A 144,179-nucleotide genomic window follows, 5' to 3' on the forward strand; every position below is an offset into this window, starting at 1 on the left:
TGATCTTGCTGGTGAATATATTCAATACCATGCTGCTTTCATGCCAGCTTCAGTAATGAAACTACTCACTGGAGAAAATATCACAGGGCTTGAAGTTCAGCTTGCAACATGAGAGGCTTTCTGTTTTGGTTGCTGCTTTCAGTCTCTGGTTTTGGGGCACTGGACTGGCTACTGTGTGCTTGGTGGGGGGAACTGCTTTATTGCTGTCTTCTGCTGCTGCTCTTGCTAATGTAATTATATGTTGATCTTGTAAGAGGATCTGTTTTTGCTAAAGCAAAACTTTTAAGTCCTTGTACATCTCTGACCCACAAAGGAATCATGAAAGTTGTTTTCTTTCCATTCTTCTACAGGTAGTGGCTACAAGTAACATCTAGTGTCATCTTTCTCTGGCTGCTTGTTCTTTACCTTCTGCAAGGTAGAGTTGGATCACAGGCCTAGCTTCAAGTTACCGATGATTTTAACTATATGGAGGCTGTTCTGTCTTACTTGGTCCACTTTCTGCAGTTAAGATTCATTCCAGTGTTTTCTGAAAATACTGGAATGACACAGTGCCAAGTGTGTGTCTGCTGGTTAGGACTTATTTATATATATATATATGTATATATTATATATATATGTATATATATATATATAAAGGGAACGCACTGAAAATGTAAGGATTTCCTCAAAAGATTGTTTCAACATCTAGCACACTTGTTAGTTTGTCATCACTCTCTATAATTTAGGTTGCCAGGACTATGCAATTTAGTTTGGGAGTGAGCAATACCAAAGAAAGCTTTGACTTAGGTAGTGTGTTTTGTCAATCTCTCCAGTATGTGCTCAGATCAAAAGCTGATAAAGAAGCAAGCCAGGCCAAATCTGCCAAGGTGCTTGCAGCATGTGCAGCCTGGTAGGATGATCTATTTGACCAGTTTATAGTTGTCTTTTCCATGTGTTACTTTGTCGCATCAGAGACAGGGAACTTGTAGCTTGTACTACTACTACTGTAAGCACACCTCAGCTGTGCTTCTGAGTGACAGGAGGAGGCCTTGTTACCCTGTGTGCTTCTGACAATTGTTTCTATTTAAATGGGGAAACCTCAAGTATTGTGTTCACTTCTGGGCCCCTTACTATAAGAAGGGCACAGAAGTTCTGGAGCATGTCCAGAGAAAGGCAACAAAGCTGGTGAAGAGTCTGGAACACATGGCCTCCTAGGAGCATCTGAGGGAGCAGGAGTTGTTCAGTTTGGAGAAGAGGAGGCTGAGGGGAGACCTCAACACTCTACAACTACCTGAAGGGAGGCAGGAGTGAGGAGAGGGCAGACTCTTCCTGGTGGCAAGTGACAGGACTAGACAAAATGGTTCCAAGCTGCATCAGGGGAGGTTCACACTGAATACTAAGAAATATTTCTTCACTGAAAGGGTTCTCAAACACTAGAATGGTCTGCCCAGGGCAGTGGTGGAGTCACCATCCCTAAGGGTGTTTAAGCAGTGTGCGGACCCAGTGCTTAGAGACATGGTCTAGTGTTGACCTTTCAGTGTTGGGTTGAAGGTTTGGACTGAATGATCTTGGAGGTCTCTTCCAACCAGATATGTTCTGTGATGCTGTGTGGGGACACTATGCATCTTCATTTTATATTTTCTAGATTATGGAAGGACTTCTGGGCAACTGTTAAGAAACAGAAGGCAATTCACAGTTTTCTGGATGCAGAGTCTTGAATTCTAATAACCTGACTTTATGCTTAATTATTTGTAACATATAAGATGAAAACTGGAAAAAGAAGAAGTAATGCAGTGAGTCAGTGTGGGAGAACAGAAAGTATCTATGAAAGGCTTCAGAACAAGAACAGCAGGCTGCTGATAACAGGAGAATGACCTGATGATAAGAGGAGCTGACTGCAGTAAACAACTTGAAGTGTGAGACAGGAGAACATTTACCTACTGGCTCAACCTGATATGGGAAGAACGTAATAATGGGCAGCTACACATCAAAGAAGAAACTCAATTAGCAACAGGGGTAAAAAAATGTCAGGAAATTGTTTAGCCTGCTCAATTTTTCCTATATAAACTGCTTGTTCAATACCAATAAATGGATTCCTGCTACACCTGCTTGGGAGTCTGTGCATGCTTTCTGACATAATGGCACCTAAATTGGGACTTCATTGAGATCCATTTCTCATCCACCGTTGGATTGCACTCCCAGTGAGCTGAACGGAAGAATCGAGCAAATGACGTGTCCGTCCCCTATACTTGCAGGACATGTTCGGGGATTGTGGCTGGGGAAGAATATAGGCTAGGGAGACACGAAATCACAGCAATTGCACCATGATGTGCTTATGCAAATTATCAAATAACAAGGGTACAGACTAAACTCTCAGAAATTTACACTTCTTTTGGTGTGGATTAATCACAATTTTCCCTGGTATCCCGAATCCAGGAAATATGAATTAACAGAATGGAACAGGGTTAGAGAGACCCTCTTAGAAGCACAAAAAAGCCAGGAATGATTTTTCACTGGACATTTTAATAACGTGGCGAATATTATGGTTGTCACTGACCATGTTAATGAGCAAATAGGACTGTGATACATTACCTTTTGGGACACTAAATACTCCCATCACCCGTGCCGGCTCCCAGAAGCAGGATGAGCTTTCTACAAACAACCTAACACAGGTAGAAACAAGTGGTGTAGCCACAGGGCAAACAGAGGAAGAAAGAATGGACACTGATGACTCGCTGATGAGAGTGCAGTCAAAAAAGATCCTGGCTCAACAGCGAAAGAGGCCCTTTGATGTGCCTGTTAAGAAGTCTATGACATTGCCTGATGAAGATGTAAAATATTCAAACCGTAACTCTGAGTTGGACACTGAGCTGGATGATCCTTTTGATCATGGCTATTCTGATACAGAAAAGGAGCCGATTCATATACACAAGTACCTCTGCTTAAAGCAGCCATAGCAACTGCAGAAAGAGCAAATCCTCAAACGGAGCAGAAAGTAAACGAACAGAAGGAACCAGATGGAAAGTTAAAACCATCAACTCAAGTAACTGATGAAAAACTAATCTCTCTTGATTCTGACAGCTCCATCGCTCAGGCATCTCTCAAAAAATCAAAACAGCCATTTTTACAACCCACAGCACTGAGTTTATTTTCCTCTCTTCCTTTAAATACTACTACTGAAGTTGTTAACTCTGTTTCTTATCCCTTTTCAAATACTGATTCAAATACAATTGCTTTTTAAAATCATAATACTGTTCGAATTCATGATAGGGTAATTGGTAATGCTTGTGGACAAGGGAGTTTTGCCTCCTGTCCAATTTTTATTATCTGATTCTTGATTAAATAGTTCATTTTCTCCACCTGTCCACTTGAGTGTGGATTGTAAGGAGTGTGGAGTTGGTAATCATTTCCTAAGATTTTACTTAGTTGTTGTACTACCTTGGCCACAAAATGTGATACTCTGAGGAAATAGTAGCAGGCACCCTAAATCGGGGTATTATTTCTTGTAACATCCCGAGCTTTGCTTGGGCAACAGGAAAATGGTTCTGGCCAACCAGAGAAGGTGTCAGTAAGTACCAAAAGATATCTATATCCCCCCTTTCTTGGGAGTTCAGTGAAATCAGTTTGCTGCTGTTGTCCCAGATAATTTCCTCTAGTAATCTGTCCCAGATTGACTTCTTTCACCACCTTGGGGTTGGCCTTGTCGAGTTACCTGCTCTACAGTGGTGTACAGTTTTTGTGCTATGCACTCCTGAACCAATTTTTGATACAGAGCCTCCACTCCCCAATGAGTTTTTCCATGTTCCATCTGAACAAATGCCCAAAGGAGGTTAGTAGATATGACTAAATTCCCACTCGGTGTCCTAGCCCATCTTTTCCCTATCCTAGTCACTAAAAGGCCCTTAATTAATTTCTGATCTTCTGTGTTATACACAGGTTCTAGTTTCTTTTGCTCAACTGTCAGTTTACCATCTGGGACCAAAACAAATTCTGCCACTTCTTTCCCCTCCCTGGCCACTGTTTTTGCCATTTCGTTTGCCAACGGGTTACCTCTTTCTTGATCAGCGTTTCTCTTTCAGTGTACTCTGTAGTGCATTATAACTACTTTGCTTGGGTTTTGTACTGGTTCCAATAACCTCAATATTTCTTCTGCATGCTTAATGCCTTTTCCTTGGGTTGACAATAGCACTCTCTCTTTCCAGATGGCTCCATGGGCATGCACTACTCCAAAGGCATACTTGGAGTCTGTCCCTATGTTTGCACTTTTTCCTTGAGAGAGCTCTAGGGCTCTAGTCAGAGTGATTATTTCTGCCTTTTGGGCAGAGGTGTTACCTGGTAGGGCTTCTGGCTCAATCACCTCTTCTTCTGTAGTTACAGCGTGCCCAGCTTTTCTTTCTCCCTTGATCACAAAACTGCTTCCATCAGTATACCAGTTATGATCTGCCATTTCCAGGGGTTCTTACTTCAGGTCAGGTCTGCCGGAGTAAGTAGCCTCGATTGTTTTCAAACAATCATGGATTACTGGCTCCCCATTTCTTCCTTGGAGGAAAGAGAATATTAGTGACTTTGATCTCCACATCATCCTGCTGGTATTTAAGGAATCATTGTGGAGACAACCAGTGTCCCCCTTTGGCTTCCAGCACAGTAGAGACAGTATGTGATACCAGGACTGTGATTTTCTGTCCCATTGTGAATTTGCGGGACTCTTGAACGTTGACTGCAACTGCAGCCACAGCCCTCAAACATCTTGGCCATCCTTTGCTTACCTCATCCAGTTGTTTGGAGGGGTATGCCACTGCTCTTCGATAGGGTCTTAAAGTTTGTGCAAGGACTCCAAGTGTTATTCCCTGGCTTTCATGGGAATATAACAAAAAGAGTTTAGTGACATCAGGTAGGCATAGTGCTGGTGCCCTCATCAATTCCTTCTTTAAAGCATGGAAGGCTTATTTAGCTTCTCTGTTTCATTGCAGCCCTATCAGCCTTTCTCAATAATTCATAAAGAGGTTTGACAAACAGGCCATAATTATAATTCCACAACCTACACCAGCCTGTCATTCCTAAGAAGGTTCGGAGTTCTTTTACTGTGTTTGGAAGTGGAATGGAGCATATAGCTTCCTTTCTTTCAGGGCCCAGCACTCGTCCCACAGTCAGTTTGTATCCCAAGTAAATTACTTGCTGCTATACTATTTCGGCCTTTTGTGTGGAGACTCGATACCCATTAAGTCCTAGAAAATTTAACATACTCACAGTCCATTTTTCACATTCTTCTGTGGTTTGAGTTGCTATCGAGATGTCATATTGTGGTGGTTTGAGCTCTGACTGGAGTTTAGGAGCTTGAATGATAATAGATTGAGATTCCTCCCCCTGCCCCTTTCCCTTTCTCCCGGCAGGGTGGAGAGAGAGAGAGGAAAGAAAAAAAAAGGGTAGAGGAGAGGGGAAGTAAATTTGTGAAAGAAATAGTCTGAAGTCGATTTGGAAGTAGGAGAAGTGAAAATATTTTTTTTTTACAAAGGGAAAAAAGAATAAATTTTTGTATATATATATATATCAGTAACAGGGGGGTTCACAGAGGTGAGGGATGAGGGTAAGTGGGAAAAATATACAAAACCAAGCCTGGATGGTCTTGTGTTCCCTTGGATGTCAGTGGATTCAGTTGGGAGAAAGGAGGCCCCAGACACGTGGTCAGTGCAGGGGGCAGTGGCAGCAGCAGTGATCTTTTTGAGCGGACGAGGCAGGAAAGAGCACGAGCAGTGAGATGTCTGCCCTTTTTATAGGCTTGCTGGATAGGAAGGGGGAGTGGAATAGACCACTTTCGAGTCAGGGGACCCCCCTTCTCCTGGCAGAGGAGGGGCCAAGTGCCCCCCTGGGTTAAGTTTCTTTTGTTCACCTGGGAGCTGGGTCCTTTCAGCCCCATCCAGGATGGCTGTACCCCAGCACGCATCTATATACTGCAGCAGGACTGCGTCTCCTTCTGGCTGATCCCACTTCTCCAATTCTTTTGCCAGTTGATTTCCAAAAATAGTGGGGCTGTTTTTAAATCCCTGGGGCAACACTGTCCAGGGCAGTTGACATTTTCTGTTAGTTTCTCGATTTCTCATTCAAGAGCAAACAGTGACTGACTTTCAGGGGCCAGAGGTAGGCAGAAAGAAACATCTTTTAAGTCCAGGAAGGTAAACCATTCTAACTCTGTCCTTAATTGAGTTAAGAGAGTGTATGGGTTTGCTACTACCAGATGAATGTCCCTCGTAATTTTATTTATGGCCCTTAAACCCTGTACTAGCCGATACCCTCCTGTGGGTTTCTTCACGGGCAAAATTGGGGTATTATATGATGATTCACATTCTGTTAACAGCCCATATTTTATACATTTTTCTATAATGGGCAAAATCCCTTCCCTATCTTTTCTCCTTAAAGGGTATTGCTTTATCCTGATTGGTTGAATTCTGGGTTTAAGATCTATTATTATCGGTAAGGCATTTTTGGCCCTTCCAGGTTGTTTGGTGTCCCAAACCCCGAGATACACCGGATTTTTTATGCTTTCTTTTATTTTGTTTTCCTCTCATTGAGGGCTCGTTAGTGCAAGACTTAAAACCTCAATTAGCTGTTCCTCCCTTACCATAAATTCTACCTTCCTCTTATTAAATTTAATGCTTCTAACAAGTCCCTTCCTAGTAATGACTTTGGGGCATTTGGCATATATAAAAACTTATGTAAGCCCCAGGTTTTACCATATTTATATTTAAGAGGTTTAAAAAAATATGCCTTCTTGACCTGTAGCCCCTACCACAGAAATATAGCTCTCATCCAAAGGTTACAAGGCTGAAAAGATTGCTCCCGTATCAACCAGAAATTCCAATTTCTTTTCCTTTTACCCTAGCCTCATTATAACCAGAGGGTCTGCCAGGATATTCGTAGTTGCCTGCAGTCCTCCTTAATCATCCTCTCCCAATTGTGCCTGTATCCTATTTTTCTTTTTCCTTTCTGGGCATTCTCTTTTCCAGTGTCCCTTCTTCTTACAGATCGCACATTGATCCTTTTCCAACTGTGCCCTGGTAGGCCCTTTAGTCTCCCTACTTTCCTGCAATGCTAGCACTAACATCTTTTTTTCTTTTCTTCTATTCTCTTCTTCCCTGTTAGAGAATACCATCCATGCTACATCCAAAAGTGCCTCCAAATCCCTTTCCTGCGGGGCTGGCAATTTTTGCCACTTCTTTCTGATATCACCAGCAGATTGCCCAATAAGTAGTGATACCAGTTGTTGTGTACCTACTTCTGACCCAGTGTCAAGAGAGGCACTTTTCCTCATGACCTCCCTCAGTTTACCTGAGGGCGATTCACCAGGCCCTTGCCTGACTGAGTATAATACAGACCAGTTAATTGCTTTCGGGATGGCTTTTTGCATTCCCCTGTCTACAAATTCCCGGTACTCTTCCAGTCTAGTTCTTCGCAAGGCATCATTTGTATTCCATCCTGGATTTTGGAGAGGAAATACATTCCCTATATTTGCTCCCCCTCTCCGGGTTTGGATTCTTTCTGTTGCCATTTCCAATCCATGTCTTTCAGTTAATTGTTTTTCTGTTTCAGTCATTTGTTCTAGTAATAACTGGATATCATCCCAATCTGGGTTATGCTGCTGATCATAAATCGAAAATGAGTAGCTGTCCCTGTAGGGTTGTTATGATAATTTTTAGCCTTTTTTCTCCAGCTATCCAAATCCTGACTTGTAAAGGGTACCTTAATCCAGACTGGGTCACCCTCTGGCCCTACCAGTTGTCACAGAGGGACCTGAATGGGTATCTGGGGAGCCGGGGCAGTCGCTTGTTGTCTTCAGGTCCTCCTTGCCACTGGGCTTCCCAGAGCCTGGGTTGTGGAGCTGACTCCAGTGTCACTGTCAGAATCACTGCTTCTCCCAGAACCCTCTATGTTATCTCCTGAACCTGCTGTCACTACCCCTTGCAATTTTCCTGGAGGGTGATAAAATTCAGGCAGGTCTTTTGGTTCCTCAGGTTTAAGACATCTCTGCCCTATGCTACATGCAGAACAACACCTTTTCAAGTGTGCCTGCCCCTTGTTCTTAGCCTTATTTTCCTTTTCAAAGGCCTAAATTAATGAATCTGAGGGAGCTCTCATACCCCAGTCCCTTCAAAGCTCGGCATGTTCTCGGAGATAGAAAAACATGTCAGCATATATTGACTCTTCCCATTTTTCTTTTCCTCTTAAGAATAACATCAATTGCAATAAATTGTTATATTCTAGGCTGCCATTTACAGGCCATTTTTCTCTGTCGCTTAATTTATATAATGGCCACTACCGGGTACAAAATTTAATTAGGATCTGTTGTTTTGTCGACCCTCCTGAAGGGCCTCCAATTTCATCCCAGTGGTCAAGTTTACAACCAAGTGGGGTATGTTTTGGGATCTCACCACTTTGTCTCCCCCCCATTCTACATGATACAACACAGTACTGGCTTTTTGCAACACACTACAAATACAATTATGACAAAATGACCAGTCACAAAAATACAATTATTGGCCAAACTCCCATTCACTCATTTGTTTTGTTCCTTTCTGGCTGTGTTCCTCACAGAGAAATGGAACCGCAGACTGGGACTCCCTCTCGCTTCGTAGATTTTCTGTGTCTCAGTCACACACACTCAACCACACACTCCAATTATAAACATTATTTATAATACTTTAAGTCCTTTAGGAAACCCCCTGGTCTCGCTCCCACACACTTAAAATATAAACAAAGCTTATAGTTCCCTTTTGGACCTCCCCTGGTCCCAACTTAAGAGCTCTTTTACGTAGGGGTGGCAAAAGATGCCTCTCTCCCACACAGGGCGTCCCTCTGCGGCTTGTGGATACTACCCCTCCTTTTATAAAAGCATACCTTCTCTTCGTCGGCAGTCTTGTCTGTTCCTGTGGTGTTCTGGTAAGTAGAGGAGCTCTCCTTGAGAATATCTCGGGGGTGCCCTGAGAGGTCCTGTTCCTCAGCAGGTCCTGCAGCCAGCCAGAGTTGTCCTGCTATGTCTCCAAAATGATTTAGAGAAGGACAAGAAACTCAGTAAGTTTCTTGTATTATGCCTTTATTACAGCACTGGACACAGGTAGGATCTCTCCCAAAAGACCTGTGTGTTGAAAGGGGTTTTTATACAAATTTATATAGTCCACGCTTCTTATCTATTCAGAAATTTATCAATGTAAAAATGACAGAGGTATGTTGATGTTTATACAGGAAGTCCTGGTTCTTTCTATCTATACAAAGGTTTTCTATTTAAGAATAACAGGGGTATGTTGATGTTTCACAGAAAATCCTGGTTCTTCCTTTCTATACAAAGGTTATCTATCTAAGAACAACAGGGGATGGCAGTGTTTTATAGGAAGTCCTGGTTTCTGTTTGTTTTGCTTTCCTTCTTTTCTTCAATCAAGATGATAAAGATTTTATAAATACAGAAATATTACAGATGCGTGCAATGCCAGTAGTTGTGGAAAACAGACCGGGAGGTGTGACTGCTCCCGTATATCAGTCTCTGTCGTATGATATCTTAAGGGAGATAAGGCGAACAAAAGCTGATTCTGGGTTGCAGTCTTCTTATACTGAAAATTTGCTAAAAGCCATATGAGAGGCTTATCTAATGGCACCACGCAATTGGAAAATGATTTTTAAACTCATCTTAACATCCACCCAGTATGTGCAGTATAGAGATTTGTGTATTGTCCATTCCACATCTCAGGCTCAGGATCAATTAAGCCTTAAACAATATAAAAATGAGGGGAGAGATGTGCCTTCTAGGAGAGCTAAGGGCTGCACTCCTCAACGGTGAGCAGGAGGAGGTGAAGCATGATCCAGCAGCTCAGCAAAAAATTGTAAAAGGACCTGGGTGGAACTATTTGCTACTCCAGGAGCCTTAAGAACCCAAGAAAAAATTGTACACAGTGTGGGAAAAAGGTTTGTGTTTAGCCTGGCTTTGAGAGAAGCTGAAACAATCAAGGGTACTTACAGGCCCATTCAAAGTAGTTAAGCCAACTCTTTCATGGACATCACCTCTGAGAGGGAAGCTCAGAGAACCTCTGTGGGGGAGAAACCTGGAAATACCAGTTTTGTATGTTTTGAGGTTGTGTTTCTTATTTTAATGCTGAAGATTCCTTGATGTATTGTCAGAAGGACTTGTCTTGTTACAATATAAAAGGCCTCTCAAGTTTTGCAGGCTGTGAGGCTTGGAAAAAGCTTTCTTGCAACATCATAACAGAAGACATCTTTCAAGGACTGCACCTTCCTCGTATCCTCACAGATTCATCAGATCCACAAGAAAGCTTTGCCTAAGCTTCAATGGACTCACTTCAGTTCCAACTGAAGGACTGACGGGGTGGGAGTGGGTTATGGATTTGTTCTCCTGGCTTCCAGGAGGAACAGGAGTGAAAAGAATTTTGCTCTATTTGCTATGTAGATTAGCATTATTACTCTTTTGCCTTGTATAATTCCCTGTTTTATACAAATGATTCAACATGTAGTGTCCAATATGCAATTTGTGTCTAATGAAGGCGTAAAACAGATTTGTGCCATTAGCCAATCAAAATTTACGTCAATTGTAAAAATTGTTTAAAACTTCTTTCCTTTCTTTCTTTCTTTCTTGCTTACTTGCTTGCTTTTATCTTTGGTTGACAGGGTGGTGTAAGAAATTAAATCTTGTCTCTCTTGATGTGAAAATATAATGTCCAAACATTGAAGCATTAGCTCTAACCGCAATTAGCAAATTTACAACAGGTGCAGATTTATTCAACATGGCAAGCACTGAACAATGATTTTAGCTGGTAAAATAAAAAAAAAATGGTTTTCGGGTTTGAATCCAGGAGTATGGGTAATAGGTGGAATCTTCGTGTTAATTGGTATTGTAATTGTAATGTTAATGGTATTTGTAATACTGGTTTTTAGAAATATGAGAATGGTTAAGACACAAGTAATGTCTGCTTTTAAAACAACATAAAAATGGGGAGTTGAGGGAGAACAGAAAGTATCTATGAAAGGCTTTAGAACAAGAAAGAACAGCAAGCTGCTGATAACAGGAGAATGACCTGATGATAAGAGAAGCTGACTGCAGTAAACAACTTGAAGAGACAGGAGAACATTTACCTACTGGCTCAACCTGATATGGGAAGAAAATAACAATGGGCAGCTACACATCAAAGAAGAAACTCAATTAGCAACAGGCGTACAAAAATGTCAGGAAATTGTTTAGCCTGCTCAATTTTTCCTATATAAACTGCTTGTTCGATACCAATAAATGGATTCCTGATACACCTGCTTGGGAGTCTGTGCATACTTTCCGACAAGTCGGTATCTACGTGTGAAAGTCATTCTATCAGAAGCATGTACAACAAATGGAACAGAAGGTTAATGAAAGTTTGGAGCAGTTTAAGTATCCTATATAGAGTATGATCTCAGTAAAGCTCCTTATCTCAACCCAGAAACTTTTTTTACTTTCCTTTCTGAATGTGTGGATAGAGCAGCAGGTCTTGTGAGAAAGGGCTGTGTTAACCCAAGACAGAGGTCCTTATCAGAAATATATGGTTATAATAACTTTCCTGAGATGCCACAAAATTCTTAGGGAGATTAGGAAAAACTTGATCCGTGTTTAATTTTGGTCTATTGGAAAAGGCCTACACAGGACTTTCCAAGGCACGAAGTGTTCTGCTGAAAAGGAGTCAAAGTGCTTAGAATTCTGAATTCCTTGATGGCTATTATCACTACTGCCCAAAACAAATAGGGAAAAAGGTGCAGAACAATTAAGTGTTTAGCCTAAACCCACACTTTATGTCAGGAATAAAGCAAATTTTTATGGTCTAACTTGGCTTCCTTTCCTGATCAGTGTAGCAATACTACAAATAAATTATGAAATTCTCAAGCTTCTAACTAGACTGGGAGGAAAGTATTTGACAGCTGTGCATGTGAAATGAGGCTTGTGCTAAAAGCAACCTCGTGACTTCTTGCTGACCTGCTGTAAAGGAGTGACAAGCACGTTGCTTCAGTATTGGGAGCAGGAGCTGCAGCAATGAAATAAAACAAAACAAACAAACAACAAAGCCACCATGACAATAATAATAATAATAATAACAACAATAATAATAATTTGTTGTAGAAGTTATTTATGCATTGGCTTCTATGAACAAACAAGAGACTGGCATGCCAGAAATATGGGAATCTTGTATAAATATTGCTCAAAAATCAATCAAGAATTAAAAGATGAGCCATATAGCTGAGGCACCTTAAAAATAGATGACTCTGGTGATGAGTTCCTGTTCCTATTCCTGGTTCAGAAGAAGAAATGTATTTGAACAGACATGTACCTGCAACAATGATAATACATGGGAAAATTAATGTTTGAGATGCGGAGTCACTCACAACTATGTTAATATCAGTGGAACATAATAAAGAAAAATTTCAATAATGCCCTTTCTTTTTCTAGCTGTTTTCACTACATGATTTCTGATTTTGCTGTCGGATTGTGTGACAAAGTGGTTCTGAAGATACGAGAAATAAAACCAGACACAATAAATTTGTGTAGGCCAGGCAACAATGATGACTTAATTGCTACTTTAGTGAAAAAGCTGAAGACATTATGTTAAATTATTAAAAATAACGTTTACTGTAATTTATGAGAATTTTAGCCATTACTGCATTTTAATTTTTTTTTTTTAAGTATCAGCAATTTTAGCAGTGCAATGTTTGGGATAATAAAAGTCAGCAGGGGTAGAGTGAAGTACAGCACAGTGGTGGTATAGGAGTATATGTTTATGTCAGCCTTACCAGTTCTTACAGCTTTAGTTCTTATAACTGCAACATTTAGAAAAATACAGTCCTTGCGCCCATTTGAGAGAAAAGGAAAATGAAAGGATTGTCACGGCTAGGGACAGGGCTTTGAAGGCAGGAACTGCAGCCCTCACTCTCATGTTCTACTTTTTTCTTCTGGTGCACAATTTTACGTGAAGGTTAAAGCTGTGTGAAGCCAGCGGTAGTTGTTCATTTGCCAAGTAAATTTAATCTTTATCAGGGCCTGGGCAATCTCTGCCTGTGTTTGTGTCTTTAAGATCTCATCTACAACTCTAAAAGTCACAGCCTTTACTTACCAAGAAGTCTTTCAGAAAGCAAGCCTTATGATGGAAGTCTTGCTATTTAAGGGTATGTGAATATTTAAAATATTGCAACTGAGACACAAGTGAGCCTTCACAGCTACTGTTCCTCAGAGGAGGAAGAACATATATGATCCTGACTTGCATTCCTTTGAAATCTTTTCTTTGACTAATGGAAATGTTTTCATGGGTGAAATGAGAGCAGTTAGATCTGTCAGTCTTTCAGTGCTTCCATGGCCAGCACAACCAGAGGAACTTACTCCTTTTGTTTTCAGGCATTACTGGGGGTTTTCTAAATAACCACATAAGTCAAGAAAACTGAGGCATGCAGAAAATTGCTGAAGATGAAAAGACTGAGGAAAGAAAAGACTCAAGCTGTTAGAGTCAAATGTAGCTGTACAAAGAGCTTTAGACACAGATTTCACTGTGTGCAAGTTAAAATGTATCTCACAATCCCTTTACTCTTGCTTCAGGAAAGGCTAGGGAAGCAGAAAAATAGGGAAAAAACTATGACAACTAATGGCATTTCTACCTGCAACTCTGCCAATATTATAAAGCATGATTTTAAAACAAAATGGCTATGTCTCCTTTGTCCAGATATGTTTTTTGGCAGTGTATATATTTACATACCTGCTTGTGTATATGAACATGTATTTCAGTACATACGCATCTTTGTGCGGAGATACATAATTGAAGTAATTAATTCCATTTCAGTGCTGTGTATGAAATGTTGTGACTTAAATGACTCACTGTAAAGCCTGTCATAATAACAATTCAATTAAATGATATTGTGTTATTATTCCTCACCCTACGTGCAAAGTCTAGTGCAAATATTACTGGAACTGGGAGAAATCATTCTAAACATCATCAGAAAGGGGGGTTTGATTAGAATCAGAGCAGTACCTTTCAAAACCTTTGACAGGTAAATTGTGAACATTTACAGATATGTTTTTATTATATAATGTCAATATAAAGTAAGAATTTCAGACTACTTCTGGAGTGTTAAAAATACCATAATATAGGTTAAGAGACTAAGACAGTTGGGATATATGTTTCTCAAAAAATATAAAGAAGATCTTCAACTGGGTGGTTTTTTTGGTTTTTTTTTGTTTGTTTGCTTGGGGTTTTTTGCAAACATATAAAAAATATCTGGAATTTATTTCAACTCCTCATTTCTGTATTACTAGAGAGAATGATGAAAAAGCATATAGTGAACCTTAAGTTAGAATTTTGTCTTAAGTGCAACTTGTGCTAAAATTATTGCAGTTTTGAATCATGTTTTCTTGGAGATTTACAGCTACCATAGTCTTCAAACTGTATTTGCTGAATTTACTGAGTTGACTTTTCTGTGTGATAGGCCAAGACATTTTTACAAATGTGATTCTCAGTCACTGGCAGAAAAATAGACCTCTTTTAAAAGGCTGAAAGGATGAAGATAAGTGCAGAGCAGAGCTCTTAAACATTTTTCAGGGTGAATTACATACCAGTTGAAAAAAACAGGTCCAGAGCAAAAGAAACGTAACACTGGAAACATTCAGAGGAAAAGATATAACAGTAACATGCACAAAAATAGTTAGTGGAGTTTCCTTGTACTTGGAACTGTGTTTGGGCTCAGCTGGAGAGACTTATGCTCTTAAGAAAGGGGTTATGAGAAGAGCTTTAATTCTTGCTACTATCTTGTTTCTGTGTTGTCTTGGGAAGTGGAGGGGTAGAGGGAGAGTGAGAATGAGAGGGAGAAGGAGAGAGAGAATGAGAGGAAGAGAAAGAAATGGGTAGAGGGGCAGGGAAGAAAAGAAGAAAGAGAGAGAAAGGGAGGGAGAGAGAGGGTGTCCTTAGAAAATGGTGAGACTGATGACATGGAGTGTAAGTATTCTTAGATCTAACAGTTGAATAAAGATGATTTTAGGCAATTATAATAAAATTCAGAAAACAGAGAGGAAGATCAAATAACTGTGATAACAACCTGGGAGAAGACTATTATATGGATAATATAAAAATACATGGTATTGAAAGGACAGAAAATCCCTTTATTTCTAGTCTGGTTAATTGAAGTCACATAATTAAACATTACGGCTGTCAGGAGGGACAGTATGTAATATTGTTGTCAGTATGGAGCTATCAGTGACTATTGCAGGCAGATCTACAACTTTTTTGGGTTATGAGAGAATCATTTTAATATAGGGTACGGTACAATCAGATTTTAGACATTGCATTTTCAGTCACTTTTGTGTGTATTTCTATAGAGAAATGCTGGAGGAGGGAAATCAGGGCTGCAAAACTACTACTCAACCAGACCTCATTCACTGTTTATGTAGGTGCATAATTTGACAAGAAATATTGTGAGCGATTTGTTTCCAAAGATGAAATGAGGCATGAAAAAATACTATTTCACTCAAAACATATTTTGAATTTTTAAAGTCATATCCTAGTTCTTGGAGACAGGCAGATAATTGTACTTCTTTACCCTTGTCTGCAGGTTTGGGCACAGCTCAGCACTGCAGTAGAGAAAATAGGTATTCTGTCTCTCACTGAAATAAAAGCCCTTCTGCAAATAGTGTCCTTGTGGCAAGCTGTTTGAAAGGAAGAAAGCAAAATGTTTCTTCTCAGAAAAGAAGACAAAGTATTTTCACAGTGAGTAGGGAGACACAGAGGAAGATAGAACTACGGCAAATATAATTGACTTTTTATTTTCAAATGCCAGGTAACTGTTGAGCAATTTTAATGATTCCTTAATGCGTTTTAAATATGACCATTGTTTGTGAAGGACTTTATTGTGCACACATTCACGCTTTCCTTATAAAATAACTTCATGCCTTCAGACAGAGTTTTGGAGCAGCTTACCCAATGCCTGACTTCTTCCTGTAGAAAAAAAGGCTACATGGGCTAAAATTTCAATACTGATCCAATTAACTCTGTTGGAGTAACATGTGAAAGGGGTTCACATAGGTGAAATTCATTATTAAAAACCAGACTGTCATAAAGCCAAACACTGCATTTGGGTTTCTAGCTTGGTTTATTTCAAGTGTTTTGAGGAAAAAATCCTGTCTTACAAATACATTTTTTGGTGAGTTTTAAGCCACTAACAACAAAAGGCAGTGGGCCATCTCCACCATATGCCATCATGTAGGACAGAAAGACAGGAAATTTTCAAGGTGTATGAGGAGAACGTATTAGGCATATAATGGTCATCAGCCTGCTGTCTTCTGGTACATGCATCTGAATGATGTGTCTGCTGTGTTAAGAAACAGACATTCAAATGATACCAATAATCCTGTACTGACCACTGTTGTTGGCAATATCTCTGTTTTTTTGTTTTGGTTTGGTTTGGGGTTTTTTGGTGATAGTACTGGAGCTGTATCTGCCTTTCCCATCACTTGGCTTTCCACTCAATTTTATTTCTTTACCTTTTTCAGGGTGTATAGATGCAAGAGAGTACTGGGTCTTAGCTTTGCTATCACAAGGCTTTAGATAACTCTGCTACAGGATTTTGTGTATTGCAGCTCACAAAAACAGATTGAAAAATGAAAGGAACTATTAAAACTTTAATTTTCTGTTGCAGACTGTTGTGGGAGGGGTGATTAGGGACGGAGGATGATGGTTATTAATTATGAATTATGAAAATTATTATGTATTAATTATTAAAATTATGAATAACCATTAATCACCTTTGAATATTGATTCAGATGCACGGTTGTAAAAATATAGTCTATAACTGGTTTAGTATATACAATTTTATCCAATTATAATATTTACAGTCAATTTCTAATTAAGGGAACGAAAGGTGCAGTTCCGCCACTTGTCCACTAGATGGAGACTCGACAGGATGCTTTGTGGCTGCGGCTATGTACAGAGATATTTATAATTTTATCACAAGGCAAGTCAAGCTAGAAATATCATGCGGCTACACGCAGGCATTTTGAAGAGAATGTTACTGAATGTTGCACACATGGAAAGATACGTTCTTTCTTTGTGGCAAGGCAAGTTGCTGGGTTACGCTGGCTGCTTGCTGCTTGTTGGCCCTTGGGGCTGCTTCCATCTGGGCGGTGACTTTCTTTCTCCCCCCCGCCTCCACGGATGAGGACAAGGCTTTCTTTCTCTTCCCGTGGTCACAGGGAGGGGTGGCTTGCTTTCTCCTTAGCGGGGTTGGAGCAGCTCCCTGAACGGAGGATCAGCCCAGCAGGGCCAGTTCAGAGAGTGGTCTTCCGCAACGGGGCCGGGTCAGGTGACGGTTCCTGGTAGGCAGGGCCGGTCGTCTCCGATCTCGGCAATGGGTTTTGGTGGGGGGGGGCTTTGATGAAGCGGTGCTTCCCCCTCAGCTCAGCTTGAAGTGAGCTGACTCTGCCAGATATCGGCGACTGCTTTCCATTAAGGTTGCATGCAGCAGCCTTTGCCTTGATCTCAATGGAGAGGATATTTTCTGTTTCTCTTTCTCTCAGGGAAATCCCAGGTGCTTTGCTCTGATGACACAGGGCTGCGGAGTGGCTATGGCTCCTTTCCTCTCCCGCAAACAGCAGGGGTTATGCAAGATGCGTTTCTGCTTTTTAGCTGCTTAATTAGCTTGCAGCAGATCTGGACTGCCAGGCTGAGGCTTAGTCCTTCCCCTTCTAAGCTAGAGCTTACCCTTTCTCGGAGCTTCCTCAGTCCTTTTGACTGGATTTACAATGCTGGTATCTGCATCAGCGAAGGGATCATCCTTTGCTGGTTCCTCGAGCAGCTCGGTGGGCTGTCTCTTCCGTATCAGAGAGGCTTCCAGTGTGCTTGCGTGTGAGAAGGCTTACAGTTTATGCAGTGTGAGCTTACATAGCGAGTGAAGGCAAAAGGAGAGAGCAAAGTAGTAAACAAATGGAGTAGTACTTATAGATTTATCCAGGCTGGATCTGGCCAATGGGCACACTTGTCAACAACCTGCTTCAACCTATAGAAAGGATAAAGCTAGAATTATGCCCTTAGACGGCAAAAACATGAGCATGCCATTCAATGGATGCATGCAGTTGTTTACCCCTTAGGAGACAGGTTGGCACCTGGGCCTTTGTCCTCCTCTCCTGACAGGAGGGTGGTGAGGGGGGACTTACCCAAACATGTTAGGACAAGTTTTCTGGTATCTGGGGGCATAATTCTGGGCATATGGTGCCTTCATTACACAGACTCTATTTCTTTGGCTAAAAATGTAAAATATGACAGCAGCTTTTAAAAAAAATCCTGTTATTGTGTTATCTTATTTTGTATTAACCATTGAAAGACAATTTTCTCCAACAAAAAGGGCAGAAGGTTGCAGGAAAAGGAGACCCAGAGTGTTATTTCTCCATTGACAAAACAAAGTAAAATAATTCCTGCTAACTACCTTTGTGCCAACTGCCATCACTGAGGAGGAGAATAAGTAAACTCTGCCAGGAGCAGTTAGAACTAAAGATGTCAAAAAGGCAGGAAGATACTGGAGGAAGATGAGTAGTTGGTGTGACATGTGTGATTCAATACACGAAATAGAATTATAGACAAAAAATGTAACAGTAGAATGTAGAAGAGTATGTGTAGTCTGGATATACCCAAGATAGCATACATTCAGTGTATGAGAGTACTCTTAGTCATAGCAGGCATCTGTGTCATCTGTCAGGTGCTCCAAGAAGTTAGCCTGAAGCAGCAAACACTCCCAAGAAGGTCAGCACATACCTTGAGTAAACATCTGAAGACTGCTTAGCTTTTGCAATCATAAAATTAGGGAATGTATAAGATCATCTGGTTTAATCACCTGCTTAAAGCAAAAAAATTTCAAGGTCTGTTCAGATTCCTCCAGTTGTCCAGTCTAATTTGAAGTATCTCCAAACACATTTCACAGGCATTTTGAACAACTTGCTATGGGGAGGCCAGGTAGGTTTAGATTGGATATTAGAAAAAAAATATTTACTGGAAGATGAAGAATATAGATGTGGTGATACACACATTTGTATGATATCCTGCATATATCTATTCAAAGCACATATAGAAGTGGTGCATAAGGATATGGTTTAGTGGGGATTTGGCAGTGTTAGATTAATAGTTGGACTTAATTTCCAACCTAAACTATCCTATAATTCTATTAATTCCAAAGTGCCTGGAAAAGTGTGCCACTTGCATAAGTGAAATAAATAAAAGTTATTCAGTAGCTTTATGGAATATGATATGATGATTAAATTGCTAATTGGTTTTGCTTCTGAAAGTAAGATGATTTCATGTTGAACTGCCTAGATGTCTAAGAAATTCACTTGGTTTTCATATCTCAAAATTAATTTTATTCATGCCTTTTTTTAAAAACATCCTTAAAAAGATCTTCAACAGACCCAGTTTTAACTGCACATCTTCAGAACTACTATGTAATCATTAACACATTTTCTCATCAGTGTTGCCATATTTGATAAGCATAAATGACAAATTTGGTTTATAAATCCTGTGTTATTTTCCATGGAGAACTAGGAACAGCTATATACAAAGAATATATACCAGGGTTTCATTTCTTACTTTTCATCAAGATATTAGAATTTTATTTTGTATCAAAACAAGAATGATAAATGAATGATAGATGATAAAGAATGATAAATGAAATCTTTCCAGCACCCCTAATCACACACACGCACATTCACACATGAAACAAAAAAATAAAGCTTGAAAGTGGAACCTTAATTTTGTACGTATCTAGTTCTACCTGTTTCTAGTTCACTTTCTCAAGGAAATGTAGCTCATTTTCTGTAACTGTCTGACCTCTCAAATAAATTATGACAGGAACAGGGAGCTCCAGTGACCCTCATTCAGTTTAAAAATTGCTAAAAAATACATGATGATTCAGCAGAAAAGCATAAGAAGGCTTAGTAGCTACAGATGATATGTTCCTCACCAAATACTATAGATGCATGGAAAATCAATTAGGTAGAAATAATAGTAAAATAAAAAATAAAATCCAAAGAAGGTATGATCCATTAAATAAACCTCACTAATATATTCAGATAATTTGACTGTATTACTCTGTTTAGCAATAATAAGGATTTTGTTGTTATGTTTTTTACTGTGACAACTCTCTAATTAATTAAATAAATTGATCTCACCTTTGCTGTGCTTCTACTCACATTGATTTTGCATTTTGAAACAGAATAATAGAGCATATTCTGCTGATCTTCATGAGGTTCACTGTAGTTGAATGATAAAATAACAAAATCATTAATAAATCCTGGTATGTTTTTTGGCAACTGTTGCCACACACAAAAACCTAACACACTCACTTTTTAGAGAAGGACTTGTCGATTCTCCTGCAGGGTATGATGTCCTTGTAGTAAGATTGAGGCTCAGCAGCAAGTAGCTTCATTCAAAAGCAGTGCTACTGCTCATGTGGAAGGGTGAAGGAATTGATTTAGGGACCAGAACCCCAGACACTGTCTTACTGATAGGAGATGCTTTAACCCTGATGAGCAGCAAACCTTGGGAACAGAGTGCAGCTAGAAAGGAAAACATAGATAGGTTGACTCCCAGTAGTCACTGTGACCTAGGGAGTTATGCAGGGACCTGATAACAAGAACAAAAAAAAACTTAGGACAGAATTGTGGAATCCCTTTATCTCTTGTTTGACGTTTGCTTAAGCCTTCTGAAAAATATATGCATTCGTGTGATACTTTCTCTCTGTAGCCAATCATGAATTTACAACTGTAGTATGGACATACCAATGACCAATTACGAGCTGCCTACTGATATTATGTTAACCTATATAAAGAAAAAGCTTTGTACAATAAATCGACACTTGGCTTGCATCAGGCCTCGTTCCGTCTCTCACATCGCATCAGAAGGGAGACAATGCAGCCAGCCATGCAGCACCTTTTCTATGGACAAGCTTCAAAAGCTATCAATCCAGCCACTTTGTGAGAAAAAGAAACAAAGTCAGAGACATTGGAAAGACATGGCACGAATGCCAAAGGATGGTTGTATAGCAAATACACATCGAAACTGTTGTTACAAGGCGAGAAAAATTCTAATCTTGGATATAGAATGCAAATCACAGCCTAATAGTAACTTGAAAAACAGACTAATATGAGTAGAAACATAGAATCATAAAATTGTTTTGATTGGAAAAGACCTTTAGGATCATCCAGTTGAACCATTTCCTAATTCTACATAGTTTGGTGTTAAACCACTCCCCTTAGCACCACATCTCTGCACGTTTTAAACATACCCAGGGTTGGGGATTAAATCACCTCCCAGGAGGGCCTATTTCAGTGTTTGATAACACTTTCAATGAAGACATTTCTTTCAATATCCAGTCTAAATCTCCCCTGGGGCAACTTGAAGCCACTTCCTCCCATTTTATCACTTGTTACTAGGTGAAAGAGACAGATGCCTACCTTGCTACAAACTCCTTTCAGGTAGGTGTAGAGAGTGACAAGGTCTTTTCTCCATCTTCTTCTCCAGACTAAACAACTCCATGTCTGTCAGCCACTCTCATAAGTCTTGTTCTCCAGACACTGAACCAGATTCCTTGCCTTTGTCTGGGCACAATGCAGCAACTCAATGTCCTTCTTGTAATGAGAGGCCCAAAATGAACACAGTATTGAATGCACCAGCGTTGAGTACAGGGGAATAATCATTTCCCTACTCCTGCTGGTCACACTTTTCCTGATACAGGCCAGGATGCTGTTGGGGTTCTGGCCATCTCAGCGCATCGTTGGCTCATATCATAGAATCATAGAATCAGTCAGGGTTGGAAGGGATCACAGGGATCACCTAGTTCCAACCCCCCTGCCATGGCCAGGGACACCTCACACTAGATCAGGCTGGCCAGAGCCTCATCCAGCCTGGCTGCAAACACCTCCAGGGATGGGGCCTCAACCACCTCCCTGGACAACCCATTCCAGCCTCTCACCACTCTCATGAGGAAGAACTTCTTCTTCACATCCAGCCTGAATCTCCCCACTTCCAGCTTCATTCCATTCTCCCTAGTCCTGTCACACCTGATAGCCTAAAAAGTCCCTCCCCAGCTTTCTTGTAGGCCCACTTCAGATATTGAAAGGCCACAATAAGGTCACCTCGAAGCCTTCTCTTCTCCAGACTGAACAGCCCCAACTCTTTCAGTCTGTCCTCACAGGAGAGGTGCTCCAGCCCTCTGATCATCCTGGTGGCCCTTCTCTGGACACATTCCAGCATGTCCATATCCCTCTTGGAATAAGGGCTCCAGAACTGGACGCAGTACTCCAGGTGGGGTCTCATCAGAGCTGAGTAGAGGGAGAGAATCACCTCCCTCGACCTCCTGGCCACACTTCTCCAGATGCAGCCCAGGATCTGGTTGGCTTTCTGGGCTGCAAGTGCACATTGATAGCTCATGTTGAGCTTCTCATCCACCAGCACCTCCAAGTCCTCTCCTCAGGGCTGCTTTCTAGCCAGTCACTGCCCAGCCTGTGTTTGTGCTTGGGATTGCCTCGACCCAGATGCAGAACCCTGCACTTGGTCTTGTTGAACCTCATGAGGTTGGCTTGTGCCCACCTCTCCAGCCTGTCAAGGTCCCTCTGGATGCCATCCCTTCCCTCCAGCGTGTCTGTTGCACCACACAGCTTGGTGTCATCAGCAAACTTGCTGAGGGTGCACTCAATGCCACTGTCCATGTCACTGACAAAGATGTTGGACAAGACTGGTCCCAGGACTGATCCCTGAGGGACTGCACTTGTCATTGGCCTCCACTGGGACATGGAGCCATTGACAGACACTCTTTGGGTGTGGCCATCAAGCCAGTTCTTTATCCACCTTGTGATCCACCCATCAAACCCATGTGTCACCAGTTTGGAGACCAAGATGTGATCTGGGACAGTGTCGAAGGCTTTGCTCAGGTCCAGGTAAATGACATCAGTTGCTCTCCCCTCATCTATTAATGTTGTGACCTTGTCATAGAAGGCCACCAGGTTTGTCAGGCAGGATTTGCCCTTGGTGAAGCCATGCTGACCCTACCAAATCACCTCTTCACTATTCTTCTGTCTCAGTAGTGCCTCCAGGGGGATCTGCTCCATAATCTTACCAGGCACAGAGGTGAGACTGACTGGCCTGTAGTTCCCTGGTTCTTCCTTCTTCCCCTGTTTGAAAATGGGAGTTATGTTTCGCCTTTTCCAGTCAGTGGGGACTTCCCCAGACTGGACTTTTGGAATATAATAGAGAGGGGTTTAGCAACCTCATCTGCCAGTTCTCTCAGTACCCGTGGGTATAGCCCATCGGGTCCCATGGACTTGAACACTTTCAGGTTCTTCAGGTGATCACAAACCTGATCTTCACTTATGATGGGCAGTTCTTCCTTCTGGTTCCTGCCATTAGCTTCCGTGACTGTTCCAGGTGTGTGGCTGGAGGCCCTTGCAGTGAAGACTGAGGTAAAGAAGTCATTGAGAACCTCAGCCTTTTCCAGGTCACTTGTGACCATTTCACCTGTTTCCTTTCTGAGGGGGCCCACACCTTCCCTAGTCTTCTTTTTACCATTAATATACCTGTAGAAATTCTTAGTGTTCCCTTTAACCTCCCTGGCTAGATTCAATTCAAACTGTGCTTTGGCTGTCCTAACCAGGGCTCTTGCTGCTCGGGCAGCTTCCTTATATACCCCCATTCCAGCTGTCCTTTCCTCCACTCCTTGTAGAGCTTCCTTTTAAGTGACAGTGTGTCCAGCAGCTCCTTGCTCATCCAGGCACACCTCCTAGCATTCTTCCCTACTTTCCTCCTTTTGGTATACATTGCTCCTGGACACAGAGGAGGTGGTCCTTGAATACTGACCAGCTGTCCTGGGCCCCTCTTCCTTCTAGGGCTTTGTCCCACGACACTTTGGCCAGCAGATCCCTGAAGTGATCAAAGTCTGCACGCCAAAAGTCCAGGGTCGTAAGCTTAGAGTATGTCCTCCTGGCTGCCCTGAGGATCTTAAATTCAACTGCTTCATGGTCACTGCAGCCAAGGCTTTCTCTGAGCCTCACATTGGTTACCAGCCCTTCCCTGTTGGTAAGAACAAGGTCCAGCATAGCACCTTTTCTTGTTGGTTCCTCTACCATTTGGAGGAGGAAGTTGTCATCTATGCAATCCAGGAACATCCTGGATTGCTGGTGCCTTGCTGTGTTGTCCCTCCAGCAGATGTCAGGGTGGTTGAAATCTCCCCTGAGGACCAGGGCTTGTGACCTGGAAGCTGCTTCTATTTGCCTGTGGAGGGCCTCATCTGCTTCGTTCTGCTGGTCAGGTGGCCTGTAGCAGACCCCTACAGTAACATCTCCTTCCTCTGTCTTGCCTTTAATTTTAACCCATACACTCTCAACCAGCTCTTCATCCTTCCCCAGGTGGAGCTCCACTGATTCCAGCTGGTCACTGACATAGAGGGCAACACCTCCTCCTCTCCTTCCCTGCCTGTCCTTCCTAGAGAGCTTGTACCCATCTATCCCTACATTCCAGTCATGGGAATCATCCCACCAAGTTTCAGTAATAGCCACTATGTCATGGCATCCTAGCAGCACAGTGGCCCTTAATTCATCCTGTTTGTTGCCCAAGCTGTGTGCATTTGCCTAGAGGCACTTCAGCTGGTCTGGCCCTGTCCTCCTCTTGTGCCAGCTCCCCTTGATTTCCTCAGAGTGTCCTGGTGCATCGTTTGTGGCTTGTCTCAGGGCAGCAAACTGAGAGCCCTCAGTTGCTCTCCATCCCTCTGCCTCTGGTGAGCTGGCCCTCTGTTTGTCACTGGCCAGCAGAAGACTATGAACCCCTTCCCCCTTCAAATCTAGTTTAAAGCCCTATCAATGATCCCTGCCAATTCCTGCCCCAGGATCCTTTTCCCCCTCTGGGACAAGTGCATCCCATTTGTTGTTTGCAGCTCTGGTGCCTTGTAAACCGAGCTGTGATTGTAGAATCCAAAGGCATGAATTGACCTCTTGGCTCTTCCTATATATTCCCTTGTCCATCACTGACATTAGAGGGATAGAGAACACAACTTGAGCTCCTGATCACTTTAGCAGTTGCACTAAGGTTCTGAAGTCTCTTTTAATTGATTGTGAGCCTCTCATTGATACATCGTCACTACCCACTTGAAAGACCAGTAGTGGGTAGTACTCTGAAGGACTCACAAGGTTGGGAACTTTACCTACAATGTCCCTTACCTGGGCACCAGGGAGGCAGCAGACCTTTCTATGAAATGGATTTGGTCTGCATATTGGGCCCTCTGCTCCCTTCAGTAGGGAGTCTCCTATAACGATGACCCTATGAGGTTTCTTTACAGGATTAGTTTTGATGGCTGGACTGTGGCAACTTGTCATTGGTGCAGCTTCTGACCTTCTTGAGTCCTCATCCTTACCTACAACCTGTTCCTCCTGCAGAGCCTCATACCTATTCTGTAAGTGCACTGTAGGCACTGTGCTGCTTAAAGTATCACGCTTGCTCCATTTGCATTTCTTCCTTCTGGCAGAGGCCTGTTCCCATTGGCCCTGCTCACGTGGGTTACTGCATGGAGGCTGAGAGGCTTGCTGATGGGAGGGTATCAAACTCCCTGCTCCACTAAGAGTTACCCCCTGTTCTGATTTTGAAGAGGTTAGATTGTGGGAATAGTCAATTTCCCTTACACAGTCTCTTATGGTTCTTAGCCTTTCCACCTCTTCTTTTAGTTCAGCCACCACGTTCATCAGATCTCTGATCTGCTCACACCTAACACAGGTGTTGTTCCTGACATCCTCTGTATTAAGTGCCAGGCTCCAGCACTGACTGCAGCCACCTGCCTGAACACCTGCATGCTTGTGTATGGTCTCTGGGTGCCCACTGTTTTTCTACTAGCCTTTGTTCGGGTAGTAACCATCTTTCAGTAACCACCCTCACTACCCCTCTTTTTTTTTTTTCTTTTCCCCTCCCGTCAGTGAGAAGGCTGAGCTGAGCTGAGCTGAGCTGAGCTGAGCTGAGCTGAGCTGAGCTGGTCGCCGCTGCCTCCTCTCCTCGCAGCCACGCGCTCGGTTCTGTTTGGTTCCACGGCAACCCCTCCCCTTGCTAGGTCACTGTGCTCAGGCACATAGGCAATCCAAGCCTGATGCCCCTCCTCCCCTCTTCAGGAGTTCCTGAGCGGGTAACCCCTTTTCACCTGAAAAGACAGGAAAGAAAAGCCAAAACAAGCACCCAGAGCTGAGCTGGTCACTGCTGCCTCCTCGCAGCCACGCACTGGGTTGATCAACTGTTGATCAAGTGTTGATCAACTGTTGATGAACTGTTGAACTGCCAGCTGTTGATCAACACACTCAAGTCTTTCCCTATTGGGCAACTTTTCTATGCATGTAGCATTACCTGTGGTTGTTGTGACATGAGCATACATTGTAATGTGGTGGGTTCAAATTGCCCCCAACATTAACTTCACCAGACTAGCTCAGTTTGGAAGCAAATGAAGCTGTATTTACAAGTGACACTACAATCTGCAACACAATGCAATTAATATATACAAAATATACAATATTTACAATATTTACAGATATTTACATTTAACAAAAACTTTCCTGGCCAAAACCAGGAAAGCTGGCTCTCTGCCTCCCCACCCTGTCCTGTCCCAAAGGAACAAAGAGAGAAGAGAAACAGAGATTACTTGCCAAGGTCAGCAAGGTTGTGATCTCCCAGCATAGATGGCAAGAAGAGAAGAAAACACCCAGCTAGACTGCTGAACAGAACAGAATGAACTTTGTTTTGAGAACTAAATCTTAGTTCTTAAAGGTGTTATTCCTCCAATGGAATCATTTAGAATGATCCTTATTTTCCTTTTTTTACATCCAATAGTCATTTATGTACATTTTTATTACATTCTGCTCAAGATCTGTGAAAAATTTCAAAGGCATACCCCTAAAACCAGTACAGCACAGGACTTGGCACTGGGTCTTACTGAATCTCATACAGCTGGCTTTGGCTAATCAATCCAGATTATCCATGTCCCTCTGTGGAGCATGCCTACCCTCAAGCAGATCAACATACCCATCCAGTGTGGCATCTTCCGCAAATTTAATAAGGGTGCCCTCAACACCCTCATCCAATATCTTCATAAAGATATTGAAGAGAACTGGCCACAATACTGAGTCCTGGAGAACACCACTTGTGACTGCCATCAAGTGAATTTAACTCCATTTATCACCATTCTTTGGACCTGGTCATTCAGACAGTTTTATATCTAGTGAAGCATCCACCCATCCAAGCCAAGAGCAGCCAGTTTCTCCCTCATCCACTAAGCAGATTATCTTGTTGTAGAAGAAGTTCAGGTCTGTCAAGCAGGACATGCACTTCATAAGCCCATGCTGAATGAGCCTGATCACCTGGTGTAGAGCACTGCATGTGCTGCAAAATGGCACTCAAGGACATCTACTTCATGACCTTCCCTGGCACTGAGGTCAGGCTGACAGGACTAAAGTTCTCTGGATCCTCTTTCTGGCCTTTCTTGTAGATGGGCATCACGTTTGCCAGCCTCCAGTCACAGTATCACAGTATATCAGAGGTTGGAACGGACCTCAGGAGATCATTGGGTCCAACCTCCCTGCCAGTGCAGGATCGCTTAGGGTAGTCTGTGCAGGAATGCATCCAGGTGGGTCTTGAAAATCTCCAGAGAAGGAGACTCCAGAACTCTCCTGGGCAGCCTGTTCCAGTGCTCCCTCACCCTCACTGTAAAGAAGTTTCTCCTCATATTGAGATTAAATCTTCTGTGTTCTAGTTTGAACCCATAGTTTGTTGTCTTATCACTGTGTACCACCCAAAAGAGCTTGGCCCCCTCCACTTGACACCCATCCCTCAGATATTTATGCACATTGATCAGATCCCCTCTTAGTCTTCTCAAGACTAAACAGCCTCAGGGATCTCAGTCTCTCTTCTTCTCAAGTCCCCTAATCATCCTCGTGGCTCTCAGTTGGATTCTCTCCAGCAGGTCTCTGTCTCTCTTGAAATGGGGAGCCCAAAACTGGACACAGTATTCCAGGTGTGGTCTCACCAGGGCAGCGTAGAGAGGTAGAAGAACTTCCCCAGACCTGCTGGACACACCTTTCTTGATATATCCCAGGATCCCATTGGCTCTCTTGGCCACAAGAGCACATTGTTGTTCCATGGAGAACTTGCTGTTCACCAGCACTCCAAGGTCTTTCTCTGTGGAGCTGCTTTCCAGCAGGGCAGCCCCTAACCTGTACTGGTGCCTGTTGTTGTTTCTCCCCAGATGGAGGACCTTGCACTTGTCCTTATTAAACTTCATGAGGTTTGCCTGCACCCAGCTCTCCAGCCTGTCCAGGTCACGTTGGATGGCTACACAGCCTGACAGGTGTCAGCCAACCCCCCCAGTTTTGTATCATCAGTGAACTTGCTGAGGGTACTCTCAATGCCCTCATCGAGGTTGTTGATAAAGATATTGAACAAAACTGGACCCAGTACCGATCCCTGGGGCACACCACTTGCCACAGGCCTCCAAGTTGACTCTGTGCTGCTGCTGCTGACCATCTGGGTCTCAGGTCGGACCTCCCCGGTTAGCCAGGCCTGCTGGTAAACGAGGGAAAGTGGCTTGGTGAGTACTTCTACCACCTCTCTCAGTAGCCTTGGGAGTATGCCATCTGGTCCCATGGACCAGGCATGTCTAGGGAGTGCAGCAGGTCACTAACCATCTCTGCTTTGATTATGGAGACTTCATCTTCTTCCCATCCTTATCTTCCATTTTAGGGGGCTGGGTGTACAGTGAACAAATGATATTATTACTAAAGACTGAGACAAAGAACGTGTTGAGTACTTCAGCCTTTTCCTCATCCTTTACCACTATGTTCCCCCCGACTAATATATTTGTAGAAGCATTTCCTGTTCTTTTTAACAGATGAAGCCAAATTAATTTCCACTTGGGCTTTGGCCCTCTCTTTTTCTCCCTGTATAGCCTCATGACAACTTTGTAGTCCTCCTGCGTGGTCTGCCCCTTCTTCCAATGATCATACACTCTCCTTTTCTCCCTGAGCTGCAATCAAATCCCTCTATTCAGCCAGTCCTGTCTTTTCACCCATCATCTTGTTTTGCGACACTGGGGATGGTCTGTTCCTGCACCTTTCAGACTTCCTTCTTGAAGAGTGTCCAGCCTTCACAGATTGCTTGACTTTCAGGACTGCCTCCCAAGGGACTCTGTAGACCAGTCTCCAAAACAGGCCAAAATCTGCCGGCCAGAGGTCCAAGGTGGTAGTACTGCTGACCCTTCTCTTTACTTCTCCAACAACTGAGAACTCCAACATTTAATGATTGATGTGTGCAAGATAGCCCCTAATTGTTGCACAAAAGTCCCTCTCTGTTGACAAACAGCAGGTCCAGCAGGGCTCCTTCCTTAGCTGCCTCCATCACAAGCTGCTTCATCAAGTTGTCCTCCAGATGTTCTAGGAACCTCTGGGACTGCTTCCTCTCTGCTGTGTTTTATTTCCAGCAGACATTAGGGAAGATTAAGTCTCCCATGAGAAAAATGGCAGGCAATTATGAGACTTCACTTAGGTGTCTAAAGAATGATTTACTTGTCTCTTAATCCTGATTGGGTGGTCTATAAGAGACTCACACCATGATATCTGCCTTGTTGGTCTTCCCCTTGATTCTTACCCACAAAATATCAACCCTATTGTCACCATCATTAAGGTCTAGACAGTCAAAATGCTGCCTGACATACAGGGCCACAGCACCACCTCTTCTTCCTTGCTTAGCCCTTCTGAAGAGCTTGTAGTCTTTTGACTATTGTGCTCCAGTTGTGTGAGACATCCCTTCATTTTTCTGTGCTGGCCATTATATCACAGTTTTCCTAATGTTTTCCAGATCCTCCTGTTTGTTCCCCATGCTGTGTGCATTAGTGTAAATGCACTTCAATTGGTCTAAAGTCTTGCTGTCTTTTTGTAGGGAGAAGTCCTAATTCTTACCTGACTGTTCTTAGGTGGTCCCGTTGTTACTAACCAATAACCCTTGCATCTTTGCTGCTGTGTGGGTCTCCATTCCCTAGCTCACTGATATGGCAGACCAACAGACCTTGTCAGCACACCATCCTTCAAACATTGATGTGTTGCCCTCGGGGTCTTATTTCTAGCAAGTTTTGTGCCCTCTCTCTGTCAAATCTAGTTTAAAGCTCCTTCAGTGAGCCCTGCTGATCCTTCACACCCTCTAAGTCAAGTGTATCCCATATACTGCCAGCAGGCCTAGCGTCCTGTAGATCAGCCCATGCTTAAAGAGCTCAAAGTCCTGCTGGTGACAGCAGTCCTGGAGCCAGGCATTGATTTGCTAACTCTTTCTGTTTATTCCCTAATCGTTCTCTGTAAATGGAGGTGGGGAGGATAACACTACTTGTGCTCCTGACCCCTTAAGCAGTTATCCCAAGGCCCTCAAGTCTCTCTTTATTACCCTTGGATTTATGTTGCATATTGGGCTTCTGGTCCCTTCAGAACTGAGTCACCTTTGACAATGACCAATGCTTTTACTGAATGTGTTTTGATGAAGGGAGTAGAGACCAACTAAACCTCAGCAACTTCTCCTTGCACTGTACTTATTTTTCAAGGGCAACTGGTTACTGGGGAGACTTGCCTGTGGTACCTGTGCTACAGACAGGAACTTGTTGCCATTGGCAGCTGTCCTCTAAAGCACCAAGTTTAGTCAGGCAGAGGGAGTACACAGAGTTCTCTGTATCATGAGCTCCATCTCTTGGGCTTGTCTCACAGTGGACAGAGTGTAGTGCAAAGAGTCTACCTCTCTCTCACATCCCCTGATTATTCACAACCTACTTATCTACTCTCAGAGCTCGTCTGCCTGAGCACACCTCCCACAGGTGTGCTCACTCTTGCCATCTGACGTAGGCATAAGAGTGGGGCACACCCTGCAGCCCAGGACCAGGGGTGGTAACCTTTTTGCATCGGGGCTCCATCTGAAAAGCAGCATCAGACCTGGGGGATACAGGGCACAGTGATGCCATGGCCTTCTGCTAGGTGGATAGCATCTCTCCCTGATCAAGATAGCCAAGGTTCACCATCTTCCTTATATGTCCTTCTGCGTGAGATGCTACACCATGCCCTGCCACCCCTGGCTGACATTCTATGCCCCGTTTGCTTGCTCAGTGTGTAGCAACCTGGTCATGTACTCCCTAAGGTCTTCTTTTAAAGTTGTAGGTGTGGGAATGCCCACATCTCATCAGCCTGTCCCAGGAAAAATGATGGCTCCTGGTGAGTGTTTCTGTTTCCCTGACCTTTTCCCACCAAGGAAAGCTCTCAGAAAAGTCCTTGTCCACCAACATCTACCTCTTTGGTACTGGTTGGGCTGGTTCTGAAGTAGCTGCTCTTGGCGACTGGCTGTATAACTTCTTTCCTTCTTTACCCACTTATTCCTATTTGTTCACATGTCAGAGGTCACATAAGTAGAAATCATCTGAAAAGGCTTGTCTGAGAAAGTGGGACTCTCATTGATTCCCTGAGGGGCAATTCAACTTGGTTTGAATTGTAGAATTCCCAGTAGCTGCTAAGAGTACCCTTGTAGTGATGCAACTTCTCCTGATGTGAAACACAAAACTGACACAATTATAAGACATAGATAGAGATGCTTCAATAGCTTCTGCCACTAATAATGCCAAATGCAGAAAATATCCTTCCTTTTGATTAAATACTTTTTGAAACTGCCTTCATTATGATGCAAGGTAATATGCAATGGGGTTTCCTCTCAAAGAAACCCTGTTAAGGATTGCCACTTGTGGGAAAATCCATTTAAAATTGGAGGCTGGATTAAACTGTATAGTATGTCAAATAGCACTAGTTAGAGAAATAAAGAGAGGTGTTTCAGTCCAATGATTTTCTGGAAAGTTAAGCAACAATAACAAATTCCATGAATACAAATGTACAAGGATCAGAAAAATGAAAAACTGAGAGAAGATGGTGAGAAAGATCTACAAGCACTCCTGCATTCCAGGCTCAACTGAGCAGAAGCAAGTCTTTAGTCCTGGGAAGAATGATTAAATTTCAGAAAATGAATATGCCATCTAGTCTGGAAATATCTAGAGAGAGATCTTGCAAGTTACTTCCATCTAGGGTGTTCCTAGATTGTTCCACTGTTTTCAAGGCTGCCTTGCAGCCTGGAAGTACAGCTATGGAGTTTTCTGTCAACAGTGAGGTTAGACTGGTACAGTAGAGGAGTTCAGAAGAATCTAGTCTCTTTCTGTTTTGTCAAAGACCAGCGCACAACTCCTCATATTATGGATGTCAAAAAGATAGATGAAGACAAATCAGGGCTCTAGCTTTATTGACTCTAATCACCCATGAACTCACAGTCATTTTGGTGTGCCTTCTCACTCTTGAGTTCAACAAACAGCTTTGTCTTAAATATAAGGCAATTGTCCTTACTGACCTATTAAGAGGACAAGGTATAAGACAAAAGCTGTTTTGCAGTAGTCAGGTGAAAATGTAGGGGAGATATACTGGTTTGAAAATAGTTTATTTTCTGGGGTTTCCTGTGATGACTTTCTGCTCATCATTTTTCATTTCAGATCGTGAGGATCAACAAGCTGTGTGCTTTTCCTTTTTGCTGAAAAGTACTTGGAAGTCAACGTTCACTGCATGTTACAGAATGAAACAAAATTTGGAAATGGTATGCTGCAGGTTATTTACAGATTGCTGCTGAGCAAATTTAATCACAAAGCTCTGTGACTATCATAATTTCCCTTGATGAGAGCATCACAGATTTAAATTTTGTAAAGAAAGTGGAAAATAGACACCATCCATGTACAACAGTAACAGCTAACTTGTCTGTGATGGGAAGAGGCATGGTATTAGGGTCAATACATCAGACCAATTTCTGCATTGCATCTAAGACTTTTAATGGCCAATAAATTCCCCTGGCATTTCCCTGAGAAGGTAACTGAGCCCCTCAAAAATGCTTTCATTTTTAGGCCTATTGATCAAGCAGGGTACATCGTAATCATCTTAGTCACCCCATGAATTCTTTATATGTAACAAGTGTTTGAAGTACAGTAAAACATATCTTGGAGTTCAGCACAAGTGCCAGGTTACTCATGTGTGTCATGGATCATAGGAAGGTTTCCAATTATGATAGTCAGTTTTCTGGGAGATTTGGCGTATCTCCTCTCCTTTTAGATCTGAATTTATCTTCAGATTTGGATAAGAAACTTCTGTTATTCTACTTAAGATAATTTCTTTCTAACAAACAGAGGTGAATTGCCAGAAAACCTGGAAAATAAATGTTGCATAGCTGAGGATTTGCCATTGCAGGCTGCAGTTTGTGATGATCAGAGTCCTAGTGTACATGTGTATCCTTGTCAGTTTGCTGGTGCAATAAAGCACAAAAGTAATTGGAAACCTGTTCCTTCTTCATGTCATCCAGTCTCTTACTACACCAATATTCCAGTTAAAATTTAACAGTGGCTTTTGGCAAAAAACTTCTTAATTATATTTATCTCTTATGCTCTGCAAGTAGTACTTCAGCTTTCGAAACTGGGTGGGAAGGTCTAGAGGGGTGGCTTTTGTAAGAAGATGCCAGAAGCTTCTCCAATATCTGATAGAGCTAATGCCAGCTGGCTCAAAGACAGATTTGCTGCTGGCCAAGACTGAGCCAATCAGCAATGGTGGTAGCACCTCTGTGACAACATATTTAAGAAGGGGATAAAACCTGCTGTGCAACTGCAGCTTGAGAGAGAAATGAGAATACGTGAAAGAAACGGCTTAGCAAATACTAAGGTCAGTGAAGAAGGAGGGGGAGAAGGTGCTCCAATTATTGGAATTTCAGCAGCCCCTAGAGATTAATAGTGAAGCAAATATCTACCTGCAGCCCATGGAAGACCACATGCTGTATGTACTTGAAGAAGCCTGTGATCTCATGGAGAATCTGCACAGAAGCAAGATCCTGGTAGGACTAGGGACTCCATGTTAGGCAGGTTTGCTGGCAGGATTTGTGACTGTTGGAGGACCCACGTTGATTGAGTCTGTTCCTGAAGGACTGTGCCTTGTGGAATGGCATAGTGCTGGAGCGGTTCATGAAGAACTGCAGCCCATGGGAAAGACTCACCATAGAGAATTTTGTGAAAGACTGTTGCCCATGAAAGGGACCCCACGCTGGAGCAGAGTGAGATGGAAGGAGTGGCACAGGCAGTGTGTGATGAGCATATGCAGGGAGATCACAACTCTCCCCATTTCCCTACACTGTTTATAGGGAGGAGGTAGAGAATTTTGGAAGAAGGGAGGGGTTTGGGAAAGGTGTTTTAAGGTTTATTTTTTATTTTATCATTATCCTGCTCAGATTTATTTGTAATAGGTAAGTTAATTTCCTTGAGTCACGTTTGCTTTTCTCTTGATGGTAATTGCTGAGCCAAGGACGTGGAACTGTTGGAGCAAGTCCAGAACAGAGCCAAAAGGATGATTGAAGAGCTGGAGCACCTCTGCTATGAGGACAGGCTGAGGGAGCTGGGGTTGTTCAGCCTGGAAAAGAGAAGACTCTGGGGGGGTTGGGAGGAACTTGTACCTGCCTTCCAATACCTGAAGGGAGCCTACAGGAAAGCTGGAGAGGGACTTTTCATAAGGCTGACTAGTGAGGACTGGTTTTAAGCTATGGAAGAGTAAGTTTAGTTGGGATCTTAGGAAGAAGTTTTCAGTATGATGGTGGTGAGGTTCTTGAATAGGCTGCCGGAAGTAGTTGTGGATGCCCCCTGTGTTGATGTGTTTAAGGCCAGATTGGATGAGGCCTTGGGCAATCAAGTCTGGTTGAAAGGCACCCCTGCTCATGGTAGACAGGTTGGAGTAGGTGATTTCTGATAGAGTAGATGATCTCTGAGGTCTCTTCCAACCTAAGCTGTTCTATAATTCTGTGATCTCTGTGTCCTTACCTTGATCCATATACCTTTGGTATATTTTATACCCCATTGTTCATTTAAGGAGAGGGAGTATTAGGGTGGCTTGATGGGCACCTGGTCTCCAGCCAGACTTAACCCACCCCACTCTGCTTCTGTGAACATGTTTACTTCCTAGGTATTTATGCGTACAGCTATCCATCATTGAATGTGCTTCTGTACAGTCTTTCCACTAGTCTGTGTTTTTCCTGGTCTTTGTCTCCTCTTGCTATACACACTGATTGTTTCATAACATCTTCTCATGCTACACTGAAACACTAGCTTAGGTTGCCTAGTCAGTGGGAGTTCTCTATAAGCATGACATCGCTGTTACTGCAGCTCTCTGATGCCATATATTCACCAGTGCCAGGTAGCAGATGTTCTGTCTCTGGACCAGTATGCAAATTAATTAACTACTTAGTGGAATTTCTAAAGACAAAATAGCAACTTATCAAGGACTGTGCTCTGTCTAGACTTTCCGGAAGCTCTCTGGGAATGTCATACTTGTTCTATCTCAAGGGAGCAGAATTGAAGCAAGTGCCAAACATCCTTCCAGCAGACACAAGATTTTCCTTGTATTTGTTTTCCAGGAAAGAAAAAACTAAATCTACTTTTCAATGGTTTTCAAGGACTCTAAAAAGTCTTATGTGTACCATTTAGTTTAAGTAAGGAACATAGTTCTTTAGAATAAATTAGGCCACCGCACAAATGAACCCATTACAAGAGTCAATGTTAGGCAAAGTTTGCTGTCACATGAGCACTGCACACTTGTTGCAGTACAGTCCCACTCTGATCCAGTGCTTGAAGGTATTTGTAAGTTTGTGGTACTCATGCTCTGGGTATAGATAACAGCGAGTGCTGCAATAAATCAGTGTTTGTATGATTCATTTTCTTTCCCTGAAGTTGCAATTTGAGCTCACAGAGATGCTGGAGATAGAATAGTTTCAGCTTTATTCATAGTGACAAAGGGAGAAAGGCGATTCCTGTATCCTGAAAGAAGGGTGCGAGGGGTATTATTCTTCTGCATTCCTGGATGCTATTGCAGTGCAGAAGAACAGAAATGCAAGATGGGAATGAACATTAAGCACACTGCCTAACAGAAGTCCTTTGTTAATAGAAGATCAATGCTTCAGGTTTTCCTTGTTACAAAGAAGAACTCAATCTTCAGGCTTTCTTCTAAGAATCACTCACATCTTTCATAACCATAGCAACAATGATTACTAACTTCAACTAAATATGTTCTCACCAGTCATTTTCTCTTTTGTCTGTTCTCAATTTCCTTCACCAACAAATTAGAGCCAAGAGAAAACCTACTGTAGTAATGAGGATTCTCCAGCTGGACCCTCATCACTCTTATTAATGATTAAGGTGGCTGAGACCATCTTTGACTCTAAATTGTCAAGAATTTATTTCCACATTCTTATGTTCATAACATTACCAGAGATACTGAAGTGTAAACAGCCTTCATAGTGGAAACACTGGAGAGGGCCAGGTCTTACTATTCAGTAGAAAATATATTTGGACTTCAACAGACCATATTGTCTATTCTGATGGCCTCCTACACTATATGATATCCATTTTTAGATGTCAAAGTCATTGCTGGAAAATAAAGTGTTGAACAGCTACTTAAAAATAGCGGTGGGTTTGGTGTGGTGGTGTCCACAACAGTTTTGAGGTGACAAATTGCTGCAATGTGTAACTAGCAAAGAAGAAAGCTTCACTTTTTCATGCCGTCACTCAGTGATATGAGGTAATACTCACTTTATCTGCTGTCATGAACTAGATGTTTTAGACAGGCCATTTATCAATAAGCTGATGATAAAAGGAATAGACATATCTAAGAAAGAAATGTCTTCTCTTTTTCTTTACTTACTAACATTCCATGACATTATGTATTTTATAGTTCTTGCTATTGCTGTAAAGAATCAAATCTTGAGAAAGGCTTCCATTAGTCCATGTAAAAAAAAAGTTTTTCTTTCTTATTTGTAATGAATGTCAGTTGCTGATCTCCCAAAAGCTAGGAATGAAGAATTTTCTCAGCTATCAAGTGGAAACTGTATACACCAGAAAAAATTAAAAGTCAGCCAATCTCTGGGAGATGAGATTTCTGATTTATTTTTAATTATATGCACATGTATTTAAGTGAGATCAAATGTTTGCACATTTTTTTCTTGTCAGCAGTGCTTGTATATAAGAAAACCACATTTACCATAACTTGTACAAAACAAAGTGTTGTTCTGATTAGATAAAATGGAGCAAGCCCATTATTATTCCAGTACGCCTAACTATTATAATTACAGTAGAATAAAAATGTATTTACATACTTTGTTTTAAAAGTGAGGTTACCTGCAAAAATTATATTTTATCTTATTCTTGACATTTTTAATCACTGGCAGATTTTGTGCTGGCCTAAGGTGAGTCTGGAATTTTTCATTTTTGTATTACATGACAGATTATTCTTCATCTCTTGGCCCTCTTTGCTATACAAATAATTTCAATAGAAGTCACTTCACATTTGTGTTGGTCTATTCAGGTATAGTGTTTAGGGTACTGTGTTGTACGTAAGATCAAAACCAGTCTCTCTTGTTTACCCTAGTAAACAGAGAAATATTTGAGCTTCATAAAGGTGATTTTGTAAAATTTTCATTAAAACAAGTTTACAAGTTCCCTATACTATACATAGTGATTCATATAGGTGTTTTACATCCACTTTGCGATATGGCACATACAGGAACCGGTAAACATATAGTACACTTATATAAGGCATATTTGTCCTCCTATCTTCATTCCTTTGTTGTCTTTTAATGTTTATTGTTTGGACTGTGGGACTTGAAATACGGTGAAAATTGAGTATAACTTGTTGGAAAGGAAAACAGTAAAGTAAAATACTTTCAGACATGCTTGTAGTGAATGGAGATATGAATTAGAGTGTCCTAATTAACAGTTACTTTCTACAGATAGCAGGAAAACACTAAATATTGAGGAAGTATTTAAAGTGTATTAATCTATAAAAACAACTCCTTTTAATACTTTGGAAATTAATCAGCAAGTTAAAATTCAGAAATTCTAGCTAGAGGCATGATAACATGATCACCAGAAGAATATTTAAAAATACAAATCAACTATAACTGTCACAGGTTGGGTCTAAATCTCCTGCTGTTATTCAAGCCATACTGCCTCATGCCAGCTTCAAAATGAAAATTCTGGCTGGAGGAAAGTATTATGGGGGCTTGAAGTTCAGACTGTAATGTGAGAGGCTTCCTGTTCCAGTTGCTGCTTTTCAGTTCTGGGTTTTGGTTGTTGGCTCTTTTCCTCTGGGATGATGGCATGAGGGGGAGGGGTGTAGGGGTTAACTTCCTGGCTTCTGCTTGCTGCTACTTTCTTCTGTGCTTTTTCTGTAATTAGGCTAAGGTAATTGTACATTATGTTATCTTGTTCATATTAAACTCTTCTTATCTCAACTCCTTATCTCAAGCCAGAGGATTTTGTGTGTGTGTGTGTTACTTTCCCCTCACTTCTGTGTTGTGGGGAAAAGAGACAGGTTCACCCATTGTGGTGTGTTAACATGTAACAATAACCCATACTGAGTCTATTCATTAAAAATTATGAAATTACTACAGAGAGTTTTGACTAAGAACTGGCAGATTTGACCTACAGACAGCAGTAACTTTCAGTGAGAAACGCAAACTTCAGCTTGGGGCTTGAAAATGTATTTGCATGTATTTTGAGTGCTTTGTAGACATGTCTAAATCAGATCTTGGAAACAACAGGTGAACAGATACAGAATAAAAGTATGGACAATTTTCATGAGGGGCTATTTGCAAAGGCAGGTAATAATAGGATAGAGAAATGGTTTTAAACTAGAGAAAGGTAGAATTAGACTGGATGTTAGGAAGATATTCTTTACTATGTTACATGTTGCCCAGGGACATAGTGGAGGCCCCGTCACTGGAGACATTCAAGGTCAGACTTGATGGGGCTCTGAGCAGCCTGATCTAGTTGAGAACGCCCCTGCTTCCTGTGCATGAACTCTAGAGGTCTCTACTAATACAGTGCATCCTATGATTCTGGAAAGTAACAGGCTTTATTCACTCTCTTTATTTGTTGTTTCAATAATGGGTATCTTCACCCATTACAGGTATTTTCACTAACAGTAAGGTATCCTCTATTCATAGTATATGTTTTTCAAAGGAAATTCAAGAAAGATTATATATGAAAACTCATCCTTCCCCTTTCCTGATGATGGGACCTGTCCCTGTAGTTTGCAAGGTCAACAGTATATTTTCGTAGCACAAGTTGTTCTTGAACTTATTTTCTTAGAAATAACAAGTTAGACCTATTTTTTTTGAGATAAACATATACACACACACAAGTCTGCGTAAGATGTCTTCACATAAAAAGAGACAGAAGTGCTACAGATGAGGCATACTCATCAGAAATAAGCTATGTATTAAAATACAAAGACTGCAACAACAAATTAGCAATTCTGTTCAAGACAGGATGGTTCTGTGATTTTTTTTGGCTGAAGCAACAAAATGTCAGATACCTTATAGAAGGAAAGGAAATGGGCCAACAAATTTCACTGATTGACAGAGCTTCTGAACAGGTGCAGAAACTGAGAAATGAAAATATTATGCCAAATTTTGGTGATGCTTCTGTTTTTCACTTGTGTAAGGAATCTGCACAAATCTTACATGCCATATAGAATGATTATGAAATTACTATGATGTAGTATTTGAAACTGAACCTTATTTTTTTCTGCTTACTTGCTGTTGTTGATGAATTTTCACTGTATGCTTTAGAATACATGAAATTTGAGATCCAAAATGTTTCCATGATGGGAACTTTTTCTACACAGCTAGACATTCACAGGTCTACCAAACTAGTACTATTCCTATACTTTGAATTTTTTGGCATTATCCTGACCAAGTAAAGCCAGCATTCTCATGGATGTTTGGGGACCAGTGAAGACTTTATCAAATATCTGGAGTTATTATAACTTCCATGGGAAAAACATACCCTAGAGAAAAAGTAATACATTTTCAAGAAAGGAATTTAAAATATCCACTAGAAGTTACTTGGCCAACTCCTACACATCTTCATAAGTTCATTTATATATTTTCAGTATTTTCCTATAGATTTAAATTCTGTAAATGTCTAAAAATGTCATAAGAAGTGTGACTATCATGAGATGAACCAGTTGTCTGCAGGTTGAATGTCTATGGACAATAGGCTGCCATTGTTTATTTCCTTCTTTACTAAAAGCAAAAAAGTGGCACTGTCTAATCAATTTAAAAAAAATTCCCACTTGTACAGAGCCATGTATTATGCCAAACACCTGATTTCAATTACTGATGGGTAATATTAATCTCTAGGAAAAAAATATGTAAGGATGAAGAACAGATGGCTGTTTTATGAAGGAAATAAAATATTCTCTATGATTAATAATAAACATACTGGCAGGAATGTAAGAATAGTAACAATATTTCATTGATCTGTGGAATGAATCATTCTGATACTGGCATGGTTAGTCACTTGAAAAACAATGGTAAGAATCAATATTTCTGTCCTTGCACCACCAGCTGTTTATGGGGTCAACAGTGTGTGCCATGCTTTCAGTGCTGTTACTCTTAGATGTGCAGCATCTTGAGTGTCATGCATCTAGAAACAGAATTTCAACACAAAACCCTCTTGATTGACTAGAGCCACAATGTCATTTTCTTAAGCACTCCACCTTTGTGAATACACAGAGTGCATATTTTACTTGCAAATTGCTTCAGCACTGTACCCAAGTTTTATATATATGAGCATACTCTGCCATGTTTTGCTGCTCATTCTGTTCTTAAATTCTTTTCAAAGGAAGAGATTGCGAATTGCAAATCCTCTAGCTGACCTGAGACAAACCAACTGTGAGTACAAATTAGACTTGTTAGAGGAGCCACACCTAAAATTTATAAGGGAAAACTTCACATACAGTTCAGAGAGAGTATTTTCACCACATTTTACAGACCAAATGAAGTATGCAGTGCACACCTGCCTCTCAGTATTCATTCTCAAGTTGTAGGAAGATAGCAACCTTTGAACAATTTTTGAGAGGGCTATATTTTTTCTTTGAGTTGGAAAGAATGTAAACACCTTGTAACTGAAGAAAAAGACTAGGCAGAAGCTGACTGGATATGTTGAGAAACTTGTTTGTCAGTATTAAGCTATTTTATGCTTTGCTAGGACCCACATCAGTGAAAGGATAGTCAATTGGGATGTGACAGCTCTGTATTAGAAAAGTATATAAATTGACTATGTAACACAGTAGGAAGCTTTGGTTTTGCTTAGGCTTGTGCTTAGGACTTTGCTTAGTTGCTTAGGCAATAAATGTTTTTGCCTTTCGCAATAAGAGTAAATCCATGTTGGCTAGTCCTGATAACCTTCTTGTCTTCTGTGTGGTTAGAGATGACTGCCAGGATGAGCTGCTCCATCATCTTTCCAGGTATGGAGGTGAGGTTGACCAGTCTGTAGTTGCCTGGGTCCTTCTTCTTGCCTTTTTGAAGACTGGAGTCACATTTGGTTTCTTCCCATCATCAGACACCTCTCCTGTTCTTCAGGACTTTTCAAAGATGATGGAGAGAGGTTCAGCAACAGTATTAGCCAGCTCTCTCAGCACTCGTGGATGTATCCCATCAGAGCCCATGGATTTGTGTGTCTTAAGATGGTATAAGAGATCTCTAACCCTGTCCTGACTGACCAGCAGAATGTCCACATCTCTCCAATTCTTCTCCCTTGCTCCTAAATACTGAGGTTCCTGAGGGCTGGTCTTAGGATTGAAGACTGAGACGAAAAAGGCATTCAGCAACTCTGCCATCTCTGCACCATCAGTTACTGTATCTCCCATCTCCTTCAGCAGTAGGCCCACCTTTTGCCTGCTCTTCCTTTTATCATTGATGTATTTGAAAAAACTCTTCTTGTTCTCCTTCACCCCTCCTGCGAGATTCAGTTCCAGGAGGACCTTGCCTTTTCTTGTTGCGTCTCTACATTTTCTGGCTACATCTCTATAATCCTCCCAATTGACCAGTCCTTTTTTCCACATATTGTAAACCTTCTTTTTGTTTTTGAGTTTTACTAAGAGTTCCTTGCTTATCCATGCAGGTCTTCTGCTTGCCCTATTTAATTATTTTTGAGGGAATATATTTATCTTGAGCTTGGAGGAGGAATGTTTGAACATCAACCTTGGGCCCCCCTTCCTTCCAGAGTCCTAGTCCACTGGATATTTCCAAGGAGAATCTTGAAGAGGGGAAAGTTGGTCCTTTTAAAGTCCGGGGTTGAAATTTTACTTATCACCCTGCTTCTTTGGCTGTTGATATTAAACTCTAACATGTCGTGGTCACTGCAACCAAGCTTACCCCCAACCTTGACATCTACAACCAGTCCTTCTTTGTTAATATCAGGTCCAGCATTGCACTTCTCCTTGTAGATTCTTCAACTACTTGCAGGAGAAAGTTGTCGTCAATGCACTGCAGGAACCTTTTGCACTGTTTGTGCTTGGCTGTGTGATCTTTCCAACTAATATCCGAGTGGTTGAAGTCACCCAGAAGCACCAGGGCACTTGATCTTGAGGCTACTTCCAGCTGCCTGTAGAAGGCCTCATCAGTTTCCTCTTCCTGGTTCAGTGGTGTGTAGTAAACCCCCACAACCGTATCATCCATGTTTGTACGTCCCTTCACTCCTACCCATAAGCTTTCGATGTTTTTATCATCTCCTCCTGGGGTGAGCTCAACACATTCCAGTTGCTTATTCACATAGAGAGGAACTCCACCACCTCGCCTTGTCAGCCTGTCCTTCCTGAAAGAACATAGTCATCCATAACCACATTCCAGTCATGGGAGCTGTCCCACCATGTCTCTGTAATTGCAACAAGATCATAACCCTGCGACTGCACCCAGATTTCCAGTTCATCTTGCTTATTCCCCATGCTTCTTGTGTTGGTATACAGACACTTCAGAGACTTATCAGAGGAGTATCTGTTACCATTGTGGGTGTTGCATAATCCACTATCCCTTACAGCCCCTGGGATAGCAGTGGAGTTGGTACCCTGCCTCACAATTGTCCCAGGAATGTCTTCAATGAGCCTGTTTTTTCCCTTTTCCCCCTTCAAAATTAGTTTAAAGACCTATCAATCAGCCCTGCCAGTTCTTGTCCCAGGATTCTTTTTCCTCTCAGAGACAAGCAGGTTTTTTCTATAGTCAGCAGGCCTGGAGTCTTGTAGAGCAGCCTGTGATCAAAGAACCCAAAAACCTGCCGTTGACACCAGTCCCGCAGCCAGACATTAATCTGCTGGATTTTCATGTTTAGTCCATCATTAGGCATAGCTAGTGGGGGACAGAAGCAAATACTACTTGTGCTCCTGACCTCTTAACTGTTCGTCCCAGGGCTCTGAAGTCCTTCTTCATTGATCTCAAACTTCTTTTTGAAATTTAATCATCACCTGCTTGGAAAACCAACAATAGTTAGTAGTCAGTTGGGCGGATCAGGGTAGGAAGTTTTCTTACTATGTCCTTGACCCTGGCCCCAGGTAGGCAACAGACTTCTTTAAAGAGTGGATCAGGTCTGCATATAAGACCCACAATGCCCTTCAGAAGTGAGCCCCTGATGACAAGCTCCTGTCGTTTCTTCTTGACTACAGATGATTTGACAGTAGGTTTGCTCACCCCTAGCCTCTCTGAACGATGTAAACTAGATAAGCTTTTATAGCTGCTGGTAGATGGTTCCACTTGCTGAACATTGGTTTTAGTGGAAACAGGTTCACCAAGAAGAGCAAATCTGTTATACAGGGGCACCTGAGGGGGTTCAGTGGCTTGTGGGGTGCCACGTCTGGCGCACTTGGGAGGAATTTTTCTCTATTGCTTTCCAGCTTCTGAGTCATTCTGTTTGGGAAGCTGGTAAGAGAGTAGGGAGTGCTTAGTGTCCTGACTACTACATGGCTGATGGGATTGTTTGAAGGACGGCAGAGTCTGATTCCACCAGTCCAGCTTCCTGTCACACTCCCTAATAGTCCGCAGCCTTTCAACTTCTTCCCTTAGCTCAGTCACTAGACAGAGAAGGTCACCCAGTTGCTCACAGTGAATGCAGTTGTAGTCCCTGCAGTCTGCCACAGGAAGTGAAAGATTCTGGCACTCCTTACAGCCAGGAGTTTGGATATCTACATGTTTATGTGGGACCTCTGTCTGAGTTGACACAGATATTTTGGAAACACTTTTATGAAGAGTTGCAACCATCTCTGATCCTGCCCACGTGACCTAACTGGACGAGAAATCCACATGACTCAGCATCTCCCTCTGGTGAAAACACCCGCCCTGCAGCAGAGACTCCACCCACACTGCGCCTGCCTCTCGGGAGAGAGAAGCTGGCTCAGAGGAGGGCTTGTGCCATGCTGCTCAGCATGCTTCCACGCTGCTCCTGGCCTGGTGAGCAGGGAAGGGCTGAGATCACAGATCATCATTATGGAGCAGATCACCTCAAAGGCAATCACAGCGCATCTGCAGGATTGCCAAGGGATCAGAGCTAGTCAACACAGATTTAGGAGGGGTAGGCCCTGCCTGACCAACCTGATCTCCTTTTATGACCAGGTGACCCACCTGGTGGATATGGGGAAGGCTGTGGATGTAGTCTACCTGGACTTCAGCAAAGCCTTTGGCACCGTCCCCCATAGCAAACTCTTGGCCAAGCTGTCAGCCCATGGCTTGGACAGGAGGACTCTGCACTGGGTTAAGCACTGGCTGGTGGGTCGTGCCCAGAGAGTGGTGGTGAATGGTGCCACACCCAGCTGGCAGCCTGTCACTAGTGGTGTCCCCCAGGGATCAGTGCTGGGCTGCATCCTGTTCAATACCTTTATTGATGATTTGGATGAGGAGACAGAGTCCACCATTAGTAAGTTTGCAGATGACACCAAGTTGGGGGCAGGTGTTGATCTGTTAGAGGGCAGGAGGGCTCTCCAGAGGGTCCTTGGTAGACTAGACAGATGGGCAGAGTTCAACGTGATGGCATTTAACAAATCCAAGTGCCAGGTGTTGCACTTTGGCTACAACTGCATGCAGCACTACAGGCTGAGGACAGAATGACTGGAGAGCAGACAGACAAAAAGGGAACTGGGGGTACTGGCTGACAGCCATCTGAACATAAGCCAGCAGTGTGCCCAGGTGGCCAAGAAGGCCAATGGCATCCCGGCCTGCATTAAGAATAGTGTGGCCAGAAGGAACAGGGAAGTCATTGTGCCCCTGTACTCAGCACTGGTTAGGCCACACCTTGAGTACTGTGTCCAGTTCTAGGCTCCTCAATTTAAGAAGGATATCGAGACACCTGAATGTGTCCAGAGAAGGGCAATGAGGCTGGTGAGAGGTCTTGAGCACAAGCCCTATAAGGAGAGGTTGAGGGAACCGGGGTTGTTTATCCTGGAGAAGAGGAGGCTCAGGGGAAACCTTATTGCTGTCTACAACTACCTGAAAGGAGGTTGTAGCCAGGAGGGGGTTGGTCTCTTCTCCCAGGCAACCAGCACCAGAACAAGAAGACACAGCCTCAAGCTGCACCAGGGGAAGTTTAGGTTTGAGATGATGGAAATATTCATCACAGAAAGAGTAATTGGCCATTGGAATGTGCTGTCCAGGGAGGTGGTGGAGTCACCATCCCTGGAGGTGTTTGAAAAAAGGTTGGATGTGACACCTGGAGCCATGGTTTAGTTGTCAGGTGGTGTTAGGTATTAGGTTGGACTTGGTGATCTTTGAGGTCTTTTGCAACCTGGTTGATTCTGTGATTCTATGATTCTATTATTTTTCTTCTAAAACATTAGCTGAAATAGGAACTGAAAAGTACAGATATGCTGTTGTCCTGAAGGGTCAAACCCCGAAACATGCCCTAACCCAGGTAATGGGTTAAGCACCCGGACACTTCCCAGGGTCCAGATGTGTAATTAACTTTGTAACACACCTGTGAACTCTGTGTGCCCCTGACCATGTTTGGATACGTTCCATCCTATAAGTTCAGTTATCAGGTTTCTCTGTTACCAAAGAGCATTAATTGTCTTGGGACATTATTTAAACCAGCAGAGAAGGTAGGCAGTTTGCCTTGTTCTTACCCAGACAGCAACAAGAGCCAAATGCTGCCGGAGTAGCAGCTGAAGAGCTTGCCCTAGCAGACCAACTACACCTGGGCCTTGCACCTGGACCAAGGCAGAAAGGGTAAAAGCTCCAAGAGAACTGAATCCCAGAAGAGCCACAGAAAGACTATAGCCTGGCCACAGGGTACACAAGAGAGATAGAATGAACTGGGCATGAGAGGAGAGAGGTCCCTAGCCCTCTCTGAGCCAAGGACTGCTTGAATTATAGTCACAGCATCTGGGAAGATATCAACAGAGAAGGAAGTCGTGAGTACCCAGCTCATCTGCCACAGAATCTCATTTGTGGGAAACTGCAGATTTATTTCCAATTTGAATTGCTGTATTGGAAATTCTTAGATCTGTGCTTAAATAATTTAATTGTCTTTTTGTGTGGAATGTGTTGCTCACAACCAAATAACAGAACCTGCAAATATACTTTGTAAATAAGTTACGGCCGTGTTTGAAGATACCACCAGGAAATATTAAATATAAAATACATAGAAATATAAATTTTATTACACCTGTGTGCCTTGTAACAGTGTACCTGACTGCTCCACATGATGAAGGAAAGTGATTGTTACAAACCCCATTTGTTATTAAAGAGCAAGCTCTTTAAATAAATGTGACATTCAATATCGCCAAACATATTGCATACTGCAAAACATGTGATACATCTTTATTCTCTATGCTCCAGTGAAACCATAGTTAGATTGGGACAATTCTGAGTTGAAATGATATACTACAGACTCAGAATAAAGCACATAGAAAACCAATAAAAATTTAGACCACTCCTTCTCCTTATGCAAGGGTAATTAATCATACATCATTATCACTGAATCACAGCATGATAGGGGTTGGAAAGGACCTCTGAAGATCACCTAGTCCAAGCCTGCCACTACAGCAGGAGAAATAAATGACACAAGAACACATCCAGGAGGGATTTGAATACCTCCAGGCAAATACTTGCCGAAATTTAACCTCCACTAATAGAAATGACCATTTGTGTAGTGGTGTTATTGATGGAATTCTTCAAAGCTGTACAGAGAAAATTAACTGTCACAACCAGATGCAGAACTGGACTACACAGTCCTCTGCAATCCTATACCTTACTTAAGGAAGGTGAAACACATCGTTTGACTTGCAAAAAAGCAGCATCCATTGTTATTTTACAGGACAGGTAAAGATAATGGAAAAAGGGCCTGTATTATATAATTTTTCATATAATGAACATTCTAAAGCCTCTCTATTCTTTTGGCTATGTGTACATGAGGAAGCAATTTAGTGCAACAGGAAAGGATCGAAACTGGTGTAAGCAGCCCAAAAAAGCTATGGAGTCTCTGTCTTTGGATGTGTTTAAGCTTCAAATTGGGCAAGGACAAGCTCTGAAAACCCTGGTCTTAATTCATGGCTGAAACTGATCTGGTCAGGAGTCTGGATTTAGTGACCTCCCTTCCCGCTTGAGTGATTGTCTGATCAGGAGGCTGGTGGAGTTCTTGCTGAGAGCCTGGCATCTGTATTGTGTGGTGGTTGGAGGTCTTACTTCAGATCGCATTTATTCCTGCCTACTTGACAAAATGTTGCTATCGGACATATGGTCTGAGGCTGTGTAAAGTTCAGTTATAGCCCTGTATTCTTATGGGAGGCTGGATGCAATTAGATGAGTGTCTGAAGCTGAGGTTCAGTGTTAGTATCCTCTGAAAGAAAGCTTTTTCAAATATATAAAAAATGAAACAACGTGCAGTCACTGGTTGAATAGAGGGATTAATTTCAGAATAACATTTTTCCTCTTAAAGTACTAGACACAAACCATGCACATCAAACTAACTTTGAAAATTTGACACTTAAGGCTTGTGTTGTCTGTTTTACTTGCTCAAGTCAGGAGTGATCTTGTGGAAGTCTTCCTCTCATTCTAAGGAGTACTGTGTAATCTGAGTTAGAGAATACAAAGAGTTTACCAAACTTTGGGTTTGATGCAACAACAAGACTTGACTAGAAAATTGTGCATTAGCTATGATTTTATCTGTGAATTTATTGAGGTATTTTGTTATTGTTTATTATCAAGAAGAGAGGGAAGAATCTTAAAATTATATCATAGAACTCTGTTTTATTGCAGCATTTACCTGGTCTCTTGTCTGGACCCATGATTTTCTTGTCATTCTTCCTTAGTCCCTGATCATTGACTGACAGGGAAATTTTTGTTGCTCTATTATCACTTAAATATTCTCTGAACACTTAGAAACAAATTGATAATCACCCATCTCTCTCACATACTCTTGAAAGATCTGAAACATATCAAAGTATAAGAGAGAAAAGGTCTTCCCTATCCTAAAGTAGTGTTAGGAAGCTCTTTTGTACATTCAGTTCTGCTTTGAAATGCAGAGGATTAAAGACAGACACAGCTGTTTGGACTGCCCCTTAGAAGACGAGACATCGTCTGCAGCAGTAGAGATTTGACACTATCTTGTAGTAGATAGCATTTTCTCTAAGTTCTTTTGCATCTATTCTTTAAATCAGACCCCATTTTTTCTCTTTCCCTTTACCTTCCCATTTGAGTATTTCAGTATGAGCCACAATTTTTAACTTTGGGAGGGACAGGTTGTAGTCACTTATGCCTCCTGTCATAAAATGTCAAACCCTACCTGATAATTTCTGTGGCAGATCCAGAGATGCAAAAGAGCTCTATATCTGCTCTAAAGCTATTCATTACCATAAGAATGGGCAACCAAAGGGTATAAAGAACAGTCAAAGTCTGTTGGAAAGTACACTAAGGTGGCAGCAAAATTGCAGCTATACACACTAACTGCTGGGTAGTACGTATCAAATGCATTACCTCAATAGGAAAGCCAGGTTTGGAAATCTAAAAAATCTAGTCCAGAATTTGCAGGTCTGCATTTTCTCCCATGAGCTCGAATGCTTACAAATACTAGATGTCTGTGTATAGAGCCAAAAAAATAGAAGATTAATAGCACTAGTAGCTGTGGTACATTGATCTTGAATGACCACCGATGGACACCAAAAGCTCTATCTCTTTAACTAGACAAGGAAGAGAAAATGTAGTGAAAGGCCTGTGGGTCGAGGTAAGTATTCAGAGATCACCCAGCAACTGCCGTCATGAGGAGAATAGACTTGACTCAGGGAAATCAGTTTAATTTATTGCCAATCAAATCAGAGCAGGGTAATGAAAAATAAAATAAAATATTAAAAATCTTGCCCCACCCCTCCCTTCTTCCTAGGCTCAAGTTCACTCCTACCCCTAAGTGGTTCATGCAGACAGAATGGTGGCTGTGGTCAGTTCATCACATGCTGTCACCTGCTGTTTTTTCCCCCTCACACTCTTCCTCTGCTCCATTGGGAAGCTCTTCCCATGGGAGACAGTATTTGATGAACTTTTCCAACATAGATCTTTTCCATGGGCTGCAGTTCTTTGTGAATCATTGCACTGATTTGTACTGACAGTGCTCTAGATGCACCTCCAAAGGGGGACAGAGTCTTCTATTTTTCTTCAAAGCAGGCACTAATTTAGATATATTTTTTTAAAGCACAGGCCATTTCCACAGGGTGCAGACCTTCAGGAACAGACTTATGCAGTATGGCACCCCCAAAACAGTCACAAGTCCTGCCAGCAAACCTGCTCCAGTGTTGGGTCCTCTGTCCACAGAGTCCCAGGGCCTACCAGGAGTTTGCTTCTCTGTGGGTTCTCCTTGAGGTCACAGCTTCCTTTGATTACATCCACCTGCTCCAGCATGGGGTCCTCCATGGGCTGCAGGTAAATACTTGCTCCATTGTTCATCTCTGTGGGCTGCAGGGGGTCGGCCTGCCTCGCTATGATCTTCACCACAGGCTGCAGGAGCCCTGGTGCATGGAGCACCTTCTTCCCTTTAATGTCTGTAGAGTTGTTTTACTCAAATAGTCTCAGTCCTTTTGCTAGCTACAATTGCACAGTAGTTTTTGCTCCTTTTTCAATATGTTATCACAGGGGTGTTACCACCATCACTGATGGGCCCTGCCTTGGCCAATGGCATCTCTGTCTTTGTGCCAGCTGGCACTGGCTCTATTAGACATAGGGGGAGTTTCTGGCATTTTCCTACAGCAACCACTCCTGCATACACACCCCACTGCCAATACCTTGATATGCAAACTCAATGAACATGCAAGTTCATGTGCCCTGTATTCAAAGACAAAGGGGAGTTATGTCAGAATTTCCTCATGCCACCTGTGAAAAACTGTATTTCCCTAGCCAACCCACTTCAGATTTTTTCTGCATGTAATTTATGCTATGATTCTTCACCATCAACAGCTGATGTGCAAAATTATTCTTCCTTCTCCTGAAGACTGATACTTTTTCCCTCCTTGTGTATCAGGTTTGGAAACATTGTATTGATTTTTATTGGCAGTACTCTAAAGGCATCTCCAAAGACACCTACATACAAACCAGGCAGTACTTTAGATATTTTTACGTTTTAGATGACAAATTACAATTTTTCCAGAAATCTGCATAGTTACTGTAAATAATGAGTGCCAGACAGCTGCAATATTATCATATGAAGCGAGGTACTGGTAATTCTGACGGTTCATAACCGATCATTTCCTGAGATAAGGATCTTCTAGTACATTTAATATTTTGGAGTCTTTACCAGCCTGACTGGAAAGTTTGCCATCGTTTTCTCCCACTTTAAATGAACCCTCTGTTCTGAGCCTGTTAAGAGTTACTTGATACTGAGGTCATTTTATCGCGAAGTTTAGGTATTTCAGTCATACAAATAAACTGTATTTCCTTAACCACTGGTAAACACAGAAACAGCAGACAAAATTCTACTGCTGAGGACTATTTCAGAGAAGCTGCCCAAAGGCCATTTTCCAACAAGGTGTAAAGTATCCTTCTGAACATGTGACTTTGAATGTATCAATTGACTTCATTGTGGTGCATATGCACTTGAAGTATGCAGATTTTGAAGATACATGATCAACTGGATCCTAAATGAGAAGATATAATGCAATTTTTAGTCTTTTTTAAAACATCTTTTTCTGTGACAGTGATTGCCCAGTTCTCCAGTCTGTCCAAGTCTTGCTGAATGGCCACACAACCTTCAGGTGTATCAGCCAAGCCTTTCAGTCACTCTGTCCTGTCATCTAACCAAGTTCTGATCGCTGAGGGACTCTGCTAGCTACAGCTCTCCAGCTGGACTTGGCACCACTGATCACCACTCTTTGCACTCTGTTGTGTAACCAGTTCCTAATCCATCTCACTGTCTGTTCTTCTGTCTCACACTTCCTGTGCTTGCTTACAAGGATGTTATGGGAGACAGTGTCCAAAGCCTTGCTAACGTCAAGGTAGATTACATCCACTGGTCTCCCTGCATGTACCCATTCAGTTACAGCATCATAGAAGGCTATCAGATTAGTTAAGTGTGATTTCCCCTTGGTAAATTCATGCTGACTGCTCCTGATCATCTTCTCTTCCATGACCTCTGGAATGGGCTGCTCCATCATTTTTCCAGGGATGGAGTTGAGGTTGACCAGCCTATAGTTTCCTGGAACGTCTTTCTTGCCCTTTTTGAATACTGGAGTGGCATTGGCTTTCCTCCAGTTCTCAAGCATCTCTCCTGTTTGTCACAATTTTGCAAAAATGGAGAGTGGTAGAGCAACAACATCAGGCAGCTCTCTCAACACTTCTGGGTGAATCTCATCAGGGCCCATTAACTTGTCTGTATTCAATTTGTGTAACTGACCCCTAACCCAATCTTCACTGTCTAGTGGAGAGTTTTCCCTCCTCCAGGTTTCTCTCCTTCACCCAGGGTCTGGAGTTCTCGGGGGCTGGTCTTAGGAGTAAAGACTGAAGCAAAGAAGGTATTTAGCAACTTTGTCTTCTCTGCATCCTCAGTTATCAGGGCTGACACCACATTCAGCAGTGGGCCCACACTTTCCCTATTGGTCTCCTCTCATCTATAATGTTATTTTACATATTTAGCATTATACAACTCATCAAACCATACACTCTATAGAGCACAGCACTGAGACAGGAAGTACTGAAGCTGAATTCAGCTATTCAGTCAGATGCTGTGGGGATAAATAAAGACTTCAAGGTTATTTACAGGATACTCTAAACTCTGCTGATACAAAGAATCCCTAAGCTTCAATGAAAAACAATAAATATAGCAAAGAACTTAATGCATCAACAAGCTCAAATGACTTCCATCTTAATTTAGGTAGTTTTATTTTAGTAATCCTGTCCTATGACTGACCTTTTTACTACTTAGCAGATGTTAGAATTCAGTCTAGAATTTTTTTTCTTGGGTTTCCCCAACATTGGACACTTCAGAGGTTTGACTGAACAGGGTGCTGGGCCATCTTGTCTAGACAGTGGTTTTGCCAAGAAAGGTTGGAACAAATGATCCTTGTGGTTCCTGCCAACTCAATTCAATTTTAGGATTTTCAGAAAAAATGATTAAAAATAGGAGCAAATACAAAGCAGGTATGGAGTTTAATTTATCTCCATTACACTTTGGTTTTCTTCAAATGAAGGTCTATGCCATGCTTATTCATTAAGATGCCTCAGAGAAAAGTGCTTTTGTTTTTGTTTTTTTATGGATGATTCTAAACTAATTATTTTTTATCTTTTTGCTACTTGCTCTTGTTGTTGCATTCCATCATGCAATGGGTATGAGAACTGAAACTTCAGTGTTGTAAATGAACATAAAAATTAGTGGTAAAACATTATTGCAAAGATGAGTGTGTGTAAAACTTAGTGCTCTCTGAAAATCTCCAGGGTGTGTTTTACTTTTCCATGGAGAAACAAGCAGAGAGATCTATTTAATAAAAGCATATGGAATGGTGCCACTTAGTTTAGATGCAGTACTTGGGAGTAAATGTCACAGGAAAAATAGTAATTAATTTAAAAATAAGGTTCTATTTTAATCCATTTATCAACTGCATATAACTGCATTGCTGATTGTTTTAATACATCTTTATTTTTATTGTTAAAAACTTAGGGAGCCAATCAACCCCCAAAACTTTCTTTTCTAATGTATCAGGTTTCACTGGAAAATTAGTGTAACGGTTTAGCACAAGAGCTACACTTTCTGCTCCCCCAGCACAAAAGTGAGGGGAAGAGTAACACACAGAACCCAGGGCTGAGATAAAGAGATGTGAGTTTAATGTGTCAGGTTTAGGGAGTTGATAGGAGCTCTTTACCCCTCCCAAAGGAGTAAAAGAAAACGCTCCAAACAGGATTGGAAATAATTGGAAGTTTAAATGAAAGTACTATTCACAACTATATACAACAGTGCAAAAGCATACAAAATACACCACTTCATATTTAGCCTCACCCCAGTTCTCTCCAGTCTAGGCTTTACCAAGATCTCATTAGGCCAGAACCTTTTCAAAACCTTTCCTCCAAACCAGGCCTCAATACCCCAGGCCTCAACGCACCTCTGATACCTCCCTACCCAGGCCAGAATGATGCAGTAAACAATTAGCCAGGCCATTCAAGGCCAAAAGCCTCAACTCCCCAGTAATACCAAAGACATACCAGCTCGGTGTGCTGGGAGAAGAGAGCAAAAAGGGGGGGAACTGACTATGCACCCAGTTTATACAGGGAAGGGAGATGCGGGATGATGGGAATGAAATAACAAAAGATTACACTTCCTAGTATCCACTTTCTAGGCTATCTAGTCCCTTTGGAAGACTGTACTCTATGGTTAAGACATCCCAGTTCTTAAACCTGTAACATAATGTAACATAAGATATCATAAGCACAAAGCACAATTACCTTAGCTAGTAATCTAATAATGCAATACATGATTACCTTAGCTTAGCCAATTTGCAGAAGCAGCACAGTGAAATACAGGGAAAGAAAAACCAACCAACCAACCAACTGAACAAACAAAAAAAACCCAGCATAAAACAGAAAACCAAAACCAGCAGATACTCAACTCCCACTCTTTCTGCCTCCATGTCTGCAGAAAAAAGCCAACAATCAGGAAGCTGGAACCCAGAAGCAGCAACTGGATCCGGGACCCTCCCATGTTGCAACCTGAACTTCAAGCTCCATAATCATAGAATCATAGAATCAGTCAGGATTGGAAGGGACCACAAGGATCATCCAGTTCCAACCCCCCCTGCCATGGGCAGGGACACCTCACACTACATCAGGCTGACCAGAGCTTTATCCAGCCTGGCTGCAAACACCTCCAGGGATGGGACCTCAACCACCTCCTTGGACAACCCTTTCCAGGCTCTCACCACTCTCATGGTGAAGAACTTCTTCCTCATGTTCAGTCTGAATCTCCCCACTTCCAGCTTCATTCCATTCCCCCTAGTCCTATCACTACCTGATAGCCTAAAAAGTTCCTCCCCAGCTTTCTTGTAGGTCCCCTTCAGATACTGGAAGGCCACAATAAGGTTACCTCAGAACCTTCTCTTCTCCAGACTGAGCAGCCCCAACTCTTTCAGTCTTTCCTCACAGGAGAGGTGCTCCAGCCCTCTGATCATCCTGGTGGCCCTTCTCTGGACACATTCCAGCATGTCCATATCCCTCTTGGAATAGGGGCTCCAGAACTGGACACAGCACTCCAGGTGGGGTCTCACCAGAGCTGAGTAGAGGGGGAGAATCACCTCCCTTGACCTGCTGGCCACACTTTTCTTGATGCAGCCCAGGATCTGGTTGGCTTTCTCGGCTGCAAGTGCACACTGACAGCTCATGTTGAGTTTCTCTTCCACCAGCACCCCCAAATACTTTGCTCCAGTTAGCACTCCAGTTTTTGAATCTGTCATGACTGCATCATGGTGTGAATAACAGCAGCAGGTTCAATTCAATCCATGACACATAAAAAGAGATGACAATAGAGAAAGAGCCATTACTCAAATTAACTAATTTTCCTTTAAATTTATGTAAGCATATTTACTAGGTATCTAAAGGACTGAAATATGAGCCTACAAAGTATTTCACAGCAAAACAAGATTAAAAGCAATTTTAACAGAGTAGTTCTCCAAAATAGAAAAGGGACACACAGGTGACTTTTAATTAAATACTTCTCTTTTCAGATTTATCTCTCACTTTCTGTAAAACATGATGAAAGAAAATATTCATGCAGGTACTATTTCATACATTTTGTGTCATCCAAGGACTTGTAATTTTATTCTGTTTTTAGATTTTATGATCCTGCCCTAAGTTAGGACACTCTAAGGGTTTAGATTTTAGACTTAGACAAAATCATTAATCTCCTCTTGTGTAAACAGTTCACAAGAGGCACGGTAAAATTGATGATTATGTTTTATTAGAAGGCAACATGCTTCAAAATAAATATTGTAAAGAAAACACAATGTACAACATTTTATTCAAACTACTTAGTTACAGACTGAAAATGATATTAATGTTCCTATTTATATTACTGATTTATAGTTACATTTTAGACCTAATATTCCATAAGGGTATTTTTTGATTAGAGATGTATCACACTTGCTACTAAATCACATGATTTTACTGTAAGTAATTAAGTGGTAGCAGTTTGTATTTAAGTGGGACAACTCTGTGTTTGTAAGCATATACAGAAACAATTTGGTCAAAGTCTCATTTCAGATTTACATTGTCTGAATGTAATGTTGTAGCTTATAGAAGATTCTGATTCTAAGGCATGTGAAGGGTGTTTTTCAGTGTGTTATTCAGTGTTCAATTACCATATTTCATCTGGTACCATAAACATTCTTGGTGGTCTGATCGAATGTGTTTTAAAAGAAAATGAAATTCAGCTGTTAGCAGAAATAACTTTCTAAAGAGCCTTCACTGAGTGATTTAAAAAAATTTTTCTCCAACTTTGGGCAAATTTACTCTTCACAACCTACTTTGAATAAGAGGATACAAAATGTATCCCAAAGTCAACCTATTAAAATTTTATGGGTTTTGATCAAAACTGGGGAAATGTTATTTCATTTTCAAAATTCAAAACATGAGCAATGCAAACTGAACAATAAAGTGAGTCAATGTCAGAAACTGACAACTCTGGAACCCCAAAGGGAGATGGGAAGTAGTAGTATGTGCTTAGCCTTTTTCAAACATCTGCTTAGGCTCCAGGAATCAATCTCTGGTGATTACAGGACAGTTGAAATGGTTATCTGACTTGAGTTTGAAGAATCACTATTTGATTATCCTATACAGCCTCTTGAATCTAAATCATGAGGAAGGAACTCACAAACTAGCAGAAGCATGGTAGTAGTTTGGAGTGTTACATAATCTCATTTTCTCTGTTTTCAGTATTTGGAGTAAAGAAGGATATCGGCCTCAGAGACCATGTTTTGTCACCAAATATTTCTGGAGCATGGAACATTTGCTGAAATGCTGAAATACTAATTGTCATCCCTGGCTTATATTTAGTTTATTCTAGAATGTGTAGCTTTCAGGTGATGGATAAAAAGCTGCTGATGCTACTGGTCTTATTGGTGTGAGTTAGGGTACTTTGTGGTGACCCAGTCATGTAATTTGCAGGAAAACATGACGTTAGCTTTCTTCTGTTGAGCGAGAGAATGGACTTGCACCATTTCTATCTGCACAGTTAAAATGATCCACCTTCAGTAGTGGCAGAAGCACAAGAAGTTTCTGCTTCAAATATTAAATATTAGTCCTCAAAATGTGGAGCATTTTTGAGTATTCACAACCATAATAGCTCCTCTGACTGAAAAAGAAGTACAGAAATGTGCACAATATTTGAGGCCCCAAACGAACTTCTTGTGTATCTGCCAGCCTACCATGAGTCAGCTAACACAAATTGCCACCCAGATCCAGAGCAGCTGTCTAAACACAATTTTGTTGTTATTAATTACCAAGTAGAAAATAATTTGTAATTAGCTCAGTCTAAATCATAGTTTAAACAGACAAAAATTACATTACAAACTAAAGAGTAATTAAAGCACTACACTAAAGTATTTATTTAAACCTATTTTAGTTACTGTAGATTCTTCAGTCAGGTTTTCAGGCTCATAAACATATGTAATAAGTCTCCAGTACTGACAGCATATTGTATTTATTCATTAAGCATCAATATTGTTGAACAAATGTAAATAAAATATAGACAGAAATTCTTTAAAAGGACAGCCATAGAAACATCTGGGTGAGATAATGAGGCTGGGAATGACATGAATGTCAGTAAGCTTTTAGTGCTGCTATGATACCCACAGAATTTTTGAGGGCACACAATTCGAACTCCCACTGTTTGCTCCAGGGTTTGCAGTCACCAGTGGTCCTTCTTTTACTGGTGTGTAGTTGCTTATCAAGATTCTTTTAGTTTACACACTCAGCATAAAGGTAGATTCCCACCAAGCACACAGGATAGAGTTTCATGTGCTTCATACTTGAGCAATGGGAAAGGAAAGAGCACACAAGACCTTTCTGAGCGTAATTAATTTGATTTAATATAAAGCAAGAGACTTCAAATTGTTATTGTGTGAAATAAATCTAGCGTATCTCTTACAGAATGTGTCACAATCATTTCAGAAATCTGACATCAGCTATGTATTGCAGGAAGTAACTTTTTTTTCTGAATTCGTTGCTGAGAAGATGGTTTTTACCCTTGACACAGTGGCAAGAAAAGCAATCCTGCTAAATAGAGGTGAACACTTCTATTGTATCATGCTTTGGCTTCTCAACATCATCAAATTCTAGGACGTTCAGGGTGGTGGGTTAATGTAATGAGTTAAAGAGTAAAATGTAGCACATTAACTATGGATGCAACAAATGTGATTTCACACATAAGGATATGGAGACTGTTCTGTAATAAGCATCCATATTAATGCACGGACTGGCTGGACACCTACCTGTTATAATGATGATAACGTTGTGTTCTCTGTGCTTCTTCAGTTCAGCAGTTCACACCATTCTGAATGGCTCAGAATTTTATTATAGAGAAGTGTGATATGAGTGAAGTTCTAGAAAAAGAGAAATTCCTTCTGTCACACTACTATCTCTCGTGGTCTAAAAATCTCGTATACTTCTTTCCAGTCCTACTCGACATCTGTATGCCAGGAAGTAGTTATGTATTCAGGTAAGTAACAGATGAAAAAGCTTTAATAACATACTCACCCCATCAAGAAGGATCTCCTCTTGGATTAGTTAATTGCATGTTGAATTGTGACCTGAACTTCAGGACCAGTAAGAAAAATGTGTTGCTGAGTCTGGAACAATGATGTTGTTCCACAGTTTTGCTTACAGTAAACCTCTCCAGCATCTGTCTGAAGCTGGAGTAACCTGGAGATCTGTCTTGGGTTTTGATCCTCCAGAAAAATTAATATTATTAGCTTTGTAGTAAACCTCTTTTTACTAGTGTTCAGTAGCATAAATACAAGGCAGTGTAAATGTATTAAACAAAATTGAATTCAATGACACAAAAATAAACCAGGATGATTATATTACAGCATTTAACACTTTACTGGAAGGTTCTCAGATACAGTGTGAACAGTCATGCAGCAATATCTGCAGGTAGCATAGCGATGTGTAAGTACCATATCTGTATAATCTGATGAAAATTAGGTAATATTATATTACTTAGGCAATATAAATAGCTAGAAAATTATCACTTTTACCACATCACCACCTAAGATACTATTCCATTAGCAAACCACAAGTTGCAATTTTTAGTTGAACATTAATATAATTTGATTTTTGTGGTAAAATGGAGACTTCAACTGGGCTGCAGGATACTTAGAATGTTGATTGTCTTTGTTATTGAGGTGTTGCTATATTTGATTTTTTTTCCTGAGAGGATCAGATATGTAATTAAAACATGGATTGCCTTGCAGCAAATCAGATACTTCATGACCAGTGCTCTGCACCTTGCCAGCAGACTGCTTGAAGCTGCCTTAGCTTGGGGGAGAAGCCAATTAAAAAAAAATTTAAAAAACCATTCCAGAAGTTTAAAAAGCCTCTTCTGTTTAATATTAACCTTTAAGCATTCAAAACTTGTCTTTCCCAAAATCAGGCTTTTTAAAATTGTTCAAAATAATGCCCAAGTCTTGCAGAGGCTGTTAAAAAGTATTCAACTTGCAACCTCATCCTGACTTTGTAGATGGCCTGTGTGGCCCGCCCTAGCTGAACTGGGTGAACTCTGGAGGTCCTTCCAACCCCTAATATTCTGTGATTCCATGATTCTGTTGAGCTTGCATGTGTGCATGTGCACATTGGCTTCACAATACAAAGAAAAGTAAACAAATAAATTAACATATGAACTAGTTAGTGTTCCTTTGCTGTTTTGCTAAGATATTGCTTATGTCAACACTGCAGTTACTAAAGTGTATTTGTAATTTGTTAGACGTGATGGTACTCCTATTCTGTACTTGACATTCATACCCTCAGCTCCGTCCTGTAAACAGCCTCTGACAGAGTAAAAAAGAAAGTGCATTCTTTACACTTAATACCTCCATGTCCAACCCTTTGACTTCATATAAAATTCTTTTCCTCCTCCCACCATTTATTGAAACTTTCTCTGTGATAGGCATGAGTTCCACAGACTTAATGAAAATAAAATTTCACTTCTGTCACCACGTATCCTACAGAAACTCTCTTCCATGATGAAACTTTGAGCACTCTAAGCACAAGGCCAGCAAGGAAAGCTTTGCATCTGGAGGTGTTAAAGTCTTCCTCGACATAAGTAAGTCTCAACTAAAGTGCTATTAATCCTACTTGAATAGGTAGTTACATTGTTTAAAGTGTGTAAGAGGCACCAAGTTAGGTGTCTAAAATCCTACATACCTGTGAAAACTGAAATCACTTTGGTCTGACTCTATATATCATTCAGGTGAGATGTTATGACTGATGATTTTTAAATACCACTTCCTCCAAGCCCAGGATAGGTATGTTTCCTTGAGTAAAAAGTGGGATAGAGGTGCCAGGAGACCTGCATGGATAAGCAAGGAGCTTCTGAAAGAAATCTTATGGAAGAAAGATACTTACAGTTCATGGAAGAAGGGACTTGTCACATGGGAGAACTGTAGAGTAGTTGCCAGGGCATGTGAGAAGGCAACAATGCAGGCCAAAGCCCTCTTGAAACTAAAACTGGTAACGGAATTAAAAGAGAACAAGAAGGCCTTCTTCAAATATATCAGTAAGAAAAGGAAGAATAGGGAAGGTGTGGTCCCAGTGCTGAACGAGGAGGCAGCCCTGATAACTGAGGATGCAGAGAAGGCAGAATTGCTGAATGCTTTCTTTGCTTCAGTCTTTACTCCTAAGACTGTACTCCTGAAACTACCACAACTCTCCTATGAAGTCCAGATCCTGGATGAAGGAGAATAAGACTGGAGGAGGGAGGACTTTCCACTGGTCAGTGAATATTTGCAAGTCCAAAGGGCCTGATGAGATGCACCCAGAAGTGTTGAGAGAGCTGCCTGATGTTGTCACTCTACCACTCTCCATCATTTTTGCAAAATTGTGACAGACAAGAGAGGTGCCTGAGGACTGGAGGAAAGCAAATGCCACTCCAGTTTTCAAAAAGGGTAAGAAAGAGGTTCCAGGAAACTACAGATCAGTCAGCCTCACCTCCATCCCTGGAAAAAACGATGGAGCAGCTCATTCTGGAGGTCATCTTTACAGGCTTGGAAGAGAAGAAGATGATGAGCAGGAGGAGTCAGCATGGATTTACCAAGGGGAAATCTGATAGCCTTCTATGATGGGTAGATGCAGGGAGACCAGTGGATGTAGTCTACCTGGACCTTAGTACGGCTTTTGGCACTGTCTCACACAACATATTTGTGAGTAAGCTCAGGAAGTGTGGGATAGAAGAACAGACCAATAGATGGATTAGGAACTGAGTACAAAATAGAGTCCAAAGAGTGGTAGTCAGTGGTGCCAAATTCATCTGGAGAGCTGTAACTAGTGGAGTCCTCCAGACATCAGTGCTGGGTCCAGGCCTGTTCAACATCTTCATCAAGGACATTGATGAGGGAACAGAGTGACAGAGTGTCTGCCCAGTAAGTTTTCTGATGATACCAAACTGGGAGGCTTGGCTTGTAGACCTGAAGGCTGTGCGGCCGTTCAACAAGACCTGGACTGACTGGAGGAACCTAATGAGGTTCAGCAAGGATAAGCACAGAGTTCGACATCTGAGAAGGAATAATAAACCACACTAGTACAGGTTAGGAGGTGATCTGCTGGGGAGCATCCCTGCGAAGCAGGACCTGGAAGTCCTGGTCGACAACAAGTTATGCACGGGACAGCAATGTACCCTTGTGGCCAAGAAGGCAAATGGGATCCTGGGGTGCATTAAGAGGATAGTGTCCAGCACATGGAGGAAGGTTCTCCTCTCTACTCTGCCCTGGTGGGACCTCACCTGAAATGTTGCATCCATTTTTGGGCTCCCCAGTTCAAGAGGGACAGGGATCTGCTGGAGAGAGTTCAACAGAAAGCTACCAGGATGATTAAGGGACTGGAGCATGTGCCCAATGAGGAGAGGCTGGGAGACCTGGGGCTGTTTAGTCTGGAGAAGATTGGGAGGGGATTTAATAAATGTTTATAAATATCTGAGGGCTGGGAGTCAAGAGGGAGGAGACAGGCTCTTCTCCATTGCACCCTGTGGAGGACTGGGGGTAATGGATATAAAATACAACACAGGAGGTTCCTTCTCACATAGAGGAGGAACTTCTTCACTGTGAGGGTCACAACACTGGAACAGGCTGCCCAGGGAGGCTGTGGAGTCTCCTTCTCTGGAACATCCCATTGGGATGTGTTCCTGTGCAACCTGTGCTAGATTCTGTGTACTGTTCTGGCAGGGGGGTTGGACTTGATGATCTTCAGAGGTCCATTCCAACCCCTGTGAACCAAGGAAGTGTAGAACCAAGACCGTAAAGGTAGTGATGGGCTATTTTTCTCTTAGTATCTGAGCAAATCTTGAATTTTAGTAGAGATCTTAGAAAAGAAGACCAAGAACAATTTGAAAACACCATAGCAGGTAAAAAACTATGTCTTCCTTGGATGATCACAGTAAATTAGAGTTTTTTTGTCAGTCTGTGTAAGTACAATAACAATTATTCAAATTCATATGAATCATACTATGCAATGGACTCCTCAGTTTTAAGAGAATGCAGGCTGGTTGAGAACCTTATACAAAAAATATGATCCCAGGTTTATTAGACCAGTTGATTGGAAACTGTCATACTTGTTTTGCCCTGTATATTAGGGAGGATATGGATGTCATGGAACTAGAGATTAAGGATGATCAGGTTGAATCCTTATGGGTAAGAATTAGGGGGAAGGCCAACAAGGCTGACATCCTGGTTGGAGTCTGTTATAGACCACCCAACCAGGAAGAAGAGGTTGACTTATTATTCTTCAAGCAGATGGAGGTTGCCTCAAGATCACCAGGCCTTGTTCTTGTGGGCAACTTTAACCTGCCAGATATCTGCTGGGAATTTAACACTGCAGAGAGGAAGCAGTCTAGAAGGTTCCTAGAGTGTATGGGGGATAGCTTCTTATCCCAGTTGTTACGTGAGCCTACCAGGATTGCAGCCCTGCTTGACTTGCTGTTTACAAATAGAGAAGGGCTGGTGGGAGATGTGGTGGTTGGAAGCTGCCTTGGGTCTAGTGACCATGAAATAACAGAGTTTTCAATATATGGTGAAACCAGGAGAGGCAGCACCAAAACCTCCACCCTGGACTTCTGAAGGTCAGACTTTGGCTTATTTAAGGAACTAACTCAGAAATTTCCTTGGGAAACAACTCCTTAAAAACAAAGGGAGCTAACTAAGTATGCAGATGACACCAAGTTAGGAACAGGTCTTGATCTGTTGGAGGGTAGGAGGGCCCTGCAGAGGGACCTTGACAGGCTGGATGGGTGGGCAGAGGCCAATGGGATGAGATTTAACAAGGCTAAGCACAGGGTTCTACACTTTGGCCACAACAACCCCATGCAGCACTGCAGGTTGGGGACAGATTGGCTGGAGAGCAAGAAGACAAAAAGGGACCCGGGGGTGCTGGTAGATAGTAGGCTGAACATGAGCCAGCAGTGTGTCCAAGTGGCCAGGTGAGGCAATGGCATCCTGGCATGTGTGAAGAATAGTGTAGCCAGCAGGACAAGGGAGGTTATTCTTCCCCTGTATTCAGCACTGGTCAGGCCACACTTTGAGTTCTGTGTCAAGTTCTGGGCCCCTCAATTCAAGAGAGATGTTGAGGTACTGGAACGTGTCCAGAGAAGGGCAATGAAGCTGGTGAGGGGCCTGGCACACAAACCCTATGAGGAGAGGCTGAAGGAGTTGTGGTTAGCCTGGAGAAGAGGAGGCTCAGGGGTGACATCATTGCTGTCTACAACTACCAGGTGCTGCACTTTGGCTACAACAACTGCATGCAGCACTACAGGCTGGGGACAGAGTGGCTGGAGAGCAGACAGACAAAAAGGGAACTGGGGGTACTGGCTGACAGCCATCTGAACATGAGCCAGCAGTGTGTCCAGGTGGCCAAGAAGGCCAATAGCATCCCGGCCTGCATTAAGAATAGTGTAGCCAGCAGGAACAGGGAAGTCATTGTGCCCCTGTACTCAGCACTGGTTAGGCCACACCTTGAGTACTGTGTCCAGTTCTGGGCTCCTCAATTTAAGAAGGATATCGAGACACCTGAATGTGTCCAGAGAAGGGCAACGACGCTGGTGAGAGGTCTTGAGCACAAGCCCTATGAGGAGAGGTTGAGGGAACCGGGGTTGTTTATCCTGGAGAAGAGGAGGCTCAGGGGAAACCTTATTGCTGTCTACAACTACCTGAAAGGAGGCTATAGACAGGTGGGGGTTGGTCTCTTCTCCCAAGCAACCAGCAGCAAAACGAGGGGACACAGTTTCAAGTTGTGCCAGAGGAGGTATAGGCTGGATATTAGGAGGAAGTTTTTCACAAAGAGAGTGATTGCCCATTGGAATGACTGCCCAGGGAGGTGGTGGAGTTGCCATAACTGGAGATGTTCATGAAAAGACTGGATGAGGCACTTAGTGCCATGGTCTAGTTGATTGGATAGGGCTGGGCGATAGGTTGGACTAGATGATCTTTGAGGTCTCTTCCAACCTGGTTGATTCTATGTTTCTATGAGTGAATTACAAGAAATCAGATGGTTATTTCAAGGTTTTATTGCAACAGAGTACTTTACTTATCTCTGTTCAACTATGTATATATTTAAGCATATGATATTTGAGAAGTCCTGGCAGTCAGGTGAGGTCCTTGGGGTCTGGAAGAAAGGAAGCATCACACACATTTTTAAAAAGGACAGAAAGGAGGACCCTGGGAACTACCAACCTGTCAGCCTTACCTCTGTGCCTGGGAAGATCATGGAACAGATCCTCCTAGACACAATGTTGAAGCACATGGAGGACAGGGAGATGATTCATGACAACCAGCATGGCTTTACTAGGGGCAGGTCCTGCCTGATTAATGTTTTGGCCTTCTATAACAGAGTGCATATGTCAGATAAGGGATGACTTATGGATGTTATCTGTCTGGACATCTGTAAGGCCTTTGATGCAGTCCTCTACAACATCCTGCTCGCTAAGTTGAAGAGATGGATTTGATGGGTGGACTGTTCAGTGGATAAGGAATTGGCTGGATGGTTGCACCCAGAGGTAGTGCTCAATGGCTTGAAGTCCAGATGGAGAGCAGTGACAAGTGGTGTCCCTCAGGGGGCTGTACTGGGACCTGAGTTGTTTAATATTTTTATCAAATATATAGACAGTGGAATTGAGGGTACCATCAGCAAGTTTGCAGAAGACACCAATCTGAGTGGTACTGTCTATAAGACAGAGTGATGGGATGATATCCAGAAGGACCTGGACAAGCTGGAGAGGTGGGCCCAGGTGAACCTCTTGAGGTTCAACAAGAGCAAATGCAGGGTTCTGCACCCATGCTGAACAATCCTCACTATCAATACTGTCTGGGGGATGAGGTGATAGAAAGCAGCCCTGTGGAAAAGGATTTGGGGATGCTGGTGGATGAGAAGCTGGACATGAGCAGACAGTATGTGCTTGCAGCCCAGAAGTCAAATCACATTCTGGGCTGCATCAAAAGATGTGTTGCCAGCAGATCCAGAGAGATAATTCTGCCACTTTGCTCTGGTGAGACCTCACCTGGAGTACTGTGTACAGGTTGAGCCCTCAATATAGAAAGGACATGGACTGATGGAGTGGGTCCAGAGGAGGTCCTCAAAAATGATCAGGAGGTTGGAGCAGCTCTGCTACGAGGACAGGCTGAGGGAGCTGGGGTTGTTCATCCTGGAGAAGAGGAGGCTTTGGGAAGACCTAATAGCAGCATTCCAGTACCTGAAGGGGGCCTACAGGAAGGATGGGGAGAGACTGTTTACAAGGGTCTGCAGTGACAGAACAAGGGGCAATGGCTCCAAACTAGAGAAGGGCAGATTTATACTGGATATCAGGAAGAAGTTCTTTACTACGAGGGTGGTAGAACGCTGGAACAGGTTGCCCAGGGAAGAGGTTGAGGCCCCTTTCCTGGAAATATTCAAGGTGAGGCTTGACAAGGCCCTGGGCAGGCTGGTCTAATTGAGGATGTTCCTGCTGACTGTGGGGAGGTTGGACTAGATGAACTTTGGAGCTCCCTTCCAGCCTGGACCATTCTATGATTCTATGTTAAATATATCTTTTTTAAGAGGAAATTGTATTTTATGCAAGGAAATAAGATATTATAGGTGATTTTTTTTAATGAGGAATGTATATTTGTTTTGAATTTTTTTCTTTCAGATTCTTACAAGTCACCTAACAAAAATGATTCCACAGAAGATGATGTTCTAAAAATTATAAAGAATATATATGAGAGTAACTAAATGAAAAGAAACTTTATGTCCAAAAAAAATTGCTGGGTTTATGCCTGTTTCAGGTTTTCTGACTCAAATGAATACTTTGTCCATCAACAGTTTCAGGGTTAAATAACAGACTTCTTACTGAATTATGAATGCTTAGTTAATGATAAATATCTAGACAACTTTAGGCCTTTAAATGCAAACAGTAGAAGTAGTGCTTTTCTCAATATTCATCTTAGAGTGTGTCTGTTTGCTGATGCCAAAGTGAATTTGACATAGTGGTAAGTAGTTCAACAAATAGTGCTGGAATCTTTCCCTCACAAACTATTGATTTTCCTAACCCATCTGAAACACTTTGCTTTCTGTTTACCATCCTGTACAGCCAGAACACATTGTTTCACACTTTCTAATGGAATTAAGCAAACCTTGGAAGGCATTTTCCTAGAATACTCGATATATTTATTTGCAGTTCAGCATATCAAGGAGAAAAAAAATTACTAATACAGCACAAAAGCCACAAGAAATTTTTAACTTGGTAACCTTCTGTTTTGTTTGGAGAGAGGTATTGGTGTTACCAAGCAAGGACTATATCCAGAGGAAAGCTCAAATTATCTTCACTGCAGGTGTCATGAGCAGTCATGATGACTGGTGAGTGTTGATAGGTCAGAGTGTCATATGGCTTTAAGCAGAGGATTGTGCAGGGTGAGTGCCCTATCTGTCATGTTAAATTCTGACAGGGAAGGGAAGGAATGGTCCTGAACACTTGAGAGATTCCACAGGGAATTTGAACTGTGCTGTGGGAAAGGAAAATCTATGTAACTGCTTGAGGAGCACATTCAGAACCTTTCATTCTACAGATGACATGTATTTAAAGATGGGTGCCACAGTGAATTTTGGTGGCTTGACTGTTATGAAATGTTGGAAGTTTAAATGTATGTGGAGTGCAAAATGTGAGAAAATGTAAAGCAGAAATGTTATTTCCAACAAATACAGTTGTGTTGTTGCTAAGTTGAGAGTGGACTTTGAAAGAGCTATTTTCCCTGCTACTTTGCCAGATCTTTTAGACAGTATATGACTTTTCTTGGAAGCCTAGCTTCTTCCACACCCACCTGGGGGGGCTGGGTATTCATAAGGTATCCTCATAAACTTTCAGCACTACCTTGTTTTTGGTATATGAACAGACTGTCAACTCACTTAGATGGAATGTTATTTCTTGCAGGTCTTCTTTCCCCCCGTCTCTCCTTGGTGCCTTGTGATTTTGTGCCCACACTGATATGAATCTCAGTTCATCTGAGCATCTTTCTCAATCCCCAAATGGATGTGTGATTAATCCTATTGGGATATTTCCAGAAAATAAAAAAAACCCAAACAAATGTAATGTGTTAGAACTCCTCAGAACTTAAAGCAGAAAGAGACTTTGGTCCTGGTGAGAAAAATAAGCCAATGGACAGGGCTTTTAGAGCCAGATGCTGCTGTCATGTCTGAAATGGTACCCAAATGATCAGTCCTACTTTGTTCCCATATGATCAGTCCTGCTTTGTTCAGTAAATGAGAAAACAGGGTGATGAGAGAGAATGTGAGTGCTCCACAAAAAAGATGAAGAAAACAGCCACTAAAGCACTTTAAAACATTAAAGACTTTTAAAAAGATCTCCTGTCAACTTTTCCAAATGCTTTTGAATGACAACATAATTTTGCAATGTTGCTAGCACAATGCATTTTTTTTACAAGGGCAAGGAAAGGGTGTCTGGACAGAAAACTTAAGTGGTTTTCTGCATTTTCTTTGTGTTTTGGTGCGAAGAGTATGACATAGTACGATATTCTTTCAAGAAAGTTACTAATAGCAATATTGTATATCTGTTATTTATACCCATGCATTTGTTTATCTGTATTTTCCACAGCTGTATGATTTGTTGTACTGTTGCAAATTAATTCTGATCTATAAATGGGAATATCTATGTGTGTATTACTCTTGTTGAGGTTTACAGTGGGAAAGAAGTAATTGCCTTCTGGGATGAGAAAGGGACCGTTAACTAGTATTATTGCCCATTGGAGATCACTATTTTAACCAAATAGAGGAATGGGTTTAGCCATAAACCAGAAACTCTAGCGTGTATATGTTTTATTATCCCTTTTAAAAATGTGTTTTCCTGTAGCTTCAGCTATTTTCTACATATACTTCTTTTTTTTAGCTTGCCTACAGCTCTCAGTCCTGCAGGCTGGCAAATGTTTTTCATCTTTTACACGTTAATGTGGATTATAGATAATAGTAGCCATTTCTCATTTAGCATTTATTTTAGCTATTGCTTCAGATTAGGCATTTTAATACTAGTAGTGTGTAATGCTAAAATCATTGTGTACTATTCTTTGTGATAGAATTTTTCACAATATCACAGTAATGCTGGTCGGAAAAGACCTATGGGGTCTTCAGCCCAAACCGCTGCTGGATTTTCGCTAACACCTGGCAAGAGAAGCGAATGTCGTGTTATATGATCGAATGCAGAAAATCTTTGAGGTTCCCTAGCTTCTGCAGGTGGGCTATTACTGTGATCAGCTACCCTCTAAGTGAAATGATTTTCCCCTGATGCTTAACCCAAACCTCCCAAGTCACTATCTGTGTACATTTCCCCTTGTTTATTGTCTGACACTACCACTTCCTGTACAGAAAAACATTGTATCAGTAAATCAGAATCTGTATAGAGCAACTAGCAAAACTATCTATGCTCATCTACTTAGGTGTATAGTACCAACATGCTGTTTTCAGGAAACGCAGAGGCTGTGCTTGAAATATAGTAGAGTACTGAGAAGTGTAGAAGCAGAGGGCTGACAATGTGTCTGCTGCTACAGTGCTTAGAAAATGATGGACTCCTTGACTTTGTTATTTGCATGACATCCTTTTGCACAGATAAGGCATTTCACAGCTATTTGGTGAGCGTTCACACATAAAGCTACTGGCAATTACAATGATCTTGCTATTCCTTTGTCGTGGGTCATTGGCAAACTGGAAAATTCGATTGCATCTTCTACCACTTGAATGCAGAATAAATTGCGGTAAGAGAAGTTGTTAGTATTACTACAGAGAGAAGATCAGTGGTTTATTAGTGGACATTCCCTGAGCATTTGGAATAATAACTCTGATTAAACAAACCTTTATGAACACAAATAATAGGATTAGCTCTTAGGAACGGTTAGCATAATTTTGATCACAAGCCTGGGGCCATGTGTGGAGTGAACTTTCACCTGACAATCTTGGACTTGCATTTCCTTATAACGAAATAAGTGATTCTGATGAACATATTTATGCTGTATATCACTTCCTGGCATCTTCTGGTCTATTTTTGCATGCATGCATATACATAATGTCTCTCTGAAATAAGATGGAAAGAAAGATACCCCAAATCATTATATTTAGCAACCAATGTAAATAGCAATTCAGAAGGTTAATTTTGCTTGATATGATTTGTCATACTCCTGAGAATTAGCTCTAATTATATTTATTATCCATATTGGGTACTTTCTTATTCAGAACTGAATGTTTCATAATTCTGAACAGCAGAAAGTTGCTTCCCTGTACTGATCAGCACTGATGAGAAAATCTTTTAAGTGGACAATTTCATTTTTAGCCCTTAAATTTGAAAAGCTGTTGTTTTTTTTTGAGAAAAGGATATAGAGAAGAAATATTTCATTAAAAGAAAATAATTAATGAAAAAGTGTTTTTTAATCTTTTATTAGCAAATCCTTTGTGAAAACTATTGGTATGAGGACAAACAATAGTGCTCCTGAATCTTGAGCAGACAATAGTGAGAACAGGAACAAGGTGAAAATGAGTAAATTTTGTGACTTAAGCTGCAGGAACTACTGTCATAGAAGATGTTTTGTCTTCAGAAGATTGTTTGTCTTTGGAAGAACAAGAATTGAATACCTGTTGTATGTCACAGCTTGTAATTTTTTAGTCTACAATTGTAAGTACCATTCTACACCTGTTCTCAGAGTAGTTGTGTTGGGAACTTACTCCTACAAAATAAGGGGGACTGGGATAAGTTTATTACAGAATGCTTAGTGCAAGTGTATGATGTGAATAAATTAACTGTGGAAACCAGGCATTAACAACAGACATACCATGCACAGCAAGTAAGTGGAGGCAGTATACAGTTGTGCTTATAGTTTTGTTTTAAACCCTGTGCTAGATTTTGTTGTATGAACACTTGTGGACAATACACTTCTTAGCTCAAGCCTGGAAGCCTGAAGGAGGAACACTAGCTTGACTTCAGTAAAACTTTTGATACAGTCTCCCATAACATCCTCATAGAAAAGATCAAGAGATGTGGCACAGATGGTTTGTCAGTGAGGTGGATTGCAAACTGGCTCCACAACAGAATTCAGAGGGTCATCATCAGTGGCACAGAGTCAACTTGGAGGCCTGTGGCAAGTGGTGTCCCCCAGGGATCGGTACTGGGTCCAGTTTTGTTCAATATCTTTATCAACAACCTGGATGAGGGCATTGAGAGTACCCTCAGCAAGTTCGCTGATGATACAAAACTGGGGGGGTTGGCTGACACCCCATCAGGCTGTGCAGCCATCCAACATAATCTGGACAGGCTGGAGAGCTGGGTGCAGGCAAACCTCATGAAGTTTAATAAGGACAAATGCAGTGTCCTCCATCTGGGGAGAAATAACAACAGGCACCAGTACAGGTTAGGGGCTGCCCTGCTGGAAAGCAGCTCCAGAAAGACCTTGGAGTGCTGGTGGACAGCAGGTTCTCAGTAAGGAACAGCAATGTGCTCTTGTGGCCAAGAGAGCCAATGGGATCCTGGGATGCAACAAGAAAGGTGTGTCCAGCAGGTCTGGGGAAGTTCTTCTACCTCTCTACTCTGCCCTGGTGAGACCACACCTGGAATACTGTGTCCCGTTTTGGGCTCCCCAGTTCAAGAGAGACAGTGACCTACTGGAGAGAATCCAACGGAGAGCCACGAGGATGATCAGGGGACTTGAGCATCTCTTGTATGAAGAGAGACTGAGATCCCTGGGGATGTTTAGTCTGGAGAAGAGAAGACTGAGAGGGGATCTGATCAATGCCTATAAATATGTGAGGGGTGGGTGTCAGGAGGAGGGGGTCAGGCTCTTTTTTCTGGTTCACAGTGATAAGACAAGGAACAATGGGTTCAAACTTGAACACAGCAAGGCACCAGCAATCCAGGATGTTCCTAGATTGCATAGATGACAGCTTCCTCCTCCAAATGGTAGAGGAACCAACAAGAAAAGGTGCTATGCTGGACCTTGTTCTCACCAACAGGGAAGGGCTGGTAACCTATGTGAGGCTCAGAGACAGCCTTGGCTGCAGTGACCATGAAGCAGTTCAATTCAAGATCCTCAGGGCAACCAGGAGGACATACTCTAAGCTTACAACCCTGGATTTTAAGCAGGCAGAATTTGATCACTTCAGGGATCTGCTAGCCAAAGTGTCATGGGACAAAGCCCTAAAGGGAAGAGGGTCCAAGGACAGCTGGTCAGTATTCAAGGACCACCTTCTCTGTGTCCAGGAGCAATGTATAGCAACAAAGAGAAAAGCAGGGAAGAATGCTAGGAGGCCTGCCTGGATGAGCAAGGAGCTGCTGGACATGCTATCACTTGAAAGAAAACACTACAAAGAGTGGAGGAAAGGACAGCTAGAATGGGAGGTATATAAGGAAGCTGACCAAGCAGCAAGAGACCTGGTTAGGAAAGCCAAAGCACAGTTTGAATTGAATCTAGCCAGGGAGGTTAAAGGGAACACTAAGAATTTCTACAGGTGTACTAAAGGTTATAAGAAGACTAGGGAAGGTGTGGGTCCCCTCAGAAACGAAACAGGTGAAACAGTCAGAAGTGACGTGGTAAAGGCTGAGGTTCTCAATGACTTCTTTACCTCAGTCTTCACTGCAAGAGCCTCCAGCCACACTCCTGGAATAGTCATGGAAGCTAACGGCAAGAACCAGAAGGAAGAACTGCCCATCATAAGTGAAGATCAGGTTCGTGATCACCTGAAGAACCTGAAAGTGTTCAAGTCCATGGGTACTAAGAGAACTTGCAGATGAGGTTGCTAAACCCCTCTCTAGTATATTCCAAAAGTCCTGGCAGTCTGGGGAAGTCCCCACTGACTGGAAAAGGGGAAACATTACTCCCATTTTCAAAAAGGGGAAGAAGGAAGAACCAGGGAACTACAGGCCAGTCAGTCTCACCTCTGTGCCTGGTAAGATCATGGAGCAGATTCTCCTGGAGGCACTACTGAGACAGAAGAATAGTGAAGAGGTGATTGGGTACAGTCAGCATGGCTTCACCAAGGGCAAATCCTGCCTGACAGACCTGGTGGCCTTCTATGAACAGGTCACAACCTTCATAGATGAGGGGCGAGCAACTGATGTCATTTACCGGGACCTCAGCAAAGCCTTTGACACTGTCCTGCACCACGTCCTGGTCTCCAAATTGGTGACACATGGGTTTGATGGGTGGACCACAAGATGGATAAAGAACTGGCTTGATGGCCACACCCAAAGAGTGGCTAGCAATGGCTCCATGTCCCAGTGGAGGCCAGTGACAAGTGGAGGCCCTCAGGGATCAGTCCTGGGACCAGTCTTGTTCAACATCTTTGTCGGTGACATGGACAGTGCCATTGAGTGCACCCTCAGCAAGTTTGCTGATGACACCAAGCTGTGTGGTGCAGCAGACATGCTGGAGAGAAGGGATGCCATCCAGAGGGACCTTGACAGGCTGGAGAGGTAGGCACAAGCCCACCTCATGAGGTTCAACAAGACCAAGTGCAGGGTCCTGAATCTGGGTCGAGGCAATCCCAAGCACAAATCCAGGCTGGGCAGTGACTGGCTGGAAAGCAGCCCTGAGGAGAGGGACTTGGGGGTGCTAGTGGATGAGAAGCTCAACATGAGCTGTCAGTTTGCACTTGCAGCCCAGAAAGCCAATCACATCCTGGGCTGCATCTGGAGAAGTGTGGCCAGCAGGTCAAGGGAGGGGATTCTCCCCCTCTACTCAGCTCTGGTGAGACCCCACCTGGAGTACTGTGTCCAGTTCTGCAGCCCCTATTAGAAGGGGGATATGGACATGCTGGAAAGTGTCCAGAGGAGCGCCGCCAGGATGATCAGAAGGCTGGAGCACCTCTCCTATGACAACAGACTGAGAGAGTTGGGGCTGTTCAGTCTGGAGAAGAGAAGGCTCTGAGGTGACCTTATTGTGGCTTTTCAATATCTGAAGGGGGCCTACAAGAAAGCTGGGGAGGGACTTTTTAGAAGATCAGGTATTGATAGGACTAGGGGGAATGGAATGAAGCTGGAAGTGGGGAGATTCAGGCTGGATGTGAGGATGAAATTCTTCACCATGAGAGTGGCGAGAGCCTTGAATGGGTTGTCCAGGGGGATGGTTGGGACCCCATCCCTGGAGGTGTTTAAGGCCAGGCTGGATGAGGCTCTGGCCAGCCTGATCTAGTGTGAGGTGTCCCTGCCCATGGCAGGGGGGTTGGAACTAGATGATCCTTGTGGTCCCTTCCAACCCTGACTGATTCTATGATTCTATAGAAGATTTCACCTCAACATGAGGAGAAAATTCTTTACTGTGAAGGTGACAGAGCACTGGAACAGGCTGCCCAGGGGGCTTGTGGAGTCTCCTTCTCTGGAGACTTTCAAAACCTGCCTGGATGCATTCCTGTGCAGAGTATCCTAAGTGATCCTGCTCTGGCAGGTGGGTTGGACTCAATGATCTCTTGATGTCCCTTCCAACCTCTGATGCACTGTGATACTGTGATAGCCAATCTGCATATTAAGAAAATCTGGATTTGCCTAGAAGTCATAAAAGATGAAGCATGAGGAGATATCTGGCATATCCAAATGCAACTTCATGCTTCCACTAACATTTGTAAGCATAAATATATTTCTTTCACACTCTTTTTTTTTTTCCACAGGTCTCTCACATAGTCATAAACAAGTGAAAAAACCCACAGTTTTTTTTAGTTATCGCTGGATCAGATATTCAATTAAATTTTCAGTTTTCATTATTTCTGTTAGAGGCAGAATATACATGTATAATTAAGGTCTTACGTCAGATTGCAGCTCAGTGCTCATCAATTCTCTCCACTTCACCACCTTTAGGAAAACATCCTCATGGCTGATAAACTTCTGGTACTGAAGAGATCCAAATTCACTTTTGGGTCATGCCTGCAGTCTATGCACACAGATTTATCTTCAAAAACAGAGAAAAGCAAAACTGTACATAGCCATAAGATGAGCATTACTAGATACAACAGTAAGATCAGATTTAATAAAGTAGGTCTGTTTTGCAGAATAAGCATTTCTTCTTTGAACTTCAACAAGTCAGTAAGGAACATGACAGGAACAGATTTAATTTGATATCAGGAGATACAGGATTTATGTGAGGTAGCTACCCTGCTATTCAAAAGGAATAAGCTGTTACCATAGCAACGCCATATCACCTGGCCCTCATGCACAGATTGGGCCAGATTCCGATCTGTCAATATAAATGTGAAATAAACCCTATATGAATAATGAATGAAACACTGTAACTGGAGACACCCTAGGCCATCAGATACAGTAAATATGCTGCTGTCTAAAACTATTTCACAGAATCACAGAATTGTTAAGCTTGTAAAAGACTTCTAAGATCATAACGTCCAATCATCAAGTCTATACCATAATGCCCACTAAACCATGTCCAGAAGTGCCACATGCACATGTTTTCTGCATACCCCCTGGGATGGTGACTCCATCAACTCCCTGGGCAACCTATTCCAATGCCTGACCACTCTGTCAGTAAATAAATTTTTCCTAATAGCCAGTTTAAACCTCCCCTGATGCAACTTGAGGCTATTTCCTCTCATCCTATCACTAGTTACTTGGTAGAAGAGACAGACAGACAAGAGAAGTTATCCCCTCAGCCTCCTCTTCTCTAGACTAAACAATCCCAATGTCTTAACCTGCTTCCCCTAAGACCTGTTCTGCAGACCCTGCATGAGATTTGTTGCACTTCTCTGGGCATGCACCAGCAACTCAATGTCCTCGTAGTAGTCCAAAGCAACACAGTATTTGAGGTGCAGCCTTACTAGTACCAACTACAGGGGCATGATCACTTCCCTACTCCTGCTGGCCACACTGTTCCTAATACAGGCCAGGATGCTGTTGACCTTCACAGCCACCTGAGCACACTGCTAGTTTGTGTTCAGCCAGCTGTCAACCAGCGCCCCCAAGGTTCTTTTCTGCTGGACAGCTTTCCAGCCACTTTGCTTGAAGCCTGTAGTGTTGCCTGGGGATGTTAGGACCAAAGTTCAAGATTTGGTACTTGGCCTTGTTAAAACTTATTCAACTGACCTTGGCCCATAGATCCAGTCTGCCCAGATCCTGCTGTGGGCCATTTCTGCCCTCAATCAAATCAACACTCCTACCCAGTTTGGTGTTGTATGCAGACTTACTGAGGGTGGACTCAATTCCCTCATCCGTATTATTGATAAAGATATTAAAGAAGACTGGCCCCAATATTGAGCCCCAGGGAACACTGCCTGTGACCAGCCATGAACTAGATTTAACTCTGTTCACCACAGCTCTTTGGATTTCACCATCCAGGCAGTTTTTCTGTAGATGTGGCAGTTTAGGCTGGGTGCCTCCTGCTACTGTCACATAAGCTACACCTCTGAATGTCCAACCCAATAAGGTGAACACAGGAAATGGTGTATTTCTACCCATAAATCCTGCACTCTATAAATTAATCTGCAAAGCCATTCTCCTCTTTCTTCCCTCCTGCATCCTGAGAGATGCTCCCTATCGGGTAACAGTGAGGTAATTTCATAGAATCATAGAATCAAGAAGGCTGGAAGAGACCTCAAAGATCATCGAGTCCAGCCTGTCACCCTAAACCTCATGACTATCTAAACCATGGCACCAAGTGCCACGTCCAATCCCCTATTGAACACCTCCAGGGATGGTGACTCCACCACCTCCCTGGGCAGCACATTCCAATGGCCAACCACTCTCTCTGTGAAGAACCTCTGGCCTAATGCCAGGAGGAGAAGGCGGGGGGCAGTCTCAGACCTGGCCAGCCTGAGACTGGGAGGCCTTTGGGTGTTATTTGAGTGGCTCTGTACACTTTAGGATATCTTTGCCACTATGCTTGTAGTTTTTGTAGTTTCACCAATTGCTTTTCCATTTAAACATTCCATCACTCTTCCATCCATTTGTGTGAGTGTCATTCTTTTGTCCCTCTTGGGGCAATAGAGAATCTGTCTGGTCTCAAACCAGAACAATAGAGTAAAGAGTACACCTGTCTCGGCCATGGGCAGCCAATTTCTCCAGCAGAACACTGTGGGAGACAGTTTCAAATGCTATACTAAAGTCTAGGTAAACAACAGCCACACCCTTTCATATTTACTAAGCGTGTCACCTTGTCATAAAAGGAGATAAGGCTGATCAAGCAGGATCTGACTTTTAGGAATCCATGCTCACTGGGCTTGTTCCCCTGGTTGTCCTGCACGTACTGTGCTCAAGATGAACTGCTCCACAATTTTACCCAGAACCGAGGTCAGGTTGGAAAGCCTGTAGTTCTCTGGATTCTCCTCCTGGCCCTTCTTGTAGATGGATGTCATGTTGGCAAGCCTCCAGTCATCTGGGATCTCCCCTGTTAACCTGGATTGCTGACAGATAATGGAGAATGGCTCCTGTGTCTGTTCCCTCACCTTAACAGCACATTTGGAGCAGAGGGTGCAGACCTGTGGCTTTCAGTTTCTACGTAAGCATGTGAACACTTAGATAATGAATCAGAGTAGGCAAAAGTGCTTTCCACAATGCTTTATTCTTCTAGTAACGAAGTCCTCTCTTGTTAGTTCTGCACAGGTGATAGGATAAAAAAGAACTTGCTGAATGATTGAATATCTGATAACTTCCCTTTTACTGCAAACATGCAGCCCATATACAGCCACTAGATCCCTTTAAATTGCAGCATGTTCTAAAAACACAGTGATAAAAAATTGCTGTGTGCTTTAGATGCTGTCTTTCACTGTCACATATTTTTAATATTGGGATGGGCACAATTCTCAGTCTTTTTTTTTTTTAATTTGCTTTCTTTCCAATCTTGTCATGCACAGAAATATGCGAGGCTAATACTTCAGTGATTAACTCTTCCGACTTTCATTTGAGGTGGATAAAAAGTGCTAGTGACTGTGCCTTTGAGAGCCTTGTGAAGAACAAACCTTCGAAGAGCTTTTATTTCTGTCCCATCATCTCAAATTATCTTGTTTACCCCCTGAATTCTGAGCAGGTACCATTACTGCACTCAGTTGTCCACATCACTCTTTTGAAAGGAAAATTAATTCTAAATTACTGGCGCTATAACTGTCTACTTCTTCACATCATCTGTCAGCAAAATAAGCAGACAAAGGCTGGCTAAGTGGATTTCTGTTAGCTGTCATACAAAAGGAAAAGGACAGGTGTTGAATGAAGCTTCTTTTCCCAACTGCTAGTTAACAATACATATAGGAGAAGTTTAATTGCTTGCATCCACCTGCACCCTTGTAATTTCTTGGCTTTATTGATTTTAATGAAAATATTAAGTGCACTTCAGGACCACCAGCTAAGTGACATGTTGATTGAAATATACAGGCAAATGTATAATGGAAGTGGGCTATTACAGTTTTAATGGAATCTGAAAGAAGTAACATCCAGAGCAGTATTTTCCCCTGCTATTCTTATGCATGTAACAAGCTCCGAGATGAGTAATTGGAAGTTGAATAAATGTTTGGTTGTTGTTAAAGAAGCCATTCACCTCAATAACCTAATTTTTGTTGAATAAAGTGGCCCAGGCTTTTTGGCATATTTTATTCCATTAGGTACCCTTCAGGGTGCCACATAAACACAACAGACTATGTGTATGAACACTATCCAAATGATGATAGCTTAGCATTGTAAACAATGACAGCTGTGTAGTGGCGACATCGACAACAGCCTCTCTGTTTGAGTAAAAGCCTGTGTAAATGTCTTGGAGTTTGCCTGAAGCTATGCTCTCAAGTCTTGTTTTTAGAGAACTTTGGATTTAACAGAGCAAACAGTACAAGAGCAACCGTATCAGCTTTGGTTTGGGACTACTATTGTATTCCTGAAAATGGTATTTTTTTGTTCTTTGTATTAAAATTTCTTTCTGGTTATACCTGATGTATCTGAAGCCAAAAAAGTGTTAAGCTACATAAACCCATTTGGTTGAAGAAAGATTTGGTGACTTTTCCATAACAAGTTCCTTAAGGAACTTCTCTTATGCTAATGCACGTTTCATTGTGAAGGGAGATGCTCAACTTCTTCTCACCTCCAGTTCAATGAATTTTACATGCTTTGAAACTGCATATTCTACACATCTACAAATCCCAAACTAAATTATTTTGCTCATTTAAAAATCAATTTCTGATATTCTTTGTCACATTAATTACCACAACTTTCATACATTTAGAATCCTTAGTCAGAAACCAGTACCCCTTGTTGCTTGGTGCTTGTGGAATAACTGCCTAGCTTATTGTGGGACGGGAAGGCAAGTTGATCTAGTATGGGACTGAAGGTAATTTATAATCAGTAGATGTTTGTGTTAAATGAAGATCTGTGCATCTGCCATCCTAAAGAGCTGAAGGAGGGAGTGTTGTGAAGATAAGATGGCCCAGTTTTGGCAAAAACTAATGAAGCAAGAATAAGATAACATAAATACCCAACTTCAAAGCAGATTTCAAGGGCCAGGGTGCCCAAACAAAGACCACTGCCAATTTAACTGTAATTTTAATATTAAAGCTTACACCCCTCAGTATGCTAATGAGCAAAACTAAGTACATACTAAGCATATATGACTATATTGCTCAACTTTTCTCCCAAATCATGCTAAATGTCACCTAAAAGTCAGAGACAGCCTGGGCTAGGGTATAGGGACATATAGATATAGTCTAGGGACATCTTACCATGTGGGCACACTGCACTGGAGTGTGCAGGGGCACCAGTACCAGCATCAGTGGTGGAGGAGTGCAAAGTGGGCCAGCAGCAGAGGTGCCGCATGGCTAGTACCAATGCCACCAGCAGCATCAGCAACGTCAGCTGGGAGTGAAAGAGATGAGGGCAATTCTTGGTGAGAATTGCATCTTCAATATATGGCTTAAATTTTGCTAACATTTCTGTTTTATATCAGAGCTATTGCAAAGATTTTTATCTCCTGCTGTGTCTGATGCTACACAGGATCTATTAGCTTGAGATATCTTTCAGTTAGTCCCATTATCACTATCAATCCTGGACCTGTTTCATTGTTTTAACTTTCTGAAGCTGTGTCAATGCAAGCCTGTATCGGGCATTAGAAAAAGAGAGGCAAATGTTATTTTTATGGTTAGTTACTTTTCCAGTAAGAGTCTTGGAATCTGAGACAGGCAGACAATGGAATTTTATGCTTAAAGTGACAGTGCTGTACAAGAAGAGGTCAGAAAATACCGCTATCAAAAAGTTAGATGACAAAGAAGTAAGTGATCGTAACTGGCAAAGGTCAGAACATAATGTGTCTGCTTGCCTGTAAAGTCTTTTGTAGGGCTTTGTGGAAAATCACAGACTTAAGGAAAGATCCTGAGATCTTCTTACCAGTGCTCATGGGCAAGTCCTCCCCAGGGCAAGGAATAGGATAATGGAAAAAAGACTTTACTGAACGTTTAATAATGCAGGAATGACCATATTGAGCCCAATATCTTGTCTGTTATGTTAATAAAGATGCCTGTAAAAACTGAGTAAATGGACTGTATTAACTGTCCATGAGTACTCTCCCAGACTCCAAAAAGTATTTTCCAAGAGAGATCTTATGTGGGTATTCATTGAATATTTTTTTCCTTGAATTTGCTTAATTGCAGTCTCAACACCTGGCATGTTATGAACTCTCACAATGTTTCCACAACTTAGCTACTAGATGAAGTACCTCTTTGAGTTAGGTTTGAACATTTCAATATTATCCTAGAAAAGACATTGACTATAGATTTCTATGGATTTTGCATTTGCCTTTCATAGCTGAAGGTCCCTATATAAAAACCACTTTGTGTGTAACTAGGTCTGTTTTACTTTTCTATACCACTTTTTCAATTCTGCCATGCTTTTTTCAATGTAAGGAAGCTAGATCTGTGAACAACACTCAGATTCACTAGCATAACAGGTATTTATGGAGAGGTATAAAGATGTTTTTCATTTATTTTCAGCATATTTTCCTAATGACTGACTTCTTGCATTCTAGTTGCCCATTTAGTTATGACTAAACATTAGATGAACATTGAAAAACCCTAGCTGTTATAAATGCAAACTTTTCTTCTCAGCACTAATGATCTAATTCCAAACTATTTCTTAAGATTTCAACTCTTTCTCCCGTACACATTACTTTACATTTATCTGTACTGAATTTCATTTGCTGTTTTACTACATTACTCAGGATTTTTTTTGTGAGACTGGAAAGCATAGTATCATTGCTGGTTTTTTTCAGATCACTTGCAAATATACTGAGCAATGCAGACTCCTGTGGATTTTAGTTGCAAGCTACTTCCTACTGTTCTTTGTTTTCTTTTGTTATGTATATGTAGAATATTTATTTTTTATTTCAAAAGTAATTTAGTTTCTTTATTAGACATTAATGAGGAATTTTATGAAATGTTTTTTGAATACCAGTTATTCTACCTTGTCCCTGCCAGTATCTTTTAAAGAAACTGCAATAGATTAATGCAACTTTATTTCCCTGTGCAGAAACCAAATTCATGCTTCTTCTATATATTTTATTTAGTCGTGTAGCTTATAATTATACTTTAGAATAAGTAATTTTCATCTGTCTTATACATACATCAGGATTCCTGATGTGTAATTCCCCAGATCTTCCCTATGACTTCTCTAAATTTTTTTTATGATGCTGGCCACTGTCTATCCATACAACACAAACAGTTTTAAATAAATGATTACTGGTTACAGTTAATATATTGGCTGTTTCATCCTTGAGTTCCTTTAAATCTCTTAGATAAATTCCATTGGGTCCTGGTGAGTTGTTATTGTCCATTACAAACAAATGGGATGTGGAAGTTGGACTGCCAGAAGTCCCATCCAACCTCTACCATTCTAGGACTCTGTGTAGTTCTGTGACTAAACTTCAAAATAGTGAAGATGATAGCAGTATGTTGGGAGTAATGGAAATATCTTAAAAGTAAAGATCAACCACTTATTGTTGACATAAAAGGCAATAGATTCAATGAGAGGGATGTAAATGTAGGGGTGCTTTCAGGGGACGATCTTCACAGAAGAACCTTCAATAGATCTGACTGGGTAAAATTTGCCTGTGATGCAGAAAAGGACACAGAACGAAAAGTAAAGATGAAACGTTAGCAGAACCTGGTCAATGAACTGCAAAAGCGTACCAAGATGGTGTACATAAAAACTGTAGGGAAAACTTCTGCACATGAGAGCTTGACTGACCAAACAAATTTGTGAGAATTTGAGTGTCACAGTCTGACCCACAGGGAGAATTGAACAACCAAAAGAGTGCTGCCTTGGTATTATAGTCTGGCTGCCATTTGCTGAGATTGACAGAAAAGGGAAGTTTGTAAAAGAATAGAGACTGGGTCATGATAGCTTAAGATGAAGGACAGGTATCTGCATGCAGTGCCATACAGAATAGAGAAAACAGATCTACAGAGATGCCTGATGAAAAGTTAATTGAAAGCGGTGGACATTACATTTAATAGTGCTGATGTTGTGCTTTATTTGTCAAATACTATTATGCATAGAAATGCTTTATGAAGACAGTTTACTCATGTCAGTCATAAGTATTTTGAAAAGTTGAACTACAAAAGAGAAGCTTCACCCACTTCCATGATTCTGGAAAACTGTGAATTTAAGCTATGTAAGAAAACTGTGAAGTAGTACCAGGACAGCTGCATTGTAGATTCCAGCTGTTGAAAGGGGCAATCAGTAATGGAACAGCAACTCAGAAAAGGCACTAATGATATGAAGGAGTGTCTCACTATGTTAGCCACTTGACGAGTAGTCAATTATATGTACTCAGACAAATTCTGACCAAATAATTCATCTTAATTTTCTGTTCTAAAAACCAAACCAAACCAAATCAAAACAAAACAAAAAGAGAGAGAGAATGATTCACCTCAGTTCACAAGTAGATATGTTTCAGTATAGAAAAAAGCATTTTATAAACTTGGTAAATATTGTTATTCATACTTGGCTCCCTCTCACTCATGCTAAAAATCCAGCTAGAAGAAGACTCCAAAAGCCATGGAATCATAGAATTGTAGAATTGGTAGGATTGGAAGGGACATCAAGGATCATCTAGTTCCAACCCCCCTGCAATGGGCAGGGACACCTCACACTAGATCAGGTTGCTGAGAGCCACATCCAGCCTGGCCTTAAAAACATCCAGGGATGGGGCTTCTACCACCTCCCTGGCAACCTATTCCAGTGTCTCACCACCCTCATCACCCTCTGGATGGATCCCTTCCCTCCAGCATGTCAGCCACACTACACAGCTTGGAGTGGTTGGCAAACTCGATGAGGGTGCACTCAATGCCACTGTCCATGTTGCCAACAAAAATTTTAAACAAGACTGGTCTCAGGACTGATCCCTTAAGGACTCCACTTGTCACTGGCCTCCACTGGGACATGGAGCCATTGACAGCCACTCTTTGGGTGTGGCCATCAAGCCAGTTCTTTATCCATCTCGTGGTCCACCCATCAAACCCATGTGTCACCAGTTTGGAGACCAGGATGTCATGTGGGACAGTGTTGAAGGCTTTGCTCAGGTCCAGGTAAATGACATCAGTTGCTCTCCCCTCATCTGTTAATGTTGTGACCTTGTCATAGAAGGCCACCAGGTTTGTCAGGCAGGATTTGCCCTTGGTGAAGCCATGCTGACTGTACCCAATCACCTCTTCACTATTCTTCTGTCTCAGTAGTGCCTCCAGGAGGATCTGCTCCATGATCTTACCAGACACAGAGGTGAGACTGACTGGCCTGTAGTTCCCTGGGTCATCCTTCTTTCCCTTTTTGAAAATGGGAGTAATGTTTCCCCTTTTCCAGTCCGTGGGGACTTCCCCAGACTGCTATGCCTTTTGGAATATAATAGAGAGGGGTTTAGCAACCTCATCTGCCACTTCCCTCAGCACCTGAAGGTGTATCTCATCGGGTCCCATGGACTCGAGCACTTTCAGGTTCTTCAGATGGTCATGAACCTGATCTTAATTCACAATGGGTAGTTCCTTCTTCCAATCCCTGCCATTATCTTCCATTGCTCTGGAAGTCCAGCTGGAGCCTTTGTCAGTGAAGACTGAGGTAAAGAAGTACTTGAGAACCTCAGCCTTCTCCATGTCACTTGTCACCAGCTCACCTCTTTCTTTTCTGAAGGGGCCCACATTTTCCCTAGTCTTGTTTTTACTGTTAATATACCTATAGAAATTTTTACTGTTCCCCTTGATCTCCCTGGCTAGATTTAATTCTAACTGAGCTTTAGCTTTTCTAACCAGGTCTCTTGCTGCTTGAGCAGCTTCCATATATGCCCCCCATTCTAGCTGTCCTTCCTTCCGCTCCTTGTAGAGTTTCTTTTGGTGTGACAGCGTGTCTAGGAGTTCCTTGCCCATCCAGGAGGGTTTCCTAGCATTCTTTCCTGCTTTCCCGTTTGTGGGCGTACTTTGCTCCCGGGCACAGAGAAGGTGATCCTTGAATACTGACCTGGGCCCCACTTCCCTCTAGGGCTTCGTCCCATGAGATTTTGACCAGCTGATCTCTGAAGCGATCCAAGTCTGCAGGCCTGAAGTCCATGGTTCTAAGCTTGGGAGAGATCCTAGTTGCCTGAGGATCTGTGATGGTTTTAAGATTGTCTTTTTAATTTTTCTTCTCACAAAGTTTGAGCAGAGAAAGTGAAAGAATGTAAATAAATCACTATTGGGTGTAAGAAAGCAAAACTATGATTATGGGGGATTTCAAAGACCCTGACATCTGTTGGAGGGACAACATAGCTGTGTACCAGCATCCCAGTTTGTACCTGGAAAGCATAAATGGCAACTTCCTCCTCCAAACAGTAGAGGGACCAATGAGTAAAAGTGCTATACTGGACCTTGTTCTCAACAATAGGGAAGGGCTGGTGACCAGTGTGAGGCTCAGGGATAACCTTGACTGCAGTGACCATGAAGCAATAGAATTTATGATCCTGTAACAGTGTGAGAGCTAAAATCCCCCTCCCAAACTGACAATAACCAGGCTAGCTCAGTCTGGAAGCAAATGAAGCTGAATTTTACAGGCAAAACTGCAATCACTTCATCCTGGAGATTTGCCAACCAGATGAGCAGGTCAAAAACCTCACACCGCACACACCCATGGGCAGTGTTGTCCCCTGTTGGCTGTGAAAGGCTGTGGCATTCCTCACAACCTGTGGCCTGTATGCCAATATCCATTTTGGTGGGTGCAGAGAGTATAGTCTTCCTCCTCCGAGTAGCCATAATCATACCTTCAGTAAAACCGAAGCACTTTGTGTCCTGCCTACACACCCTGCTCATGCCAACTACTGATTCAAAAGAAGTCCCTGGGGCACAGTCAGTCTCTATTTGCTCTCCCTGTGCCTGTTAGCCTGCCTGTACCAATGGCCAGGCACTCCCAGATGTCTGACTACGCCCCCTTCTTCTTGTGCCCCACTCGCTGGGTTCCAACGAGCAAGAAGGCTGCTGCCTGTGGCTCGCAGTCTGAGACACTCTTCTGGTTTTGCCAGGTTTAAATCTCCTGCAGCTTCTCTGGGAATGCCCCCAGCCATGCCGCCCTCTCAGGCACCCTTGTGAAAAACGCTGAGCTGTGCCAGGTCACCTCTCTCCCTCTCTCTCCAGGAGCCTGCTGATCTCTTCTAAAGATCTTGGCATAGCACAGAGCCAACCTGTTCAGTTCCCTCACAGCTCGTAGTCATGCAACAGCAAATTATGCTATCAGAAATTGCAATGTGAATGTGAAGAGCTGACATGATCGTTCCATGCAAAACCCAAACTTGAATAAGAAAGCATGAGAAAAGTAGAATAAGAAAGTATGAGAAAAGTAGAGAGGGAACACAGCCATAAATAAGACAATTCTTGCAAAATGGCATTTAAAAAATATTTTCCTTTCCATACACACCAGTTTGTGGGAACATTAAAACACATGCACTGTCCTTTTCACCTAGTCCTTGCAGGGAGAACAGATAATTTGTTCCATGCAACTAAAGCTTTTCCAAATACTGCGTGCTCTCAATTTGCTTCCCACAGCTAGATTCTTCCTAGGTAAGTCCCTTATAAGTGAATTATTCAAAAAATGTGAAACCCTAAATCTTTCCATCATACAATTTCCTAAACATCACTTTCACTCATTACATTGTCAGCATATCACAGATGTTCACCTCATTAGATTCTAGCTTGGCCTCCTGACAACCTCACATAAAAAAAGAAGGAAATATGAAAGACAGAGATATGTTTTCACTAAGGATATTAAAACTTCCTTGGTGCATGGCGGCTATTATATTTGAAAAAAAATAGTATGAGAATAAAGGTAGTTTATTTAGAACAATATATGTGAATTTTTAAAAAGTGTAATGACTTTGGAGATAGGTAGATTACTAATTTTGGAAAGAATATTCATGTGGTGAATATTGAAACAAAATTCAGTCTATTATGTATACTAAAGACCCTAGAGTCTGGACATGATTTTGAACATTTTTTTTGTTAGTATTCAGAATTTTGAATGGATTTTTCTGCAATATTATTGGTGGAATCAGCTTTCTATTTTTAATCTTTACTTTTGTAAATATTTCTTTTCAAATGGCATTTAATTGAGGTGGTCCAATATTATTTATATGCCTATTGCCAAAGGAAGTCATAAAATGTGTCTCAAAAACACAAGAGGAAGCTACTAAGGAAAAATACCCATGCCATAATATAATTTGTTTATATTTATTTACTGAAAAGGAGAAAGATTTCTTCCATTATACTTTTAATGGATGGATGTGACAACTTTATCTTGTGTTTAATTAAAGCATAGCACTATGTGCTCTATTGGTTTTGCCTTTTATTGACCATTAGCACTCCAGGACTATGGTATTTAGGTGAGATGAAAAAAGAAAAACAAGAACAAAAAAATTTTGAAAATTCTGAACTTTTGCTATTATTTTCATTGGTAGCCTAGCTGACAAGATTTCTGTCTCTGTCTTCCTCTTCATCAATAACTATTCTAAAAGAAGCATAATGTCAGCCTCTAATAAGAGATTTTTGTGCAGTGTCAGTGCTACAGTTTAAAGGGGGAATTTTAGCCTTGATCCTGACTGCAAAGACTGAAAGTAAAATAAATTACCATTGGATGTAAAAGAAAAATAATGATAAGGTCTATATAATTTATTGGATTTCTAATGGGAATGTAGAGCAGAAGCATAAGCAGTTCTTTCTCTCTCTTTTCTTCTCCTGTTGCATCTGCTTGCAAATTTCCTCTCTCTCTCTCTTCCTTGGCCTTGCCAGGGTATCTCTGTTTTGACTACTGTATGAGGTAATGGGAAGGGGGGAGGGAAATGTGAACAGGTCCCCTGGTTCCATCCAGAGGGGTTCTGAGGAGTTTCTCTGTTGTTTATAAATTGTAAAAATTTATGTAGTACATATATTTTATATTTTGTACATACTAATTGCAGATCATATTTCTAGATTGTAGCTTGCTTGGAAATACAGCTTCATTTGTTTCTAAAATCTTCTGTGGTAGTCTGGCAATTTTATTTTGGGGGGTAGTTTTTTCCAAATTAGTTGGGGGGTAATTTCAACCCACCACAATACTCCACAATAAACTATTAATTACAAGCTTAGAATTGCCTCTTTTCAAGTTCATATCATTTTTGTAGTGTGTTTCACAGGGCACTTCTTGTACACTGAAGTTAAATCAGTCCATGAAACAGATGCTTATGTATTTTATCAGTATTTGGTTTTAATCTGATATTAATTTTACTTTAGGAATATTTACACTTGCAGCCCAGAAAGCCAACCAGATCTTGGGCTGCATCAAGAGAAGTGATGCCAGCAGGTCAAGGGAGGTGATTCTCCTCATCTACTCGGCTCTGGTGAGACCCCACTTGGAGAACTGCATCCAGGTTGGAGCCTCTATTACAAGGGGGATATGGACATGCTGGAACGTATCCAGAGAAGGGCCACCAGGATGATCAGAGGGCTGGAGCACCTCTCCTATGAGGACAGACTGAAAGAGTTGGGGCTGTTCAGTGTGGAGAAGAGAAGGCTTCGAGGTGACCTTCTTGTGGCCTTCCAGTATCTGAAGGGGGCCTACAAGAAAGCTGGGGAGGGACTTTTTAGGCTATCAGGTAGTGACAGGACTAGGGGGAATGGAATGAAGCTGGAAGTGGGGAGATTCAGACTGGACGTGAGGAAGAAGTTCTTCCCCATGAGAGTGGTGAGAGGCTGGAATGTGTTGTCCAGGGAGGTGGTTGGGGCCCCATCCCTGTGCCGTGGAGAGGGGGAATAGGGATGGAGGATGGTGATTATTAATTATGAATTATGAAAATATGAGTTACGAAATTATTGCTTATTATTATTAATATTATAGTAATTACTTTATATATATTGATTCGGATGCACGGTTGTAATAGTATAGACCATAACTGATTTAGTATTTACAATTATACCCAATTATAATATTTACAGTCAATTTCTAATTAAGGGAACGAAAGGTTGCAGTTCCTCCGCTTGTCCACTAGATGGAGACTCGACAAGGAGCTTGCGGCTGCTATGTATAGAGATATTTATAACGTTATCACGAGGCAGGTTAAGCTGGAAATACCACGCGGCTATGCGCGGGCGCTTTGAATAGAACGTTACTAAATGTTATACACATGAAAGATACATGCAGCGAGACAAGTCGCCGGATCACGTGGGCTCGCTGGGTATCTGCTTTTGCCCGAGGATGGCCTCGTTCGGGCGGCGCTTTCTTTCTCTCTCCCGGCTCGGTTGGGGGGGGGCAAGGTTGGCTTTCTCCTCCCGCGCTCTGCGGGAAGGGCAGTTCGCTTCTTTGTCCTCCCGTGGTCTGCTGGGAGGGGCGGGCTCCCTGACCGGAGGATCGGCTCAGAAGGGCCAGGTCTTTTTCTGTGCTCGGCCCCTCTTTGGGGGCTTCCCGTTGGCAGGTCTCCGGTGGGGGGTGCGGTGACACGATGCTTCCCCCCCTCGGCTAGGCTCGAGGTGAGCTGACTGCCGCTTCTCTGGGCGACTGCTTCCATTTAAATTACAATGGTACAGTCAGGGCCTTGACTTCAATGGAGAGGCTAATCTTTACTCTCTCTTTTCCCTCTGGGAAAAGCCCGGGTGTTTCGCCCTGATACGGGCTGCAGAGCGGCCACAGGGGGCGGCTCCCTTTCTTTCCCGCGGTCCGCGGGGGCCACGCAAGATGCGTTTCTGCTTATTTGGCTGCTTAATTAGCTTGCAGCGTTTCTGGACAGCCAGGCTTGGGCTAGTCCTTCCCCCTTTGGGTTACAGGTTACCCTCTTTGGGGGCTTCCCTCAGTCCTCTTCGACTGGGTCTACGTCGCCTCTGGCGACGGGGTCATCCTTTGCGGGTCCTCGATGCACACTCCGTGGGCTGGCTTCCATGTTCGCAGAGGCTTCCAAGTATGCTTGCGTGAAAGGCTTATAGCTTACACAATCATGAGTTGCATGATGGGTGAAAGCAAAAGGAGAGAGCAACGTGGCACCAAAATGGGGCAATAGTTATAGACTACTCGAGGCTGGAAACTAGCCAATGGGCACACTTGCCAACAACCTGCTTCCACCTATAGAAAGGTGAAGCTAGAATTATGCTTTTAGATGGACAGAGCACAGGCATCCCATTGAGATGGGTGCCTGCTTCTTGTTTGCCCCTTAGGAGACAGGCAGGCGCCTGAGCCTTTTGTCTCCCCTTCCTGAAAGGAGGGTGGACGGGGGGGACTTCCCAGAACATGTTGGGACAAGTTAGCTGGTATCTGGGGGCATAATTCTGGGCATGTGATGCCTTCACGACACCCTGGAGATGTTTAAGGCCAGGCTGGATGAGACTCTGGCCAGCCTGATCTAGTGTGAGGTGTCCCTGGCCATGGCAGGGGGGTTGGAACTAGATGATCCTTGTGATCCCTTCCAACCCTGACTGATTCTATGATTCTATGATTAAATATTCTCATGTAAACTTCATATTATTTTTATCTCCCACAATGCTATTCTTTTATTAAATTCAGGACAGTCCATTAGGACTGATGATTGACATTTTGAAAATCATAGCAGAGATGAAATAGAATTTTTATTTCTAGTTTCTTCGGCATATGCGTCCAGCAATGTGTGGAGTCATTCATGGTGAACCACAAACTTTACTCACAAAAGTAAAGATGGTCTGCTCCAGTGATGAAGTGGTTGTACTTCTCCAAGGTATGATGCTGTATTCAGCATCCACCTCTTAAAGCTTAGCTGCAAGCCATGTTGCAAGACTTACTGTGGATAGCAAACTTTCCTATGAACCTAGGTGATTTTATTGGTTTGAATTTTATAGGATAAGAAATACGAAAAGCAACTTTTTGAAACACCCTGTATTCTCAGCAAAAGAATTTTAAACTCAGTTCATGTCCTGCTGACAGAATGTTATTTCAGCTCAAGTAAAATACCATCTCTAACTCTTTCTATTAACACAAGACATGTAAGTATGTTAATTTATAGCTATGTCTTAGAAAAATCCCACTGCTGACTGTGCCTCAAGTTTAAACACATTGTGTACAAATGCAAAGAAAATCAGTGAATGTTTGTAAATTCTGGAGATTGCATTATCATGTCTAACTATTGCTACATATTCTTTAATTCTTATTCAGAATAGAAATAGGTATCGAGCCAGTTTTAATTCTGTGTGTTGTATTTTTTTTCCAATAATGAATTTATTACAGAAATCTTCAGAAATTAGGAAAACAGTGGCTTCAAACAATTGCATATGTATCTCATGGCTCATAAAGCTGCATTGGTTTGCCAGATTTTTCAACAAAATAATAGCAAATAGTAAGTACACTCAGCTGTTGCTCTGGAGAAAAAAAAAAAGGGCGGGGGGGAGGGGTGGAGCTGGGAAAGTTGTCTTTTTTTCAGCCCTGAATAGCAAAGAGTTATCAGCTTTATGTGCCAACTTATCTTCTGTTCCACAAAGATTTAACATACACTTTTTACAGTTAGATATGCATGAAAAACGTGGAATTCTTGGACTATTGAATGTCTTATCCTGTATTATTAATTGGTAAAAAAGTATGGTTCTATCAGCCATCTAGTATCTAGTCTATTGTGCCTTAATCATGCAATAATATTTCTATGTGCAAAACCTGACACACTATTAAATATCATGACTTAAAACCATGGCAAATTAGTTTGTTCATTTCGATGAGTAACACTGCAGAAAGCAAAGTTAAGCCTTAGCAAATACCTTTTTCTACTGGCTCTGGAGATCAGCTACAACAACCAAAGCTCTTTTATGCAGAAAAATATAAACAACCTTTGAGGTGTCCAATGAATATTTCATAGCACACTTGTGACTTGCAGAGTGTTCTAATGTGTCTCTTTGTACTCTAGTCAGCACTGGGCTAGAGTACACTGTCTTTATTCCTATCAGTAAACATCAGTCACATACAAAAGACTGCATTTGAAATTGAAATGCAGGGTACATTTGAACCCTGTAAATTCTCTTTACCTTTTGGAAAAGCAGCAGGGACGTTTAGGGAACCAGCTTTACTTTACTTGAAACATCTTCCCTGTCAGTTTTAGGATACAAGAACAACCATCTCTTCTTATAATTTACTTCTTTTATATATTAAATAAAAATGTATTTATTGCATTGTCTCTGTCTCTCTTGGAACTTCACAATTTGCCCTCTTTTCTAGAGTGCCTCTTTTCATTTGTATCCTATGTATTGAAACTGTCTTAAACTGGAGTAAAGTAACATATCACTAATTTATAGAACAGTAACGTAAAGTTATAATGACTTTTATGGAAAAAAAATGTAACTCCACAGAGATCAAATAGAAACTTTGGAAAGACGAGGTACAGAAATGTAGGATTAATGGAAGATGAACACCCTAAATTTATCCTCCAGTGAATGATTGTATAATAGTACTAATAGAAAGTAGCAGTTGCAGCTTCAGATTAGATTAAATTGATTTTGAAAGACAAAGAGCTGTGTAAAAACTAAATTTATAAAATTATGTAATTACGATAAGTTCTTTCTTATGATTTTTTTCCCCCAAGAAATTCACTAATTTTGATATAGATCTGGACAGGGCATGTGTAGCAGATCATTCTTCAAATTGAATAGGGTCACAGAATACAAGGCCACATCAAATATAATTTGATCTCTGTACCAGAAAACACTATATTTCATTCAGGTGTTTTCAAAAGCAAGTACCTTGACTGAGATTAACGAGAAACTTGTGTACTGCTCAGTTCCTCAGTGCCATTTGGCAACTATGAGTGAGAAGGATATTTATTTTCTCGTAAAGGAAAAACTGAAGTACTCAGATATTATGCTACGAATTGCTTATGTTAGCAAGGAGGAACTATGATGGAGGTTCAAGTGTCATGTTGTAGACTCAAGTTTTGGTTTTTATTTGCAGTTGATTATTTTAATATTGCTTACATGTGAAGGTGAAATCTGTCCAAAAAGTGCTGCTAACACCAGGTAAAGAAACAAGAAAAAATATTCAAGTAGTTTTGCGTTCAGTTCTGCCTAACAGATAAATTTTTAAACCTCATTGTATTGAATGCAACACAGGGAAGCTGTGTTTTTAGTCATGGAGAAATGCTGCTGGACATCAACAAAACAGGTTTTCCTCAACACAGCATCTTTCTAGTCAATAAAATTATCAAGTTATAAGATGTAAAAATATATTTCATTACATTTCTTGAGAATGAAAGGATTTTTTTTTCAGACATGATTTGTAGATAAAGCTTTCTGATTTGCTTCTGAATATGGATTTTAATTGGATAATGCTTAAACGAAGTTGTGAATCAAGATTACAGGCCAAAACTATATATCTTTTCCTCAGTAATTCCTAGGAACCAATTTTTATGCAGCATTACTTGTTATCGAGAAGATTCAGGGTGCTGGAAACAGTTTTCTTCGTGATTACATGAATATTTTCACATCTGAGTGTAAATTATTTGCTGGCTTAAAGAAAAACCAAACCAACCCAAACCAAACCAAAATAAACCAAACCAACCAAACAAACAAAAAAAAAATCCCAAACCAAAATCAAAACCCCAAACCAACTTTCTGAAACTCAAGCAAGTTAAAACTTGTTTGTGTACCTGACTTGAAAGCAAAGATTCTGTTTCTGTTTAAACATCAGAAAGAAGTAGAACATACACCGATAGATCTCAGAGGATCAATCTGCCCCTAAATGGAAAGCAAATACCATTGCTGAGCTGGACAGCCCAAATACCATGTTTCTTCCTTGGGTCATTTATGTGGGGCAGCACTGAGTGTCCCATTTTCTTGACTCTGCTTGATTATATCTAGGGATTGCAAGACAGCACCTCAACTGGAAAGTAAAGGGAAGAAAATCATTCAAGTTATTTTCATTTGCCAATTAAATAAGAATTATGTTGGCTTCGGTAATGCTGACTTTGAATGCCACTGACAAAACTGAGGCTGATCAGTGCCACGAAAACTAGGTATCTTGTAATTACTATGGCCTATAACAAGCTATAATGATTCTACCAGTGATTGCCCCTCACAGAGGGAGAAAGTTGGCACAACAAAGGACTGTTTGTGTCTTAGGTTGCAGTTACTCACAGTCCCAGCTGTCTCGTTACTGTCACAAGAAGGAAGGCGCCTTTCCTCACCCTCATACAATATTCTCTTGAGAAGTGAAGACGTATTATATGTGTGTACACACATCTCCTTGCATCTACATGTATCACAGTATATTAGAGGTTGGAAGGGAGCTCAAGAGATCATCAGGTCCAACCCCACTGCCAAAGCAGGATCACTTAGGGTAGTCTGCACAGGAATGCATACAGGTGGGTTCTGAAAGGCTCTAGAGAAGGAGACTCCACAACCCCCCTGGGAAGTCTGTTCCAGTGCTCTGTCATATTTATAGACATTGATGACATCCCCTTTCAGTCTTCTCTTCTCCAGACTAAACAGTCCCAGGGATCTCGGTCTCTCTTCATACAAGAGATGCTGAAGTCCCCTAATCATCCTCATGGCTCTCTGTTGGATTCTCTCCAGCAGGTCTCTGTCTCTTTTGAACTGGGGATCCCAAAACTGGACACAGTATTCCAGGTGTGGTCTCACCAGGGCAGAGTAGAGAGGTAGAAGAACTTCCCCAGGCCTGCTGGACACACCCTTCTTGATACATCCCAAGATCCCACTGGCTCTCTTGGCCACAAGAGCACATTGTTGTTCCATGGAGAACTTGCTGTCTATCAGCACTCCAAGGTCTTTCTCTGTACAGCTACTTTCCAGCAGGGCAGCTTCCTAACCTGTACTGGTGCCTGTTGTTATTTCTCCCCAGATGGAGGACCTTGCACTTGTCCTTATTAAACTTCATGAGTTTGCCTGCACCCAACTCTCCAGCCTGTCCAGGTCACATTGGATGGCTGCACAGCCTGATGGGTTGTCAGCCAACCCCCCCAGTTTTGTATCATCAGCGAACTTGCTGAGTGTCCTCTCAGTGCTCTCATCCAGGTCATTGATAAAGATATTGAACAGAACTGGACCTAGTACTGATCACTGGGGGACACCATTTGCCACAGGCCTCGAAGTTGACTCTGTGCCACTGATGATGACTCTCTGAACTCTGTTGTGGAGCCAGTTTTCAATTCACCTCACTGACAAACCACATCTCCTGAACTTTTCTATGAGGATGTTATGGGGAAGACTTCATCCAAAGCTTTACTGAAGTCAAGATATATGACATCTACTGCTCTTCCCTCATCTACCCACTTGGTCATAACTTCATAGAAGGCTATCAGATTAGACAGGATCTCTCCTTGGTAAATCCATGTTGACTACTCCTGATAACCTTCTTGTCTTCCATGTGGTTAGAGATGACATCCAGGATGAGCTGCTCCATCATCTTTCCAGGGATGGAGGTGAGGCTGACTGGTCTATAGTTGCCTGGGTCCTCCTTCTTGCCTTTTTTGAAGACTGTAGTGACATTTGCTTTCTTCCAGTCATCAGGCTGGAATGTATTTATATCTATATACACTTTCTGTTCCTAACATCCAATATAAATCTATTCTTCACTAGTTTGAAACCATTACCCCTCATCCTGTCACAACAGGCCTTTGTAAAGTCTCTCTTCATCCTTCCTATAGGCCCATATCAAGTACTGGAAGATTGCTATTAGTCTCCATAGAGCCTTTCCTTTTCCACCTTGGACAATTGCAGCTCCCTAGCCTGTCTTTGTAGAACTGTTCTAACTCCCTGAACATTTTTGTGGTCCTCCTTTGGATCTGTTCCATCAGGTCCCTGTGCTTCCTGTATTGAGGGCTCCAGAGCTGGACATGTTGTTCCAGGTAAGGTCTTACAAGACGCAGTATGTCAATCCAAGTATGTCCTGAAATGTGCACTTTTTCAGAAAATTGGTCTTTTTTATATCACTAGAATTCTTAGAGAGGCTTAGTATTTTCTATTCTTTGCTAATCTTTATAGACTATTTTGAATCTGTTAATGAATCTTCTAAGACATAAGAATTTTAGCAGAGCTGCTCCCACCTCGTGGTCCTTTTCATGGCCCTCCTCTGGACCCACTCCCTCGGGCTCATTTCCTTCCTGTATTGAGGGCTCAGGACCTGGGTGCAGAACTTCAGGTCAGGTCTCATCAGAGGAAAGTAAAGTGGCAGAATTACCTCTCTGGATCTGCTGGCAATGTAACTTTTGATGCAGCCGAGGATGTGATTTGCCTTCTGAGCTGCAAGCGCAAGTTATCTGCTCATGCCCAGCTTCTTGTGCATCCAAATCCTTTTCCACAGGGCTGCTTTCAATCACCTCAACCACCCGTCTGTATTGATAGTGAGAATTTTACCAGCCCAGGTGCTGAACCCTGCACTTAGAAACATAGAATCAACCAGGTTGGAAGAGACCTCCAAGATCATCCTGTACAACCTATCACCCAGCCCTAAGCAATCAACTAGACCATGGCACCAAGTGCCACGTCCAATCCCCTCTTGAACACCTCCAGGGATGGTGACTCCACCACCTCCCTGGGCAGCACATTCCAATGGCCAGCCACTCTCTCCGTGAAGAACTTTCTCCTCACCTCCAGCCTAAACCTCCCCTGACACAGCTTGAGACTGTGTCCTCTTGTTCTGGTGCTGGTTGCCTGGGAGAAGAGACCAACCCCCTCCTGGCTACAGCCTCCCTTCAGATAGTTGTAGACAGCAATGATGTCACCCCTGAGCTTCTTCACCAGGTTAAACAACCACAGCTCCTTCAGCTTCTCCTCATAGGGTTTGTGTTCCAGGCCCCCCACCAGCTTCATTGCCCTTCTCTGGACACGTTCCAGTACCTCAACATCCCTCTTGAATTGAGGGGCCCAGAACTTGACACAGAACTCAAAGTGTAGCCTGACCAGTGCTGAGTACAGGGGAAGAATAACCTCCCTTGTCCTGCTGGCTACACTATTCTTCACACACGCCAGGATGCCATTGCCTCACCTGGCCACCTGGACACACTGCTGGCTCATGTTCAGCCTACTATCAACCAGCACCCCCAGGTCCCTTTTTGTCTCCTTGCTCTCCAGCCAATCTGTCCCCAACCTGCAGTGCTGCATGGGGTTGTTGTGGCCAAAGTGTAGAACCCTGTGCTTAGCCTTGTTAAATCTCATCCCATTGGCCTCTGCCCACCCATCCAGCCTGTCAAGGTCCCTCTGCAGGGCCCTCCTACCCTCCAACAGATCAAGACCTGCTCCTAACTTCGTGTCATCTGCACACTTAGTGATGATGGGCTCGATCCCCTCGTCCAGCTCATCAACATGCAGCCCAGCACTGATCCCTGGGGGACACCACTAGTGACAGGCTGCCAGCTGGAAGTAGCACCATTCACCACCACTCTCTGGGCCCAGCTCTCCAGCCAGTGCTTAACCCAGCGAAGATTGCTCCTGTCCAAGCCACGAGCTGCCAGCTTTGCAAGGAGCTTGTTGTGGCAGACAGTGTCAAAGGCTTTGCTGAAGTCCAGGTAGACTACATCCACAGCCTTCCCCACATTCACCAGGCAGGTAACCTGATCATAAAAGTAGATCAGGTTGGTCGGGCAGGACCTGCCCCTCCTGAATCCATGCTGGCTGGGCCTGATCCCTTGACCATCCTGTAGGTGCTGTGTGATTTCACTCAAGATGACCTGTTCCATAACCTTGCCTGGGACTGAGGTCAGGCTGACAGGTCTGTAATTTCCCAGTTCCTCCTTCCGGCCCTTCTTGTGGATGGGCATCACAGTGGCCAGCTTCCAGTCACCAGGGACCTCTCTGGTGAGCCAGGACTGCTGATAAATGATGGAAAGTGGCTTGGCCAGCTCATCTGCCAGCTCTCTCAGCACCCTAGGATGGATCCCATCTGGTCCCATCCACTTGTGAGGATGCAAGTTTCTCAGCAGGTCCCTTACTGGTTCCTCCTGGATTACAGTGGGACTATACCAGTGCCTGGCTCCATCTGCCAGTTCAGGAGGCCAGTTGTCCTGAAGACAACCTGTCCCACTATTGAAGATTGAAGCAAAGAAGGTGTTAAGTACCTCTGCCTTATCCTCATCTTTTGTTACTATATTCCCCTCCACATCCAATAAAGAGTGGAGGTTGTCCTTCCCTCTTCTTTTGCCATTAATATATTTATAGAAATATTTTTATTCTCCTTTGCAGCAGTGGCCAGTCTAAGTTCTGAATGGGCTTTTGCCTCTGAAATTTTTTTCCTAAGGAACTAGCAAAGTCCTTAGACTCTTTCTGGGATACCTCCCCTTTTTTCCAAAGGTGATACATCTCTTTTTCCCCCCTTAATTCCTTTAGAAGCTCCTTGCCCATCCAGTCCATCTGTCTCCCTCTTCGATTCTTCTTCCAGCACATGGGCACAGCCTGTTCCTCTGCCTTCAGGAGTTCTTTCTTGCAGTAAGTCCAGCCTTCCTAGACCCCTTTGTTTTTAAGGGCTGTTTCCCAAGGAACTTTCTGAGTTAGTTCCTTGAATAAGCCAAAGTCTGCCCTTCGTAAGTCCATTGTGGGGGTTTTGTTGATGCCCCTCCTGGTTTCACTGTATACTGAAAACTCTGTTATTTCATGGTCACTGGACCCCAGGCAGCTTCCAACCACATCTCCCACCAGCCCTTCTCTATTTGTAAACAGCAAGTCAAGAAGGGCTGCACCCCTGGTAGGCTCACGTAACAATTGGGATAAGAAGCTATCCTCCATACACTCTAGGAATCTTCTAGACTGCTTCTTCTCTGCAGTGTTCAGTTCCCAGCAGATGTCTAGCAGGTTAAAGTCACCCACAAGAACAAAGTGAAGAGATCTTGAGGCAGCCTCCATCTGCTTAAAGAATAATAAATCAACCTCTTCTTCCTTGTTGGGTGGTCTATAACAGACTTCAACTAGAATGTCAGCCTTGTTGGCCTTCTCCATAGTTCTTACCCATAGGTACTCAACCTGATCATCCTTAATCTCTAGTTCTATGACATCCACAGCCTCCCTAATATTCAGGGCCACTCCTCCACCCTTTCTCCCTCTCCTGTCTCTCCTGAAGATTCTGCAGCCGTTGATTACAGTGCTCCAGTTGTGAGAGTCATCCCACCATGTTTCTGTGATGGCGACAACGTCATAGTTTTCCTCCTGTACCAAGACTTCCATCTCCTCTTGTTTGTTACCCATGCTGCTTGCATTAGTGTACATACACTTCAGCTGGGCTGCTGGTTTTACCCGTGTCCCTGGCTTACCACTCTCAGCCTCCTTCAGTTCATCACTAGTATTGTGGTCTTCAACCCCTCCCCCTTCAAGCCTAGTTAAAACCCTTTCAAAGAGCCCCACCAGCTCGTGTGTCAGGATGTTCCTTCCCCTCTGAGAGAGATTTACCCTATCTGTTGCTAGCAGATCTGGGGCCGTATAGAGTTCCCCAAGATCAATGAACCCAAAATTTTGTTGGTGACACCAGCCTCTGAGCCACTTATTAATCAGGTGTGATTTCCTGTTCCTTTAAGCATTCCTACCTGCAACTAAGGGTATAGAAGAAAAAATTACTTATGCCCCTGATCCCTCTACTGCATTTCCCAGTGTCTTGAAGTCTCTTTTGATTGATTTAAGACTTCTGGTATTGACCTTATCACTTCCCACCTGCATAACTAGCAAGGGATAGTAATCAAAGGTCTTTACTACATTAGCCAGCCTTCTGGTAACATCCCTGACCTGTGCTCCAGGGAGGCAGCAGACTATCCTGTGGGAAGGGTCCAGTCGATGTATGGGGCCCTCTGTTCCTTTCAGAAGGGAATCACCAATCACAATTACCCTCCTCTTTTTTTTTTTGGATACAAGTTCTGATACTAGGGGTGGGACTGATTTGCTTTAGTCAGCCCCCCAGATGGTGTTACTTCTGCTTCCAGAATCACCTCACCCTTGACCTCTAGTGCCCCATATCTGTTGTGCAAGGGCAACTGAGGAGGTGAGGGGGGCTGGAAGGGGTTTACCTTGCCCCTTCTGACAGGCACCTGTATCCATTGCCCCCTGTTTCTTGGGTCACTTCCCTCTGCTAAGGGGGTCTTCAGAGTCTGGTACCATAAATCTAACTCCCTGTCACATTCCCTTATGGTCCTTAGCCTTTTTACTTCGTCCTTCATCTCAGCCACTAGGTTAAGCAAACCACTCATCTGCTCACACCTAATGCATGGATTGTCTCTGCCACCCTCGACTTCACATGCCAGGCTCCAACACTCGTTGCAGCTGGTTGCCTGAACACCTCCATGCTTACATGTGAGCTCTGTTTGGGTACCCACAGTTTTACAGAGAGCCTGTTACCGAGTTTTAACCATGGGTGAATTCCTTTGGGGAACTGGCCTGGGGTTTGGTTTTGTTTTCTTTTGTTTTTTTTTTACCCCTCACTCGCTACTTGCCGCGTTCCAGTGAGCAGGCTAGCTTTTCTGCGGCTACCCTTGCGCTGAAATGGCGGTCTTGTACTAATTGGTGACTAAATTTTGTGTGGTTCCTGGGCAACACCCCCCAGCTATGTCACCTTCTTGAGTAGGCACACTGGGCGACAGTCCCCACCGGTCCTGCTTGTCCCTTTGGGCTCCTTCCACCCTCACAAAGCCCCAAAGCAAACCCAGGAAGCCCCCAAAGTAACTCAAATTAAAGCAAAGCTCAGCTAGTGGTTACCAAGGCTTTCCAGCGGCTGCCCTCGCGCTGGTACTTGTTCTTATTGAACCTCATGAGGTTCACCTGGACCTGTCTCTCCAGCTTGTATAGGTCCCTCTGGATGACATCCTGTCCCTCTGGTCTATTGACAACACTGCTCAACTTGGCATCATCTACAAACTTGCTGATGGTGCACTCAATCCCACTGTCTATATCTTTGATAAAAATATTGAACAGCACAGGCCACAGACCCCTGAGGGACACCATTTGTCACTGCTCTCCATCTGGACTTCCAGCTATTGAGCACTACCCTCTGGATGCAACCATCCAGCCAATTCCTTATCCACTGAACAGCCCACCCATCAAATCCATATCTCTTCAACTTGGCCAACAGGATGGTGTAGAGGACTGTGTCAAAGGCCTTGCAGGCATCCACATAGATCACATCCATAGGTCGTCCCTTATCTACTGACATAGCCACTCTATTACTGAAGGCCACTGTCCTAGAAGAGGCATTAATGGACCCGCTGTTTGGCCACTACCCTTTCTCCTCCCTCCCCATTGCAGGGTCAAGGTTAGAGGTCAAGGAGCAAATAGGCAGGAACCGCTGATGCTGCCTGGGAGGGGTGGAAGCTGGACCCCATGCCTCACGTTTCACACAGACAACTGCACGTGTCAGAGGCTAGTTGAGAAGGCATTTACAGTTTGCCTGCCATACAGCACTTTGAAAAGCTAATCTGCCATTGTGCCATTCAGTTTTCAAAAGGGGAGTTTATAGGGCATGATTTGAAAGCCCACACCCCCTGTTCGTTAGTGGGATTCAAGGCGGTAACAAGCACCCACTTCGTGCCTGTCTTCAGGGCGATTTCCTGCTATTGTCCTAGTAGAAGTGTGTTGGGTCCCGGGCCACACCACAGCAGTGTGCTCTCTTTCTCTCCCTCACTTCTTCCGATTTCGAGATTTGTCTTTGGATTATCCCTGCCCTTTGGATTACGAATTGCAGTTCTGTGTCTCTTTTTATTCAGCAAAGGTTTTGGTGACTAGAAGCTCAGTGGTTTGTGAGTAACTAAGCTAATTTACTTGGTAATTCTAAAATTCACAGACTGTTTCTCTGTGGCTTAACTCCACAGCAAGGCCGAGGGGGTCTGTCCTGTCTCCGGAGGTGGTATAGCTGTTTGTTTTCACGTTATAAGAGTTTCCAGTTTGTTCCTCTGAATTCCAAGTTTCTGATTTTCTAGACTGTTATTCCATTGTTAATTAGCATCCTATTGTGTGTAATCAACCTATCATCGACCAGGCAAATGAACCTGGATCGAATTAGCTTGGAAAAATAATTTTGATATCTAATAAATCATATTCCTATTTTATAATATTTCCATCTTATAAATTTGATCATAAACTATATCAGCCACAACGTTACTCAGACAGGACCTGCCCCTAGTAAAGCCATGCTGGCTGTCATGAATCATCTTCCTGTCCTCCATGTTCTTCCCTGGCACAGAGGTGAGACTGACAGGTTGGTAGTTCCCAGGGTCCTCCTTTCTGTCCTTTTTAAAAATGGGAGTGACATTTCCTTTCTTCCAGTCTGCAGGGACTTCACCTGACTGCCATGACTTTTCAAACATCATGGAGAGTGGCTTGACAACTACATCAGCTAATTCCTTCAGGACTCTGGTATTTCATCAGGTTCCATGGACTTCTATATGCTCAGATTTATCAGTTGATCATGCACCCTGTCTTCACTTACAGTGGGAGGGAATTTGTTACCTTGGTCTCCAACTTGTGGGCCATCAACAAGAGAGCTAGGAGGAGAGAGTTTGCCAGTGAAGACTGAGGCAAAAAAGTTGTTGAGTCTCAACCTTCTCCTTATCTGTTGAAACATGTTCCCCACTGTTGCTCATCAAGGTGGTTACACTTTAGAAGCCTTTCTTGTTTTTCTTTATGTCCCTTGCAAACTTCAGTTCCATCTGTGCCTTGGCTTTCCTGACCTCATCCCTACACAGGTGGGCAATGTCCATATACTCTTCCCAGGATGCCTGTCCCTCCTTCCATTTTGTGTATAGCTTGCTTTAGTTTGACCAGCAGGTCATGACTCAACCATGGTGATCTCTTGCTCTCCTTGTCCAATTTCTTACATATGGGGATTGAGATCTTTTGTGCTCTATACAGAGCACCCTTAAATATCCACCAGCTTTGTTCAGCTCCCTTGTCCCTGAGAGCAACTTTCCACAGGATCCTATTTACTAACTTCTTGAAGAACTGGAAGTTTGCTTTCTTAAAATTTAGAGTCCTAACTATATTTCTCGTGGGCTTCATACTCCTTAGGACAGTGAACTGCACTAGTGCATGACTGCTGCAGCTCAGGCTGCCTTCAACTTTGATGTTCCTGATGATTTTGCTTGCATTTGTGAGCAACAGGTTCAACAATGCATCTCATCAAGCAGGGCTGTTAATTTCTTGTATTAAGAAGTTGTCATCTAGGCACTCTTGGAGCCCCCTGGATTGCCTGCAGCCAGCCATGTTGCCTTTCCAACAGATGCCGGGGTGGTTAAAATCCCCTAGAAAGCTGACAGCCTGGAGCTCCTTGAGCTGGAGTAAGAAGGCTTCATCAATAGGCTCTGCTTCATCTGGTGGCCTGTAGTAGACTCCTACCACAAGGCTCCTTTTGTTGTCCTGATCCCTAATACCTATCCATAAGATTTTGACCTGCTCGTGGCTATTCTTTAGTGAGAACTCTTCACACTCTATCCACTTCTTTACATAGAGGGCAATACCTCCACCCCTTCTTCCTCTCCTGTCCCTTCTAAACAGCTTGCAGCCATTGATAGCCATATCCCAGTCATAGGATTCATCCCACCAATTCTCCATAATTGCCACTAGGTCGTAGCTTTCCTGTCGCAGGACAGCTTCTGACTCCTCCTGTTTGTTGCCCATGCTGCATGCATTGGTGTAGACATTTCAGCTGAGATGCTAGCCATGTAACCTTCTGAGAGGGGCACTACACTGATCCCCCAAGGCGCTTCGTGGTAGCTACTCTTCTGTCTCCTATTACTCCAGAGGTTCTTGATTCAGCTCTGCAAGACCTTGCCTTTGCTGCAGCATTCACACCATGCTTCAGTGCAACAAGTTGAAGGTCCTTACTATCTTCAAACATCCTTAGGTCCTTATATCCTTCAAACTCTGATGTGTCATCCTGCCACTTACCACAGACCATTTTGATATTATCTTTGTCTTCCACCTCAAGTGAAATGGCAGACTGAAGGCTGTCCTTAGGCTCATCTGTTGTGCACCTGTGTTTAATGTTCTTCACCTTCAAGCCTAGTTTAAAGCCCTTTCAACGAGCCCTGCCAACTAATGTGCCAGGATCTTTCTCCTCCTCTGACACAGATGTACTTCATCTGTTGCTAGCAGACCCAGTGTCATATAAAGTTCCCCAAGATCAAAAAACTCAAAATTTTGTTGGTGGCACAAGCCTCCGAGCCACTTACTAATCGTGTATGATTTCCTGTTCCTTTCAGCATTCCTACCTGCAACTAAGGGTATTGACGAAAAATACCTTGTGCCCCTGATCCCTCCTCCACTTTGCCCAGTGTCTTAAAGTCCCTTTTGATTGTTTTCAGACTTCTGATATCAACCTCATTGCTTCCCATCTGCATAACTATCAAGGGATAACAATCAGAGGGCTATACCTGACTAGGGAGCCTTTTGGTAACATCTCTGACTTGGGCTCCAGGGAGGCAGCAGAGTTACCTGTTGGAAGGATCCAGTCGACATATAGGGCCCTCTGTACCCTTCAGAGGGGAATCACCAATAACAATTACCCTCCTCTTTTTTTGTGGGTACAAGTTCGGATGCAAGGAGGGGACTGATTTGCTTTAGGCAAGCCCCTCGATGGTGTTTCTTCTGCCTTCTCATTCGCCTTGCCCTCAACCTCCTGTGCCAAATACTTGTTGTGCAAGTGACCTTGTACATACTGGTTCTGCCTGAGAATCTCTGAGAGTGTGAGGGAAGAACTGAAGGGAATAAATTACTAGATAAGTTATCTGTATGTATTTGCAGAAGGCCAGTTAGACCAATACAGTGGGTCCCAGACATCATCATTATCTGTGCCTAGAAAGAAGGCTCTACAGGACAAAGTTACATTATGAATAAATGTATGCTTCCTTTATAGTGGGTGTATTTAGAGAATCCTTTCATTTTTGCTTTTGTGCTTTCTCAGACCATGTTTTCCTTGCAGAGTGTGATGGATTTAAGACTGTCTTTTTCTTCACAAAGTTCGAGCAGAGAAAGTGAAAGAATGTAAATAAGTCACTATTAGGTGTAAGAAAGCAAAATAATGATTATGCTAAACACTTCCCTTAGAGAAGTAGAAATGTTTAAGGATCACTGCTCAAAACAAGATACGGGACAGTGGGCCAGTCAGGCAGTTTCACAGTCCATCTTCTCTCAGTCTGCCTGCTTCTTCTTTTCTGGCTGAAGATAACACATACTGACTTTGACAAGGTAAGTCCAATGAACCTCTCTCTGCTTCTTGGCTTTCTTCCCTTTTGCCTGCTCTTGGGAAGGGGGAAAAGGGAAGCACAGTCCCTGGAGGGGGGTCAGGGGGCTTTGTTGTTTTTTTGTTGATTGTACATATATGTAAATGTTGTGAATAGTGTATATTTGCACATATTCATTGCATTTCATCATAGATTGTAGTTTTGCCTGTAAAATATAGTTTCATTTGCTTCCAGGCTGAGCTAGCCTGGTTATTGTCGGTGTTGGAGGAGGATTTCAGCTCTCACACTGTGACACCCTCCCATCAGTGAGACAGGAAGTTGAAAGTAAGAAAAGTCATGATCTGTGATAAAGACATTTTAGTAATTGAAAGACAATTAAAAATACTACCACTAATAGTACTGATGCTACTGATACCAAAATGGTAATGAAAAGAAAAATAATAAAAACAGAGAGAAAGAAACCCCAAGAAAATCAAGTGAGGTAAATGCAAATTCCTACCACCAGCTGACCAACCCCCAGGCTGTCCAGCTTCCCCCATTCCTTACATGCTAGATGTGATGTCATTTGGTATGGAATATTTATTTGGCCAGTTTGGGTCATCTGTTTTGGCTGCATCTCCTCTGAGATTCTTGCTCACCCCCAGCATTCTCACTACCAGAAACAGTGTGAGAAGAAAAATGTCCTGAGTGCTGTTCAGCAACAACTAAAACAGCAATGTGTTATTAACACTATTCTCATCTGAAATCCAAACCACAGCACTGTACCAGCTATTAGGAAGAAAATTAACTCAGCCAAACCCAGGATATTTTGGATGTAAAGCACAAATTTTAACAAAAAAGATACTTGATCATTTAGGATGTCTGTGTAGTGTATAGTGTAAATGCAAATCTATCAGCCAACTAAAGTGTCTCCCAGTCTTCAACTCATTCCCAGAGGTCCTCCAGCAAACTGATACACTTTGTGAATTTTCTGAATATTTTGCTATTTTCTGAACTGCTTTGTGCCAAGACTACTAAAGATGTCAGAATCTTGGAATTTAATGTCTATTTTAGAGCTAATTCTTGAGTCTTTTGTGAGTAGCTGGTTTTCTTAGATTTTTTTCTCCCTCTCTACTCCCTTGCATGAATAACAAAAAGAAAAATCACTCAGGAGATGAAAACAGTAGGTACAGAGCAATTTCTGTGAGGCATTCCTCCTCAAAAGGCACACTGAAGGAGATACAGATAAGATACAGTGTTCATCTTGTAATAGCTGAGATAGTTGAGTGCATTGGCTGGTAGTGCTTAGCATGTTAAAGTAAATAAAAAATGTACTGTCTTGTTTTCTCCAAAGCTGTTCTTTATATCCATGCTCAAATATAATCCTTCTCTAATGAATATGTGAAGATAATAATCCCTAAATATCTTTACTTTTTTTAAACAAATCCAATTTGGGCTTGCTTAAAGTGTCTTTTGCTGGAACATCAAGCTATATTATTTCTCGCACATATTGTTTCTAGTAACATCAGATAGCCTTCTCAGTTAATACATAGGTGACTTCATTGCCTTTATTCTTTCTTCACTTGATGGAGTCTACAGAAGTAACTTGAGACAGAACTTTCTCCACCCTGGAATCACTGTGTGCAATTCTATTGATGACAGGTCAGACTCACTACGTTTGTGCTCTCTCTCCCAGGCACAAATGGACTCTATCATATTAATATAAGTACAGCTGTATTCAGACTAGAAACGAAGGAAGACATTATGACAATAAATTTACATATGAAGGAAAAAATGTAGATAAGCAGCAGCTGAAGGGAGGTTTTTTTCAGAGCAGAAGAACATTTGAGCATTTGCTACTCGGTTCAGCCTTCAGAAAAAGGGAACCATCCATGTAAGCTATGTAATATAACATTTATTAGGAAGTCTTGCACTGTGATTTTCAATATGTGAGATCTAGGTTCTTTCCCTTTAGCAATTCCTGTGTCAGCATTCTCTGGTCTGCTTGTGAAATCTACCCTCTAACGTGTGTCAGAACTTGTGAGAAATCAAAACAGACCCTGTTACTCAGTTTTAAAAGTATCAGAAATATCTTTAGGAAGATGTTAGAGCTGTTTTCCCATCTTAATTATTTTATGATTCTATGAAGATGGTAAGCCTTCAGAGAGTGTTGGATATGACTATGGGAACTAATAAGAGAGAGAGTACTGATAGGAAGAAAATAAATGTGTAAATCTCAATATTTGGATCCTAATCCTTCACTTTTGTTTCCTCTGCCTAGAAGCTGAAAATAAGCAAATTTGCTTTTAGGTGCTGTCATGGTGCAACAGATAAACATTATTTTGAATGACTCCTCAGTCTTACATGTTTTCTGTGGCTAAATAGACTGTGATGGATGATCCTGCAAGATTTAGTCTTGGCAGATTACAGACCACAGGATGGAGTGAATGCATGAAGCACTTGTGGAGAGAATGAATGATGTCTTGTCATATTTTTTTGACCAGCTAATGATTGTTGCATTGTTAGCTAGCTAACTAGTATGGGATAAGTCCAACATAAGCTGTCTTAATCACAGAATCATAGAATCATAGAATCAGTCAGGGTTGGAAGGGACCACAAGGATCATCTAGTTCCAACCCCCCTGCCTTGGGCAGGGACACATCACACTAGATCAGGCTGGCCAGAGCCTCATCCAGCCTGGCTGCAAACACCTCCAGGCACGGGGCCTCAACCACCTCCCTGGACAACCCATGCCAGGGTCTCACCACTCTCATGGGGAAGAGCTTCTTCCTCACGTCCAGGGTACTTTGCCCTGATGGCACAGGGCTGCAGAGCAGCTACGGCTCCTTTTCTCTCCCGCAAACAGCGGGGGTTACACAAGATGTGTTTCTGCTTGATTAGCTGCTTAATTACCTTGCAGCAAATCTGGACTGCCAGGTGTGGCAGTTTAGGCTGGGTGCCCCCTGCCACTGCCACATAAATTACACCTCTGGTGTCCTGGGTGCCCACCCAATAGGGGTGGACACAGGAGACGGAGTATTTCTACCCAAAAATCCTGCACCCTATAAATCCATCTGCAAAGCCATTCTCTTCCTCTTTCTTCCCTCTCTGCTCCTGTGGGAGATGCTTTCTTATTGGGTAACGGTGGGGGAGTATCTCTCTAGACCACTTAGGCCTGTCTAGGCCTAATGCCAGGAGGAGAATGGAGGGGGGGGCAGTCTCAGACCTGGCCAGCCTGAGACTTGCCTAGCAGTGGGAGGGGGAAGAAAGAGCCCTGGGGGTTTACCCTCAGGTGGGGAGAAGGGAAGAATTGGGAAGCTTTGGGAATTCTGTGAGGGGCTCTGTATGCTTTTGGGATATTCTTGGCACTATCCTTTGTAGTCTTTTGTAGCTTCACCAATTGCTTTTCCATTTAAACTTTCCATCACTCTCCAATACGTTTCTGTGAGTGTCATTCTTTTGTACCTTTCGGGGCAGGAGACGTTCTGTCTGGCCTCAAACCAGTACACCAGGCTTGGGCTTAGTCCTTCCCCTTCTGGGCTAAAGCTTACCCTCTCTCGGGGTGTTTCCTCAGTCCTTTCGACTGGATTTACGATGCTGTTTCTCTGCATCAGCGAAGGGATCATCCTTTGCTGGTTCCTCGAGTGGCTCAGTGGGCTGTCTCTTCCGTATCACAGAGGCTTCCAGTGTGCTTGCGTGTGAGAAGGCTTACAGCTTACGCAGTGTGAGCTTACATAGCGAGTGAAGGCAAAAGGAGAGAGCAAAGTAGTAAACAAATGGAGTAGTACTTATAGATTTATCCAGGCTGGATCTGGCCAATGGCCACACTTGTCCACAACTTGCTTCAGCCTATGGAAAGGGTGAAGCTGTAATTATGCCCTTAGATGGAAAGAGCATAAGCATGCCATACAATGGGTGCATGCAGTTGTTTGCCCCTTAGGAGACAGGTTGGTGCCTGGGCCTTTGTCCTCCTCTCCTGAAGGGAGGGTGGAAATAGGGGACTTACCAAAACATGTTGGGACAAGTTTTCTGGTATCTGGGGGGATAATTCTGGGCATATGGTGCCTTCACTACAGTAGTAAGACACTGGAACAGGTTGCCTAGGAAGGCTGTGCAAGCCTCATCCCTGGAGGTGTTCAAGACCAGACTGGATGGGGCCTTGAGCAATCTTCTCTAGTGGAGGGTATCCCTGCCCATAGTAGGGTTTTGGAACTAGATGATCTTTAAGGTCTCTTCCAACCCAAGCCATTCTATGAATCTATGAATCCAATGACTAAAGATAAAATGAAGAAATATAACCAATTGAGGATGAATTCTGAATTAGATGATTTCTAGTGCTGTCCAGAAAATTGAACTGTACAATTTAATGCTATATCGAAATTGATGTGTTTTGCAGCTGACTTAGGAAATGTGATGAAGTTCTGTGTATTGATGTTTTAATTACTTTTCACAGAAAACAAGATATTAAAAAAAATCAATTAGGAGGGGATATGTTGATGCAATGTATTGAAGAAAAGAATAAAAGGAATGGGACTATACTAGGTGATCCTGCTTTGGCAGTGGGGTTGGACCTGATGATCTCTTGAGGTCCCTTCCAACCTCTGACACACTGTGATACTGTGATAATAACTGTCTCTCTGTCTTGGGTTGAGCTGAAATCTGCTGCTGTTATTCAAAACCATCTCGCTGTCATGCCAACTTCAAAAGGAAAGTGCTGGCTGGAGCAAAGTGTTATGTGAGTTTGAAGTTCAGATTGTAATTAGAGGCTTCCTGTTCTGGTTGCTGCTTTCAGGTTCCAGGTTTGAATGTTGGTATTTTTTAATTTTCTTTCTGATGGGATAGTGCTGGATTGGGTGGGAGTTGCTTAGCTGACTGGCTTCCGCTTTATGCTTCTGCTTTCTGCATTTTTCTGCATTTTTTCTGCAAGTAGGCTAAGGTAAATGTGCATTATATTACCCCTATTTCTTTTTTCAGTAAAGCTTTTATCTCAGGTTTTTTATCTCAGCCTGGATTTTGTTTGTGTTACTTTTCCCTCACTTCTGTGTGGGAGGCAAACAATTGTGTTAACCCATTACACCAAGTCAGTGAACTAATGAACGGACCAGTGAACTCAAAATAAAGTTTTCCAGGACTTGATAAACTATTCCTGATATTCAGAAGACCAATATTGCTGGCTAGACTGTCCACAGGGATTAGTTGTGTTTTCTTGTATAATGACAATGCTCCCACTGGCAACTGCATGCATTTGCAGAAGTACTAGTACTAGACATCAACATGACATGAAATTTGTGATTTCTTTGCTTAATAATGAAAGAGGTTAATGAAGGTATTTCAAGGTGGGCAATGAAAAATGCTTGGGAAGAGAAAGTATATTTTGAGTCAATACAAAAAAAAAAAAAAAAAAAAAAGAAAAAAAAGAAAAAAAGCAAGCCCCCACAATGCAGACAGCTAACAAAACTAATGGTTAGGTTTATACATGCCTCTCAGAAAATTCTAAGAGTACCTTCACTAGGGGTCCCTATACTAGCTAACACATGTCCTGATTTTTTTATTTTAAACATTTCATGTAAAGACAATTTGAAATTCAGATCACAAGAATGGGAAACAGAAGTCCCAGATACTTGGGAAAATTACAGCAAATGCATGCAAAAGGGTAACTCAACTGAAAGAAAACGTGTCCTGGAAGAGGCATTAACAAACCAGCTAAACCTGTTTGGCCACTGCCTTCTCTTCTCCCCCTGCCCCCGTCCCCCCCCTCCCCCCCCTCTCCGTTGCAGGTCCCTGTCGAGGTCAAGGCACCAATAGGCAGGTGCCGTTAAGATTGTCTGGAGGGGGAGGTGGAAGCTGAACTCTGTGTTTCATGTTTCAGATAGCCTCTGACACGTGCACTTGCCTATTCGAGAATGTGTGTGCAGTTCGCGTGCCATACAGCATTTTGAACTGACGGCTACATTTGAATGGGTGATCTGCCACTGGGCCGTTCAGTTTTCAAAAAGGAAATTTATATGGGATGATTCGAAAGCCCACTCTGTTAATGGGATTGAGACGGTGACAAGCACCTGTACTGTGTTCCTGTCTTCAGGGCAATTAGCTCTTTTGTTACAGCAGCAGCCTGAGTCACATAGCTCCACTACAGCAGCTTGCTCGCTCTGATATTTCCTCTGTTTTCAGATTTACCTTTTGGATTATCCCTCTCTTGGATTACAAATCACAACTCCTGGGTATCGCTTCATCCAACAAAGGTTTTGATGATTAGCAGCTCCACGGTTCGTGAGTAATTTAAGCTAATTTACCTGGCTGCTTCTAAAGTTTTATAGCCTGTTTTACCTCTTGTTTAACTCCATTGCAAAGCTGAGGGGTTCATATCGTGACCCAAGTCAGTGTAACAGTTTGTTTTTTGCATAAGAGTTTCCAGTTTGTTCCTCTGTATTCCAGGTTTCTGATTTTCCTAGATTGCTATTCTGCTATTTATTAGAATCCTTTTGTGTGTAAGCAGTCTGCCATCAACTGGGCAGGCAAACTGGATCAAATTGGCTTGGAAAAAAATTTTTTTATATCTAATAAATCATATTAATAGTTTATCATAATTCCATCTTATAAATGTGATCATAAACTATAACAAAAGGTAAATTTGATTGTTACAAAAAAGTCATTTTTTGTTGGAAATCACTCTACATGTGCTAAGATTAACAGCGTAGGTACACCTATAGTTCACTGACAATATCCAAGATGGCCTGTACTGGAGGGAAAAATGTGGTATTTGCAATGTGTCATAATTTCCATCAGTATCTTAAGAATGTGACACTGAAATCTCCTGTCCAAACTATGGTGAAAAGTGGTGTAAGTAGGTTATAAGAAAGGATAAAGTACAGAAATAATTTGTGGTTGTTTTAGCAACAAAGTTGTCAGGATGTGATTCCTGGGATGAAATCATAGAGCAGAAAGAGTACTTGCATCCCAATACACATAGAAGGCATCATACAAGTGCTTCCTTATATCAAAAAGTCTCCTACAAGATCTGACTTGATTCCAAAGTCTTTGATCTGCTCAGGGATGTCTGTGGTTCCTTTCCTTCTCTTCTGCACTCACAAGGTGTTAGCTCAGGTTTGTTCAAACAAGTTTGCCACAAAAATTTTAGGCTTTGTTAATGTTTTTGCTCACTAAAATGTATATTCTATTTAGGCATTTTCCTTCTAAGTGTTGTAATGATGACCATTTTTGAACAAAGTTTTGAGCGGTATTTTGATACTACGTGTCACATTCTATTGTTTTCACTGTGTGTCTCTGGGTATTTTATTTCCTGGAAATTGGTTGGAACAGACCAAGTCCTGGTCTGTTACATGTCCTAAGTCCTTGTTATAGATTCTGATTGACCGGATGATGTTAAAAAGTCACGAGGAAAAGACAAAGAGGATAGATAGGAATATTTAGTGGGCAACATAAAGAGAAAGAAAATTGTTCTTGTCATTCTGAATATGTTGTTTGTTTTAGATTTGTTGTTCTGTTTAAAAGTATATTTGATGCAGGCATGACTGTGACTTGTTATTATCAATCTAGTCTTCTCTCCTATGATTTTCTTTAGAGAAACATATTAAAATCCATTTGTGTCTATTAGAATTAAAAATGAATCTTCTGTAGTCTCTGTGGGTTTCATTGTTTTTATTGAAAAGATCAAGCATATATAGAGAGTTTGATACAGGATTTGCTGTTTATTTGTGCTCTAATGGGGCTGTAGAAAGAAGAGAATTGTTTATTTAGTTTCTTCCATGAGAAAAGGGTATTTTATTAAAGTTTTAAAGTGTAGTATTCCTTATTGCTCCATTGAACCAAGTATTGCTAGCACATATAATTAAAAAGCCCTTTCTGTGAAGAGGTTGTGATTGAGAAAATAAAAGCAGAAATGACATGGTAGAGGAGCTGTGCAGAATAAGGTAAGGTCAGACATATCTCTTTGAATACAATAACCAGAAGTCACAGGATAATCTTGTTCTGACTGCAAACATTTATTGTTTACTAGTGCTCTAATGGCAGGATCCAAATCCCAGGAGGGCTCTGAGTGAAGACTATGAGATTGACTTATGAAGACTGGAAGTTGCATATTTTTGCTCCATGTAACTGTAGCAGGTATGTTTATGACAGTTCCTACACACATGCAGATCTGACTTTTTGGTTTTGGTTTTGTGGGTTTTGTTTTGTTTTGTTTCAGTGAGAGAGCTCTGGGGAAAAATGTAGTAGTTTGGTAATGTTTGATTTATTTCAAAGTGCCTGAAAAGTGGTAGAATACCCTTTTAGGGTCATCTATCTGTGAGGTGTATGCTAACTGCTCATTACTTTTAGTACAGTTTGATTTCTTGTTTGCATCAGTCAGTGTAAATTAGTTTGAAAACCTTAATATGCATTTATTTTCAAGTTTACATGCAGAATGGAGCTAGTGAAAAGCATTAAGTAATCCTACATAGAAGGAGCATTGTCTTTTCTTTCTAAAATTATGATGCCATTATGATGATTCTGGATATATTTGCTAATCATTAGCTAATCTATCCCTGTACTAGCTCAGAGACCTCAAAACAATCTTTCCATCAGCCTCAGGCATTGCATGCTTTACTGATGATGCACAGTGTTTATATTGTTGTGCATGTTTTGTTATTGCCACACGAGAAGGTTTTCCCCATCTTTCAACAGGATGAATTGATATGGAAGCAACAGAATTACTGATACAGATGCAATGAACAAATTCTCATGAGAACGGTAGAAAATTACTTTCTAACACATAGTCTGAATCACAGAAAAGAGTTTATGGGAGGAGTTACAGTCCAAAGAAAACATGCATATGTGCTAAAGAGAAGCATTCTCTGTTTTTCTAACAAGTATAACAGATACACATATGAAAATATTTCATTATTACATTGCAGCAGTTTAGTTATTCTGTGTCTTTTCAGATCACAATCATTATGTGTGCTCTCTAGATATTGTGTGGTTTGTATTCTCTAGTCGACACACTCCATATCCTTGATTCTTCTTCTTTTCTCCCCTATAATACCAATATGTTTTACCTTCTTCTCCCAAAGCTCCTGTCTCAAGTATAAAAAAGTTCCTATTATGTCTGTAGAAGAAAGTAAAACTTTCTGAGGACATGTTGGAGAAGTATAGGATGCTCACAGAGCGAATCTCTTAATAAACACACACAATCTCCCCCTAAACTGCTGATACAGGCTGCCTCTTTGGAATGTCTTCATAGTGTTGTAACATGGTTCTCTTTGCTCCAAATGACTCGTCCCACAAGGAGATACTCCTTGTGTCATTTAAAAATGCTCTAAGAAGATGAAATATTCTGAAATACCCTACTGGAGTTGGAGGGGGATAACTCTTGTGACATTTTTTATTTTTTTGTTCGGAATGAGTGCAAAAGAGACGTCAGATGGGAAATGCTGCATTTTACCCCTGCTTTGCTTGCCATGCAAACTAATCCATAAGACCATGGTTATGTATAGCATCCCCACATCTCAGGATGAAGTATAGTTAGAATTTTTGTTCAAATACAGCTTTCATAATGTGTCAGTGTTTATTGCACTTACCGGGGGGGGGGGTCGGGGGTGGGGGGGAAGAGTTCAGCACAGAGAGAAACAAGCAATGTATAGGAGATTTGGAATTAATTTTAATTACTTTCCTTTATAAACCAATGACTAGTTCTGATTTTTGGCTTACCCAATAAAGTTTTACAAACTAATAACTCTGAAAAAGTAGTAGAGTTTTTTTGGGGTTTGCTTTTTGTTTTTATTTAAAAGGAAAAAATTATTAGCAGTTAAAAGGGTTAACACTGAGCACATATTGAACTTGATGTTTCTAGGGAAGCAAAAGTGCAGAACGTTGACTTAAATCAGCCTGATAAATCCTGTAGTTTTACTAAGGATATATGAAGTGAGAGCACAGCACAGTCAAGATAGAGAAAAGCTTAAAATGGCACGTTATTTTAACACTTTGGTTTGGTTTGGTCACGGACCTGTTATTTCCACAGTCTCTATGTTAATTGTTTATTTCAAGCTGAATGATCTTCACATACAGTGTTTTAGAGTTCCCTCCTTGTTCTCTAATGCTACCTACTGCAGGCTAAACCTTCAGAGTTCTTAACCTTATCTCCCTCTCCATCAGTTGTCTATCCATACCTTATGACCCACCAGTAACACACTATAGTCACAGACTCAGAATAGCTCACCATTTTACAGTCCCTAACTCTAGATATTTTAACATGATATAATTATTTGGTCTCTAGCATTTTCAGAAGTCCTCATACATGTATTCAAGAAATATTAAATAGAAACACTAAATATAAATTAATAGATGTCCTGGCTTAGAGCCACAAGCTACTCCTGACTAGAGGACAGAAAGATGTTCTACTGCTTTTTGGCGAGTAGAAATAAAACAGCTGCACGAATAGATTGGAAGTTTAAATGGAAACTCAATTTACAAGCTTTTTGCGAATTTAGAATGAATACATTCTCAAATTCGGCTGAGTCTGCAGGGCCAAAACCTTCCAGAATCCTCCACTTCTACCAGACTCAGTAGGCCTGTGAGCGGACCGAAGCTACACTTGCTAACACAGGCCTGGCAGGCCTTGTGACACATCTCAACATTTCCCTGCCAGCTGAAAGCTGTCTCCCTCACACAAACCATGAGAAAAAGAGGCAAGCGAGCTCTTCTCAAGGAGGAGAGGGGGAGACAAGAAAGGAGAAAAGGAGGGATATCAGCTAGACACTGCCTCAAATAGTGTGATAGCAGAAATCAGAATAGAATAGCATGTTAACATATCCTGGGATGACCTTGTCTTTTGGAGCACTTTGTCTTTGTGGTCTTCTAAAAGGTACTTGAACCTCAAACCACTACAATAGAAAATACTTTGAAGAAAGAACGTCTGAAAAAAGCCTCGGTAAGTGGCAAGTCAGGAAACATACTCCTAAAGTGTTGGCTGCGCAAAGCTCATTGCTGTGTTATGGGAACACGCTGTGACACAGGGCTACTCACTTTTAGAAAGATGGAGACAGTAATCTTTAGCTTTGTTAAACAGAAATTTAGAAGAAAAATAAAACAATGAATGTGAGAAATCATGGAAGAAAATAATGAGAGGAAAATTCTTAGCTTTGAGTATTGAATGCAGACTTTGTTCCATCTCTACTTTGTTCTTGAATAGAATATTTTTCTTTCTTCACTATTTCTCAGATACAAGTTTTTCCATATCTACTTCTGCATAATTAATGTCAGGTGCAGATTCATCAATCTAATGGTAAAAGTACCACAGGGATGCTTATCAAGAACATCTTTATCCATAGTAGGAGGATTTCAACATTCCCCAACCCACTGACACTTTTTCATTTGCCAGCTGGTAAGTGTTCTTTTGATTCCTTCATCTGATCCCTGTTAGTCTGCCTTGTTTCCCACAAGGAACCGCCAGCATTGTGTTACCTGCAGCCCAACAGTGACAGGTGTATCCAAACTGTTTTAACTAAAGCTTGCCCTGCCCAGGACTCCAGTGAGAGAAGGATGTGGTGCAGCCCAGCTTTCCATGCCTCTGCGCTCAGGTGGCCATCACACCTCCATGGTGTTGCCACTTGAGAGCAAGACAAAATGGCTAGTGGTTCAACAGTGTTGGAAAAAGCCAGACAAAATATCTGGCTGAGAAATACATTCATCTGATCAATATTTAGGCTCTGAACCTGTAAAAGGATGGCCTCTTTTGCATTAGCACATCATGTTGTGTGGCAGGATGTAAAAGAAGTACAATTTGTGAGTGCAATGGTCAAACGTAGTCTCCACATTCTTGGCTTTGCTTGTGAAATAATGGACGAGAGTTTTTAAGAAAAAATACTGAAGAAATAATGATGTTTGGGATTTGATTCATTTTGGGAGAGTATTCTGTGCTCTGTCACTTTTAAAATTTCAAGTATTTTTTCCCTGTAAACTCTCTTTTTATTCTGATTCCTCCATCTTCTTGTGATCTGTAGCAACTCCTATTATTATGTGTCTGCCTTTCTGCACCAGGACCCTTCAAATGTGTCATCAGTGGGTCCACCCAGATCTGTGATTTGTCTAAACACTGAGCTACACAGAAATATAAACGATCCCTACTCTAGTGCCTCTTCATGAGCTGACACTATGAGAGAACTGTCATGGAAAAATTGAGCTAAATACTTGATTCAAAGCCCAGAGACAAGGACAAAGACCTTTTTGCTTGAAACCTACCCCTGGACTTTAAACATGTATGCTACCAAGAGATGGAAAGATGGGCAGAAGCATCTGTAAGAGCTTCCATATGGAGATGTTAAATGGGATAAGGGAAGAGAAATGAAGAAAAATTGCAAGACTTGACTGAATACATTCAAAAGAAAGTATGAGAGGTGAGATGAACATTATGTGCAGGAGGATTAGTTGCTCTTTGATGAAGGAATAGGACAAATTAATTAAAATATAAAAAAAAGGGAAAGATTGTTGTTAGGGTCATAAGTCTAAGAAGGAACACTAGACTTCAGAAAGTCAAGAGTCAATGGGAAAAGAGGAAAGATTTTTCACCATTTAATCAGAGGCCCTATGACTTGACCGTACTATGCATATCATGTGCAAGTCCATAGGATGCATTGCAGTAGAACATGACTTGGTGGTTTCTGGTGGTTAACAAACCTGGTAGTGCTAGGTGTAAAGTGTGAGGGAAACTTCTCAGGATCTTTAACTTTTTAACTTGTAGTCTCTTGGCTAGTTTAAATATCAGATGGCCTTTTTCACCTGTGCCTGTCACAAATATTTCTGTATTTGCTGCCTTGGTAGTTCTGTGTAACTGACTCCCATTCTTGTCATGACCATAAGTTCTGCTGGGGATATCCCACTTACATTTTTACGAAATCTGTTCAGCAGTATAAAAATGTGTGTATTCTATGGATAAGAGGAAATTATTTGCCTACAAACTGATTGAGATAATGACAGTTATGTCATCCACTTGACTGTTTCCTGTGAACCAAAAACATGCTGCCAGCTTTCTTCCAGCCTTTTCTCTAATGGAATAGAAACAAGGTGAGATGAAACACCTTAACTAACACTCTGTTTTGACTGTTCATTTTCAAGTGAGTTCTTACTCCAGACATAAAGACTTTTTTTCTATTTTTATTATTTAAAAGAACAAAATCCTAAATTAAAATTTGCATTTCCATTTTTAAGCTTTGTGCTCTTTCCATTCAAGTGTACATGTTTTGACAAATAATGTTCCCTCTCTAAATCATATTATTTATTCAGGTCTTTACTTGCTACTCACCTGAAACATTGTCTTCCTAATAATGTCATGCTCCCCAGCTAGAGTGGAACTCCTAAACTACCATACTGATGTAGCTGTGCATGTGTATACATTTTGTTAATGACTGTGAAAGACAAAAGAAATAGCAGAAGACCACAATCTTTGTGGCATCCTCTGTAGTTGTCAGACACTTTTGTATGCTGCCCTAAATTATTTAGCAAATATACCGATGATGTGCTGAGTAACTAAGGTTTCAAACCCAGGCACACTTAGTGATAATACCACCACCTAAGCCAGGTTCCTGTGTCTTTGAGAGGACACATTTTAGGCTTGGCCAAAACGATTTTCTGAAGGCTGCTTTAAAGAAAAACTTTGTCACTGTATGTACAGAGCAGGTTTTTCTATCTATTTATTTGACATTTTTATTGGACTGCATTCTGTCTTTTGCATTTGCCAAAGCATCACCTTCTCCTGTGCAGGAAAAGGACAAGTGAAATGCTTTAAACACTAGACACAACCTGTTGTTATGCCACAGTCCTCTAATGTGATGCTAATATTAGAAATGTCTTCTATTTTGAATAGTAAAAATGTCTTGTATTTTAAACAAAAACTAGTTCTGTGTTTTGCCATATTACTGCGGCTGTTCATGAAGCTGATAGAACCTTTGATATTTCTTTTCCCAGCCCCCAGTCTAATAAGAACACATTTACTGACACTAGGGCATTGCATATTCTTTAAAAACGGACATAGAAACCACATGCTGGGTTTTCAAATGTCAAGAGGAAGATAATTAATCTCAGTAAGTTTTCACACAATGGAACTGATCATTACCAATTTCTTTCTTGCTTTGGAGATTTTACTTCCTCAAAACAAAAAAACAAAAATATTCCTTTCCAGTGTCTACATTGTACTTTCTGAAGCAAATTAAGTGCAAATGCATAGTGAAATCATGCGTAGTTTCATGCATTGAAGATAGTATTAGTGAAATTTATTTATCTTTTTTTTTTTTTCTTTCAAATTCCTTGTGAATACTAAGGCTTCAAGTGTCATGTTGAATATTGTATTCATTTTTTCCCAGAGTGGTGACTATTTTAAGAAAGAGCTTTAAATTATTATGGTGGGTTGAAATTACCCCCCAAAATAAAATTGCCAGACTAGCTCAGTGCAAGCAAATGAAGCTATATTTACAAGCACACTACAATCTAGAAATATGAAATGCAGTGAATATGTACAAGATATACAATATTTACATATATTTATGATTTATAAACAACACAAGCCCCCCCTGGACAAAACCAGGAGTCATCAACAGCTTTGTCCTCTTCCCTCCCTTCTGCTCTGCGCACAGGACAAGAGAAAAAAGGAGAAAAGCAGAGAGTAGCTCATTAGTACTTAGCCACCACAAAGAAAGCAGCTAAGGTCAGCAACAGCCAAGCAAAAGCACCAGCCAGTATCTGCTAGAGTGAAGAAGTTGAAAAGAGAAAGAGCTAGTTTACACATCTAACTTTATGTTAGATATCAGACCAATAGAATTATTTAGACCTTATCATTATTTTTCTTTTGTATCTAATAGTGATTTGTTTATATTCCACCACTTTTCTGCTTAATTTGTGGAAAATTTTCATAGGCACAGCCTGAAACTGCCACAATTATCTATTTTCTATCCTAGTTTTTCCCTACTGTTTATTTATTTTTAAGTATGTAAATTAGACTATTACTCAAGCACCTTCCTCTACCAGAGCAAACCCTCACCTAAGAATTTTCAAATGTTTTGTGAACAGTCATTCATTCTAACCTGCAACATTCTTATTAGGTAGATTCATTGTAGTAGATAGTGTAATACCCAATTTTAGCTCAAAAATTTTAAAAAACTTGACTCAAAATTTTTTCCAGTACAAATGCGTTAATTTCCTTAAGAGTAGTGTATTTTCCTAGTCTTGGTTTAAAAGGATCTTAGAAGGAGATACTGATGTATGCAGTGGCATGTTTACTGTATAAACCCCAAATACCTTCATAATCTCTATATGTAAATATCATGTCTGTATTTGAACATGGGTAATACTCAAGACAACTCAAAAGCCAAGAACATGTTATAGGAGACTTGCAGCCCTCTACTGTTATACCACTTATAGATTATGTTGACTAATCTGTGACTATTTTTCCTCCCTTCTACTTTCTCTGTAAACTTTCTGTAGTCTGTAAAGTTTGCCATGATATGATCAGACTCAAATTAAAAAAAAAAAATACAAAATTTAAGAAGCAAATTATCAAAGTACAAATTTGAGTCAAAAAATCATAGAATCATAGAACGGTTTGGGTCGAAAGGGAGCTCTAAAGGTCCAATCCCCCCTGCAGTAAGCAGGGACATCCTCAACTAGATCAGGTTGCCCTGAACCCTGTCAAGCCTCACCTTGAATATCTCCAGGAATGGGGCCTCAACCACCTTCCTGGGCAACCTGTTCCAGTGTTCCACCACCCTCATGGTAAAGAACTTGTTCCTAACATCTGATATAAACCTATTCTTCACTAGTTTGAAACCATTACCCCTCATCCTGTCACAACAGGCCTTTGTAAAGTCTCTTTTCATCCTTCTTGTAGGCCCTTTCAAGTATCAGGTCTCCCCAGAGCATTCTATTCTCCAGGTTGAACAACCCCAGCTCCCTAGCCTGCCTTTGTAGAAGTGTTCCAATTCCCTGATCATTTTCGTGGCCCTCCTCTGGACCTGTTCCATCAGGTCCATGTGCTTCCTATATTGAGTGCTCCAGAGATGGACACATTGCTCCAGGTGAGATCTTACCAGGGCAGATCTCACTGTCAATCCAAGTATGTCCTGAAATGTGCACTTTTTCTGAAAATAATAATATTACTAGAATTCTTAGCAAGACTTAATGTTATTTTATTTCTTTGTTAATCTTTATGGACTACTTTGAATCTGCTAAACAATGAATCTTGTAAGACATGACAATTTTGCCATAAAGAGACAGAAAGACAAATGGATAAGGGTCAAGAAAATCAGTTTCCTATTCAACATCTATATGTAGTAAGCATAAACTACAAGTTGCAGGCTTAAAAAGTTCCTCTGATTCTGACCCAGGCAGCTACAGACCAGTCAGCCGCACCTCCATCCCTGGAAAGATGATGGAGCAGCTCATCCTGGAGGTCATCTCTAACCACATGGAAGACAAGAAGGTTATCAGGACTAGCCAACATGGATTTACCAAGGAGAGATCCTGTCTGACTAATCTGATAGCCTTCTATGAAGTTATGACCAAGTGGGTAGATGAGGGAAGAGCAGTGGATGTCATATATCTTGACTTCAGTAAAGCTTTTGATACAGTCTCCCCCGTAACATCCTCATATAAAAGTGCCAGGAGATGTGGCATAGATGGCTGGTCAGTGAGGTAGATTACAAACTACCTCCACAACAGAGTTCAGAGGGTTGTCATCAGTGGCACAGAGTCAACTTGGAGGCCTGTGGCAAGTGGTGTCCCCCAGGGATCAATACTGGGTCCAAATTTGTTCAATATCTTTATCAACAACCTGGATGAGAGCATTGAGTGCACCCTCAGCAAGTTCACTGGTGATACAAAACTGGGGGGGTTGGCTGACAACCCATCAGGCTGTGCAGCCATCCAACGTGACCTGGACAGGCTGGAGAGCTGGGTGCAGGCAAACCTCATGAAGTTTAATAAGGACAAGTGCAGGGTCCTCCATCTGGGGGAAATAACAACAGGCACCAGTACAGGTTAGGAGCTGCCCTGTTGGAAAGCAGCTGCACAGAGAAAGACCTTGGAGTGCTGATAGACAGCAAGTTCTCCATGGAACAACAATGTGCTCTTGTGGCCAAGAGAGCCAATGGGATCCTGGGATGTATCAAGAAGGGTGTGTCCAGCAGGCCTGGGGAAGTTCTTCTACTCTCTACTCTGCCCTAGTGAGACCACACCTGGAATACTGTGTCCAGTTTTGGGCTCCCCAGTTCAAGAGAGGCAGAGAACTGCTGGAGAGAATCCAACAGAGAGCCACAAGGATGATTAGGGCACTTGAGAATCTTCCCTATGAAGAGAGACTGAGATCCCTGGGGATGTTTAGTCTGGAGAAGAGAAGACTGAGAGGGGATCTGATCAGTGTCTATAAATATGTGAGGGTGGGTGTCAGGAGGAGGGGGCCAGGCTCTTTTTTGTGGTTCATAGTGATAGGACAAGGAGCAATGGGTTCAAACTAGAATATAGAAGATTTCATCTCAACATGAGGAGCCACTTCTTTACAGTGATGGTGACAGAGCACTGGAACAGGCTGCCCAGGGGGGTTGTGGAGTCTCCTTCTCTGGAAACTTTCAAAACCCACCTGGATGCATTCCTGTGCAGACTACCCTAAATGATCCTGCTTTGGCAGTGGGGTTGGACCTGATGATCTCTTGAGCTCCCTTCCAACTTCTGATGTACTGTGATACTGTGATAGTTTGCTATGAAAGATCTCCTATAATTAGAATAGATAGTACTTCTGAGACCACTACCAGAACTGAAAATGAAAGAAACTTTCAAATTTGTAACCAATTACACGGCCATAACCAAAACCATGACTCATAAACTGCCAACCCAGGCAGACAAATTCTCTGCATGTGCCTCAGGTCAGTGTAGGATTTTGGTTAGTTCTGTAATTCAGAGACACTCTCCATAAAATAATTATATCTGCACTTCATACACAATTTAAAAAAATTAAACTCTTTGAAAATTGCTATAAAGTCCCAAATAAGCTAAGATGATTTTGAAACAGTAGTTAAAAAAAAAATAAATTATTCCCTCACTTGAACTTTATACTTTTGAAATTTGACCATTTCAGATGTGTGTCACAATGTGGGGCAAAAAATCACTGTTTATAATTGGGCTTTGAACAAAAATTTTAGAAACTATAAATCTATGAGAAACTTACTGTCAGTGATACTCTTTGTATTTGTATTCGAGAAGTTGCAGAAGTGCAAATCAATTATTTCTAAAAAGAAAGAGTTTAGCAGAATCAATGAGAGCTGCTTTCTCTTGTCTATGCAAGACAAAATACTGTTTTCAAGTAGCCTATAACCATGTTGTAATATTCTCTTAATGCAAATCTACCACTAGGGAAAATCTGGAAGAGGGTTTTCTTTGAGTTCTTGAGTCCTGCAGTGGGTTGCAACACTGATACCCTGAACCTCTAGGGTAGCTGGCAACACAGACAAACCAGTAGATCGCTCTTCTTCCCCTGCAAAACAGTCCAAAGTCCACCAGACTTGATGGACTCAATAGACATGCTGACGTCTGGGGGGACACCAGGTGAATTAGAAAGTGTCTGTACATATTTAAGATTTCTCAGATGAGAGAAATACGAGTTTATCAGGAGCAAGGAAGTCTTTGTAGGATGAAAATATCTAAAATACAAGCAATTGTCTCTACCATAACCAGACAGAAAGAAACGAATATTAAAAAGGCTTAAACTATGAGCTAGGGAAGCATGCAGCAAAAAGACAATTCAGCTAGGGATAATAGCAATACAAATGAAATTACTTTATGTATCCATTAACTAGAATTGAGACTGAAATTCAATTGCTTGGGTGATATGGGAGCAAGAAGGAGAGAAACCCGGTAATATATCAGAGGTCAATGTAGACAACCCTTTCAAATCCAGTAATATAACAGGTCAGTAGTTAAGAGGTCAGTGAAAATGGCCTCATGAAATTAAAGACTACAAGCACTTACGAGTGAAAGTTTGAAGACCATCACAGATGGCAGAGCTTGCACAGGGAAGAGACGTTTATGATTTAGGCAGATATTACCTCTTCTCAGTGAAGACTCTAAGATAAAAGAGAGTCTTTCTTTCTCTTCTTAATTCCTTCCCTTTGCTCCCTTAACCTTTCCCTTTCCCTCTCCTTCTCCCTCTCTCTCCCATCCTTTTCCCTTTCCTTATCCTTTTTCCTGCCACACTGATTATTTAAAGTGGAAACCTGAGGTATGACCATTCATTTAATAAGTTTCCACTGTGCTGAAGCTTGAAATTGATAACTGCAATTCTTAACTACAAACTTCAAAGTTAGTAAATAACATGTATGCTGTTTAACACAAGCCTTAATGCCTGAGTCAAGGAGATTTGTAGATTAGGGGGGGAGAAAAAAAATGTGTGCTTACATTTGTGTTTTTATAAAATGCTTGGGAACAAAACACTATAAAATTTAAGGTGTACAAATACAAACATGAAAGCTAGCTTCAGGTTTGGTAGTAAGCTTTGAGAGTCTGTTGTGCTTACAGTCATCTTTAGTTTCTATATCACTAACCTGGAACAGGTTAATAAAGACAGGCAGGGGAGAAGGGGTGGGGTGTGCCCGTCACATCAAAGACCAGCTGGAGTCCATGGAGCTCTGCCTAGGATTAATAGAAGAGGTGACAGAGAGTTTACAGGTGAGAATTAAAATGAAGCTGGAGCATAGGAGGTTCCATGTGAACATAAGGGAAAACTTTTTCACTGTGAGAGTGACAAAACACTGAAACAGGCTGCCCAGAGAGGTTGTGGAGTCTCCTTCTCTGGTGAGGTTCAAAACTTGCCTGGACGCGTTCCTGTGTGACCTACTCTAGGTGATCCTGCTCTGACAGGGGGTTGGACTATATGATCTGTTGAGGTCCTTTCCAACCCCTAATGTTCTGTGATTCAGAAATTCTGTGAAGGCAAGGTAATGTGTCATCGTAGTGCAGATCTGCTCCAGGCTGCCTGACCAAGAAGACTAAGTGGACAAGGCCCTCTATAGACAGATCAGAACAGCTTCATGTTCACAAGCCCTGGTCCTCATGGGAGATATCAACCACTGATATCTGTTGGAAGGAAAACAGAGCAGGGCAAGAGAAACCTAAGAGGTTCCTGGAATGCATTGATGACAGTTTCCTTCTCCAGGTGGTAAAAGAACCCACAAGAAAAGGTGCTATGCTGGACCTTGTCATCAACAACCAGGAAGGACAGGTGAGCAATGTGAAACTTCACGGCAGCCTTGGCTGCAATGAACATGAAATGGTAGAGGTTAAAATCCTCAAGGCATCAAAGAGGGTGTGAAGCAAGCTCACTACTCTGGATTTCAGGAGAGTAAATTTCATCCTCTTCAGGGATCTGCTTGGCTGTGGAGAGAAGAAGATCCCAAGGAAGCTGGTCAATATTCAAGGACCATCTCCTCCAAGCCCAGGAGCAGTGCATACCAAGAAGGAAGAAGGAAGGCAAAAGTGACATCAGGCTGGCATGGATGAACAAGGTGCTCCTGGATTTACTTGGGTAAAAAGGAGTCTATAAACAATAGTAGCAAGAGTGGGCCATGTGACCGGACTGTAAAGAAGTTGTCTAAGTAGGCAAGAATCAGTTTAGGAAAGCTAAAGTGCAGAGAGAACAAAAATTGGCTAGGGACATAAAGGGGAATAAGAAGAATTTCTTCAGGTACATTAGTGACAAAAGGAAGGCTAGCAAAGATGAGAGGCATCTCCAGATGAAAAATCGAGACCTGATCAAAACGGATAGGGAGAAGGCTAAACTGCTCAGTGAGTACTGGAGCTATACCATCAAAGCTCCAGAAGACAAAGGTGAGGAGCGGGAAAAGATTCTGCCCACTGTAAGTGAAGATCAGGTTTGAGACCATCTGAAGAGCCTGAAGGTACACAAGGCCATGGAGCCCTGTGAGGTCCATCTGAGGGCCCTGAGGGAACTGGTGGATGAAGTTGCCAAACCACTATCTATCATATTTGAAGTCACAGCAATCTGTTGAAGTCCCTGCTGATTGGAAAAGGGGACACAGGACCCCCATCTCAAAAAAGGAAGACCCTGAAAACTATAAGCCAGTTAGTCTTACCTCTGTGCTTGGCAAGGTCATAGAGCAGATGCTCTTGAAGGCTTTGCTAAGGCAAACAGAAAATTAAGAAGAGGTGACTAGTAGTAAACAACATGGGTTCACCGAGGGCAGACTTTGCTTGATGAAGTTGGCTTTATATGATGGAATTACAGCATCAGCGGATAAAGGAAGCGTAACTGATGTTATCTTCCTGGACTTGTGTAAAGAATTTGACACTGTTCTGCATGACTTCATAGTCACCAAATTTGAAACACAGGGACTTGAGGGGTGGACCAGCTGCTGGATAAGGAAATGGCTGAGGGCCACACTCAGAGAGCTGCAATCAACAGCACAGTGTCCAGATGGGGACCAAGGATAAGTGGCATCACTCAGGGGTCAGTAGTGGGGCCAGTGTTGTTTAACATCTTTGGTAGCAATATGGACAGGGGAATTGGCTACAGTCTCAAAGTGTTTGCAAATGACACCAAGCTGTGCAGTTCATCTGGTATGCTGGAGGAAAGGGATGCCATCCAGAGTGACTTGAACAGGCTTGAGGAGTGAGCCCAAGCCAACCTCAAGAAGTTCAACAAGACCAAGTAGAAGGTCCTGCACATGGATTGGGGCAATCCCAAACAAAAATATGGGCTGGGCAAAGGATGGCTTGAGAGCAGTCTCAAGTAGAAGGACTTGAGGGTGTCAGTTGATGCAAAACTCAACTTGAGCTGGCAATGTGTGCTTGCAGCCCAGAAAGCTAACCATGTTTTGGGCTTCATCAAAAGAAGTATGACCAGCAGGGCAAATGACTTGATTCCCCACCTCTAGTCTGCCCTTCTGAACCCCCATCTGTTGTACTGCATCCAGGTCTGGTGCCCCAGCATAAGAGGGACATTGAACTCCTGGTGAGGTCCAAAGGAGGGCCATGAAGATGATGAGAGGGCTGGAGCACCTCCCCTATGAAAGAGACTCCAAGAGGCTGTTCAGTCTGGAGAAAAGTCATCTCTGGGGAGATCTTATTACAGCCTTCCAGTATGCAAAAGGGGCCTACATGACATCTGGGAAGGGACTTTTTACAAAAGCTTGGTGTGATAGAATGAGAGGGAATGGACTGAAGCTTGAGGAGGTCAGATATTAGGAAGAAATTCTTTGCAATAAGGGTGGTGAGACACTGGGACAGGTTGCACAGGGAAGTTGTGGAAGCCCCCACCCTGGAGATGTTCAAGGCCAGACTGAACGAGGCCTTTAGCAATCTGTTTGAGTGGAGGGTGTCCCTGTCCATGGCAACTGGTTTGGAACCAGATGATCTTTAAGGTGCCCTCCAACCCAAACCACAGAATCTATGAACAGGGTGTTTGGCAATCTTTATTTGTTTTCGTGAAAGTGCAGCATAAGAAAACAGAGGAAAGGCAACTGATTTGCTTAGATCCATACCAGCTGTAACCTAGGAAAAGTTGAAATATTTCTAGTTCTACATAGATTTCTGGAATTAAGAACTGGAGGAGACTGGACAAGCTTCTAAAATCTTTGTCCTTGGGGATGTGACTGAACAAATGCCTTAAGTAATTTTGTCTAGGTTCCATGTTGACACTATTCAGAGAAGAAGATTGAAAGACACCCTATATCCAGTCCAACCTGTATAGGTCTGAGAGTGTAACATGAGATGAAATACTTACTCGATGAGGAAAGATGTATGAATGACAAATGTCACAATGAAAGGTATGGAATAGGTTATATACTTACCTCTGTCTACTCTTGTATTAACAGAATAGAAGTGTCAGTGTAAGTGGAAATATAAATGACCATATGCCAACAGGGAGGTGTACAATACTGTTGTCAGAGGATGTAGGGAGACAGCTAGGAAAGATAAGGCCTCCTTGGAGTTAAACCTTGCAAGAGAAGCCAAGGACCACAGAAAGGGCTTCTTCAAATACATTGCAGAAAAAACAGATGTTAGAGGCAATGTAGGTCCCCTGCTGAATGAGGTGGGTGTATTGGTGACAGAGGATACAAACAAGGCAGAGGTACTGAAAGCCTTCTTTGTGTCTGCCTATATTGCTGGAGACTGTCTCCAGGAACACCAGAGCCCTGAGGTCCCAGAGTGAGTCAGGATAAACGAGGAGTTTCCCTTGGTTGATGAGGACTGAGTTAGGCAGCAATTAAGCAATGTGGAGATCCATAAATCCATGGGTTCTGATGGGATGCTGTGGTAGTTTTAGGCCTTTAAAATTGTACAGAAAGTGGTAGAATGTAAGTAAATTACTATTGGGTGTAAAAAGAAAAATAACGATATATTCTAAACAATCCCATTGAAGAGATATCTACCATAAGAATTAGTTCTATAAACTATATCTCTCTCTTTCAGCTTTCCTCTCTCTGGGAGACTAACTTTGTGCTGTGCTGGCTTCTGATGACCTTCACTACATTGTTTTGGCTAAGTTCTAACAACTCTCTGCTCTGTCACTTGTCCCTTTGAGTCCAAGGAGGTAAGTAGGGGGGGAGGGAGTGAGAAGCTATTAGCTCCCCTGTTTTTTGGCCAGGGGGGTTCTTGTGCTGTTTATAAATTGTAAATACCTGTAAATATTTTTAAATGCTGTATATTTTGTACATATTCATTGCATTTCATTGTAGATTGTAGTGTAGCTTGTAAATACAGCTTCATTTGCTTCCAGCTAGGCTGGTCTGGCAATCTAATGTTGGGGGGAATTTTCAACCCACCACAGTTGCACCCATGGGTGCTGAGTGAGATAGTGGAATTCATCATTAGGCCATCATCACTGGTCATGGGGAGCAGGGAGCAGGGAGCAGATGGCTGAGGACCGAAGGAAAGCAAAAGCCACTCCAATCTTCAAAAAGGACAAGAAAGCGGACCCAGGTAAGTATAAACTGGTTAGCCTCACCTCCATCCCTGGGAAGGTGATAGAGCAACTTATCCTTGGCTCTGTCCCTAGGCATATCAAGGATAAGAGGGTCATTAGGAGCAGTCAACATGGCTTTACCAGGGGGAAGCCATGACTGATAGTCTTTTATGAGGACATAAATAGGTGGGTAGAGGGTGGTAGAACAGTATATGTGGTTTATCTTCATTTCACCATCTCCTACAGCATACTCACAGCTAAACTGAGGGAGTGTGGTCATGTGGATTGTGAACTGGTTGAAGGAAAGAAGTCAGAGAGTTGTGGTCAGTGGGACAGAGTCTATTTGGAGGCCTATATCTAGTGGAGTCCCTAAGGGGTCAGTACTGGGTCCAGTACTATTCAACATATTCATCAGCCACCTGGATTTGGGAACAGAGTGCACTGTCAGCAGATTTGCTGATGACACAAAACTGGGAGAAGTGGCTGACACACCTCAAGGCTGCACTGCCATTCAGCAAGACCTAGACAGGCTGGATAGTTGGGTGGGGAGAAATTAAATGAAATACAAGTACAAGTGTGGAGTCTTGCACCTGGAAAAGAACAACCCACCTGTCAGTATAGGCTGGAGACTGACCTGTGGAGTGCAGTGCAGAGGAGAGGAAAGGGACCTGGGTGTCCTGGTGGACAAAAGGATGACCATGAGCCAGCAATGTGCCCTTGTGGCCAAGAAGGCCAATGGTATCCTGGGTTGTATTAGAAGGATTGTGTTTAAAAGGTGTTCTCCTCCCTTCTACTGTGCCCTGGTGAGGCTGTATCTAGAATATTGTGTCCAGTTCTGAGTCCCTCAGTTCAAGAAGGACAGGGAACTGCTTGAAAAGTTCAACATAGAGCCACGAATGTGATTAAGGGTGTGGAACATCTTTCTTATGAGGAGAGGTTGAGTGAGCTCGGTCTCTTCAGTTTGGAGAAGAGGAAACTGCGAGATGATTCCATTAATGTTTACAAATATGTGAAGGGCAAGTGTCAGGAAGACAGAGCCAGGCTCTTCTCAGACATGGGACAATGGATGCAAGCTGGAGCATAGGAAATTTCACATGAACATAAGCAAAAACTTTTTCACTGCGAGGGTAACAAAACACTGAAACAGGCTGCCCAGAGAGGTTGTGGAGTCTCCTTTGCTGGAAATATTAAAAACCTACCTGGACGTGTTCCTGTGTGACCTACTCAAGGTGATTGTGGTAGTTTTAGGCTATGCCTTTAAGAATTTTTCACAGATCTCAAACAGAAAGTAAGAAAATGTAAATAAACCATTGGGTGTAAAAAGGAAAATAATGATAGTTCTAAACAATCCCATTGGACAAGATAAAGGACTTAAATTAAATAAATTAATTTTGTAATGTGGTGGGTTGAAAATTCCCCCCCAGCAGTGATCTTGCTCTGACAGGGGGGATTGAACTAGACAATTTTTCAAGGTCCCTTCCAACCTCTAATATTTTGAGATTCTGTGAATGGGAGTATGCCTTCTGGGAAGGCATACATATCACTCTCCCTGCATCCCCTTTTTACAGCAGTACAAATTAACAGAGCAAGTAAAAGTTACTCTTTATCTTCTCTCTGTGGCTTCTTGTTAATATCAAGCTGTGTAAAGTCAATGTGTCACCACAGAGAGGTGGGAAAGAGAGCTGAGGACAAAGGTAATACTACATCTGTTGTATTGATGGCTGGTGAAATATTTCAAGGCATAGGATCCACGAAACTGAATTATAATTCAGACTGAAGACTTTCAAGATCTTTATAGCAGCTTACAGCAATGCACTTGTGCTTCTGTGTCAGTGTGAGCTGAAATTCCCCCCCCACCGACAATAACCAGGCTAGCTCAGTCTGCAAACAAATGAAAGCTGTATTTACAAGCAGATCTACAATCTATGATGAAATGCAATGAATATGTACAAATATACAAAATTCACAACATTTACAAATATATACAATCAACAGAAAAGCACAACCAAGCTCCCTTTGCTTCCCCCCAAAGGGGACCTTTCACAAGGGGCCTCTTTCCGAGGGGCCTCCCCCCCAGGCTCCCCTGGCAGAAAGCAGAAAGTTGTTAACTTAGCTCGCCAAGGTCAGTGTGTTATCTTCAGCCAGAAGAGAAGAAGAAACAGCAACCAGACACGCCAGCAAGCTGCCCCTACTGCAGATTGCAGAGTGCCCACTTTGTTTTGAGTAATAGTTCTTAAACATTTCTATCTATCCATTGAAGTGTTTAGAACAATCATTATTTGCTTTCTTACACCCAATAGTAACTTATTTACACTCTTTTGCTTTCTCTGCTTGAACTTTGTAAGGAAAAATTAAAAAGACAGTTTCAAACCATCAGTTTCTTAAGTTAAATATCATTATGTATCATACCCAGAGAAAGATGTAGAATACTGTTCATTACAAGAGACTACCTGTTTTTCTCAGAAGAGCTCAGCTTTGACAATGGTCAGGTAGAAAATACAGCATTTATTTTGTGCAGTGTAGTGCTTTCTGTGTTCCCAGCTATTGGAATGCATAAATTTAATTTTTTTTCCCATCGATGGTGGATCTCCTCAGAGTTCTAAAAAGTAAAAGATCACAGGATCAGAGCATGTTAGGGGTTGGAAGGGACACAAGGAGATCATCGAGTCCAACGCTCCTGCCAGAGCACGACCATACCATTTAGGTCAGGTCACAGAGGAACGCATCCAGACAGGCCGTGAATGTCTCTAGAGATGGGGACTCCACAACCCCTCTGGGAAACCTGTTCCAGTGGTCTGTGAGACTTACAGTAAAGAACCTCCCCCTTGTGCTGAGGTGAAACCTCCTGTGCTGCAGCTTACCTCTGTTGCTCCTTGTCCTATCACAGGGAGCAAGTGAGAAGAGCTTGTCCCCTCCCTCCTGTCACGCAGCCCTCAGATATTTATAAACATTTATTAAATCCCCTCCCAGTCTTCTCTTTTCCAGACTAAAAAGACCCAGGTCCCTCAGCCTCTCCTCATAAGACACATGCTCCAGTCCCCTAATCATCCTTGTAGCCCTCCGCTGGACCCTCTCCAGCAGGTCCCTGTCCCTCCTAAACTGGGGAGCCCAACTGAACACAGTACTCAAGATGAGGTCTTACCAGGGCAGAGTGGAGGGGGAGGAGAACTGCCCTAGATCTGCTGGACACTCTACGCTCTTCTTAATACATCCCATTGGCCTTCTTGGCCATGAGGGCACACTGCTGTCCCATGGATAACTTGTTATCTACCAGAACTCCCAGGTCCCTCTCCATGGGGCTGCTCTCCAGCAGATCACTTCCCAACCAATACTGGTGCAAGATGTTTTAAAGAACCAAATATAAAGGAATGAATTTTAACATATGGTGTCATTAAGAAATTTAGGTGCTTTTAGACAGACTTCGAATGTAGTGGAGCATGAGATGCAGTACTTCATTAGGTATCTTTTTAGTATTTTCTTCTTTTTATAAAAGCTGCAATTTTTGGAGTTTAGAACCAATTTAGTTTCCTGGAGTTAGTGCAGGATTGTATCCATTGTCCATTAGGTGACTTACTAAGCTAAGATTTAAACCCATTTATAATATATAAAATACAGTAAAATTATTTAAAAACAGTCTAGGTAGAGAAGACAGCATGAGAAGTCCATTAAATATGAAGATAAGTGAGTTATGGAATTCTTCTAATAATTACATAGTGGGTTTTCATGCTTTGATAAGAGACATTATGTATAGGAAGATTTATTTCAAAGTTTGAATTCAGAAAGTTTACACAGAATTAAAACAAAATGCATTCTGTTTGACATTTGAGACAGCTTACAAAACAATATTTTGCTTTTAAAAAATCCCTGTTACTTTAGTAACATTTATTCATTTATTATATTTTAATAGAAATTATTAAACATTTGAAATGATAGTGTCACTGTTACAAACATTAAAGAGATCTATCAGAATTGACTATATATTTAGGTTCTCATGGAATTATAACTTGGATGTAAAAATTTGCTCTAGGCTGAACTCCTATCAGGTAAGATCCCAGCTGCAGGCATACATAATGATTAAATGCATTTTTTTCTCTGCAGAGAATTAAAAATTTAAAAAGCAACTTTCACTTTTGAAAAGTAACTGAATAAGAAAAGAATGAATGATTCTAAGATTACCTGAAGAAGGTTTCACTTTTCAGCTGAAGCAGAAAAGCAGGATATTACAAGTTTTGGTACTTCTTCCCTACTTACCTCCTTGGGTTTCTGTGATAACTTACCATGCTCAGCTTTGTATTAGACAATGTAATAGGTACATTTAGGCAATACATCTTTTCCTATTCCTTTTTAGATATTTTCCTCTTCATCCATGCCTTGCTCTGTTTTGTGTATACATATATATATATATATATATATACACACACACATAAAGTGTGTGCATGCGTATGTGTGTCTATATATACATGTGCATAAAGATAATTTTTTTAAAAAATCCTTTCTTTTAAGGTATTACTGTTACGGAATCAGAATTTTTATGAAGCACACATTTGCAGTTTTCTGGCTCCTTCAGAGCCCTCATGATGCAATGGTTAAATAACAAACATTTCATTAAATGCATTCATAGATGTAAATTCACAGAAGAGGTTTAAATGGCTCTTTGGGGTTAAATGAAATGCATGTTAATGACATTCATCTATGGTAAATACTCTCTAAACATATATATAATATTCAATAGCAAAGTTATCAATTAATAATAACATGAGGTTCTCCATTAAGCTTTTAATTACAGACAGTAGTTTGTGTTTCAGTCTGGCACTTTAAAGAGTACCCCATAACTGGGGAAATCTCAAAGACAATTATGAAAATTGTCAGTGGAGAGAATGGGGAACTCAGCAGAATACGTGACAAAGCGGTATTGTGATTTGTGATACAACATGAATATATCTGATGGGAAACTTCCACTACAGGGAGAAGGATGTTAGTGAGTTCATACAAGGCAATGGAGAGAACTTGTTTGCATTTTCTTCAACAGAGGAAAGCTATGGCAATGGGCAGCAAAGCGAAAACCTCATTCAGAACAAGGTAAAAGAATATGCTTTTCAGCAGAGAAAATGAAAAGACATTATCTCAGATGTTTTTGCTAAGTATTTTCTGATTTATTTGGTAGCTAGTTTTTAACTTGTGTCTGTTTTAAGCTATGTCTTTACATGCCGAATGTACAGTGGAATTTTTCAGTCCCAAACGGGTTCAAGAATCCTTAGAAACTTTCAAATAGACTTTTATAATTTCTGAGAAAGATTAGTTGGTGTCTATGGCTTAAGGAGTGAGACAGAGCTCTTTAACCCTTCTCAGAGGAGTTAAAGGAAATACTCCATACAGGATTGGATAGAATGGAAAATTTAAATGGAAATGCCATTTATGACTACATACTACAGTGCAAAGCATATAAAGCACACAAAAAATCCATAGTCCACTGTGGCCACGGTTGTCAAAGAACCTCCTTAGGCCAAAGCTTGACACAACCTCTCTCCAAACCAGGCCAAAAACCTCAGGCCTTGGTGCTCTTTTCTCCCCCATCCCATGCCTCCTTACATTAGGCCCAACCAGGCCAGACTTACATAAGAAAAATCAGCCAGGCTGCTCAAGGCTGCAGATAGGCCCCAAATCCTCCCCCACACCAGGTAAGAACACATGTCTTCCCAGAAGAGCAAAGGGAGAAAAGAGAGTGAGCTGACCATACAGCCAGCTTATAAGGAGCAGAATTATGGGATAGAATAACAAGTTACACTTTCCGGTCCATGCCTGGACCTCTCTGGTCCTCCTGGAGGTTGTTAGCTCTGTGGTTCCTAAAAGTATCTCTCCTCAAACCATAGGAGTTGGAGTAGTGGCTCATAATATCCAGATACAGAATGGGTATTCTGGAGAGGCTTTTTCACTGTCCTGTGTCTGTATTTTCAGCTCTGGATGTAGAATCAAATACTAAGCCAGAGGTCCCTTCCATCTATCTAGCCAGGACTCTTTACCTAAAAGTTCGCATGACACCTGGGCAGAATGTGGGAGAAAAAGGTGTGCTCCACCTGTTCCCACAGGACACACAAGAGCTATCTAAAGCATTTTCATATATTCTGGGATCTCCCATACATGAGACAGCAAGTTACCCTCAGGGGGCTGCTTCACAATTTGTAGTCCCTGGCTAGAAAAAAATAACACCTACCTCTTTGAACATTGTTAATACCAGCTTTTAGGTTTCTGACATGCGTTTTTTGGTTCTCTTTTCAATTATATAGGATGTGTGATAAAGAATAGAAAGCAAAGAAAGGAGGAAACCATGGTAATTAAGGCAACACTTCTAAATCCTGGATAGCATTTCCACTTCAATGTATGCTGTTTAAAAACCAAAACTTTGACAGAGTAGTTTTCTTTGCTCTTATGACTAGGTTACACTGATACTCTTTGTGGTAGGTTTTAATATATTCGAGTAGCCTGGATCAACAACCTTAACAACTAAGTGAAGCACAACAGAGCTAGTCTCTATTAATGTAACAAGAAGATTCAGAAATTAGAATAGGGCTGCAAAGACATTTCCTTTTATCTTCTCATATGCACTCTGTTGATAGCCTCACACCTCATTTCTGAATCTGGGAGCAGTTGTCTCTTGCAGAGGCCAGCATGTCACCTGCCTTTCACTGGATGAATACAAACCCCAGCTGTGCCTTTGATAGCTGATGCCACCTCTCTTTCCCCAATGTGATGGATTGACTTGCATCTGCTGCTGTTATTCATACCATGCTGCAGTCATGCCAGCTTCAAAAGGAGAAAATGCTAATGGAGCAATGTATTATGGGGCTTGAAGTTCAAATTGCAACATGGGAGGCTGTTCTGGTTGCTACTTCTGGGTTCTGAGTTTTTGGGTGTTGGCTCTTTTTCCGCAGGGATGGCAGCAAGATGTGTAGGTCTAGGGTAGTTCACTGGATTGTGGTTTTCTGGTTTATGCTGATTTTTTCCTGTAATTCACTGTGCCTCTTCTGCAAATAGGCTAAGCTAAGGTAATAATGCATTGTATTATGAGATTAATTAAATTATTAGCTAAAGTGATTAAGCATTGTGATTATGATATCTTATGTTATATTAAACTCTTATCTCTTTGTCTCAGCCCTGAGTTTTGTGTGTTACTTTTTCCCTCAGGCAGGTTAGCCCTTGAACTAGACCATTACACCCTTCCTTCACAGGATAGCATTAGCCAAGTGAGGCAGAACTGTAATGCTGCAGTGACAAATCATAAGATGTAGCATAGACTGATATTTGGACACTTAAAAGCATGTAATTTAAAAGCTGGCTCTTGACCTTTATTTTTACTGTCGTACAGGTATAGACCTCCAGGTCCTGTACAATTTAGTTTGGGGTGGGAATGGGATGAGGGTGAAGAGGTGTTAACATCCAAAATGATGATGGGAGACAAGATACTTACAAGACTTTATAAAACATTGCACATACCATTTTCCTATTTGAGGAGATGAAAAAGGTAATGAAGTACACACATTAGGTGTTCATCATATCATTTAATACATACTATGCTTACATACTATGCAGCTGCAGTGCTGATGGTGGTATGAGAACTTCTGTAGATTATTGGCCAAAAGGTTCAGTACATTCAAGTTATGTTTCAACCTTCAGTACAGTTGTGAGGTTAAAAGCCACATTTAGCTGTGTGCAATACAGATTTTCTACAAGGATCTATCAAGCCCAGAGATAAAACACCATGGGAACAGATATGTGAAACACTGAACAAGATAAGTAACAGCTACGGAAACAACATTGACTTGTACAAGACTATACTTAAGTGTTTTACTACATGATATAGGTCTCTATACGGAAATATTTCACTTTCCCTTCCTGTTGTGTTTTCTGTTTGTGTTTTTTTTTTCTCCTGCGAGATCATTTTCAGCAGTGCATTTTGAAAACAGTCATAACAGTAAATTTTTTTCTGCTTTTCTTGGTTTTTCTCCTTTCACTGAAACAATATCCTCTTTTACGAGCAGGATTCACAGGGAAGAAAATGAAGGCTTGCCAAAATCCTTGTGACATAATTGGAACAATTTGTACTACTTAATGTGGGCTTTACAGGATGCACAGTCTCTTTCACCTTTAATGTATAGCCTACTACTACTCCCCAGTGTAAGGGAGGATATACTACAAATTGAAAAATAGCACATCTCCCATAGCTTCATATAAGACTCCAAAGAAAATGCGATTTGATGACTTCAGAGGATATGCTGTTTTCTTCTCTTTTAGGTAAAGCAGTCCATTGCATTGTATCTAGAATACATGCAGAAGTAGATTCTCAGCATTCAAGGCCAGATTCTCAGCTATACTAACTTCTATCTCTGCATGTTTTAGTGATATTGAAGCAGTACAGGATAACAAGCTTAGAAACTGTTACACATGACCTCTTTTTAATTTCCTGACAGTGGAAATAAAGCACTACATTTATGATGACAGTGATAAATGGAGGAAAATTCTTTCACTGTGAGGGTGATGGAACACTCGAACAGGCTGCCCAGGGAGGCTGTAGAGTCTCCTTCTCTGGAGATACTCAAAACCTGCCTGGATGTGTTCCTGTGTGATCTGCTCTAGGTGATCCTGCTCTGGCAGGGGGCTGGACTAGAAGACATTTTGAGGTCACTTCCAAACCCTAACATTCTGTGATTCTGTGAAAAGAAATCTCTATTCAGGCATATACATTTCTATTTGTTCTTCTCAGGGGCTGCAGCACTTTGGCATTGTATACAGCAGCATCGATATTGTTGTTAAAGAACATCAGATGTTGTTTGGTAAGGACAGGTAAACCACCTGAATAATCTGTTTCAGCACAGTATTATAAAAACCCAATATCATTACAAGGCCATTGTCTGCACCTGGTTTTGGAGAAGTTGTGTGTCAGAATATATCCCCTTCATCCCTTTCATTCTCACTGTCAGCATGACTCTAGGACTTTCCTTGTTTACAGGGTTTTTTGTTCATTTTTAGGGTTTTTTTTTGGGGGGGGGGGGGAGGTTTTTTTTGTTTGTTGGTTTTGTTTTGTTTTATTTTCAGATAAATGATCAAGAAAATCATGCAGACTGCTTTTCTACTGACCAGGCCTGTCCCGACTGGGATCTTTGGCTGCTGCTGTGACAAAACTACCTAACCTTCCAGAGACTGTAGGAATGATGCAGCTGAATTCAGGATTGCCTTTAAGCACATGTGCAGCATTTTTATTAGACTTGTGGCTGTGTATTGAATAACGAAAGAAATACCATGGACTAGAGAGCTACAGAGGTATTTAAAATAAAAAAATATTAACTACTCCCCTGACAAAATCAAAACTTGTATGATTCTTCCCACACGTTCTTGTTGACATACTCTGTGATTCAAATCGTGTTGTCAACACGATTGACTACGCGTGTATCCTGCACATTCAACCATACCAAACAAGACTTGGGCATATGGTAAGACCTGAATAAAACCTAAAAACTTCTAGAAAGAGAGTGCAATATAAAGTCAAAGAAGCATGATGGAGAAATAAATTAAAGTTATACGACAGTTAAAATAGTTAAAATATGAGTGTGCCAGATCAAAAATTACCTGATAATCAACATTACGTGACATTCAAAACAATTTAATTGTGGGTTTGACTTTCTAAACTTTGGGGCAAATTCTTCTGGTACTACAGAAAAACATTATCAGAAAGTCAGAAGATTTGCAAGAACTTGGGGAAACAAAAATGCGAATGCAAAAATAGATCACTATGTCACAGATTATCAGATTGCCAGGCTCTAACTCCGCTACATCTTAAATTGTCAGGAACAGAACTGGGCACTCTGGAGAGCTTTACAAGAGTGCAGCAATATCCATTTCCATTTTAAGCTTGGTGAATGAATGCTCCATTTATAAGAAAGACTTTATAGCAAGATACTGCTATAAAGATACAAGGGACATAAACTATACATTTTATGTTATTTAACAAGCACTAGCCTCTTTTATTTGCCAGAAAAATTAAAATGTTTCACAAGACAAAAGATACTTCATGTGGTGGAAGGAAGCCTTTCCACTGGTTAAGAAGGGCTGGATTAGAGATCATTTGGGTAAACTGCACACACAAGTGCTGAGAGAGCTGGCTAATGTTGCTGCTTTACCACTCTCCATCATTTTCAAAAAATCATGGAAAGTGAGAGAGGTGTCTGAGGTCTGGAAGAAAGCCAGTGTCACCCTAGTCTTCAAAAACGGCAAAACTGGTGATCCAGGAAACTACAGGCCATTCAGTCTCATGTCTGTACCTGGAAACAAAATGGAACAGCTCATTCTGGAAGACATCTCTAAGCACATTGAAGAAAATAAGGATACCAGGAGTTCCTAGGATTTACCAATGGAAAATCATGTTTCACTAGTCTAATAGCCTTCTATGATGGTGTGACTGAATGGGTAGATTCAGGGAGAGCAGTGGATGTTCACTACCTTAATTTTAGCAAGGTTGTTGACACTGTCCCATAACACCATTTTAGGTAAGCTCAGAAAGCGTGGGTTAGAAGAGTGGATGGTGAGATGAACTGATAAATAGATAAACAGTAGTACTCAGAGGGTCATAATCAACATGCAGAGTCCAGCTGGAGACCTGTAGATAGCAGTGCTCCTCAGGAGTCAGTACTGGATCCAGTCATATTCAACATCTTCACCAATGTCCTGGATGAGGGGATAGAGCACACCTTCATCATGTTTGCTGAGGATACACAGAAGACTGTGATTCCATTCAGTAAGACCTGGACAGGCTACAGAGCTGGGCAAAGTGGAACCTAGAGAGGTTCGACAAGAATCATCTGGAGTATTGTGTCCAGTTCTGGGCTTCCCAGTTCAAGAGAGACAAGAAAATACTAGAGAGTCCAATGGAGTGCTACAAGGATGATTAAGGCATTGTATCATCTGTCTTATGAGAAAAGACTGAGAGACCTGTGACTTTTTAACCTAGAAAACAGAAGACTGAGATGAGATTTTATTAATGTTTACAAATACCTGAAGGGTGTGTGACAAGAACGGGCCAGTCTCTTTTCAGTAGTGCCCTATGATAGGATGAGGAGAGGTGGGCACAAACTGGAATGGAGGAAATTCCACCTCATCATGAAGGAGCACTGGAACAGGTGGCCCAGAGAGGTTCTGGAGTCACCTTCACTAAGAGACTTTTAAGACCTGCCTGGGTGTGTTCCTGTATGGACTGATCTAGATGATCCTGCTTTGGCAGGCAGATTGGACTCCATGATCTCCAGAGGTCCCTTCCAATACTTGCCATTCTATGATTCTATGTCTAGAAAAAACAACTATCAAGATCAGATAAACATACAAAAGAACTTGTGTCAATTGTATGCAGCAATTCATTTGTGGATTTGGCCTATTGCAAAATGTCACTTTGCTCCTCCCAAGTTCCTGGGAGTTGAGATCTCACTGTACTGCAGTCACTGAAAGTATTATAGAATATCATGGTGTGAACAGCTGAGTAGATGTGGGGAGAGCACTGGTTGTTTTCTACCTTGATTTCAGCAAGGCTTTTGATGCTGTTTCCCACAGTATCCTCATAGGTAAGCTTATGAAGTATGGGTTAGATGACTGAACAATGAAGTGGGTTGAGAACTGGTTGAATGACAGAACTCAGAGGGTTTTGACCAGTGGTGCAGGATTTAGTTGGAGGCCTGTGGATAGTGGTGTTCTCCAGAAACCAGCACTGGGTCCAGTCTTGTTGAATATTTTCATCAATGACCTGCTTAAAGGAACAGAGTGTACTCAGCAAAACTGGGAGGAGTGGTTGACACACGAGAAGGCTATAATGCAATTCAGTGAGACTTCGACAGGCTGGAGAGTTGGACAGAGATGAACCTAATGAAGTTCAGCAAGGGTAAGTGTAGAGACCTGCACTTTGGGAGGATAACTCCCATGCGTCAATACTGGTTAAGGGTTGACTTGCTGGAAAGTGGAGAAGGACCTGGATGTGTTGGTGGACAAGTTCACTATAAGCCAGCAATGTGCCCTCGTGGCCAAGAAGGCCAACAGTATTTTGGGATGCATTAAGAATACTGCAGCCAGCAAACCGAAGGAAATTCTCCTTCCCCTTTGTTCTGCCCTGGTGAGGAAGCACCTGGAGTATTGTGTCTGGGCTTCCCAGTTCAAGAGGAACAGGGAACTACTGGAGACAGACCAACAGAGGGCTACAAGGACGATTAGGGGACAGGACCATCTCTCTTACAAGGACAGGCTGAGAGACCTGGGGCTCTTTATCCTGGAAAAGAGAAGACTGAAAGGACTGAGAAGATGTTATGATCTTATAAATAAATCTATAAGTCACATAAATATCTAAAGAGTCCAGGTCATGAGAATGTGGCTGTGCTTTTTTTCGGTGGTAGATGATGATAGGACCTAGGGCAAAGAGGTGCAAAGAAGGTTTCTCTTGACCATAAATAGAAGCTTCTTTACTTTGAAGGTGGCAGAGCACTGGAAAAGGGTGCCCAGAGAGGTTGTGGAGTCTCTCTCTCTGGGCACTTTTAAAACTCACTTGAACATGTTCTTGTGCCAGTAGGTCTGGGTATACATACATTAGCAGGGAGGTTGTACTACATGATTTCCAGAGGTCCTTTAAACCCCTACCATTCTACAGTTCTATGATTTTCTGTTATCGTGGCTCAGCTGATGAGGGGTAGTTTGCTGAGCCAAAATAATCTGATGGCTCAGATAAACTTAGTAGGCAGAGTAACTAATAGATGCATAGAATGGTTTAGGTTGGAAGGAATATTTAAGATCACCTACTTCCAAATCCCCTGAGAGGGCAGGGACACCTTCTACTAAACCAGATTGCTCAAGTCCTCATCCAACCTGGCCTTGAGCATTTCCAGGGAGGGGACATCCATGACCTCCCTGGGCAACTTGTTCTAATGTTTCAGCACCCTCATTGTAGAGAATTTCTTCCTACTATCTAGCCTAAATCTGCCCTCCTCAAGCTTCAGCCCATTCCTTCTCATCCTTTGCTTATTCTTGGAAAACTAAAAACATTTGAGTAAATATTTTAAAACTTTTAACTTTAAAAAGTTGCAAGATTAATAGAGATAAGACATTCATATTTCTAGACTGGCTTTGCATATCCTTCTTCAGTGGTACTCATATCAAAAGGAGGATATTATTTTGTAGGATGCCTCCTTAGTGCCATCCTGCTCTGCCTCTTTCCCAGTGAGAATGTGTGATCACATTACCCCCAAGTGATCAATGAGACTGATTTAAACTATAAACTCCCTACATTTCTTCTATTTTATCAAAGATGAAACATCATCATTTGCCAACAGTGAGAGCAACACCCTGACACTAGACACCTCTCAACAGCACTTCCTAGAGTAATTATGCCAGATTCTGCATATTTCTGAACTGTGTGCAGTAATATGGAGTGTCCTCTTCTCTCTTCTAACTTTTTCTCCCTCTCTCTCTTTCTGCTTCACACTTTCATTGAAATGGCACCTCAAGAAGAAATTGCCTCCTTTGTCTGAATTCTGCTTGTTCACAGTGGGGCTCTTGATCTGAACAAATCTGGAGAGGTCAGACTATATAAACACTCAGGAAAAGATATGTTTCATAGAGGTTCCTGCTCTGGAAAATTATATGCTACTTTCAAAATGCTTTGCCAGATTAAAAAGTGCAATTATACCCTTCTCCTTAATGACTGACATAGCATATGTTTACACATGTTTTACTGACTTACGACAGTACATAGAAGCACATTATACATTTGGTAGCAACAGCTGAAAAATGATGGGAACAACATCTGAACCTGTCTGTTAACATTGCCAAAGTATTTATGAACACAAAGCGCACCTAGTGCCAATGCGGGTCCCCTCACTTGCCCTTCCTCTATGTAATAAATCGTCTTTTTTTTTTTTTTCCTCTAGTCGGCAAGTGATGTCGGCTCAGCCTTTCCAACCCTGTTTAGAGGTGTTTGTGGTTTTGTTTTGTGGTTGGTTTCTTGGGGTTTTTTTCTCCTTTAGTTGGTTGGGGGTTTGTTTGCTTGTTTGTTTGCTTGCTTATTTTATTTGAAATCTCTCATCAATATTTTCTGAATGTTTGCTTGATTGTGGTGAGAGGTGGTGGCCAGAGTAACAGCAATCTTGTTAGTGGAAACATTATGCATAGAGCTGAGTTTCATCATGGAATACATTTTCATCATTTGCCTTGGATGGAGCAGAGGCTTAATAACAATATCATGGAGCCTTTCAGCAGATGGCTGAATATGTGACCATGGGTGTGGTGGCTGAAAATTATTATGTCTTAGTAGCTGTCACATGGGGTTATGAAACGGTTAGGTGGTGCTGACTGCTATCAACCAAACATTGTTGTCATAATCATTGCTACCTTTTTGGTAGTTCCAGGGAGGAATTAAAGACCAGAATATGGACAGAAAGGACTTGTGCTCTTTGATCTTTCAAGGTGTGTAGGATGCAAACATCTGAGGAACTTCTGTTAAGTTGCTCAGCCTAGGGAGGAAACAAAAGCAAGATCCTTCTGGGGAGCAGCAATGAATGCAGAATGTTTCCTAAGTTGTGGCTGCCAGAAAGCTTTTAAGAAGCAAACATAAGGGGAACAGAGTACTCATTTCATACTTTGTGAAAAAGACACTAAACAAATATAGGACAATATGGTCTTTTACTCTCTGGGAGTAAGACTCTTGAGAAAGGGAGTTCAGTCTTGAGGGAGAAATTGCCCTGCTTCACTTAACAGCTGTTTCCCTGGCATTTCTGAAACTTATACCAGAGAAAGTAGAAAAAAAATGCAAGTTTTTCTAAAAAGTTTGCTCTTTGTTTGTTGTAGGTTAAGGGTTAACTGCTGAACTCTAAAATGGATTCAATTCCAGTGGGTGGAAAGCCCAGCCCAAGGGGTGGCACTGGATCATGTGTCACATTATTTCCTTCCCTTTCCTGCATACTCTCTATTTAAGAGGCTGGAACTTCTGGAGAGCTCTCTTGCTTTTACTTTTGCTGCACAGTGGGGAGCTTTCTTGCTGGTTGGGAGCTTTATTGCCATATGGCCAGGCCTACTCCATTGCCAATTCTGGTTTTAAATATATTTCTGTATCTATTCCCTTTCTGTGATATCTTTGTACATCCCTTTTGCCCTAATTTTTTTTTTTTGGTAAAAATTACTTTTTAACATCTATTTCAGTTCAAGTCTCTTTAGCCCCCCCTGCCTATTTTTTCCCTATGAGCAGAGTGGGAGGGGATGAAAGAGGTAACCTACATTCTGTCCACTGGGCTTTAGCCCTGGAAGCTCAAACCAGGAGATTACTCAAGAAACAACACAAATACAAAACACTACACAAAACAGTTCCTGATCATCTCTGCTCTAACAAATGTTCACTGGACCTTCCTCCTCATGTAACACTCTTCCAAGGAGAAGCATTTCTGTTTTTTAACAATTCACATACATTGGTAACTGCTCAGAACTAAGAGATTAAATAATTTCCTAAACTGACAAAGCTGCCAGTGTGCATCTAATTGAGCCAGGACATTAGTCTACCTGGCAAAATCAATGCGTTTTTCTACTTGTATGTGGTATTCCTCTTTTCAAAGTTAGTATAAAAGTTTGGGAATTTTCTACACCCAAACCACAGACTCTGACATTTCTTAATAAAGCCTACTCTATTGAAATACAAAACCCTCCCTTTCCTAGTGATAATAATTGAAATCCAGAGTGTTTTTTAAAAAATCTCCTTAAACACAAAAATATAATATGCAATAACCTGACATAAATTCTTCATGATATAAACATTCTTCAGCAAAGTTTGAGAAGACTGATACATGATGATTCCCCTTTCATCAGTGTATCTTTCAGGCAACATAAAACCCAGGAACCCAAATAATAGGTCGATGTCTGAGGAAAAGGGGTCACATTCAGCACTGTTGTGGCATTGTATAACTCAGCTGAATTCAATAAGAAGTAATACCTCACTCAATGTAAACGATTAAATCAAAATTATGTATAATTTATACTATCTTTTGCGTAAGCAATATGCCACCAGTGAAGTTGCCTTTCACAGACACTGAGAACAGAAATCCAATAAGCGACATATTTTCCAATCTTATCTATCATAGCAGAAACGGTCCATTTGTAAATTACCATAGTCAGAGCAGAATATATCAAATGCCATAGAATCCACAGCAGCTTCATTTTGTTTCCTAATCTGAGCAGGAATTAATCAAGCAAGCAATTGCCCCACACTGGGTGTCAAAATTAATTGTTGTAGTGTGGTGGGATGAAATTCCCCTCCCACATTAGCAACACCAGACCAGCTCAGTTCAGAAGCAAATGTAGCTGTATTTACAAGAAAAAACTACAGTCTGCAATTAAATGCAATGAATATGTACAAAATATACAATATTTACAGTATTTACAAAAATTTGCAATTAACAGAAACAGCACAAAACCCTCCTGGCAAAATCCAAGAAAGCTGCCACCCTGCCTCCTCCCCTGTCCGTGCCTTCT

The sequence above is a fragment of the Indicator indicator genome, chromosome Z (genome assembly GCF_027791375.1).
Source record: "Indicator indicator isolate 239-I01 chromosome Z, UM_Iind_1.1, whole genome shotgun sequence".
Classification (NCBI taxonomy): Eukaryota; Metazoa; Chordata; class Aves; order Piciformes; family Indicatoridae; genus Indicator; species Indicator indicator.